We start from the raw sequence: 110,032 nt of genomic DNA on the forward strand, positions 1-110,032 counted from the left end.
AGAGCTTCCTCCTGTTATGGAATGCTAAGCTGTATTATGCTGTCCTATCACTAGATACTGCCATATGTAACATACCTTCTCTCACTTACTCCAGCGTATCTTTATTGACTTCAGTGCAGTTATTCCTGATTTACACCAATTTAAGCAAGAGGACAATCAGGCCCTAAGTTTAGTAATGTCTTTCACTCATTAATTCTAAACAGAAGCAAAACATTGACACTCACCAAGAATAATCAAGTTATATGAAACCATTTCATGAGAAGACAAAGGATTCCCTAGTATAGGAGGTGTCATAGATACCTTGTATACAATAGGTTGCAGGATTGCTACAAGTAGGTCAGGCTTTTCTGCCAGATATGAACTGGCTACAAAGCTTGCTTCCAAGAAAGTATAGCAGGTTTGTTCACTAGATCCTTTAACGTACTGCCAGGAATGGCTGTTGTATGCTCAGCTAATCAGGCCTATTGTGTGATTATGGAATTCAACAGGACTACTGTACTTGCATGAGTTCTATAGGATTAGGCCCTAAATATTTAATTCATGATGTTACAAGAAAAAGGATCTATGTATTTATTACCTCAGTTGATTACTTTGTGTAATTTACTCAGTCTTTTCACATACTTAATAGTATTAGTAAAGTGTGGAAACCAAGATTCCAGCTGCTATGGCTCATTTTCTTAAGCAGTAACCATTTGTGAAACTTTCTTTTAGATACATATATTGGACGGTGAACACTTATACCAGGTACTAGTTCATACAAGGTCCTTGTTTTATGAAAAGGCTTGTTTTTTTTTATCACTTGTTTATATAGAGAGTAGCTGTTTTTTCCTGTACTATTCATTGGTAGGCTGGTCAATAGTTAAATGATGGACTCCTTTCTGCGCATCCTATGGTTTACCCTAACTTATGTTTGTGTAAATGAAATCAAGGATTTCTCAGTTGCAGTTTACCCCAGGGATCAAAAAGGACTTCTCACAGCCATATTTGTCTTCTGCTTCAAGGTGCATATGGTTCCACAAAACAGTATTTTGACCAACAGCTTAGCATGATTCATTGTGTACACCAGAGAATTGCATACCTGAAACTTGCACTGGTGAACTGAAGCAAAATTAGCCGTTCTGTATACATGGTGCACCACATCCACACACAGCACTCCCTGCAAACATTGCTACATCTGTCACCTAATTCCAGGCATATTGTCCCCCGCCCCACTCACTGGAGCAGAGTCATACTATGTATGGTGTACACTATATTTTTGCACTGGTTCACATTTGTTTCAATGGAGGATTTGTTCTCCCATGTGTGAGGATTTGCCTATACACCATGAATTGGTGGGGCTATAACTTTACTTTATGTACTCAGCTGCAATGGTGAAGGATCACCATTTTCCCCTACAGCCTTGCTGGATAGTCCCTGGACATGCTGGCACTGTCAGCTTTGGCTGGTGGTATTTCTGGAGGATTTTGTTCTTGTGTATTATTCAATAACTAGTACCTGAAAGCCTGTGTTGTTGTATAGATGTAGCAGTTCAGCCAAGTTCTACCATCTGTGTAATCTCCCTCATACTCTACACTAATATGCATACAACAGTTTCATTGAAAGGGTGTAATTTGTAAAGTCAAAATGGCTGAGATCCCAAAAATTCGACAATAATAGTCTGAATCACAGTGACTGAACGTAGTGATATTTTAGTGAAAAAAGGCTCCCTACTATGCTTGTAGCTGTTTCTCCCTCTTTACACTGACTACAGCCATCCTAGGATTCAGAGTGACAAGCCTATATAACTGAAAACCTATATAGAACAGAGTAACATTTAGTATTTTAATGTTCAAGGCAGAGGAGGAATCTTCCCAAGTGGAGGCCATTGCCTCCTGCATATTAAAAGCTAGTGGCTAAAAGCCCATGCTCTCACACAGATTACTCCTGGGGGCATTCTGCACCAAAAAAAAAAAAAAAAAAAAAATCTGCAAATTTTGTCAAAATAACAATACATAATCACAACAGTTTCAATTATTTTTGTAATTTATTTCAAAATACCTGTCAGCAAGTATGTCTGTAACAATACAGACACACACACAAAGTCCTCCAGGAGTAGAGAGTTAAAGAAACCCCTATGACAACCCAGTTCCTGTTTCTCTGCCCCCTTTCCCCACCCCCAGATCCCAGCTGGGGGCCAGACACCTGCACTCCCCCCTCAGCCCAGCCACAGAGCCTCCCTCCTCCTTGCCCAGCCACCTGCCCCCTCCTCCCCCAGAGAGTGAAACAGCCTGATGCTTGGTCCCAGGCTTGCAGAGTTTCCTGCACCGCACTCTTTCCCTCAGGGCATGTTGGGAAGTGCAGCTGCCAAGTACCCTCTAGCTCAGAGCTGGGCAATCTACAGCCCACGTGTCACATCTGGGCCGCGTGAATGTCCTGCCTGGCCCCTGAGCTCCTAGCCGGGGAGGCTAGTCCCGGGCCCCTCCCCTGCTGTTCCCTCTTCCCTGCAGTGATTTTGCCACGTGGGCAGCAGGGCTGCAAGCTCCTGCTGCTCTGAGCGGCATGGTAAGGGGGCGGCAGTAGGGTAGGGGGTTCCAGGGGCCGTCAGGGGACAGGGAGCGGTTGGATGGGGTAGAGGTTCTGGGGGTGGTCAGGGAACAGGGTGGGTTAGATGGGGGTAGGGTCCCAGGGGGCCTGTCAGGGGGTGGGAGGCAGTCAGGGGACAGGGGGGTTAGACGGGTTGGGGATTCTGAGGGGGGCAGTCAGAGAGCGGGAAGTGGGTGGGGGCAGATAGCAGGTGGGGGCCAGGCTGTTTGGGGGGCACAGTCTTCCCTACCCGGCCCTCCATATAGTATCACACCATGATGTGGCCCACGGGCCAAAAAGTTTGCCCACCCCTACTCTAGCTCCCTCCCACTCCTCCCAGCAGTGTCTTATGTGCAAACTGGGCTCTGCTGGGTCCAGTGGCCCCTAGTGGTAGAGAGCACCACTGCCGCCCATTTCTGTGGAGGAAAGTAAATTCTGAACCCACAACATTAATTTCTGCAAAATTCTGCATTACACAGTGGCACAGAATTCCCCCAGGAGTAACAGACGTAATTTGTACAGTTGTGTGTGTGGAAAAAAATTTAAAAACTAAACAGTAGACAGTGAATCCCAGTGAAGATAGAATCTGGTGATATTCAATACAAAACGACCTCTCACCCATGCTTGTAGGTGTTCCTATTGCTTCACACTGACTCAGACTTTCTAGACTTCAGAGTGAAGCTTGGGGTTAGTGTGTGTGTGCTGGCTGTGGTGTTTGTACTGACCATCTCCCACTCTGTCAAAGAGGCTCCTGTTTACAGCCAAAAAGCTCCTGATTTATCTCCTGGAGAAGGGGCAGCTGGTCTAACTCTGAACCCCACATGCCAGGCAGGCCAATCACTCAAATTTGGCCTGGCTGCCATGACGAAGGAGCTCTACAGAGCATTTGCTACACAGGAGGTAAACCAGCGAGGGGGGCGCAGAGGAGTTGGTCGCGGTAGGCTTGTGTGTGCAGAACTCAGCCCCACGGCTCAGGAGAGATGTGGCAGCAGATGCCTCCCCTGGGGAAGAGAGACCACCCTGCAGGGACCGCTCCGGAGTAGGAGCAGTGTCCTAGGCGTGGCTGGGGGGCGGGCCGAGGCACGTGGGCTCTGTCCCGCGGCGGTGCAGGAGCCGTGGCATTCTTGACGAGGGACTGGACTCCGGGGATGAGCCGAAGTGTCTCCAAACAACTTTCTCCTGCAGGCCGTCGTGGAGGACCAGTAACTTCTGCGGCAGCCCTGAGCCCTCTTCATGCGGGGTTCAGACGGGACTCCGGGCCGGCCTGCGCGCCCTGCTCCCCTTCGGCAAGCCCCAGCCAGCCCGGCAGCTACAGCGGGGCTCCCAGCAGCGCTGAGGGGAGCTGCTGCTCTACAGAGCGGGGCTCTCAGCCGCGCTGGCCCCACAGACGATCCGGACCCATCCCTGCTCCGGACACTCCTCCGCTGCGAAACAGCTGTCTTCGGGGCCCGGCCTCCCGCCGTGGGCGGGAACCCCGGAGCAGCCCAGCACACGGGGCTTCCGCAGCCAAGGGCGGGGCGGGCTAAGCAGAAACCGGCCAGGGCGAGGCCTGAGCCACTTCCCCGCGCCCACCGCAGCTCCGGAGAATCGAAAGCAGCGAGTGCTGCGCCAGCGCGCATGCGCAAACACTCCTTCCTCTCTCCCCCCCTCCCCGCTCGGTCACCGCCTCTCCTGACTGAGCATCTTTCCCTCTCCGGCCGCCCAGCTCAGGGGAGCGACTCCAGCCAATAGAAAGAGAGAGTAGAGCGGCTACCCTTGTGGCGTCACCGCCTCGGCTCCGCCTCCTTCCTGCCGCCGGGCGATCGAGTCCTACGACAGAGAACGTGAAGTGCTGACTCCGCCCCGCTCACTTCGAGAATGCGTGGAGGCGCAGGCCCCGCCCTCCTCTGCGTGACCTCATAGCCCCACCTCCTCCCGTCGCAGGTCGAAATCTAATGGGGGGGAGGTGGAGCGGTAGCTCCACCCCTCAGGGAGGCTCTTGGCAGCGAGGGGAGGCGGCGGCGGCGGCGGCACAGCCCGTTTGTGATTGTCCCTGCTCGCGGCGGCGGCTCGTGCTCGGCAAGATGGAACGTGCAGCGGCAGGCGCAGAGTTCAACATCCTGCTCGCCACCGACTCCTACAAGGTAGGGGGGCGGCGGGCCTGGCCGGGGTCACCTCTGCGTGCGTGGGCTCGGCCGGCGCATGGCGCGCAGGGCACCGGGCTCCCGACGACGCCCGGCCGGGGGCTAGCGGGGCACGGGGGGCGCCGCGCACGGCACCGGCGGGACCTGCGGCCGCTGCCTGTCGGGCTGGGCAGGGGCCGCAGAGCGGCACGGGGCCGGGACTGGAGGGGAGCTGCCCCCGGGGGGAGGCTGGCGGAGGGTCCCGGTGGTGGCATGAGGCCGGGGTACCCAGTGGAGGGGGTTGGGTTGCCCCCGGGGCTCCCCCGAGCTGGGGGGAGGGCTGGGAGGCTGCCCTGTGGTCCCGGTGGTGGCATGAGACCGGGGTGCCCGGTGGAGGGGCTGGGCTGGCCCGGGCCGGGCCTGGCAGGGTATCCCGGGTGCGGGGGTGGTGACCTCTTTAAGCGGGGGGGGCTGCCGGGAACTGGAGAGTGGAAGCGAGCTGGAAAGTGAAACCGGCGCCGGCGGACGCTCGGCGCTGGCGGGTGTTGGCGGCGCCCGCAGCAGGTTTGTGGGGGCCTGAGGCCCGAGAGGGTCAGTGGTACCGCGGGGCCCGCTGGCTGCGCACGGGCAGTTGCCAAGCGCTCAGCGGCAGCGTGTCACTTGGGGCGTACTGAGGAAAAAACCTCGCGTTTGGAGAGCGACTCGCCTGGTGGTGTGGCAGCAAAGGGGAGATGCTGCTGCCTGGCTCGCCTTGCTCTTAAAAAAAATCGTCTTGCCAGCTATAAAGGTGGTGTTTTGGGGGATCCCAAAGAAGGGTGGGGCGGGCTGTGTTGAGAAAATTGTAAAGTGAATGTTGTTGAAAACCCCTTGACCCTGTTTCTTTCAGTTGTTTTAAGAAGCTGTTAGTATGTTCCATGTCTAGCGTTTCTCAATGAGGGCTCCCCCAGCCCCCCCCCCCCCCCCCCCCATTCAACTTTGGACAGTGAAGCTGTGCTGGTTGGCGTCACGTTTGTTTCGTTTCTAGTTGTGACTTCACAGTGCTGTAAAGGGAACAATCAATGCTAATATTGGGTGTCAGATCCTCCAGGTAAAACTTCCAAACCCAGCTCCTTAGCTGCTCACCTTCCACTGAAATGAATCGGAGTTATGACTCAATCCCCTAATTGGCTTTGAATATTCCAACTTTTGTGTATTTTCCCTCCCAAATCCAAATTTGGAGTGTAAGTTAGTTAACAGTGCCCTTAAATTTTACTATTCTTGCTAATATGTTTGTAATTTATAATATACTTACCATATTATTTTCTCTAAAGCTTTGTTTAGTTTCACTGTAGAAGTTGTTTGAGAAATGTATTGCTTAGGATCTGGAGGGAAGGGTCTCATTCTAGGGTAGTGAAGAAAAAAAGTGTTTTTAGTGGTTAAACTATGTTTAGGCCTGGTCTCCACTAGAAAATTAGATCAGTTTAACCAAGTCAGTCAGGGGGCTGGTCTACCCTTAAAGTGCTGCTGGAGTGCTTCAGTATAGACATCTACACCAAGAGAAGGGGTTCTTTCGTCAGCATAGGTAATCCACTTCCCCGAGAGGCGGTAGTCAGCTCAACGGGAGAATTCTTCGGTCAACCGAGTGCTGTCTACATGGGGACTTAGGTCGGTTTAATTACTCCACTCGGGTATGGATTTTTCTCATCCCTGATGGATGTAGTTAAACCTACCTAATTTTATAATGTAGACCAGGCCTTAGTGAAACTGCTTTCAAAACTGGTTTAACCCATGTACGTTACCCTTCTAGGAACTATGTCAATGAATTTACCATGGCTGTTTTGGGCAGAGGAGGGGGTGTAAGTAGGGCGTCCAGATGTCCCGATTTTATAGGGACAGTCCCAATATTCGGGGCTTTTTCTTATATAGGTGCCTATTACCCCTCACACTCTGTCCCAGTTTTTCATACTTGCTGTCTGGACATCCTAGATGTAAGTGAACCTTCCAAGTTGGAACCATGTTTGAGGTTAACCACCAGCAGGTCTCAAATACTGCTCTGTAATAAATTTAAAATACTGTTCAGAATCTTCGTGGTATGGATGTAAATTGTGCTGCATGTTCTTAAACTCAATCTATACTAGATGTTTTTTCTTAGATTTCCACTAGTGTAGCTCCACTGGTGGTAGCAACAGTAGGAGTACCAGTATAATAGATCAGTTTGCCAGTGTTTAACTGCTGCGTTGTTTAAAACGCTGCCGACTGCCTAGGGATTCCACTGCAAACTCTCAGAAAAGGCTAGAGTAGGCCTGATACTCCTTAACATAGTTTAAAGCTAGTAGTTTGGACAAAGTTAATGCTACGGTTAGTTTCCTTCAGTGTATGCTAGATACAATTGGAAACCTCTACTTTTTTTTATATGATGTAAGTTTTACTTCTCATTATATGCCTATCTCTAATAATAAAAAATCCTGTACGAGCTGTTGCACACATATATAACGTCCTTTACCGTATGGACACCTTATAAAAACAGATGCATAATTCAGCCTCTGAGGAAGAAGCCACCTCTGGTTTAAGCTGCTTACTTAGTGTTCCAGTCCCAGTGGATGACTTCCAAGCAACCATTGTCAGTGACACATGATTATTTAGCAAAATCCAGGATGAACAGAATTTATAATAAGAAAAGGAGTACTTGTGGCACCTTAGAGACTAACCAGTTTATTTGAGCATGAGCTTTCGTGAGCTACAGCTCACTTCATCGGATGCATAGCAGTTTCCACGATATGCTATGCATCCGATGAAGTGAGCTGTAGCTCACGAAAGCTCATGCTCAAATAAACTGGTTAGTCTCTAAGGTGCCACAAGTACTCCTTTTCTTTTTACGAATACAGACTAACACGGCTGTTACTCTGAAACCAGAATTTATAATCTGTCCTAAGTGGGGCAAGACTGTTACTGAACTCCTTTCTAGTGGAGAGCAGACTCGGCAACTATCAGCCCTCCACAAGTACTCCTGTTCTTTTTGCGGATACAGACTAACACGGCTGCTACTCCTGACAGCTCTCCGCTCTACCCACCCATGAATTTGAATCTGAGTTTCATTAGCTTTAGTGTCATTGCCGAATGTAATGTGAAGGGGTTGGGGAGGGAGGGAGAGGGACTTAGTAGCTGGCCCTCTGCCCATGTAGGACTTTAAAAATAAGTACTGTGAACTGGACTCTGATCTTTTGGTTAAGGAATACCATGTGAACAATCAGCATGTTGTCACCATTTCCTCGAAAAACATCTCCGTATCTCATACAGTGTGGCAAGAAAGTCCTGTTGGGTCACTGGGCCAATCTATCAAAAACTAGGGGTGGCAGGGTATTAAAAAGCTTGTTTTGGCATTGTTTTTCTAGATAAGAGTTAATATTTGATGGATGGATTTCAGAGCTTTGCTGCAGGCTAGGCACAGTTTTCTGCAGTGCTGAGTTGCAAGGTCAATTTAGCATTATAAATTGGACCCCCCAGAATTATGCAGCAAGTGCTTCTAGTTTTTTGAAGCAGGAAACTAAGTTATCCTGTCCTTTTTCTGGACCAATACCAAGGTAAATATTTTTATAATACTTTACACTGTATGACACTAAAAACAATTTTCAGAAATAAATTAAATTTACTTTTACAAATTGTTTCCTTGCACACCTATATGTGTTTTGCCTTCTTGCAGTTAGTCTAGTATATAGTCCAGCTCTGCCTGCGTCATTCTCAGTATTGGGCAACCTGTTAGATGAACTGTGAAGACATGCACTGTGTACAGGGACCAAGATCAAGAAGGTAGCACATGCAGGCTTACAGGAAAGTGGGTTTTATTTTTATTTTTTTATTTTTTTTGTATAGGGTATCACTTTTGGTTCCTGTCAGTAATTGCTATATCACTAAATGAGATGTTTAGTTAATATTGGGGCATATGTGTCTTGCAAGGTGAAAATGTGCCCTTTTAGTCCTTGGTTTATCATTGTTAAATAAAGCTTTCAATAGTTATTAAGGTGGTATTATTATTTTTTAAACATCTCTAAACGAATCTTTGGTGTAGGGGAGAAATCTAATTTGACAAACTGAATAAACAAATTCATATCTGGGAAAGCCAAAAGCAGTTTCTGAAAACTAAACTTTTTAGTTAGCTAGTGTTCTCGTGGATGTGCTAAAGCATTTTGTAATATCTTAAAGGTGAAGATACATTGCTATGGTTTTACTAGGAAACAACATAGCTGAAAAAGGGAAAAGTTCTTCTGATTTAAAATGCTAGCAGTTTTTAACTAGAGGATCACATACTCTGTTGCTTTCTCTAGGCTGACCACAATGTATGGAGCCGCTGGTGTGTGTCCATTCCTCCATTCTACCTCACAAACTCTGTGTGCCTCCCTCCTTCCCCTTTTTATTTCAAGGACTCCCTGCAGCTCCCTCTAATCTGTGCCTGGGGCTCTGTGCCCCTTCGTTGTCCCCGTGCTCACCATGGCAGAGGCTCTGTGTGGCCGTAATTGTAATATATCAGGGACTGTTGTTGGGGGGCCCACAGAACCCTTGTGTGGCACTCTGTACCTGAAAGTGGCACTCTGGAACCTGCATATTCACCACTGTCATATAATTGATATGTTTCATACAAAGTATGCCTTGTGAGGTATCATTTTAAAAGTCTTGATCTGTTGAACACTAATATCCTCCTGTTGGGTTGTATGTACTGTCTTTGTATGTGAAGTTATGAAATTTTGTTGTGTGTTACTGAAATATGTTGTGAGGCTGGGAACACCCACAACTAGCCTTTCAGGTACAAAAGTGGAGTAGCAAGACCTGCTGATGGCCCATTGAAGGGAATCCACTGTCCCAACAACCATCTTAGAGCATGTATACAATGGAGACAGCTTGACCCACCTCATATCAAAAGATCTTTCCAGCAAGTTGGAAGAAACTGTAAAAAGGGGAAGTGACCTCATGACTTGCTCTCATTCCCCTCACAACTCAACACCTGGAAACATGTCTGGAGGACAAAGATTTTGAACTGGGAGGGTGGTCCTGGGCTGGAAGGCAGTTCCAGCCTGTGCCTTGAAGATCTGTAGTCTGTTTGCACCATCTATCAGGGTGAGATGCTGATTGATTCAAATCCTGTTTAGTTTATAGAATTCAGACTGCAAATTTACTTTTATTTTTTAGGTAACCTACTTTGACCTTTATGCTTACTACCTATAATCACTAAAAATCTATTTTTCTGTAGTTAATAAATCTGTTTTATATTTTACCTAAACTAACGTGTTTTGATTAAAGTGCTTGGGAAATCTCAGGTCAGTTTACAAAGGCTAGTGCGTGTCCTTGTCACATCGAGGTAGGGGTGGACTGGATAATGAACTTACACTGGCCAGGCTTCTAACCAGGGCAAGACGGTATAGTTCTAGGGTGCAAGGCTGGGGAGCTGGGGGGAATTGGCTGGAGCCTCTCCATTGTTCATTAGTGGCTGGGAGAAGCATTCATGTAACTCAGTTGGGTGTGTAAGGGCAGTACCTGCCAGTGATTGTAGCTTGCCAACAGCATCACAGTGTGAGAGGGAGACCCCCCAGGTTGGTGGGACAGTTAGCTCAGCTGTCCTACGTCCAGGTTGCACTCCGGGAACTCCTTAGTGGGCAGATTAATGGGGGAAGACCGAACTCCTGACATGGGTGTGTCAGAACCCCTAGCGTAGGGGTAGGATGAGGACATGGAATGGAGACCCCTAGTTTAACATGTTACTTCAAAGGTGTATTGCCTTGCATTTGGTAACAGTGAATTGCACTGCTAGGCATTGTGCTGCCTGCTCACCTGGCTTTGTTAGACCATCTGAAGTTTGTCTTCTCTGTTCTTAACTATTCAAAATAACTTTTGTCATCAGTAAATTTTTCTACCTTGCTGCTTATCTCCTTTTCCAGACTGTTAATATATTAACACTACTAATTCTTGTACACAACTATGGCCATGTATACACTACAAACTTAGACAAACATAAAGTATGTTGGCATAAAGCCACCGCAGTTAGTGTATCACTCATGCGTGTGCATACTTGGCTTCTTGTGTCAGTGCTGCGCATGCTCACCAGGATTGCTTGTGTCAATGCACAGTGTGATACACCGTGAGTAGGTATCCTAGTGTACCAATCACCTTCTCTGGGTCATTGGCTTTTGGGACATTTTGACAATGGAGGGAGCAGCAGAACAAATCGTGATTGGGAGCAAGGGGATCAAATCTCCATAATGCCATCCATATCCCATATTTTTTCATCTTTAAAATCCCACACACCCTGCAGCATTTTTCAGTGTCCGCTATCTCTGACAGAAGCATGGAGCCCATGTAGATATGCACTATGGTCATAAGTGTTGGAAACACAGGACGCACACTCCTTCAGTATGTGTAGAGCCTTAGGAAGAACAGCATTGGGGGACGTGATAATTTTGTGGAGGACCATTTCCTGTGGGACACATAGTGAAAACCAATTCAAGGCTTTTGGTGGCATTCATTGAGCAGCAGAAGATGGTGGAGTGGTGCTTTTGGGTCTAAGAAACAAGCACTGATTGGTTGGATCATATTATTCATTGTCCCAAACCTACATTATAGTGGGTGCCAAACTTTCAGATGCAAAAGGCCACATTCCTGCATCTGTGTGCTGAGCTCACACCAACCCACCAGCTCAGAGACACCAGAATGAGAGTTTCGCTGACAGTTGAGAAACGAATGGTGATCGTATTGTGGAAGCTTGCAGTGCTGGCTTGCTGCCAGTCAGTGGGCAGTCATTATGGAAAATCCACAATGGGGGCTGTTGTCATGCAGAGCTATTAGTTGTCATCTGCTTTGTAGGCCTGTGACTTGGTAACAAGCAGGATGTAGTAGATAGCTTTTCAGTAGTGGAGTTCCTGGACTGCAGCGGGGGGGGGGAATAGATGGCATGCGTATTCCTATTTTGGCCTCAGCTTATTTTGCCACATAATACATCAACAGAAGAGGCTAGTTTTCTGTGATTATAAAAATGTTGGTGGATCACTAGGGACTCTTCGCCAGTAATGTTATGGGTTGTCAGTGAAGGTGCATGACATGCATCTTTAAGAACACAGGATTGCTCAGAAAGCTGAAGCAGGTACCACTGGTGAGGTTGAAATGCCAATAATGATGCTGGGGAACCCTGCATACCCCTTGCTCCCTTGGCTAATGAAGCTGTACACTGGCCACCTTGACAGCACCAAGGAGAAATTCAGCTACCAGCTCAGCAGGTGTAGAATGACAGTTGAATGTGCTTTTGGTAGATTGAAGAGATGCTGGTGGCAGTGTTTACTCACAAGATTGGATCTCGGTGGGGAAAAATATCCCAATGGCTTTAGCTTGTTGTGTCCTGCATAATATCTGTGAAACAATAGGGGGAAAATGGCTGTTGTGATGGAGAGAGATGAAGTGGCAGTCATCTGAATTTGAACAGCCAGACACAAGGGCTATTAGAAGAGCTCAAGGCGGAGCTATGTGGCTGAGGAATGCATTGAAAGAGCACTTTAACAGTCAACCACAGTAATGTGGTGTGTTGGTGCTCTACCTGGCCCTGAAGTTTCAGGGTCTGTAAGCGATTGTGTAGTACTTGGTGTACAATTATTACAGTGTTTGTCACTGATCCTATGAGTGCTGTCACCCTGTACAATAAACAAGTTGTGGGTGTTTTGAGTAGTGCTAGGCATTCTACAACACATCTCCTGAAATAACACATTAACTTCCAAAAAAATTTGTTCATACCAAAGCTGAAAAATACAATAAAAACCTCTGAAAAAAATTAATGGAACAGAACTTAACAAGGGGAAAGAACATTTGTCTATTTTACCCCACTTTGGCTATCATACACTGATCTGTGAAGCCACTGTTGGTTTATCTGAAGCTGTGGTGTCCTTCCCATTTCACACCGGGGATAGTAAGTATAGAGATGTGGCCCATCATGGCACGTGGAATGTTGAGGGGTGTAGGAAGCTGTTGAAATGGATTTCTCCATTGACTGCAACAGGAGGGGAACCTGTGTTTGTTGAACTTGTAGGTCAACGAGAGTCTGTAGCATTTGTGTTTGCTGCTGGAGAAGCCCCATTATGTCCTGGTACAGCTCCCTCTCTGTTTCCTGCTGTGATTCTTGGGCCTTTCTCCTGTACGTTTTTTCCTTCTCCATATTATCTGAAATATTCACCATCCAGGTCCCTCTGTTCATGATTTGGTGTAACGCTGACTTGCAAGGTCTCGGTAAACATATCCTCCTGAGTTCTGTTCGTTCTCTTCCTTATCATGGTCAAGTGTTCAAAGCAGCAACAGGAGGAGCTACAGATAAAACAGAGTTATCATTTATAGTAACAACAGAAAGCAAAAGTTAAGGGTCAGAACTCCTTCCCTTGCTCCCCTAAAATTTTAAATAAGACATGCTTATGAGATTTCCGCTTTGGAGCACCTCGACACTGCACTGCTGTCCAGTCCCATGCCCAGTCTCAGTATGGCTGAGGAAAGAATTGTTCAGTCACATGAAGCAGTACAATTTCTGCCTGTTTCCATTGGGTTGAGTACATGGACATGTCACGGAGTACTGGCACTGTTTTCCACATGCATTGGTGATTTTTCTGATCTCTCGCTCCTGAGGGTATCACAGGCAGAAAATGCATAGCTGCTGGTGGTGTCCTGGAGCCACTTGGGCCTGTATGCTGCTAGCTTGTTTACTGCAGTGGTGCCTGCTGAAGTCAGCACAGACTGGCATGGAAAAGTGCCCTATCATGGAGGAAGAAATAAGGCTGCTGTCCCTAGAAACTGGGAGAGGACTTTCTGTGAAAGTTTCATTGAGATCTCTCAGGCGGATACAAGGTACCTCAGTATGTACAAAAGTTGTTCTGCAAGTCCTGTCCCATCCCCCAACCTCCCAGTCCAGTCTCACCCAACAAGGGTATGAAAAGCGGATGCTAACTCTACCTATTTGTTTTACGACCTCTTCTCGTACAAATCATGAAAAATCGATACCTGTGTCCTGCTAAGTTGGACGGGGTAGCATCTGTACATTTAAACATAGTAATGAAAAATAGATTCACACACTTACCCAAGATTCCTTTCCCTGCATCAAGCTCAGCCGGTGGGACTGATTAGAGTGCAGTGGAGTCTCAAATGGTCCTAGCTCGTGGCATAGGTGGACCCCACCAGTTGCATGTGCTCCATCTTTCTCCTCTTTGCTGTTCACAGAAGGGGTCTTTTGGCTCTGGCTCCTCCAAGGTATCCATAGTGTTCTGCAGAGCATTGGTGGAGTGTGTCAACTATGGCATTTAGCTCTTGTTAAAGCAGTAGGCCTGCTGCTCGGCAGCAGATCTGTTGATCTCCCTTTGTAGTTTAGACCAGGCCAGTGAGGGACCCATATGTTAATTTCTTTACCATAATAAAAATCAGCCGTTTATTCCTATTGTTTTTCATCTCTTAACCAGTTTCTAATTCATGATGGTGTATAACTTCCCTTCCCATGGCTACTCTAGTTTCCTTAATAGCCTCTTGTGAGGATCACTGTGAAAGCTTATCTGGAATTTCAAAAAAATTTATCTGTTCTTTTATTTAGCCATTATTTTGACAATTTTTAAAAGAATTCTAATCAATTGAAAGGGAGAAAAGAAAAAAAATCATTGTTACAGAAGCTTGGTTTGTCCCTATCATCACATTAAATACTAAAATTTAATTCTTAATGATTATTCTAGCCAATTTACGTGATACTGAAGTAAAACTCACTAAATTAACTGTAACTACTCAGAAAAGCCTGATCTCAAACAATAAATAAAAAAACATGAGGAGTGATCCTGGGAATTAAAGATTATCACATTTGCCTCACTTGTCCTCCAGTGTAGTAAAAGGTTTTGATTGGGAAATTGAGGGAGAAGTCCAGGCTCTGTTGAAATCAGTGACAAAATTCTTACTGACTTCAGTGTGGCCAGGATTTCTCTCTGAATATTTTTCTTTAGCAGTTTAGCCACATCATTTTTAAGTCCTTTTGGAATGGTGATCCCGGTGACTTGGCTTTTAATGTGTTACTTTGTTCTAGCACCTTTTTTACACCTCAATTTCTGCCAGTATCCTGTCTTCATTATATAGAAAGAGTTAGGTGTCTCCCAGCCAGAGCTGGGTGAAATTTTCTCAAGAAATAGATTTTTTTCACACATTTATTTATTTATTTTTGATGCACCAAAACTATGTGTCAAATTTGACAAATAGTTTCAGCCAACAAAAAAGCTGGAGGGAAAACTTCAGTCAAAATGTTTCATTTCTAAATTATGTTTTAGTTCAAGATTGACCAATTAAAAATGAGAGAGAGGGAGAACCTGAAAATGTCTTTTTTGAAATCTTAAGTTTTTCATCTAAACAAAACATTTAAGGAAAAAAATTGGTTTTGTTTAGAATCAAGCCAGATTTTTTTCTGGATTTTTCCATTTGGTCCCTGAACAATAAAATCCATTATTAGCTCAGATCTACTGCCAGCATCTTTACTCAATGTCTATGCAATGTCCTTATCCTCAGTCTTCCTTAACTGTACCCTTTATGCTGTTAGTCTACCAGTCCTGCTGACTCTTTTTCAGGCTACCTGGTTTTTTTATGTACTTGGAGATTCTTGTTTACTTCTGTGTCCTTGGCTACTTGATCTTCAAACTCTTTAGACCCTATTAGGCTTCCTAATTTTCATCTTACACTGTATCTGCCAGAGGTGCTGGAACAGTTTTTATAGCAGGTGTGTTTAGAGCCATTGAACCAAACTGTAAACCCCGTAAATAATGGAAACCCCTTCAAGCCATGGGGTGCTACAGCACCCCCTCTCCCCCGCACCCGTAGTTCCAGCACCTGTGCTACCTGTTGTAGTTTGATGCTGCTGTCTGTTGACTTCACAAGAATTGGGTCCCCTTTTCTGAAGGATTCCTGTTTGGCTCAAATAACATCTTAAAACCTTGTCACTTAACCTTATTGGCTTTTTGCCCCTTAACTTCCTGTTTCCATTTAACGATGAGTTATTAACCATTGGAACAATTTACCAAGGGCCAGGCCTGCCGCCCGGAGGCGGGGGGGATGGCACAAAGGGGTTAATTGCCCAGGGGCCTGGTGATTTAAAAGGGCCCAGGATGGGCTAGATACTTCTAAAAATTAAAAAAAAAACCCAGTTTCCCGCTGCTCTGTACAGAGTGCCATCCCTCATTGTGACAGTAACAGTTTGCCAGAGTGCTGCTGCACCCTGCTTGCCTGGCAGAGCATCAGCAACAGCAACCTGGGAACTGCGGAGCTTGCTGCCCCCTCTGGCTGCTTGGGAGCCGCTGTGCCTGCCGTGCTGGCTCTCAGGCTGCAGGGCTGATGACAGGGAGACGTTGAAGAGGAACAAGGTCCCTCTGCGATACCAGATTTCCTCCCCCAGGGCTGCAGCTCCTGACCAAACACAAGCCAGCAAGTTCAGCCACCCAATCCAGCTGTCCTAAGTTTGCCAAGAGGCAGCCGGGGCTAGTTTCCCCTTCACTGACACTAGCACTGGCTCACGAGCTGCTATCATGAACCCAGATGGACCACCTCTGCAGCTCAGCCAGGGAACGAGGTGCAGGTTCTCCCTCGGCCTTTGCCCCAGATCGCTGCCTCTAAGATCTCCTGGTAGATTTGGCACACCATGCTTGCTGTCTCCTCATTGCTCTAGGTGTTGATGTCACGCAGCACAAGTATTGTATATTTGAACTTTGGTCCTGTTCAGTTACATCTTGTATATCAGTTTTTTCCTTGTCTTTAGATTACACATGAATCACGATTAGGCGTTTAATTAGTCTACTTGATACTTTAGGTTTTTCTTACTTTGTGCTTCTTTAAATGTTTTTTTATATAAATTTCATTCCATAATGTATGTATTTAATATAAATGTATAATTCAAAACAACAAATTCTACATCTTATAGTTAGGCTCACAATTTGATTAACACTGGTGCTGTAACTGGCAGGGGGGAAGGGAAGGTTAACTAGAGCAAGCAACACCATGACTTACGCATAATGGGTTCTAATGTGTTATCAATAGGATAAAAAGTAGTCATAAACCTCAGCCATCCATTTCTAGGGGGAGCCATTGACTGTTCTGCTCTGGGGCCCGAAATTGCTGATGGTGGGCCTGCCAAGGGTTGTGGTGGATTTTCTATCACTGACAATTTTTAAATCAAGATAAGATTTATTTTCTCAGAATTATTTTGGGGAAGTTCTGTAGCCTGCGATATACAGAAGGTCAGACTGGTTGACCATAATGGTCCTTTCTGGCCTTAGAATCTATGAATCTGTGTTCAGCAGCTTAAGTAGCCTCCATGCTGAATCTAACTGCTAGTTCTTGGCACACACTCTTTCCCTAGTTATTACTGTTACTTATATTTCCACTGCGCAAGGGTCATTTTGCAAAGATTTCCCGCTGTTGCTAACATTGCTAAATCATGGTTAGGAGACCTAGTGTAGACAGGCCTCATCATTTTAAAATGCCTTGTTGATTAGATCTGTTAAGCTGCAGGGTTAGATAATACGGTGCTTAAAATGGCGACAGCTTTTCCATACAGGGCCTCCCAATGTTTACTTTGGTGCTGAAATAGTATTAGTAACAGTGGGGAGAATTCTACATGATATTTCTAGTGTAGACAGGATCTATTGTAATTTAGAGTTGTACAAGGGCTAATTCAAGAGCTATTACTCAGGACAAAGTAGAGAATAGCCTCCTCTGTGTGTTCTAGAATTTGCTGGTTCAAGAAGCCATCTGAAGAAACTGCCTCCGTAAACCTTTCCCCTTGATAATGTTTGACCAGTTTGTTCCGAGTAGTGGTATTCAGTCAATTTTCAGAAAAGTTTGAGAGGATTATATCCCTTTCACTGTTGACAAAGCTCAGTGTGATACAAACCGCAATCTATAAATTACACTGCAAACATCATAGGCACCAGCCATGCTAGCAACGAAATTGTTTTAGCTATCTTGTAACCATTTGTGACTTAATACTTTATTACTTCTCTCTTTGTAGTTAAATTTTTTTTGTTCTTTAATCAAATTTAATTAAGTGTTGTGAATTGTGTGGGTAACTCTATTTAAGGTGGCAAGTTGTATACTTTTCCCTTACAGGGACAACAGACCTGAAATATCTGAACTGTCCAGGAGAGGGCTGGACAGTACAAATACGCTTTTGGGGGAGGGTGGGAATTCAGGACTGGGAATGTGTTGGCGTCACCCTGCAAGTAATAACTAAAGCTAGTGGGAGACTGAATGAGACTGGTTTTGCTGACAAGCTGCTGGGTTCAGCATTTACTACTGGGGGAATTCTGCATCACTGTGCACATGCATATTTAATGAGCTCCACATATTTCTAATTTTTTGCACAGAAAAAGCTTCTGCCAAATGTTGCTGCAGTTCTGCCTTTTGCCCACCAGAGGGTGCTGTGGCAATAGAGCAAAGTTGCAGCTCCCTGCCAGCAAGGGAAGAGAGCTTCCTTCGCAGCGCTTGTCAGGCCAGGTCAGGAGATAAACTGTGGGGTTCTAGGGGTGTGTGTGTCACACGGGCTCATAATGGCTAGTGGGGGAGGACAGACTGGGGCAGGGGCTGAATTGGAGTGGAGGCGCAGAGACACATGGGGAGGTGGGGCAGAGTTACATAGCAACAGGGCAGTGGCTATGTAAGGGCACAGACACATGGGGGCAAAGGGAGGGAGTACAGGGAGACTTAGGGACAGGGGAATGGCTGGGAGGGGACACAGACACAGGAGGAAGTGGGGCAGAGCTACATAGGGACAGGGCAGTGGCTGGGTGACGGCACAGACACATGGACGGGGCAGATGTGCCAGACTGAATGGGAGAGGCTAGGGGTCAGCCAGGGTCTGCATGGGGGAAGCTCCCTAACAATCCCCCCTTCCCCTCAAAAAAGAAACCACAACCAACCCTGTTCCATACTTGTCCCACCCACACCCAACAGCCCTCCAAAGTTCACACCCAGGCTCCTTCCCAGCAATTTACTTCCCTCTCCCTCAGTTCCTCCGTTACCCCTGACTCCCCCAAGCCTTTGCACTGCTTCTGAGGGGTGGGGGGAATTATTACTCCGAGTTCTGTATTAATATGCCTAATAAAGAAGATTCAGGAAATCTTTTTTGACAAATAGATTCCTTGTTTTCTGTCTTGTTGCAGACATACTTGCTGACAGGTATTTTGAAATAAATGACCAAAAAGAATTGAAACTGGTGTGATTATATTGTTTTTACAAAATATGCAGTATTTTTAAATAGTGCACAGAATTTTTAATTTTGTTGCAGAATTTTTAGGCACAGAATTCCACCAGGAATAAGAGTTGCTAAACCAGAGTTGTGGCCATATGCAGACACTCAGGGTGTGACCTTCATGCTGGCAGGCTGCTTATGAGTGGCCCAGGTAGGAGTTACAGCAGCAAGGTATTGTAAGACACCCAAAGTTGCAGGGTGTCTTACAATACTCCCTCAGTGGTCTGGATTGCACCCTAAAATGTCATAGTGATGTAAGCACTGGTATTAGTTTTAGGTGAGTCTCAAGTATGGTGGCTCGGGAACAGTCCAAGAAAGGTTAGTTTTCTGTTTGCTTATTTGGGGTGAGAGATGAAGAACAGAAGCAGGGGCCAGATAAGTAAAGAAACACATGCCCCAAAACAACAAAAAACAGAAGAATTGTGCGCTAATCACTGCATATTCCATGGTGGAGAAAAGACAGGAATTGAGAAAACCTCTTCATGTATTATAACAAAGCCAACAGAGGGCAGGCAGTTTACCAGGACTTATCTGATGCTTCAGGGTCTACAGCATTGGGAGGAAACAGATCCCCCAGCTAACAAGGGAGCCTAGAATGGATGTGGTTGGGGAGAAGGGGAGGGAGGGAGAGAGAAACTGCAGCAGGAAACCTTCCAAATCCAACGTGAATGGGAAGAGAATGAAAAGGAACAGAGACAAAGAGCGTGAGCCTCAAAAGTGGCGAGCAGAGATGAGAGCTAAGGAGAGGGAGGCAGAAGGGCAGCAACAGGAAGAAGCACACTCTCAGAGAGAGGAGCTAGAAGCAGCTGCCTATCAACATAAAACAGATGTACAAAATAAATCAAACTGGGGGACGGACGGACGGACCCACAAACCATGAAGCCCATCAACAAAGCTAAAGAAGAGGTAGAGATGGAGAGATGGTATAATCTGGACATGATGGCAAGGCATGGACAGATCCCACTGTCTCCAATCACTCCTTTCATCCAAGGAACACTCAGCTGGGACAAGCTGTGCCCTGCATACAAGGAATTGCACTGGATTGAAGAATACCTTACTACTTTTGAAAGGCTATGTGAGGTTCATAATGTTCCAGAGGACAAGAAAGTCCACACACTGATTGCAAAACACTCTGGTGAAGCTTTAAATGTATTCAAAGAAATGCCAATTGATGAAGCTTTGAAATATCCTGACTTTTTACAAGCTCTTTTGCAAAGATTCAAATCACCCCTGAAGTGTATAGGTTGAAATTTAGGTATGAGTCATTGTGAACGTGCCTATAAAATATGTGACTTAATGAGAAAATGGGTAAAAAGGGGAAGAGGGCTGAGGAATATGACCAATTGTTTGAGCTCTTTGTGCAAGAACCTTTCCGAAGGATACGTACTGAGGAGGTCAGAAAACATATTATGTAGGGCTGTCAAGTGATTAAAAAAATTAATAGCTCTGTTAAATAATTATAGAATACCATTTATTTAAATATTTTGATGTTTTCTACGTTTTCAGTTAGAACACAATACAAAGTGTACAGTACTCATCAAAAATAAATAGTATTTGCACTGTAATAAAACAAAAGAAATAGTATTTTTTAATTCACCTAATACAAGTACTGTAGTGCAATCTCTTTATCATGAAAGTTGAACTTATAAATGTAGAATTATGTACAAAAAACTGCATTAAAAATAAAACAAAGTAAGATTTGAGTCTGCAAGTCCACTCAGTCCTACTTCTTGTTCAGCCAATCGCTCAGACAAACAAGTTTGTTTACTTTTGCAGGCGATAATGCTGCCTGCTTCTTGTTTACAAGGTCACTGGAAAGTGAGAACAGGTGTTCACACAGCACTGTTCTAGCTGGCATTGCAAGATATTTACATGCCAGCTGCGCTAAAGATTCATATGTCCCTTCATGCTTCAGCCACTGTGCCAGGAGATGTGCGTCCATGCTGATGATGGGTTCTGCGCAATAACAGTCCAAAGCAGTACGGACCGATGCATGTTCATTTTCATTATCTGAATCAGATGCCACCAGCAGAAAGTTTGATTTTTTGGTAGTTCAGGTTCTGTAGTTTCTGCATTGGAGCATTGCTCTTTTAAGTCTTCTGAAGGCATGCTCTACACCTCATTCCTCTCAGATTTTGGAATGCATTTCAGATTCTTAAGCCTTGGGTGGAGTGCTGTAGCTATATTTAGAAATCTCACATTGGTACTTTCTTTGTGTTTTGTGAAATCTGCATTGAAAGTGTTCTTAAAACGAACATGTGCTGGATCAACATCCAAGACTGCTGTGAACATGAAATATATGGCAGAATGCTGGTAAAACAGCAGGGGGCATGCAGTTCTCCCCCAAGGAGTTCAGTCACAAATTTAACGCCTTTTAATAAAAACAAAAAAAAACCTCATCAACATGGAAGCATGTCCTCTGGAATGGTGGCCGAAGCATGAAAGGGCATACAAATGTTTAGCATATCTGACATGTCAATACCTTACAATGCTGGCTACAAATGTGTCATGTAAATGCCTGTTCTCACTTTCTGGTGACATTGTAAATAAGAAGAGGGCAGCATTATCTCCTGTAAATAATGTAATGTAAACAAAGTTGTTTGTCTTAGCGATTGGCTGAACAAGAAGTAGGACTGAGTGGACTTGTGGGCTCTAAAGTTTTACATTTTTTTTGAGCGCAGTACTGTAACCAAAAAAATTCTACATTTGTAAGTTGCACTTTCATGACAAAGCGACTGCGCTACAGTACTTGTATGAGGTGAATTTTGTCTCAATTTTACAGTGCAAATGTTCATCAAAAATATACATTTTGGTTTCAGTTACAACACAATACAATATATATGAATGTAGAAAAACATCCAAAATATTTAATAAATTTCAATTGGTATTCTATTGTTTAACAGTGTGATTAAGACTGCAGTTATTTTTTTTTGAGTTAATCACGTGAGTTAACTGCGATTAATCGACAGCCCTAGTATTATGGGATGAGTCTTTACATTTTGTACAGAAGTGGCCATTCTGGCAGATTCCTTTTGTGTGAGCCAAAATATGTAATGAGTGCAAGACAGAGAAAGAGGGATGCAAACCTGTTGTAAAGGGGGAACCTCATTTTACCTCTGGGAAGGAGAAGGGTGGCTGGGAGAGCACAGGTCCTCAAGAGGTATCTGTAGGTCCTCTGTAGTTTTTGTGAGGTTTGACCCTATGAAGGTAGATATGGAATTTATTGAAGTCGCCAATTAATGGTAAAAAATTAATAGGGTGGAGATACTCTGGTGCACAGATCTCTCTAGTCAGGGAGAGTGTAGTCCAAAAGACTGACATGTTACCTGGACAGAAGGTAGAGCTTCTGAGAGAAACCTAAAATTCCTGTGCCTTTGGCTAAGGTTCATTTGGAATGGGAAGGTTTAAAGGGTGACTTCACTGTGGGCGTGCTGAATAGTATGCCTGTGGAAATACTTGTGGGAATGATTTTGCATATGACTAAGGCTTTTAATGTTAGGTTTCAGAGTACTAGCCGTGTTAGTCTGTATCTGTAAAAAGAATAGGAGTACTTGTTGCACCTTGGAGACTAACAAATTTATTAGAACATAAGCTTTCGAAAGCTTATGTTCTAATAAATTTGTTAATCTCTAAGGTGCCACAAGTACTCCTTTGCTTTTAATGTTGTAACTTGTAGGAAAAGGGAATATTGTGCTGAGATTCCAGAGGAAAATGGTAAAGTCCCAGAAACTGCTGAGAGGAGAGATGAAGGTGCTTCCTAGTCCACTGTCACAGAAGAAGGAAAAAAAAGTCAGCATATTCCCAGATGTGGGAGGGGTTGAGACCCGCTCCTGCATGGCAGAGAAAAGTAGTATGCCCTATGGGGGAAAGAAATTGACCTGTGTTACAGAAGCAGCTGTCACAGTTGTCAGTTGCCAGCATTTTGAAGATGAACAAAGGGGAGACCCCACTCTAGAGAGCATAAGAGGATGTCTCTTAGAGAGCCCCAGAAAGGGGAAATAGGAAAGGTGTTTTTGAAGAAGGGAGACACTACAGGGAAGCTCCTATGGGAGAAAACCCCTTGAAAACACTACAAGCAAGTAATTGTGCCTGGCCAGGACTGTGGGGAATTAATGTTTCTAGCCTGTGATTTTCCTTTTGCCAATCATTTGGGGTAAGAGAATCTCTGAGAGGTTTAAAAAATTTTTTCTCTCTCTACTGGCCAGGGATACAGAATGAAGAATTATTGCTGGTCTTGTGAATTATGACAAAAAAGGGAAGGACCTTTCAGACAACAGAAAGTTCCCATAGGCTGCTGGTCTGTAAAAGAAGAGGCATTTTATAGGGTATCAGTAGACCTTGTTAGTCCTGTGCCTATCCAAAAAGGAAAGAACTATATCCTGTTGGTAGTGGACTTTGTCACTAGATATCCTGAAGCAGTTGCTCTGACTAACATAGAAGCTGATTCTGTGACTCAAGTCCGGTTTACTATTTTTAGCAGAGTGGGTTTCCTTAAAGGGATTTTATCTGACCGTGAGTCCTATTTCATGTCTCAGCTATTCAGTGAGCTATGGAAGTTATGTGGGGTGAAACAACGGAAGGCATCCCCATATCATCCAGAGGCAAATGGTCTTGTGAAGAGATTCAGTGGAACTCTTCAATCCGTGCTGGGAATGTAGGCAAAGAAGAGAGTTCAAGACTGGGACGAATTGTTGCATTATTTGCTATTCTCTTACAGAGAGGTACCCCAAAAATCAACTAGGTTCTCCCCCATTTGATCTCCTACATGGAAGGAATGTTAGAGGACCTTTAGATCTCAGACTCCTGGGAATTGGACACTTAGGCAAAAGAAGAGCAGTAATAGAATATGTACAAAGGTTCAGAAAAGAGTTAAGACATGGTGGGTATTGTTCAAACAAACCTCAGTGACGGGCCAAACGAAAGGTGTGGTATTAACTTACATGTAAATGCTCTTTTGAAATAGGAGATTTGGTGTTAGTCTTAAGCCCTGTGGAAAAAATACAAAATTCTTAGGAACAACCTTTTGGGGTATCAGGAGAGGTGAATGAAGATACATATGTTAAAAAGCCTCATGGTAAGGTAAATGGACCCAAGGCTGCAGGGCTGGGGTGACACAGCCTCACTGATTGCACTCTAAAATATCATAGACTCCAGTCAGCCTAATTTCAGTCAGCTTAATTTCAATACCTGAAAAGATAATAGAACAAATTTATTAAACTCTGCATTTATAAGCATCTAGAGGATAATAGGGAATAGTCAATAAATTATGCCAAGTCAACCTAATTTCTGTCTTGGAGAGGGTTAGTGGATGGGGGGAAGCTGTGGATGTGGTTCCTTGATTTTAGTAAGGCTTTTGACACAGTTCCACATGACGTTGTCATAAACCAACTAGGGAAATAAACTGGTTGAAACACTGTAAGTAGTTATCAATGGCTTACATCCTGCCAGTTTGACAGTATCTAGTGGGTCTGGTACTAGTCAAAATTTACATTAGTGACATAGTTAATGGAATGGAGAATATGCTTATGAAATATGTGGCTACACCAAGCTGGGAGAGATTGCTAGCACTTTGAAGAGTAAGATTACAATTCAAAAGGACCTTGACAAATTGGAGAATTGGTCGGAAATCAGCAAGATATAATTCAGTAGAAACAAGTGCAAAGTGCTATACTTAGGATGGAAAAATCAAATCCTCAAGTACAAAATGAGGAAACACTGGCTAGGTGGGTACTGCTGGAAAGGATATGGAGGTTATAATGGATCACAAATTGAATGAGTCAACAGAGTTACAATTGTGAAAATGGCTTTAATATTCTGGGGTACGTTAACAGGAACGTCATGTAAGATGCAGAATGTAATTGTCATCCTCTTCTTGGCACTGGTGAGGCCTCATCTGGAATACTATCCATTTCTGGGTGCCACTTTAAGAAAGATGTCCAGAGGAGAGTAACAAAAATGATAGGAGGTTTAGCAAATGTGACTTATGAGGAAAGGCTTAAAAAGCTAGTCGTCATTAGTCTTGAGAAAAGACTATGAAGGAGGGATCTGATAAATCTTCAGATATGTTAAGTGTTATAAAGAGGGTGGTGATCAGTTGGTCTTCATGTCCACTGAAGGCAGGACAAGAAATAATTACCTTAATCTGCAGCATAGGAGATTTTGGTTAGATGCTAGGAAAAACTTTCTAACTATAAGGATAATTAATCTCCCTGGCTACTGGACTCGGGCCTAATTGTTTAGCAAACCAATTTACAACGTTATAATTAAGGTTAAAAAAAAAATCCTGTTCTAAAACTTTTGATAAAGCTGTTAGGCCAAACCAAACTGATCTCTGTGCTCCCAGAGAAAGTGATTGTTAGCCAAATCATTTTTAAACATTGTTTCAAACTGGCTAGGTCTATAGTTGAAAATCCTGCCAAATGTGGCTACCCTTTCTTCTCCTCCTCCCTGCCTCAACTGCTGTTGAAACTGGTCACATCAATAAGACAGTATATTCTAGCATCCATTAAAATAAGGTACCTATCGTGCTAGCTTATGCCAGGCGTTAAACTCATGGGCCTTGTTGGTGCTGGAGAAATTTTCAATTAACTACAACAGGGTCTGATGCGAATTTAGTTGAACTTTTGGGAGTCCCATTGTAAACAAATTTCTGCTGACCAGATATATCTTTGGTGTGCACAGAGGCAACCTTTTTTATCATCTGACTCACCTTCTGTTAACACGTTTGAACCTTGCTAGGCACCAGGAATGATCCTGAATCTAGTTCTGCCTGGGTGTTTCTCCTCTTGAGGATGTGTTAAAACAACTCTGGAATGATTAAAGTGGATGGGCTATATAGTTTTGAAAGCAGTTTCATTAACAGGCTTAAAGTCTGTTGGGTTCCTCTAGATTATGCTAGAGTAGCATTAGCAGGTAGATAACATTAGTTTTTTGGGTTTTTTTCTTTTTCAAAGAAAACATTGCTTTCTTTCTAAGCCAGGTCTACACTACCACTTACTTCGCTATAACTTATGTCACTCAGGTCTGAATAAGTCAGCCCCTGAGCGACATAAGTTACACAGACCTAAGCTCTGGTGTGGACAGTACTATGTTGATGGGAGAGCTTCTCCTGCCGACGTACTAGCGCCTTTTGCGGAGGTGGATTTATTATGTTGACAGGAGAGCTCACTAGACACATTACAGCAGCGCAGCTGCACCAGTTTAGCACTTCAAGTGTAGACTAGTCCTTAGTCTGTGTGACTGTAGTATTTACTTCAGTATCGTTCGCTTTGATTTATGGTGAATACCTGTCTATGTATTTCATCTCAAAGTTGTATTTAGCTGCTTCTCAGAGCTGGTTTGCCCACAATCTGAGATTCAATTTAACAATCTAGTTTAGTTAAATTGGGTATTGCATCAGTCTTTGCTCAAGTGGCATGTAGACAAAGTCTAAACTATCACCATGTCACAGGGTGGGTATACCCTTAGGGTAGGCAAGGAAGGGTTTTATAGACCTATGGCTGAGTCCTAATGACCACCCTAAGCCTCAGGGCTGCATGGCCTAGTGGCTGGAGTCACTATGGCAGCCCTCCTCTGCGGGGCCTATTGGCCAGGGCCAATATGGCAGCCCTCTGCGGGGTTGAGGGGGAAATGGGCTGCCATGCAGGGATGGGTGGTGGCCAGGGTAGGGGGACCTGGGCCCTCCCTGCTCCACCTGTGGCCCTGATAGCGGCAAACTGATTCCTCACTTGGTCATCAGGGATCCGTCCAAAACATGCTGCCTTTGTCCCAGTTTAACCACTGGACCAATATCTAGTTCCCCATGGCTACTTCCAACCCTATTTTCCAGCACTGCTATCCACAGGTCTCCTGGGTCTCTGGGATCATCAGCTGGCAAAGCTCCCAATGGTTCTGTCTACTCTTGGGCTTCTGTGGGCAGCCGGGCATGCTCCTGGATCTCAGTTTTTGTTTGTTTGACATCTGGGGCTCCAGCAGCAGCCGGGAAGGAGCCTGCAATGTGCAACCTCCTTCAGTGATCAGGGGAGACTGAGCTGGGCTGCTCCCTTTTATACTGAGGCTCCAGTTGGAGCATGCCCAGCAGTGGTGAGGCGGCGTGTCTTCCTCTACCTACAATTGGGGTTTAACCTTTTCTCATCTAGTGCAGGCTGGTATACCCCATCACACACCACCAGTCTGATTTAACAGTGTGAGATCATTGAGATATATTTTTCTTTTGAAGGTCCTTGCCTCATTACCTTGCGTTTTTCTATTGAACTGCATAGTTACTTTTGTTATCAAAAGTCTGTCGTCTTAGGTCATTTTAAATTTGAGTGCTCTGTCCCTTTGTATCAACACATCTTCATCCCTAATCAGTCACCTGCAAAGTCTCTACCATTTGCAAAATGTATCAAGTTACTCCTGGATGACAGAATAGTCAACAGTAATTTTTTCCTAAACTGGTCTGTAGGACACATGGAAACTCAGGTGAGATGTTCTCCACATCTCACTCAGTTGTTCTGATTGTAGGTTTTTTTCAGTGTCTTGCATTTTCTCTTGTCTACCTGGACATGGAAAAAAGTGATTGTAACATTCTTTTGACATTTTTATAGTCATAAGTGCCTTATGATACTGATTTTTATCGCTTTCTTTGTTGTCTGTATCCTTTCTGTAGTGTATTTATTCACTAATGTTTTGTCCTTCTCAAAGCTGTGTTTTCTACTAAACACAACCCCTGTATCATGCTTGCTGATTGTCACAATGGTGCTTTGTATATACCTGTATCATGGTAAAGTCTATAGGCCCTAACGAGATTGAGGCTCTGTTATGTTGGGTATTGTACAGACACTTAGGGTATGTCTACACTGTGAAGTTGTCGACAAAACTTTTGTCTTTCAGGGGTACTTTAAAAAGGCCCCTCCAGCCCCCCCGCAAAAGACACAAGTTCTGCCATCACAAGTGGCAGCATGAACACGGCTTTGCTGGCAGGAGCGCTCTCCTGCCGACAAAGCTAAGACCATTCGCAGAGCTGGAAGTATTTTGTCGGCAAAAGTGCCGACAGAGTGTTTACACACGCTGACTTTTAGCGATAAGGCTGTCGTGTAGACAAGCCCTTAGCAGGATACAGTCCCTACCCCAAGAAGCTTACCGTGGAATATATGAGGCTGAAAGGGTGCGATAAAGGAAGTACTGATGTCCTCATTTTACAGATGAGGAACAGAATGATTTAGAGATTTGCCCAATTTCACATAGGCAGAGTTTAAAACTGAACCTGATCTCCTGAGATCCAGTTCCACATCTTAACCACAAGACCAGCCTTTCCCTCTGCTTAACTTCTAACATGTTAATATAGTTTGGCTGTAATAAACAGTTAGCACTTCAAGGCTATGCAGTTCTATACTTTCCATTTTTCTGAACAGTGAAGTGTGCTAGGCACCTTACAAGGACACATTCTATACTCTGAAGATCTTTCAATCTTCAAATAAGACAAAGCAAGTGAGAACAATGAACAACGTGAGTTTTAATATGTGTGAGGGAGCATACATTGAGTATGTTGTGCTACAAATATAATGCAAAGATTGCTTAAGTATACTGACAGGTTTCAGAGTAGCAGCCATGTTAGTCTGTATCCACAAAAAGAACAGGCGTACTTGTGGCACCTTAAAGACTAACAAATTTATTTGAGCATAAGCTTTCGTGGACTATAGCCCACTTCATCGGATGCATAGAATGGAACATCTAGTAAGAAATTTATACGCTAATTGAATCTATTTCCCCATGTTAAGTATCCTCACACCTTCGTGTCAACTGTCCGAAATGGGCCATCTTGATTATTACTTCAAAAGGCTTTTTTTTCCCCTGATGATAATAGCTCCTCTTAATTAATTAGCCTTTTACAGCTGGTATGGGTACTTCCACCTTTTCATGTTCCCTGTATGTATAAATATCTTCTTACTATATGTTCCATTCTGTGCATCCAATGAAGTGGGCTGTAGCCCATGAAAGCTTATGCTCAAATAAATTTGTTAGTCTCTAAGGTGCCACAAGTACTCCTGTTTTTACTGAAGAATAATGTGTCTTAAAATTACAAAGACATATATACCTTGTTCAATCCATTTAAATTATTTCTCAGTACCCAGTGATCAAGATAAGAATTTTAGCCTTAGAAATGTATTGAACTTGAAATCTGTCAATGACTTTTTTAAATATTTGGGGCAGTGTAATTGACTATTACATTACACAGCATTTCTCTGTGACTGTAACTCTCCAAGGATTTAAAACTAAATGAAAAGGTTTTCTTTGAGAAGCAGCTTGGTATATATCTTCAGGTAAGGGAATATTTTTCCCAGAGAAACTTGAGTGGGGAAAATCCATTAAATTTGATTGATATTTTTGAATAAAGAACTAATCTGGTTATTAGTAATCCTGTCTGACTTCAGCCTGCAAACTGTAGTTTATACTTCTCGCATCTTATACTGTGATCACATTGCATATTTCGAGCTAAGCAGCATTGTGCCAGTTTAGTATTTCTTTGGGAAACCTCCAAAGAACACTTTCTGTAGATGGAGCAGGAAGTAGTGTTGCCGATTCATTATGACCCTGTTCTCACTAAGGCTGTATATATACTGCGCAGCTTACAGTGGCACAGCTGTGCTGCTAAAGCCTTACCGCTGTAAGGCACATGTTGTAGCCACTCTCTCTCTCATCCAAAGAGAGCTCTCCTGCCGACAAAAGAAAACCATCCCCAATGAGGGGGAGTAGCGTTGTCGGCGGGAGAGCGTCTCCTGTTGACAAAGCGCTTTCCACACTGGCGCTTATCATTGGTAAAACTTTTGTCAGTCTGGGTGGTTTTTTTTCACACCCTGGAGCAACAAAAGTTTTACAGACAAAAGTGTAGTGTAGATATAGAAGCAGCTTGGGATCTTTCAGGTTGCTGTACAAAATCTAGGTACCAGTAGGTACTGGATCAGAGCCCAGAATAACTATAGTTAAAATAGTAGATGCAAATACTAAATTTCAGTATGCAGACAAACTTAATATCCATCACATTATGGTGATGTAAATCAACAAAACCAGAAAAATGCCTAATGAAGGATCTAATCCTGCCAGTTTACACACACTAGAAAGTTAATCACATGATTAGTCCAGTTCACTTCAGTGTGAAACTGTCTGGCACAGAATATCAAACATCCAATATCTTGTAATAGCCAAACCTGTTGTTGGTTCCATGCATCCTTTTTTCTTAAAGATCAAGTAATATAATTTTAGTGATCAAACATATTTTTATATAAACATTAAGTGGAAGTAAGTGTTCAATATACCTTAATTTTTTCAAATCCTTCCAATTGTAGCACTTTTTCTTCCATACAGATATAATTATGCTGGAAGAATTGCTCAGTAAAAGTGGCAATGTCTCTTTAAATTCTATATAGAATTTTCTGACTTCCCAGATTAAAACATATAATTTTCCTTGGCTGAATCTAAAAATCTAGTTGTTTCTTGTTCTGACATCTCAGGTAATACACATTTTGCATTTGGAGCAATTGTGTTTGATGTTTGAGTCAGCTTATGATCCTTTAGCTGTATTGGTTCTGCAGTACTTTCATTATTTGAAGTAAATCCAGACACTTAAATACTCTGCCACACTGTCCATGCTTAAAACTTGGGGTTTGAATTTTCCAAGGCCAAAGATGAATAAAAACTTTCATTTTTTACACTTTTTATGATTTATTAAACATTCCCTTACAGCATTGGATACCCAAACACAACAGCATTGTGCTGGTATATGAAAACCAGAAAGTGAAACTGGCCAGTCTAGTTCACTGTCCAAGCTAAGTGAAATGCAAAAAATAGAACAGCATAAGTGATGAAAAGGAAAATAGGATTTTTAAAATCTAAATCTGTAGATTAAAAGTAATACAGGTAAGGGAAAAATTAAATATTTAATCTTGAAAGTGTCAGATACTTATTGTAAAATAAGATGGGAAACACTTTTATAAAAAGATATAACAAAACAGAAAAATACGTAGGAATTATCACTTCAGTGTCTTAAAATCCTCTTAATTTGGAAGTAGTAGCAGGGAAAAATTATTTATAATATCTTGTTCAAACCTAGAAATCTGTCAGTCTTCAAAGAGAGATCCAAACACATCTTGCCCTTTTCCTCCAATTTTCTATCCTGAGCAGTGATGACACCTCTCCTTTCTTAAATATTTTTTTTCTGCTGTAAAGCGTATAGGTGTATATTAGTGTATGGTGTATATGTGTATATTCTGACAGAGCAAAAAATTGTGAAAATTAGCTGACTTCTTATGACATTTAGATTGTAGAATTTGTAAATCAGCCCAAACTTTCCAATTTACACCATCGTATACCCTTCTTATCTCACATGGAGCTGTGGGTTGTATGTGTAATTTTAACACTTTAAGAGGAATACCAGCTTTGCAAGTTAAAGGCTAAAATGGCCCGTCTATGGGAAAGGAAGATATAGTTACACTTGAAGTATAATAGATCTGTATAATGTACATGCTAAGATAGCACTCTATCAGATACTGATGGGAACTAGGTACGTTTATAACCTTTTGTGTTCACATGCTCAGCTCTCACTAAACATTCACCTTTGGAGAGGAAGATAAGCTTTTATGGAAAGTTTGAGCAAAATCCCTTTAGTAATTCCAGTGGGAAAATACAACTCTTCCATTGAAGAAGAAAATCAACCCACTTATTTAACACAACTAGCAGCAATAACTGTGGCTAGAGAGCTGGCATGGACATAATCAGAGCTAGAAAAATCTACTCCTCTGTTCACCCAGGATAGATGGGAAGCTTTTTTGGGTAAGTGCCATCAGCTTCTTCAGAATCTGAACTGCTTAAAGAACTGTTTCTAGCCTTATGACTATGATAACCTGCAAATGTGAATTGAGCATAAACCGAAGCAGTGCTAACTTCTCAACAGGCAAACATCTTCCGTTCCACTGCTGCTACCAGGTTTGCAAAGGCACAGCAGAACGAAAACTGACCAGTCTTGTCACTTTTCATTGCTGCTATTCAAAACCCAGGTCAGTTTCACTCTGCTGATATAGGGAAAAACCTACTGTATGAGTAGAAGCAGAGGTGGGCACAAAGCTATTTACTAGACATATTGAAAAACAGATGGGGGAAGGAGCAAAATAGGAGAAATTGGGTTGAGCAATCAGAAATCCGAGGGAGGGGTAAACTGGTAGAGATATCCCGCAACCATCCTCCCAACTACTAGTATGGATGTAGTGGGGAAATGAGAGAATGTTCCTCATTTCTAGCCTGAAAGAGTTGGGGTCATTCCAAAGTCACATGTAGAGATGGAACTCTGCTGAAAACTCTAACAAGTCTTGTTTATTTGTGATCTCTTGTTGTCTGTTCTGTAGTGATATACATTTTGAGCTCTTACTGAGGTTTTTCTTAATGTAGGTTACACATTATAAGCAATATCCACCTAATACAAGCAAAGTTTATTCCTACTTTGAATGTCGTGAAAAGAAGACTGAGAACTCCAGATTAAAGAAGGTGAAATATGAGGAAACAGTTTTTTACGGGTTGCAGTACATTCTAAATAAGTACTTAAAAGGTATTTGTCTCATAATTTCAGCAAAAACATAAATCTCCATATTTTTCTCCAAACTTCTTGAATTCTGATAGTTGAAGCAATTTTTGGATTATTTTAGCTCAGTGTTTGTTTTTTAAATTTGAAGTCTCATTTTATTCTCATTACTCTCAAAAATGAGATGTCATCTTTCGTAAAATGGTCTTCTACATTCAGTGCCTTCTATTTTTGTTAGGTATCAATGAGATATTCAGCAAACTAAAAACTACAAAAAAAGTAACAAGTATTTTTATCTGTGAAGATGTTACAATGTTTTAGATAAATGGTCATCTGAAACATCAAAACTTGAAAAAGATCAGAACCAAAGATAAGTTACCTGGAATCATTAAAAAAGGTAGCAACACCACTCTTTGAGAGTCAATTAAGATTTGGAGGAAAATAAGTGTTATGTTCAAAACTTGAAAAATGTACAATCTGTATTTGCTAATCAGTTATATGCATGTATTAGTAACTTGTGTTTAAGTGTATTTTCCTTTAAATCTAGTAATGATCTATAACAATTTTAATTGTGTGGTAGCTAAGTGTGCATTTTTTCCCCAGACCATTTAAAGGTGTACATCTTAAAACTTCACATTGCATTATAAACTCATGTTTGGAGGTACAATTATTTGTTTTTTGCACTTCAAGTAAATACCATGTGTTGTGATTCTTCCTCTCATTTCGTTTTCTGTTATACCAAAAAATACTTTTCCTACATCATTGGTCTCAGACTGTGTGCAAATCCTAACCAAGACTCCTCCAATGCCAATCTCAGTTCTTGCCAAATGTTGGCACTCCAGTAAAAAATCATTTGGTGGCAATCCCATATCATTCACTGTGAAAAGCGTAGGACCTGAACTTCCTCTTTTTTTACCTCCTTGAATTAGGAAGACTGTCCAAAAATAATCACAGCATGATCAGTATACTTAGTCTCCAAAATCTCATTCTGGGGTGGGTTGTCAGAGGCTAGTTGACATTACTATAACAGCTTCTATAGAGATCTAAAGGATTACAGGACAATATTAAACTTAATTCATTTTAGCATTTATGGAATGTGCCAGGTTAGTAGTCCTGTAGATTGAAGTCCCCTGTTTAGCCACAAAAAGAGTATGACAGAGGCAATAGCATTGCAAGCTTCCTCAGAGTGTCCTGCTAAGGTGCCTCAATCCTATTTTGAAGGGATCATCAGTGTGGAGGAACGTAGCTTCTTATCCACGCTAATTTAGACTTTGGGTGCTTTGCTGAGTGTTGTGACCCCTTCTCTGGGAACAGTGTTGAGGGGATCAAATCATTTCATGTAGATGCTGACCAGTCATCAGTTGATGATGTCCTCAAATTATTACCAACCTGAGCTGAATTTGAACGACTGATCTGTAAGTGAAAGGTCTTCTATTCCAATACCAATTTTCTTAGCCATCCTGTCTCTCTTACAATACAACTTTAAAGCCAAAAATGATGCGTGTAAGCATAGCATTCGCTATTACATGTTTGCCCTCCAAAAGCTCTTTGGACACAAAGTAACTTTTTCATGTCTGGAAGGAGACTTTGATAATGAAAGCCTCATCTTTTATTTATTCATCAAGAGCTGCTTAATAATGCTTGGCATTAAAAAATTATCGCATTGTCTGAACTTACTTTTAAACTATTTTTCATTGCAGGCAAAGTGATAACCAAAGAGAAAATCCAGGAAGCCAAAGAGGTGTATAGGGAGCATTTTCAAGATGATGTCTTCAATGAAAAGGGATGGAGCTATATTCTTGAGGTAAAAAATATTCTTGAGGTATATTTTAATTCAAGGTAATTCTAGGTAGGATTTGTGAATCAGGGGATTAGTTACTTCCATCTTTAGGATCACTGCTGTAGTCTGCAAGGACTAGCAGCTGCCACAGAATAATCAAATAATTGTAAGTGCATGAAGCAAAGTAGTTTTCATCCTTACAAATGCCAAATATGGCTTTCTGGGTAGTAGGGATTTATTGCTGCCATCACCTGCTAGTATGAGTTGGGGCTTGTTGGCAAATTTCAATATGTAATACAATATTTAGTGCCTGGTTATGTCATTTAAATCACTTTCTCTAAAATACTTAAAATAAGTTTTTTGTTATGAGATATAGAGAACAGTTAGAAATTTTTCTGAGACAAAATCTCCAAAATAACTATCTTCGAAAACGTTATTTTCTTAGCGTATAATTTTTTTTCAAAGAAATGAGAGCATTTCCCCTTTAAGTGTGGGCAGATTTGTTCCGGTCTTTCCACTCCCTGAAGCTTGCTGCATTTCCAATTTTTATGATAGACTAAACTATTTCTTCTAAAGCATTGCATATTGCATTAGTGATCATGACTGAGGTAATTGATGGCATGTGGGTATGAACATATTGGCATGTGTGGTTGTCCTTTAGCAACCAAAATGGGGACAGTAAGAATGGAAATGCTCCACTTTCACAAAGTGTAACATTAGTGACCAGATGAATCAAACTATTTTTCTCCATTCTACCATTAACTCAAGAATGCTAAAGGGGTGGGTGGGTGTGGGGGTGCGTGTGTGTGTCCACTTCTGTTCATAGATCCTTTGAATACATTACTAAGATTTTCGCATATTACTTCTCCTGAAGAGAACCAGAACTTATTTTACTGTTTAATCACTTGGTTTCTTTTTTCCTCTTTAGGTTGTCCCTTTTTAAAACCATTAACTCACCAATAAATAATTTAAAGCCTTATTGTCAGACAGTCTTTATTAGGCTTCTGTCTTGGGAGGTTGTAATAGGCATGGTCATCTTTGGTCAGTCTGGTTAACTGGTTCCATGCAGTATATAAATGTGATAAGGCTCGTAAACAGGAAAGGACTTAGATGAAACTCTAGTGATTTCTTGGAAATACTTGGATTTCTTGGATGCATCTCCATGAGAAAGAGGTTCTGAAATTCTGAATGGAAGTGTTTTATTTTAAAAAAAGTTATACTGATTAATCTTTGACAACTGGAGCTGTTGAAGCAGCATTTTGACATGCATTGGGATATCGCTGGCGAATGTGTTTTGATACTAGCTATAAAACTGCACCATTTTTCTAAAGCAGCACCATTTTGGTACATATGTTCATTTTAACACTTTTTGTACACTTTATGGAAAAACTCCTAAGGCATGTTCCTTTGGGTCTACGCAAGCTGCTACTTATCAGTTTAGTTCATCGTGCTATTTCAGTAGCTTATAATAGTTATTTTACAGTTGCTGTCTCATAATTTATTCATTGCAAACAGGCTGCTACATCTCATATTCCACAGAGTGTTGAATATTTCGAACATGAAAGTTAATGTTGATGATTGTTTTCTGAAATTGAAAGAACAAAAATTTGGGAGGCTGGATTCCATGGTCAGTGGATAGAGTAGATAAAACTTTTTAGAAAGGATGTACACTGAATCCCATTTAAAGATATTAGTTCTCTTAAAACAAATGTCTGCACCAAAACATAATGAGACCATTTTAAAAAATAGATGCCAGATGGCGTAACCGTCAAGGTAAAACACCACAGAAAACTGAACGGCAAAGATCTGTTACGTGAATGTTTCTGTGGATCACACCTTTTTTTTGCTCTTTTTTTTTTTTAAACAGCAGGGTCTCCTTAAATGAGTGTGTTCAAAGAATAACATTGTTAAATATCCTTTGAACCATGGTTATTCATTTTGTGAAATTGGTGCCTTTTTAAATGTGTAGTTTTGGCATATTTGAGTGGGTGGTTTTTGTGTTTTTTTTTTTTTTTTAAATATTTAGTTTATTTCACTGTAAAGGCTTTCTTTTTAGCAAATATAAAGCCTGACTTTGCTCCACTGAACTCAATGGAAGCAGGGCTGGCTCAGCTGTTCCTACTATCTAATGCTGCTATTAATTTCTCTTACAGAAGTATGAAGGGCATCTTCCGATAGAAGTAAAGGCTGTTCCTGAAGGCTCAGTCATTCCCAGAGGAAATGTACTATTCACAGTAGAAAACACTGATCCAGAGTGCTATTGGCTCACCAACTGGATTGAGGTCAGGCTTCAAAAATGAAGCTTTCATTAAAAATGAAGAATGGGTTCACAATCATTCTACTTGGGTTTAGGGTGAGATCTCTGGAACCAGCTGGTTTCTGCTTTCAAAAGATCTGTCTCTTTCTTGAAGCCTGCTGCAGAAGTGTTGTGTAATAGGCTTATTTAATAAATAGGGGAAATTCACAACAGTGCTCAGACATGTTTTGGGGATTGACTTTTGTGTGCATTGGTCTGCAGCTCAGGAAGTTTGACTCCTGCAGTGAGTAGTTGCATGGCCCACCTCACAATAAAAAGGACTTATTAAATTAAATATGACTCTTAGGCAAACTATTTTGGACACAGCCAATATTTCTTGCATCACTTCTAAAAATGAGGAACACCTCTTGGACGAGTGTAGTTGTAAGTTAACAGACAGTAGATTTGGGGAGTGATGCGATGGTACTTCCCAATAAGTCACTTGTGCATATGTTGACACCATTTGCTGTACCTAATTTTGCTAAGTCTTTGCAGTGCCCATATAGATTTCCCCTTGGTTCATTGCCAGTAGCCTCAGTTGTGCGTGGCTCATTGCCAAGTGGGGATTTTTTGAGTCTTGATCAAACATATTTCATTTATGTGCACTTGATAACAATGGGTTTTTTTCTTGTTGTAGACTATTCTTGTTCAGTCATGGTATCCAATCACAGTAGCCACAAATTCCAGGGAGCAGAAGAAAATTTTGGCAAAGTATTTGCTAGAGACATCTGGCAGCTTAGAAGGACTGGAGTACAAACTGCATGACTTTGGCTACAGAGGAGTTTCCTCACAAGAGGTAACACTAATTTGCCCAATAGCTTGAGAAGTTTAATTCTATTTAAAGAAATATAGTACAGCCAGGAATTTATAGCATTTTGGCACAAATATCTTTTGACTATTTCTGACACTTTGGTGTCTTGTAATGTTATGAAAGTCTGGATTATTGGAGCAGTGTGAGTTGGGAGTACTTTATTGAGAACTCTTTCCTTCTCTTTGTACCTTCAGGTACAAAATTAAAGAAACTGCAGTTTACTTAAATATCAAGACCTGGAGAACTTGTCTCTTTATAGAAATTATCTTCTTGATAGTATGAGACTGTGTTTAAACTAAATACAGGAGAAACTAGAATTAAACAAGAGCTTTGCTGTAACAGAACTAACCCTGTACAATACTTGATGATTAGGCTTCATGATTTGGCACTGTACTTTAAAGTCATGTCTCTGTTTCTCAGACAGCAGGAATAGGAGCATCTGCTCACTTGGTAAACTTTAAAGGAACTGACACAGTAGCAGGAATTGCTTTAATTAAAAAGTACTATGGAACGAAAGACCCTGTTCCAGGATATTCTATTCCAGCTGCTGAACACAGGTAAAATCCCCCCCACCCCCAGTTGTTTGAAACCTTTGCTGAATTTCGTTATTTCTAGTGTTAACACAACTATTTTTCCATGTCCTTTCTTTGCATGTGGAAATGTTTGCTTCACTCCACATAACGAGGCAGATAAAACCTCTTCAGTCTTTTTGTGTGGCACACTGTATGAGTAGATACTAGTCCAGCTGTTAAGGCAGAAGTGAACCTTGCCAGCTGATGCATGATGAAGCTTGCCAGCTAATGTACTGATCTGTTTTTTAAGAAACTTATTTAGGTTCAAAATGAGACTAACTTGGGGGTTATTTGAGTCAAGTTGTAAAGTCATAGCTAAAACATCTTGAACATTTGTATTCTCAATGGGCAACAATTTGATACTGGGGCCCAATTCTTTAGTACAGGTATTTAAAAAATACATGAGAAGTCATGAAAGTTGCCAGTGTCAGCACTCCCAACTCAAGACTTCTTTCCCAAGAAGAGGTAGTTATGATGGGAAGCTTATTATACCATGTCAGGACCCTGGCTGAAGAATTAGTCCTATCTGTGTGATCAATCCTTGATCTCTACTGACCCCACCAAGAAGGATGAGAATTGTGACAGTGGTTGTTATATTCTGAACACTCCTATGAGATTGACACTCATTCATTTCAAACATTGTATCACAGTCGTTAGCTGGTAACTTTCAGCCACTCCTGACCTGTACTGGATTTTGATACGAAGATGAAAGTCTCTGAATCTCATTACCTTGTGCTATCCAGTCTACCCTCTTAACTGGATAAAAACTTTGCACCACTCCTTATTATTCTTAGTGGATAAAAGTCTAGTGTTTAGTTTAATAAATATTCTAATCTGGTAAACTGGGGTACATGATTCCAAGTTGAACACTGGATTTACTTTGTATAGTGGTCATCTCTGAGCAGTAAATGTCTGTCCAGGTCAGTGTTTCTGGAGCAATCTAAGTATGGGATTTAATGACTAATTAGAAATCTAGAGAACAATTGTATAAGTTGGTGGAAGTTCAACAGGTTGCCCAGTGCTTTTGACCTTTTTTTAGGCTTGGCAGAAATAACTGTAAATTTAAAGCGTAATTTAAGAAAATATACTGGACAGCTGTAATAAATGTTCTGTGCAGTTCAGTGGCATGGTGACATTAAAGTGAACAGTTTTAGTCCCAGTTGAGATTCTGTTTGGTACATGCATATTGCAGCCATTGTCTCCAAGCCACTAATGAGTTTGAGAGGCTCATGCAAGCCACTTCTCAAATTGTTCCAAATTCTCCGGGATTGGAGTGCTGTCAGCGCTGTGCTTGTAGCTGGCACCCTGCCGTGCATGTTCCCATTATTGCCACAGCTCCTCTTGGAAAAGGAACTTCCTTTTTGCATCTATTTGCCAACATTGCTGAGGGTGCCTGTGCAGGGAGAGAGCCACCAGAGTGGATAAATGCTTTTAGTTTTTAAAAAAATCTATTTTAAATTTTAATCAGGACTGTTTGTGGTGCTAGTTCGTACCATGTTAGTCTTAAATCACTAAATGGGATGTTTCATACTTGTTTTAGCTTCCTAATTGTTAGTAGAATTTCAGATTTTACATGCTCTTTTCTATTGGGAAATTTCACAATTAACGTGCTCATCTGTTGCTGAAAAAGGCAAGTCCAAGGCCTCATTAACGTCCTTTATATGATAACAGAAACACAGATTTACAAAACAAATAGCTCCTGCTGTCTTTGTAGTCAACACCATCTTCTAAATATTGAGCTTCCAAAAGTCGTGAAAGCAGAAATGCTTTGATCTGGCTATACTCCTACATTAGTTTCACAGTTTGAAGTCAATAGGATTATTGCTCCTAGGTCACTTGGTTGCTTTTGAAAATCCTGACCCTTAAAGGATCTAAATATGTGTCAAGGAGCTTTAACCTTAGGCTTTTATTTTTGAAAATTTTGGCTGTTTGTATGCAAGTTAGCAATGACTTTGTTAATGTTGTGGAAAATCTAACACCCTGATCCTGCAAATACTTACACATCTGCTTAATTTAACTATCATGAATCATCTCAATTCATTTGTAACTGCACAATCAGGGCTGACATAGTGATGCATTGCTAACACTAAAGCAGTTTTGTTCTGAAGTGACAGATTTTGTGCTACCAAGAGAAGTTTTTACTGATATATAATTTTAGTGCCAAGTGCTGCAAACATATAAGCACATTGCTTAACTTCAAGCATGAGTAGCTTCACTGTAGTCAATAGGACTATTGATGTAAGTAGTTCTGTACCTGGTTTAGTGTTAGAAGTATTTAAGGCCTTGATGCTGCGGAGTTTTACAAAACTGCACAGGTGAAAAATAAGATTCCCATCCAGTATCAGCATTTTTAAAAAAAACAACCCAGCATTTATAGGTAAATCCCTTCACCCTGGCATGCATTACACCCACCCACACCCCCCAGCTAGGGTGCTCCTGCAGGAGGAGGAGATGGAGCTGAGCTGCTGCTGAACTGCCAATCTGTCAGGTTGGAGGTTGAAGGAGCTGGTCCTGAGAGGAAGCCAGGTGCACACCCCCCTGCTAGCAAAGTACTTACTATCTCATCCACTCCCCAGCAGTAGAGGACTCTCTCCTTACTCCTCCTCCTCCTCTTCTTCCCCCCCCCCCCCCCCAAAAACACACACAGGCTAGAGTGCTGCTCTCTATTCAACCTGGTTCCATAGTCTTATGGATGCCTGCTCCCCACTCTGCAGCCTCCACAAGGGCTCTTCCTTCACTCACTCCACCACTATCTGCAAAAGGGGGGACGGGACATAGAACCTCAAGTACCACCACCAGCAAGAGGGATCTCTTCCATCATATCCTGTACCCAGTTTTGGGAAATCAGCTTGCTTGCAGCCAAGTAGAGGGAGATTTTATTTATTCTACCCTACTCTAATCTACAGAGTGATTAACCAGCCACCCGTTAGGCTTGGTTTCCAAGTTGGGAAATGCAGACTGGAGCCTTCTACGAAGTACGATAGACCTCACACTGAAGGGGATGGGTGAAGTTTGTTGGGTCACTGCCTGAGAAGATAATAAGATGCTAAGCAGAACATTTTTGAGAGATTCCTTCTAAATCTAAATTAGCAGCAATATATTGATTCAGCCTCTTTTATAGTTCATATAAACTACTTGAAGATATTTCAAGGACCTGCAGAACAGTTTTGAGAGATTCCCTTCTAAAACTATTAGCAGCAATATATTGATTCAGCCTCTTTTATAGTTCATATAAACTACTTGAAGATATTTCAAGGACCTGTGTCAGTTTGCATTATAGTTGGCTTTAGTTATAGAGTACCTTTTACGTACAGAAAAATACAAAATATGTGATTTGGCTGACTCATGAACTTCAGTCTAATGCAGATCTTCAACTGATTTTCCAGTACCATAACCGCTTGGGGGAAAGACCATGAGAAAGATGCTTTTGAACACATAGTGACACAATTTTCTTCAGTGCCTGTATCTGTGGTCAGTGACAGCTATGACATCTACAATGCGTGTGAGAAAATATGGGGTGAGGACTTAAGGCATTTAATTGTATCCAGAAGTCCAAAGGCACCACTGATTATTAGACCAGATTCTGGAAATCCTCTTGACACGGTGTTAAAGGTAATACTTTTAAAATAATCCTTCGTATGTAGAATTTTGAAATGGCTGTCTAACATATTTGGGAAATTTTTATTATTGATCTAAAATTATTGCTGCACTAGGGTATTTCATGTGTGATAAATCCAAAAATGTCCCTAATTAACCTTATCTAAGGAAACTCTGTTCCACATTCCAAATAGCTTGGTTTTTACCAAGCCAGTTACTCAACTGCTTATAGTTCTTAAAGCCATTTTTGGGTCCCTTTTAGAACTCTGCAAGATTAGTCAGTGTATATACTGTTCTTCAAGCAGTTATGAAATTCTCAGTTGTGATGCAGAAAGATTCGGGGATAATACAACATATATTATTGTCTCAGCACTTTCCAATAAGGAGTAAAATAGGAGGCTGACTAAACATTAATCAAATGCCAAGCTAAAGTGACCTTTCTCACCACTTAAGAAAAGCCTGAAAATCCAGAGTCACTTAACATTGAAGCAATAAATGACACGTGCTGCACGTACAAGAAAAGCTCCAAACCCTGTCCGACTTGCATTTAAACCAGAGACACTTGCTCTTGAACAACCAAAGAACCACTTCGTCATACAGAACTGTAGAATACGAATGGCCGTGCTGGGTCAGACCAAAGGTCCACCTAGCCCAGTATCCTGTCTTCCGACAGTGGCCAGTGCCAGGTGCCCCAGAGGGAATGAACAGAACAGGTAATCATCAAATGATTCATTCCCTGTCGCTCATTCCCAGCTTCTGGCAAACAGAAGCTAGGGACACCATCCCTGCCCATCCTGGCTAATAGCCATTGATGGACCTATCCTTCATGAATTTATCTGGTTCTTTTTTTGAACCCTGTTATGGCCTTCACAACATCTTCTGGCAATGAGTTCCACAGGTTGACTGGGCATTGTGTGAAGAAATACTACCTTTTGTTTGTTTTAAACTTGCTGCCTATTAATTTCATTGGGTGACCCCTAGTTCTTGTGTTATGAGAAGGAGTAAATAACACTTCCTTATTTACTTTCTCCACGCCAGTCATGATTTTATAGACCTCAATCATATCCCCCTCCTTAGTCCTCTCTTTTCCAAGCTGAAAAGTCCCAGTCTTATTAATCTCTCCTCATACGGAAGCTGTTTCATCCCCTAATCATGTTTGTTTGCCCTTTCCTAAACCTTTTCCAATTCATCTTTTTTCTTTTTTTGAGATGGGGCGATCACATCCGCACGCAGTATTCAAAATGTGGGCATACCATGGATTTATATAGAGGCAATATGATATTTTCGGTCTAATTATCTATCCCTTTCCTAATGATTCCCAACATTGTGTTAGCTTTTTTGACTGCTGCTTTACATTGAGTGGATGTTTTCAAAGAACTATCCACAGTGACTCCAAGAGCTCTTTCTTGAGTGGTAACAGCTAATTTAATCCCCATCATTTTATATGTATAATTGGGATAATGTTTTCCGATGTGTATTACTTTGCATTTATCAACATTGAATTTCATCTGCCATTTTGTTGCCCAGTCACCCAGTTTTGAGAGCCTTTTGTAGCTCTTCGAAGTCTGCCCCGGGACTTAATTATCTTGAGTAGTTTTGTATCATCTGCAAATTTTGTCACCTCACTGTTTACCCCTTTTTTCAGATCATTAATTAATATGTTGAATAGGACTGGTCCCAGTATCGACCCCTGGGGGACATCGCTATTTACCTCTCTCTAATCCGAAAACTGTCCATTTATTCCTACCCTTTGTTTCCTACCTTTTAACCAGTTACCAATCCATGAGGACCTTCCCTCTTATCCTATGACCGCTTACTTTGCTTAAGACCCTTTGGTGAGGGACCTTGTTAATGGCGTTCTGAAAATCTAAGTACACTATATTCACTGAATCCCCCTCTCCACATGCTTGTTGACCCCATGAAAGAATTCTAGCAGATTGGTGAGGCATGCTTTCCCTTTACAAAAACCATGTTGACTCTTCCCCAACAAATTATGTTCATCTATGTGTCAGTTTTGTTCTTGACTATAGTTTCAATCAGTTTGCCTGGTACTGAAGTCAGGGTTACCAGAGTCTGTAATTTCCGGGATCACCTCTGGAGCCCTGTATAAAAATTGGCATCACATTAGCTATCCTCCAGTCATTTGGTACAGAAGCTGATTTAAATGATAGGTTACAGACTACAGTTCTTCAATTTCACATTTGAGTTCCTTCAGAACTCTTGGGTGATACCATCTGGTCCTAGTGACTTATTACTGTTTAGTTTTATCAGTTTGTTCCAAAACCTCCTCTAATGACACCTCAATCTGGGACTGTTCCTCAGATTTGTCACCTAAAAAGAAGGTCTCATATCCTCAGCTATGAAGAAGACCGATGCAAAGAGCTCATTTAGTTTCTCCGCAATGGCCTTATCATCCTTGAGTGCTCCTTTAGCATCTCAGTCATCCAGTGGCCCCACTAGTTGTTTAGCAGGCTTCCTGCTTCTGATGTACTTAAATTTTTTGCTGTTGCTTTTTGAGTCTTTAGCTAGCTGTTCTTCACATTCGTTTTTGGCCTTCCTAATTATATTTTTACACTTCATTTGCCAGAGTTTATGCTCCTTTTTATTTTCGTCACTAGGATTTAACTTCCACTTTTTAAAGGATGCCTTTTTGCCTCACTGCTTCTTTTACTTTGTTGTTTAGCCACAGTGGCACTTTTTTGTTTCTCTTACTATGTTTTTAATTTGGGGTGTACATTTAAGTTGAACCTCTCTTATGGTGTCTTTTTAAAAGTTTCCATGCTGCTTGCAGGGATTTTACTTTTGGTGCTGTACCTTGTAGTTTCTGTTTAACTAACCTCATTTTTTGTGTAGTTCCCCTTTCTGAAATTAAATGCTACAATTTTGGCTGCTGTGGTGTTTTCCCTACGACAGGGATGTTAAATTTAATTATATTATGGTCACTATTACCAAGTGGTCCAGCTATATTCACTTCTTGGACCAGATACTTTGCTCCACTTAGGACTAAATCAAGAATTGCCTCTCCTCTTGTGGATTACAGGACTAGCTGCTCCAAGAATCAGTCATTTAAGGTGTCAAGAAACTATCTCCCATCCTGAGGTGACATGTACCCAGTTAGTATGGGGATAGTTGAAATCCCCCATTATTGTTGAGTTTTTAATTTTAGTAGCCTCTCTCATCTCCCTGAGCATTTCAGTCACTATAGCCATCCTGGTCAGGTGGTCAGTAATATATCCCTACTGCTATATTCTTATTATTAGAGCATGGAATTACTATCCATAGAGATTCTATGGTACGGTTTAGTTCATTTAAGATTTTTACTTCATTTGATTCTACGCTTTCTTTCACATTTAGTACCACTCCCCCACCAGCATGACCTGTTCTGTCCTTCTGACATATTTTGTACCCTGGTATTACTGTGTCCCATTGATTATCTTCATTCCACCAAGTTTCTGTGATGTCTGTTATATCAATACCTTCATTTAATACACGACACTATAGTTCACCCATCTTATTATTTAGACTTTAGCATTTGTATATAAGCACTTTAAAAGCTTGTCACTTTTTAGCTGTCTGCCATTACATGATGTGATTGAACGGTACTTTTTTTTCATTTGACTGTTTCTCATCAGATCGTACCTGTATTTTTTTTTCTTCTTCCACCCTCTCCTCCTTACTAGGACATAGCGAATCTCCATTAATAGATCCTCCCCTAAGGGATATCTCTGTCCGAACCACATGCTCCTCCGCACCTGTCGGCTTTTCCCCAGCCCTTAGTTCAGAAACTGCTCTACGACCTTTTTAATTTTAAGTGTCAGCAGTCTGGTTCCAATCTGGTTTAGGTGGAGCCTATCCTTCCTGTATAGGCTCCCCCTTTCCCAAAAGTTTTCCCAGTTCCTAATAAATCTAAACCCCTCTTCCCTACGCCATCGTCTCATTCATGCATTTAGACCCTGAAGTTCTGCCTGTCTAACTGGCCCTGCGCGTGGAACGGGAAGCACTTCAGAGAACGCTACCAGGGAGGTCTTGGACTTCAATCTCTTACCTAGCAGCCTAAATTTGTCCTCCAGGACCTCTCTCCTATCCTTCCCTATGTCATTGGTACCTACATATACCATGACCACTGGCTCCTCCCCAGTGCTACACATAAGTCTATCTAGATGCCTCGAGAGATGTGTAACTTTTTCCTCAGGCAGGCAAGTCACCATGCGGTTTTCCAGGTCGTCGCATTATGCCACACAAGAAGTGTAAAGCTATTTAGAACACACTCTCTTGAATGTAAAAATCATATCATAAAAGCTAACAATACCATTCCATTAGAGTAACTCAGTGCTATTATATGTTGGCTGTCTACTAGGACAAATACAGATTTAACCTGTCTGGGTACTTTTTTTTCTAGGGCAAGTGCTAGATCACCATAGGAACTTTGCTTACTTTCTCTTTCTCAGAACCATGAAAAAGTCAGTGTGGATCAGGATCTAAATTTTGAGTATTGCTAGTTTAAACTGAGACCTCGGACAGCAATCCTTACTCCATGAGGCGTATGGTGCTAATGGAGCTGAGAAACGGGAAGGGCACATCCACTGTTTGCATTGTGTAAAGTAAAGAAATGTGTTGTGTTTTTTTTTAAAAAAAAAAAAAAAAAAGAGAGAGAGAATAATATGCTGGGTCGACCTACTGAGGAGAGTCTAGCTGCCAATTTGTGGTTAAGCAGCAAGAAGTGGGGATTGGGTGTGATTAGTCCTCTTTAGCCATGTGAGTATACAGACCCTATTGTCTCCTAAGCCATTTTCTTCTAAACCACCCTCTGCACAATGGCTGGAGTATTTAAAGTACAGCATGGCTTTGCTCTGAGCCATGTATTCAAAATGCTAACAAAAATGAATTCTATTAAGTTTAATGGATTTGGTGTTTAACTTTGCTAGAGTGAGAGATGTAGAAACAGAATTGCTTCCATTTTGTTTTCTACAGGTTTTGGAGATCTTAGGAAAGAAGTTCCCTGTTGTAGAAAATGCAAAAGGCTACAAGGTGTTGCCCCCTTATATCAGAGTTATTCAGGGAGATGGTGTGGATATCAACACGCTGCAAGAGGTATGAAGTTTCTTAATATATCAGGTGAAATTGGCAGTGTCCTCCTTTAATCTGGAGTCTATTACAATTAGTCAGATGTTAATGGTTCTTTACTGACCCATTCCTAGCTTTCATTCTGGGCACTGCTTACAAACCCAAACGCATAAATTAATTTTATTAAAACCACGAGGAATTTTTAAAACGCATAACCTAAAATACGTTTCCTAATCTCACGGTTGTAATTTTTATTCTCCTCCATCACCTCATTGTTTACTTTAGTCCCTCCCATGTTGAAACTAATTAGGATTAAACTCAGGGCAAAGATCTATCCTTTTATTTGTGTCTAGTGTGCCAGTCATGACTTGTGCTGTGACAACAGTAGTAATTAACTAGTTTGGATTGTTAGGTTGTAAATTGAAATATGTCTGCATTCAAACTTTCAAGGTGTACTTGTGCTTTTTGAAGGAGATACTTTTGAAAGCAAATGCAAAAGTGTCTACAAACCATTGTTAGTATAAAATATGGTGGGGGTGGCATCTTTAAAAGCCCAGCTAATAAGAATAATTGAGCAATCTATGTTTTATGCAAAATTATACCACATTAAACTGCTGGTGCCTGATAGTCTGAGAGATGGGCACATCATTTCTTACTGTTAAAATTAAAAAGTACAATTTCAGCGAAATAGAAGCCAAAGTTTTTATTACCTCCTGGAAACTCTAGTGACAAACTTGCAAGTGTCTGGTGAAAGGAAGTGCAGAGCAGGATTGGTTAATCTTATTTCTGCACTTTGTCAGTTACTTGATATTAAGAGTTAGGCCATCACAAGATTAATGCCTTTTGCTTTGAAAATGAATAGCAGCATTGCACAGGGCACTCATCGTTTTCACCTGAGTAAATACTGCTGCAGTGCTGCAAAATAAATTAGGAAATACTCAGTTCAGTGAAACCTCTTAGATATTGGAAAGTACCCACAGGAACTCCAGTTCACCAGGTCTGAGCAGCTTTGCATTCTTTTGAATTAAGGACTAGAGAAACTAGACCACAGAAGTGGGAGTAAAGCAGTGGCACACTGGTGGGAATCATGCATCTGTTCAGTTTGATAAACCATGTATAATCTGAGATCCACGAACATGAACCCAAACAACAAAGCTACAAAGGTATTTACGTGTCACTGACAAATCCTCAGAGAGAGCATGCTAGTTGGGATATTAAGTAACAGAATCATTGGTGGGAAGATTGCCTTGTAATGGAAAACAGCTAACTCATGCTATGACAGCTCTGAAAAGCAAATCTGATTTTCTTGGTTTGTTTCACAGAAACAGTGATATGACGAGAATAGTCTTGCTGTATCATGCACAACTGTGATAACAGCAAGCATGAAATAACTGAATCTGGATATTCTACTCCTGATGGCTTTCTGCGCCAAAAAAATAGAAATTCTGCACACAGTATTTCAAAATTCTGCAAGTTTTATTTATCAAATACATGTGGACGCTCCAGCGTCACATTGGGGAATTCAGGCCACTGGAGCACAGAGGTAGGATATCACTCTGCAGCTCTCAACCAGGGACATGGCTCAGCAGTGAGGCTGCACCCAACCCTGACACAGCGCAAGGACCGAGCCTGTCCCAGAAACACCCCAGAGCCCTGCCCCTGTGTGCCAGGTGCATCAGGTGTAGGAAGGCAGGCTCAGCCCAGCAGGATCCAAGTATGGAGCGGCTTAGTGTGGGGGGATCCAGGTGTGGGTTGAGAGGGTTCTGTGTGGGGTAATCTGGATGCACATGGGCTTGTTGTGGAGTTCTGGGTGCAATGGTAATGGGATTCTGCATGGGGGTCCAGGCGAAGGTGGTTGGGGCTCAGGAGGGGGTCTAGGTGTGGGGGTTCAATGAGGGGTCCAGATGTGGGGGAGGGAGGCTCAATGGGGTGTGGGGATCCAGGTGCAGCTGGTTGGGGCTTAGTAGAGTGGGGATCTGGGTGTGGGTGGCTTGTTGGGGTGATCCAGATGCAGGGGGAGTGGGGCTCGGCGGGGGATTGGGGGGGGGGGTCTGGATGCATGGGGTTTGGGCGGATGGGGGAGCATCTCCCAATACAGTGATCCCTCCCTCTGTAGCTAAGGAGTGATGGGTGAGGAGTTTGCAGAACTTCCTGCAGCCTTTGGAGAAATCTGGGGATGGGTCTGACCTGGCTATGGATCCTGGGCAGGGGAAGAGGAAGTTCCATTCTCCCTAGCCAGGGCTAGCGGCTGAACCCAGCGCAGGGTAGGAGCCACCAGCTGGGTCTTCCCCAGTCCCACCCCTTACCCCACAGTGATTTACCTCTGTGCTGGCTGCCCTGGGCACCCAAAACATACTGCTGGGGAGGGTCGCATGACTGCTCTTGTGGCTTCCCTTTGATTCCCCATCAGAGAGTCATTTTTTGGTGGGGAAGCAAAGAAATCTGGGGGGGACATGAATTCTGTGCATGCGCAGTGGCGCAGAATTCCCCTAGGAGTGTTCTTTTTAATACATAACTATGTCTGATTGTTAAACTTTTCCAGCGTCTGTTCTTGGAGACCATAAACTATGTTTAACAACTGTTAAACAGAATTCAGTTGTGAGTTAGAATATATTGGGCCATATTCATTGCTGGTTTGACTCCACTGACCTCTGATGGTGCTACACCAGCGATTAATTTGGCCCACTAAATTCAGTCTTTCCAGAAGAAAGCCAGTGAGCTTCTGGTAAGACTTTTTTCCTTAGCCTGACAAAATTCTAGGAGGCAACAATTAGTGTCATACTAGTCTATCACAAAATCATAACTAGTCTTTTAAAATATATATTTATGCGGGAAAGGAGGTGGAACCTTGTTCTTCAGGATATGGAGATTCAGTGCTGTGCTGCAAGGTGTAAATAGGACAGGAAAAACTGTTTCTAATACCTAATGTGAGAGGAAATGGACACAAGGGATAAGTCTGTATTTAAATTACTTTCCTATTCAGATCCCAAAAATGTAGGATATAAAAATATATATACTAATTCTCCCCTCCCCCCCAAGCCTTTTAGCAGCATAGCATTACCTGCGAGAATAAAAACAGTCATAACGCTTGGTATAAGAGAACCAAGTTTATACTTATTTAAACTGCAAAGGCATTCTTACTCCTGTTTTAAATAACACCACATCTCCCATGCTGATGTATAGGATATCAATGCTGGGATTGCTTTAAAGAGGCACTTTCAATTATTTTACATATAGCAATGTAGGTTTCATGTAGAATAAAACATTTTTAAATAATTTTACATGATCTTATCTGTATATACGTATTCATAGTGATTACTTTTCTTTTAAACTCCTTGAAAGTTTGTTTTAACTTTAAACATTCCATATCAGTGTTGGACTCAAATGTAACTACAGTGTCATGTACTGTGGTGATGGGCATGCTATGAAAACCTAGAATGAGAAATTAACTGATCAGTCCAGTTCACTGTCCAAACTAGTTGAAACAAACAAAAACAGCAGGAAGAATGTAAACTGGATTTTTAAAATTCTTTGTTTTAATAGGGGGTACTGGTAGCACAGGTAAGGAACCTTCTGTTTGACTTCTTATTTTGATGTTTTCACTTTTAAGTCATTCCAATCTGCTAACTGCAAAATATACTAGACCTTCAAGAGATTATCTTTTGAGCATTCGATTTCCAGCCATATTTAAATTCTCATACTAGAGAATCCTCTAGTTTTGGGATCATGACTGATGGACTAACAATGCCTACAATGGAAATGGTTAGCTCAGCAGCTCTCAAACAGAGAATCAGGACCCAAAGTGGGTTGCGACCCTGTTTTAATGGGGTTGCCAGGGCTTCCATTAGCCTTGCTGGGGCCCAGTGCTGAAGCCGAAGCCGAAGCCAAAGCCCAAGCCCCACTGCTGGAGCCAAAGCCCAAAGGCTTCAACTCTGGGTGATGAGGCTCAGGTTCAGGCCCACCAACTGGGGCTGAAGCCCTTCAGCTTTGGCTTTGGCCCCTTGCCTGGAGCTTGGGCTTTGGGTTTCCCTACCCAGGGTGGCGGGGCTTGGGGGAGCTCAGGCTTTGGTTCCCCCCCCCCCGGGGCCACGTAGTAATTTTTTATTGTCAGAAGCGGGTTGCGTTGGAATGAAGTTTTGAGAACCCCTGGGTTAGCTGGTCAAAATCTGGACACCTGAATTGCTCCCTCTGTATGAGCTGAAAAGTACAACGTGCCCTCTGTCTTGCTGCCTTCACCACAATGAGAAAGTCATCTGTGTGGCATTGTTCTGAGGAAAGTCTGCAGACCTTTGAGGTTTTTGGTGTAAGTAATTCCTTCCTCTTCTATTTGCTTCTCCTTCTGCTCCTCCTCTGGAAGCACCAAATGTAGATCTCAGCAGAAGGGTCAGTGGTAGAATCAGAACTTTGCCATAGCGTTAATCAAGGGTCATACTATTTCCCCCTCCCTCACTCCACCTCCCCCTCCCCCCCCCTTCCACACACACACAAGATCATTCTGACTAATGAAGGTCCCTCATGATGGGAGTGTGGATGGGCTGAAGCCAACTTTTCATCCAAAGGTGTTTGCTCATGAGCTGAGGTAATCGAGAATGTGTCCACAGCATAAGGTGGCCAACTGTCCAGGGATGCCATGGACAGAAAGGGGTCAAGCATGTGGCTGGATGCTGGCTGAAGGGGACCAACCCTGTAGCTGTGATTTCTTGCTCCACTCTACTACACCAGTCAAGCAGAGCCCAGTTACGCCACACTCTGCACTGGTAATGCCTGTTAACCTGGGAGTGTCCCCCCAGAATGACTGGTCCTCCCAGGCAGCTTCATGTTCCTGAATGAGGTGTTGCTCATGGCCATCTTCTAACAATTTTTTGGAGGTTGTGCTTGAAGGGAGTCTGCACAAACAGTTCTTCTTCCTACCCCCTTCCTTATCTCCTTCAGTTATTCCAGAGGCTCTTGGAGAATCTCCCTCATTCAGACCTAATTAACAACTCTGAGTCATTTTGTCGTCCTCTGGTTCCCCTTCTGCAAATGGCTTCTAGGAAAGCCTCTAATCCTCCAAGGAAGGAGACTCCCTTCCTGCTCATACTCCTCTCTAGGAAGTAGTGTCCAAATCAGAGTCCCCTAGTCATTGGCACCAGAGGAGTGAAGTTCATTGTTAAAACCAATATGATTTTTAGATATTTAGAAGAGAAATTTTCAGGACGCCTCAAGAAGATTCCATTAAAAGGAAGTACTACAGGGAGGTCTGACATTCCTTTCTCCTTGTCAGGTTGAGGAATCTGTATATGCTGGAACTGAGGCAGGGGAAATTCTCTAAAGAGATGTGTGTGTTAGAGGGAGATGTTGCCCCTAAAGACCTGATGGGAAGAAGTCTGGAGCATAACCTTGAGACGTTATGTCTCAGCTGCTGTGCTGTGTGCGCTGCCTTTTCCTATACCACTACCTGTTGGCTTCCCTGTCATGGCTTTAGGCTTTAAACATATCCTGTAAGGGTAAGTCCAGAACTTTAGTGCTCCTCTATGTGGATGGTCCACTTCTAAATTGAGGCCATGTCTATACTACCTACTTACGTTGACTCAAGTTACGTCAGCATACAGCTGCCACAGTTAGTACGTTGCTTGTGCACATGCGTAGATGGCTCCTTGTGTCAGTGGTGTGCATACTCACCAGGAGCCCTTGTATCGATGCAGAATGTGGTGTATCATGGGTAGGTATCCCATCTTCCAGTGCACTGTCTTTTGGGAATTTTGGCAGTGCATGATGGAGCCGAAACAAGTTGGGCAGGGGTGACTAGGAGCATGGGGTCAACTTCCCATAATGCATTATTCTCATCCCATAATTTCATCTGTCCCATAATTTTTGCATTGCCTTTTCAAAGTCCCACAAACCCACATGGGCATCCTTGGTTTTGGCCATCTCTGATAGAAACATGGAGCCTGTACAGCTCTGCACTGTTGTCATGAATGTTGCAAGCACGGGGAACATCATCCTGCAGTATTTGCAGAGTTACAAGAAGAAACACAGGGAACATGACGATTCCTTGGAGAGCATATTGCTGTGGGACCAGTGCGAAACAATTCAAGGTGGTTGGTGGTGGTCATGGAGCAGCTGCAGATGCTGGAGCACTGGTTCTGGGCAAGAGAAACAAGCAGTGACTGGTGGGATCTCCTCGTCATGCAGATTGGGACGATGAGCCATGGCTTTAGAACTTTTAGAAGCGCAAGGCTACGTACCTGGATCTGTGTGCTAAGCTCGCCTTAGCCCTCCAGTACAGGAACACCAGAATGAGAGCTGCAGGGACAGTGGAGAAGTGAGAGGCAATTGCACTGTGGAAACTTGCAGTACCAGGTTGCTACCCGTCAGTCAGTAATCAATTTGGAGTCAGGAAATCCACCATGGGGGCTACTGTCACAGAAGTGTGCAGGACCCTCAAGTGCCTCCTGCTGTGCCAGACTCTGACTCTCTGCAATATGCAGGACATAGTAATGGATGTGCAGCAATGGGGATCCAGAACTACAGTGGGGTGATAGATGGCATGCATATCCCTATTTTGGCTTCAGACCACCTTGCCACAGAGTATGTCAAAGAAAGGGCTACTTTTCTATGGTAATGCAAGCACTGGTGGATCACTGAGGATGCTTTACCAATATCATTATGGGCTGGTCAAGGAGGGTGCATGATGCTCACATCTTTAAGAACACAGATTACCATTGGCAATGTTGAAATGCCAGTAATGATCCTTGGGAACTCAGCCTTCCTTTTTGCTCCCATGGCTCATGAAGCGAGACACCTCAACAGCACCACGAAACACTTTGGTTACCAGCTCAGCAGGTGTAGAATAACAGTTGAATGTGTCTTTGGTCATTTGGAGGGTTGCTGGTGGTGGTTACTCAGACGATTGGACCTTGGTGAGAAAAATATCCCAATGGTTAGCTGCCTACTGTGTGCTGTATAGTATGTGTGAAGCAAAGGGGGAAAAGTTTTCACCAAGCAGCAGGTGGAGTGGCTGTCTGCTGAATTTGAACAGCCAGGTATAAGGGCTATTAGAGGAGCTCAGTGCAGAGCTATACAGCTAAGGGGGGCATTGAAATAGCATTTTAATACTGAACCAGAGTAGTGTGTGTTGGTGTACTGTGCTCTAGCTGGCCCTCCTGTTTGCAGACCAGTATGAATTGTGTGGCAACAGCTTTATTAATATTGCTTGTGAATGATCTTTTTGAGTTGAGACACTGCGCAGTAACAGGTAACTGGTCGCTTTCAGAACTTCTCAGCACCAGCCAGTGTATGTTGTGAACTAAAAACGACGAATAAGGCTAAGAGTTTGTCATGGATGTTTTTAGTAAAAGTCATGGGCAATAAAGAAAAATTCACAGAAGCCTGTGACCTGTCTGTGACTTTTACTAAAAATATCCATGACAAAATGGGGAGCTCAGCTGCAGGGTCCCCACACTGCCCACAGCAGGGGGCCTGCTGGAAGCACTGCCCCTGGGGCTCAGAGCTCCAAGGTCCGCACAGTGGCCGGGAGTTGTGGGGGCCCCACCACCATTGCTGTCATCCGGGAGAGGCAGGGGGACCCTGCAACTCCCAGTTGCTGTGGGCTGAAGTCAGAGGTCTCTGGAAGTCACAGATTCCATGACTTCCGCCACCTCCGTGGAAAAATCGTAGCCCTAATGATTAATTGAATTATGTTAAAAAAAACAGAATTTAATTCTGACCAAAATCTGAAAAAAACAAACAGGCAATTAAACATTTAAAACTTAAGTAATTAATAGAACAGAACGTATGAAGAGGAAGGACATTCATGTCCGTTTCAGCTACACACACGGATCTGTGAAAGCCACAGGTGATGTATATCTGATTGTCTTCAGTGTCCCAGGGTGGAGTGGTAGGAGTACTTTAGCGAGCTGTGATACCATGTGGAATGTTGAGTGGGGTATAGGGAGGTCTCAATATTGAGTTTGCCATGGGCTGCAGAGGGAGGCGAGCACAGAATTGTTGCACCCGCCGGTCCACTAGAGTCTGCAGCATCTTTGTTTCCTGAGAAGTCCCAGTATGTCCTGTTGCATGTCCCTCTCCTTTTCTTGCATCTTTCTCCTCTCTACTCCATACTTCCCCAGGCTATCGGCAATGGTGATCCTCCAGGCCCTGTGCTCAGTGTTCAGTGCCCCACTGGCTTGCAGGATCTCCTGGAATGTGTCATCCTGAGACCTCTTCTTTCTCCTGCTTGTCTGACTCAGGCATTCTGCAGGTGTGGAGGGGGAGAACCTGAAGGCCACAATGGCAGCAGCTGTAGATAAAACAAAAAGGTACTATTGTTAATGTGTTCATTAGGGAAAGCAAAACTTAAAATGCTGAACACTCCCTTTACTCCCAAAAAGTTGTAAGCACTCCATTCTCACTTCTGCTTGCGATTGTTTGTGCTTTTGCTCAGCACCAGCCAGGGTGAGTATGGCCCACCAGGGGAAGGGGAAATGAGGTAGTAATAGCTCAGTTGCATGATTCTGGTAGTATAGGGCAATGACACTGAATACTGGCACTGTTTTCCACAGGCGGTGGTGATTTTAGCTGACACTCCTGAGGGTAACAGAGGCAGAGACCGTGCAGCTGCTGCTGGTGACCTGATGCTGCCCAGGCCCATATCCTGCTAGCTTGTGCCTGCTGAATTTATTGCTGGGTGCTGTGGGAAAATGTCCTACCGCAATGGAAGAAATAAGGCAGCCCTCACTAGAAACATTTGGCAGAGGATTGCAGAGTACCTCCATGAAAGTTTCATTGAGATCTTTCCAGAGGATTTACGGGACATCCCTGTGCATATACTGCTCCGCATGGACCACCCTGCCTAAATCTAGAGGAGAATGAAAAGCAGATAGCAATTCTTCCTTTCTTGGTTGTACCACTATCTCTTCTAGCATGAGTAAATTTAATGAGATGTCAAAAGATGTGTTCTGCTACTTCGGAGGGGGGGAAGCATTCCTGTAATTTTAAAATTAAACTACACGTTTACCCAATGTTCCTTCCCCTGCATTGGGCTTGCCTGTGCTCAACTGGTGGGACTGGCTGGACTGCGGTGGAGTCAAAAACAGATCCTGGCTTGCTGTGCACCTGGATCCTCCCAATCTCCTGTCCCCCATACTCTTCCTCTTCTACCTCCGCCTCCTTGCAGTTCACAGCAGGGGCCTCTGACTTGGACTCCTCTGAGGTAGCCACAGTGCTGGTGGGGGGTTGGGTCTCCGCGGAGGATATAATGCAACTTCTTGTGAAAGTGGTAGGTCTGCAGCTCGGCACCAGATCAGTTGTTGGCCTTCTGGTATGCATGCTGTGGCTCCTTGGCTCTCATGTGGCGCTGCTGCTCCTTGTTGTAGCCCTTCTCCCGCATCCCTAGAGCAATCCACTGAGAGATGTCCACGTTTCTATGACTGGTTCAGCTGTGCCTGCACTGCCTCCTCTCCCCACAGGCCCAGGAGACCCAGTTCTTCCTGCCTGTTCCAGCAGCTGGAGGCAAGTAATGGTTGATGTAAGTAACGCAGTGTCTACCCTCGCACTGCGTCAACCTAAGTACATCACCCTTGGCTCTGTGCCTCTCGGGGAGGTGGTGGTATTAAGTTGGTGTAACAGGGCAGTTGTGTCGGCAGTAGCCCAATTTAAGAGAAGACACATGCACAACTAGGTCAAAGTACTCTGCCTTGCATCGACCTAACTTTGTAGTGTAGACCAGGCCTGAGACTGGCTGGCAAAGTCTATCATAGTCTGAACGTTATCCTGCGGACAGGGTGTCCCTTTTTTGTAGGTTTCAGAGTGGTAGCCGTGTTAGTCTGTATCAGCAAAAAAAACGAGGAGTACTTGTGGCACCTTAGAGACTAACAAATTTATTTGGGCATAAGCTTTCGTGGGCTAAAACCACCTTCATCGGATGCATTCAGTGGAAAATACAGTAGGAAGATATGTACACACACAGAACATGAAAAAATGGGTGTTGCCATACTAACTGTAATGAGACTAATCAATTAAGGTGGGCTAACTTTTGTAGTGATAATCAAGATGGCCCATTTCAAACAGTTGACAAGAAGGTGTGAATAACTGTGGGGGGGGGGGGGGGAAGTAGCATGGGGAAATAGTTTTTACTTTGTGTAATGACCCCTCATCCTGCTAGATCCTCTCCTTTTAAAGGAGCCTCTGCAGCTCTGCAAACAGTCATGTTCAGTGTCACTACCTTCAGGCTTCCCTGTCATAGGTTAAGGCCCTGAACAAATCATGCAAGGGGAAAGTTGGACATGTTAAATATCCTGAAAAGGCTGCTGAAGATCTTGCTGCTTTGGACTGCTAGATCTTTTAGTCAGCCATTCTCCCCTAATTAGAGAGACAAAGTGGCTAAGGTAATACCTTTTATTGGACCAAAGTCTGTTGGTGAGAGACAAGCTTACACTGAGCTCTTCTTCAGGTCTGGGAAACATGCTCAAAGTGTCACCCTTAAATACAAAGTTGTTGAGCATAAGTAGTTAACACACACATTATAAGGACCATTCAACACTCTAACCCACTAAACACCCTCGCCCCCCACCCCCAGCTACTTCCCTCCTTCATTTCCTCCCTGTGACTGGAGGGGTTTTAACTGGCCACTTCACCTTGAATGGCCCATTGAAATACTGTATGTGTTAACTAATGCTAAACAACCTGTTCCACCTGGTAATTAGCTGTGACACTTGGAGCATGTTTCCCAAACCTGAAGAAGAGCTCAGTGTAAGCTGGAAAGCTTGTCTCACCAAAAAAATTGGTCCAATAAAAGCTATTAACTCACCCGCCTTGTGTCTCTAATATCCTGGGACCAACATGGCTACAACACCACCACATATTCTCCCCCAGTCTCTTTTTTCATTTAGCTCTTCCCCTTCTCTTTCTCTGGATGGCCTGGTTGTCACTTCTCATCAGTCATGACTACAGGCTAGGGATTGTCTGTGTGAGAGAGTAAAATAATTTTAATGTATTGTAATTTAAGTGTAAACTGTCCCTTCATAACAGAAGAATCCTCTCATCTGGGACTTTCGCACTCTGGTTAGTAGTATGTTTATAGGTGGTTCCAAACACTGGAAGTTTCTTGACCTGGGTTGTGACATGATTTCCAAGCTCATATAGGGGAGCAGTTCAGGAAAACAGAACTTTGACCAATCAGCTTGTCTGGCCATTGTGGGTAGGGCTAATACAGCAATCATGACTCTAGACTAGAGGATTCTTGTGTTATGAGAAGACATATTTATGGTAAGTTTTTAAATTGTCTGATGGGATTGCATTTAACTTTTTTTCTGATAACTCTCAGAAAAGATGGCAAAACAGCTGAATATGCCAAACAAGAATCGCTCGAGAACTTTGGTTGAAGAAGAGGGTAAACCAAATGCTCTACCACGTGAATACCATCCTAGAAATCTCTAATACAACTAATTCTAGGCTGCATATACTTAGGAAGAATTGCTCTATTGCAGTTCCGGGTAGAGGCAAGCAAAGCCCCTCTCTTGGTGTTGGTGGGTGAAATGATCACTTTGTTTCAGAACACATCCTATAACTTGAGCTTCTTTGGAATCTAGAGTTGGCCCACAATTTTGACAACCATCAGAAGGCTCTTGAATGCCACCATGAAGGATTAATTTGGGCAGAGAAATAATATGCTTTAGGGCTCTATGGCTGGGTGTTGCATTACTGTACTATTCTTGTCTTGGGAAGGGAGGGGGTGGTGTTTTATGTTGCATGTTACAGTGCACATAACAGTTCTCCAGCAGTAACATTTTATAATGATCTCAGACTAAAGTATTAATTAAAAATTCGAACAGCATGCCAGGTATTGACAATATTTTACATATATCTTCTTGATATATGAATGCTAGCTGGCTTAATTGTCTGTAAAAGAGCATCTTCTCAAAATGTGCAATAAAATATTATGGAAAATGACATTTATCAACCCAGCTCTTAAAGTACATTCCTTTATCACTGTTTCTTTTTCTTATCAGATTGTGGAGGGAATGAAGAAGAATAAATGGAGTATTGAAAATGTTTCCTTTGGATCTGGTGGCGCTTTGCTGCAGAAATTAACTAGGGATCTCTTGAATTGTTCCTTCAAATGCAGTTATGTGGTGACCAATGGCCTTGGGGTATGACCTCTAATTTTTTCACTCATTTTATCACATATGAACTACAGTAGAACCCCCGAGTTATGGACATCTCGGGAATGGAGATTGTCCATAACTCTGAAAGGTTCGTAAGTCTGAACAAAACGCAGCTCTGGCTCCAGCAGTTCACGCTCCGGGCCAGGTTCCAGATGCAGCTACGCAGCTTCCTTGCAGGCAGCTTCTTTCTGGGAAAGCTTGTCCCCCTCCCAATTGGCCAATGGAGGGGAAGTGAAAACAACACCCAGGGCTTACAGGAAAGCAGTGCAGACCCCAATGCTGCTCCTGCTTCGGCTGGCAGTGGGGGCTTGCAGCTTTGCCTGTGAATCACAGCATCTTCAACTCCTAGCTGTAAGTGAGTGCCTCGCACATGGTGGTGGGGACAGGGAGCCCACATGTGCCCACCTTTAACATGCAATACAGGCACACTACGGTATTTTCTTTTGCTGTTGTTGTCTCGCTTCTGCCTGGTTGGTTACTTCCAGTTTCACATGGTGTCTGGTTGACCAGTCAGTCCGTAATTCTGGTGCTCATATCTTTTGAGGTTTTACTATATTTGTATTGCTTCACATTTCAATCACATATTAGCACCATCTGCATGATGTGCATGAGCACTCATTTGAATATCTCCTCTTATACTAACTTCTTCTCACTTTGATTTCCAGGTGAATGTCTTTAAGGATCCAGTAGCAGACCCTAACAAAAGGTCAAAGAAAGGTCGACTCTCTTTACATAGGACACCCAATGGAGATTTTGTTACATTAGAGGAAGGCAAGGGGGATCTTGAAGAATATGGTCATGTATGTATTCTGACTTCACTTCCTCAGAAGTAGATGACTTTGTTCCCAATGCTAACCCAAACTGAGAGAAAGTAGCTTAGATAGTTAAGCTTGATTTTGAGATTTGTTTTCAGTCTTCTTTATATTCAACCAATAACGTCTACCAAATAATCCCAGAAGCTCCATCTGTAGCAAAATCAGTATAACCTGCACTGTAGATATCACTTAGTTTTACTCTAGTATTTTCAGTTGGGATTATAGGAAAGGAATGGGGAAAATTGCCTTCCTTTTTCCAGATCTGAACAGTCTGTTGATGAAATGTAGAATGCTCTTACAGTGCAACCTCTGTAATACTCCCTCAATATTTAAATGGCTTTTGTCAACTGGAGTCTACCAGAAACTGGATTTTTAAAAATCCATTTAAAAAAGAACCCTCTAGAGAACATGTCCTCATTTATTTCCTTTTTAAAAAATTAAGGCTTTCTGGTATGTTCATAAAAGCCAAGCTGCTGTTCTTGTCCTGTTCTCAAGCCCTTTTTAGCTCCATTCAGTCTACGATGCCATATCTGCTGTGTGGCATTATATACTGTATCGCTGAGCATAGCCTTCAAAACTGCATTAAAGTCATCTAAAAATTTAAACTCAAGACTTTAATTGTGCCATAAACTTTGATTAATCCCTTGACACTGTACTCTGGAGGCCACAGAATATCTCAGTAAATGCATCTTATTTCACCAATTTCCCCCCGCCCCCTTTACAACATAAATCCAGTGTGTTCTCTTCAAGATGTACCTGGGACGTCAGTGACCAGTGTTACCATTAGGATGACTGCAGGCCTCCTCAGTGAATTGATCTGAATCACTGAGCATTAGCACGCTCCTACTAGATATTTTGGAGGCAAAAGGGGCTCGGGCAGGATGTTTTCAACCTCTCTCAACAGAAGGACTCTTCTCATCTTCCCGTTTTCAAAATGATCCCATCCCCAGTAGGGTGTTGTACACCTGCACTGACTTACACCTGCTCACTCTTTCTTATCTTTCTACTTCAGCACCCCAGTATATGCTTTTCCCTTCCTGCCTCTTATCTAATTTGAGGGGAGGAGGCAGGATCCAGCTGTAGGGAGAAGTGGGGTACATTGGAAGGCCTCATACAGCCACATCACACACCTAGTAGCCCCAAAATAACCAAGGAAATTGGCCAAATGCCAAGTGACATCTGAGAACTGCCTAACTTGCTACAGGTTAAATATTACATTATGGATGATTATGCAAATTGTGGTTTTGTGTGGAATTTTTAAAAGCAATTGGCGTAGGCCTAATTCTGTTCATATTGAGATCTGAGATAAAACTTCCTTTAACTTCAAAGGGAAGAGAGTTAGGCCAGTTCTGAGCACTTAAGAAAATGCCGCCCTTAGAGACTTCCAGACAAGGATTTACAAACTAGCCTTGCAGTGCTTCTGCCAGTTGGTATTTCTCCACTTTTCAGATGGAGAAAAGCAGAAATTAAATGACTTGCCCAAAGTGTTGAGCTAAATCTGAGGCAAATTGGAGAGTAAATCCAGCCCTCCTGGCTTCTAGCCATTTCATTGCACTGCATGTATTCATGATACTTGGTGAGGATTTAAAAGTTCACTGCCTTTTGGAATGCTGAGTCATGTTCAGATAGACACTAAACATTTGGGTGCAAGAGTGAGAACAGGCAAGCTGTAGTTGTTCAGTAGTGCCAGGCTCAGTAGATTTGAAGGAGAGGAAGGAGGTGACTTAGTGCATAGGCCAAGAGAAGCAGTTTCAAATGTAAAGCTCAGCAAAGAGGGGAGATACAAAGTCAAAAGTGGGTGATAGGATATGATTTGAATGCAGGACGAAACAACAACTACTGAGAGCTCTGCATTGGCTTGACATTTAAAATGGGCTCTTGAATTTGGTATAGAAGGGATGTATGCAGGGGCTGTGATATGCATGCTAAGACAGGAAGAGGAAACATTTGGTTGCAGTCTTTTTTAAAGTGAAGAGCGAGGTGGTGAGAAATGTGCATGCTGTCAGCTGTTGCCCAGGCTTTCTGAATAGCCACAGTGCTTGATTGTCAAAGAAACATCAGATTACTGGATTTTGATTTCTTACTGAGGAAAGGACTTTTTCTTGGAGGGGGAGTGACCATTCCTGTCTTTTGCAGCCACTTCGCCCAGTAGCCACTTTCTTCTGAATGTTAACCCTCCTTCTTTGAGGAAGCAGTTAAGACATGAGTTACCAGACGTGTTACGCTTGGTGCAGGTGATCACAACAGGCACTAGCGTGTTCTAAAGAAACCCCTTAAAGGCAGTTGTGTACAAATAGTAGGGGCCCTTATAAAGGGATCAAATGTGTGAATTGCCAGCTGCATATGGCAGGACAGTACAATGGCAGGGCAGTTTTTGGGGAGAGAGTCAGGGAGAGATTGGAGAAGTCATGCAATCCTCTGGTCTTTTTGGATCAGCTAACTGTCTCCAGGTAAAGAAGTGGCTGTATACGGGAAATTTCCTAAGTAGTATTTATGCACAGGTTTTTAGAATCTTTGTTCTCCAGGTTACGCTAACATACAAGTGAGGGCAGAGGCAGCTATATAACACCTCTTCACTGCAGAACAGTTGGTCATAGAAGCCACCTGATGTATCTTGAAGAGGAAGAGAAAGGTGCAGTCATATAGACTTGCCTGTTCACAAGCAAGGAAGGCACAGACAACAAGAGTCTTTATCAATAGAGCAAAACAATAGGCAGTAGCAATATTTGGAAACCTATGCAGAAGTTTGAATATTGTTGTATTGCAGGCAATTTCTGCCACCCTAGGTATTGGCTTCTAGTAAATAATATATCACTTTTGCCTTTAGATTTCTCAAACAGATCTATAATTGCTAGGGCTGTCAAATAATCTCAGTTAACTCATGCGATTAACTAAAAAAAATTGTGATTAAAAATTAATCGCAATTAATAGCAGTGTTAATAGAATACCAATTGAAAATTATTAAATATTTTGGATGTTTTTCTACATTTTCCTATATATTCTGTGTTGTAATTGAAATCAAAGTGTATATTTTTTATGACAAATGATAGTATTTTTCAATTCACCTCATACAAGTACTGTAGTGCAATCTTTTTGTTGTGAAAGTGCAACTTACAAATGTAGATTTTTTTTGTTATATAACTGCACTCAAAAACAAAACAATGTAAAACTTCAGAGCCTACAAGTTCGCTCAGTCCTACTTCTTGTTTAGCCAATCGCTAAGACAAACAAGTTTTACATTTATGGGAGATAATGCTGCCCTCTTCTTATTTACAGTGCCACCAGAAAGTGAGAAAAGGCATTTGCATGGCACTTTTGTAGGAGGTGGTATATTTTGGTAACACTTTGAGTAACACTCTTGTCCATCCTGGAGGTATCTAGCTTTCAATCATAGGAGGTAGGCCTTATCACAACACAATTCAGGATCCGCAAAGCTTTGAGTCTGTTCAAAATCAGGCAAAATATGGTCCTCCATCTCTAGCAAGTACAATGGGTAAGGAAGAAAGATTTGCTGCCTACTGCGTTGAAGTGGCTTATTCATTAATGTCACTAAATGGAAGCGGAATACAAAATACTCACTGCTCCCCAGGCCTGGTTGACTAAAATTGCAGGTCTGTGTGATGGCAGCTACACTTGTTCACATTAACACTATACAGAGTTGGCTTTTGTTACACTTCTAACTCACAGCTTGTCTCTTTGGTGATGCTCTGTTTAATACAAGGATATATGCAAAGGAGATTTCTGCCAGGTGCTGCAAACAGCTTTTCCAGTAGCTATTCCAGAGGGGAAAAGTGTGTTGGTCTTTGTACGCACTGAGGGAAGTGAATGTTGGATCGCACTCTTAGTTCTAATATCAGAATTACACTCAGGTGTTGGTCAAGTGAGCTTCACCTTTCCTATTAATAGCTCTAGCAGAGTGTATGAAATATCTTCCCCACTCTTAGTTTGTGCTTTCAGCGGTGGCCTGGCACAAGAGGTTGATGTCTTAATTTATTTTGAGATTGTGTATACTAATTCTTTGTACTATAAACACTACACATGCATAATATGGCTAAAATATTTATAAGATTTTAAGAATGTTAGTGTTACAAATAGAAACACAAAAGCTAGTCTCTTAGCAACTAAGGCCCCAATCTCACAAACACTTTATGTGGGTGCTCATTTTTACGTATCAGTAAGTCCCATTGATGTCTACAGGGCTACTCATATGTAAAGTTGAGCAGTGCATAAGTGTTTGCAGGATCATATAAAAGTTTACATCTGACAGCGTAACTAGTATACAAGTGTGTTCAGCACCTCTTCTTGAAAGAGATCTTATTTCACGTTCACTGAAACAAAGTGGTGTCTGTTACAGGATCTCCTTCATACGGTCTTCAAGAACGGAAAGGTAATGAAGTCTTACTCGTTTGACGAAGTAAGGAAAAATGCCAGCCTGAAGGACAGTGAACTAGAAGTGGCACCTCATTAAGTTTAATTCCATGTCTCTCTGTGTAATGAGTATGTACTGCATAGCTAACGAGTTTGTTGTACAGATCTGTGTGTTTGTGTGTTATGATGCATTATAGCCAAATTATTTGTTGGTTTATGGACATACTGCCTTTTTTCTTTCCTTTTTGGCACCAGTCTTTAGAAAAGAGGAAATTAGGAAATGGTTCTTACAATGTAAAATCTGTTTAATGCTGAAGTGTGCTTTTTAGGGCCCTTTGCCAGTAGTGATTCAATCTGGTATTGATCTTTTCACAAATGAGACAGAGCAGAGAAACATTTTTATATGGAACAGAATATCACAAAATGGATTTACATGAAATTATCATGATTACTTTGTTTATATTTAACTTGTATTTTTGTACAAACAAGATTGTGTAAAATATATTTAAATTTTCAATAATTAAGTCTTTCCAACTTTTCATGATTTTTATGAGCACAGACTTTCAAGAAAATATTTTGGAGGAAAAATCATTGCCTTTTGTCCATTAATCAGCAAATAAAAATGGCCTTAAAGTTTCTTGTGACATTGTACCATTTGAAGGTTAAATCAGGACTTGTACGTACTTAAGACCCATAGAATTGCTGACCTCACTGTTCCTTGTAGTTATCTGTAGTAGTCATTCTACATTAAAGAAAATTACTGTTCTTGCTGGAATCTTTAGGTACTATAAACGTATAGGCCTTGCTAGCAGTGTATGGTATGTAAATGGAATGCCAAATTTGAAAGAATTCTCTACTGCAACTTGTCTCTTGTCAAGTATAGTCCACTTGGCATATGCACCTCAATATTTTAAGAGTAAAGTTTTTAAGAGATATCCTCTTCCACTACAGAATATACGTGTAAAATACTGATAAATATGGAAGCGGTGTATTTTAAAGTAATTATACTTCTGGGTTTATTTTTCATATATTGTAAGTGACATGACTTTAAAGTGAAATACTGGACTGGGTAGTGCACTTTTTTTACTTTTTTGTATTTTTTTCATTAATTTGCCTTTTAGCAGACTGGATGTTAAATTGTATACATATGTTTAACTATTTTTTGTTAAACAACTTTAATAAAATATTACGCTAAACAAACTCCTTTTACATGAATCCCCCCCAGGGGGGACATGATACAGAGGGATAATTATGAAAACAAAAGATATGAAAGGTACTTTTTAGTCCACTGCGCTTGATTTTATTCACACTCTGCATATGCTTGCTTGAACACCTGCTGGAGAACAAAACTGTCAATGATTTTTAGACAAACCATAGAAAGTTTTCAGATGTTTGACTCTACTGTAGAGTGGCTCTTATGAGAAAATGAATCTCTCCTTTTTTAGAAAAGCAATGGTTTCTGTAACGTTATCCATGCTAAAGAGCAACTAAGTCACTGGTCATTGTACAGGTGTGGCATTTGGTTCTGGCTCTAATGTATTAGCAAGCGATGTTACAGGACAAATGGTTTAGGAGAGATCAAACAATTTAGACCAATTGAGATAATACAAAATATACTTTTATTTGAAGGAAGGTTAAAAAGCCATACTTTATTGTTCTTACGGTCACACCAAAAAGGGCCACATCAAAGAACTTGTCATGTTTCTAGGATGTTTCCGGGATTTGAAGTTAAAACACTTAAGCCCAGTTGCAATACTTTGTTTTATTTGTTTAAAAAAATGTTTTCACTCTTACTGTATGTGATTATACACTTCGGTGATGTAGAGTGTTAGTAAGATGATAAACACTGACCTTTTCACACCCTGGATCTGCATTCTATTGCTGTTACCCATATTGTTCATATTTGGTCAGGAAAGATTTTAACTCCAGAGATAGGATTAGTAACAGTTCAATAGAATAGAGACTTTCACTCCTCCATATGATATGTATTAGAGAATTTTATGATGTATGGTTTAAAAAAATATATATAACTGCTTTCATCCTGTACCAATAAAGATTTTGATAACTATTGACTACCCATAACTGATATTTTTGTAATTAAGAGCTGGGGATATGCTATGAAAGCACTGTTTTCTTTTTGTCTACCATGAAGTACACAAGTGACTGTTTGATATTATATCTAGATTTCAGTTTATTTCCTAAGCTGTGCATGTCACTTTCTGAAAGTCGTGTCTTTCATTTTAAAATAATGTTAGTACTTTAACCACCTGGTGCTAGTCAATCCTCAACTCTTGCCACCACGCATTTGACAGTTTGACATGTCAGACACCAAAGGGTTGATAGTGATGTGAAATATAACCTACTACAGTGCTTGAACCTTACAATATCGTAATTCTTCCATACTGAAGCAAACAGCATGTTTGGGTTTGCTTTAAATAATTAGATTTGTAGCCATTGAGAGATTTTAATTATCCCCATTTAATTATAGTACAGTGTTTGTATTTAAAAATCAGAGTTGGACGTTTTGTGTTAATACTCTAAATAATTTATTTAGTATTTAGCATAAGCAATGGATTTTATAGGACTTCTTTTTTTCCTGAGATGCATGGCTATGAAACTGATGCTAAATCTTTTTGTAACAAGATCTATCTTAGAAGATCTGAGGAGAAAATAGAAAAGTATGTTTTATTTGCCAAAATTCAAAACGTAAAGTTTAAACTGTTTTTTCTAGTTTTACATTCCTCCTTAACTCGTTTAGTGGAGAGTAAATATTCTTCACTTAAATCTTGTGTTAAATGTACTCAACATCAAATACAAATATGTAATAAAATGGAAATAAAGTTTAGTTCTGGTAGTGAAACACTAATATCCATTTGACTTTGTTTTAAACCTGTGCTGTTGGATGTCAGAGTTCTTCCACATGCACCCATTGCCACCAGTTTGGACAGAGTGAAACTGAGGTGCCATGATGATCTTCTATATAGGATAACCATACAAAGTGAACAGTTTACATAAGTGATACTCAAACTGAGGCTAACAAGCCACAAATGGCTCTTCAATGTGTCTCCTGCAGCTCTTTGCAGCACACAATATTAAAACACTGTGACTTTAATTATTAACCAATCAGGATGCTTTTACTATGTTAACCAATTGTAATTGATAAAATACTTGGTCAGTCATTTTGCTGTGAGAATTGTATATATAATATATATATAAATAGTAAATGAAACCATGAATTTGCAGTACTCTGGCTCTTTTGGGTAATGTTTGTTACTAATTTGGCTCGTGAACCACTGAAGTCTGAGTATCACTGGTTTACGTTTATGTATTAGACTTAAAACACATTCTGGAAGGAGGTGAAGCAGGTTACACGTATCCCATGTTTGTTACAGGACTTGAGCAAATCCCTACTCTAACACCTTATTCCACTTATAGGTGTTATATGTATTTGAAGGTGGACCACTCTTCTATGATCTTGATATATAGTCGCCAGAACACTTAGGTATAAAAACCCCAAGGGCTTTCGCCCTTTATATTTCACACAATTCTAAGTCAAGTGAATGTCCTCGGACTTGACAGTTTCAGGATAAAGCTGCTGAAAACTTGTTCAGAAGCCCATTAACCAGCCCCATTAAAGATGTAATGTAAACACTTGTGGGGCAAAATGCTTATTGCCAGACCCAAAAATTAAATGAGTTAAGCAAAACAATGAAAGAAAATTTCACTTTGAAATCCCCTGTGCCCTAGCTGCAGAAGCTTAAAGAACTGATGAGCATGCCCTGTCAATACAAAATACAAGCTCTCTCAATGAGGCTGTACAGAATTTTGAAACAGGGCAGCCCTGATCTTAGTGACTTCTCTGGCCTACAATAACAGGCTGCTTATGATTAGACATTTCAGTCTTCTGAGCATGGTTTCTCAAGAGTATATGTACTATATACTGTAGCTAGGACCACACTGACTGTACAGCCGACTGTCTTGGTAAGCTAGTTAAACCATCCCATTACAATGCTCTAGGCTTCTGATTCCATCATAGTCCCACTTTTTGTGAGTTAAGTTATTACTTGTTCTCAGGTATGTAAAGTGTTCTTTGTGTTGTGTCTTCATAGACAGGTTTCAGAGTAGCAGCCGTGTTAGTCTGTATCCACAAAAAGAAAAGGAGGACTTGTGGCACCTTAGAGACTAACAAATTTATTTGAGCATAAGCTTTCGTGAGCTACAGCGCTCTTCATCACATGCATGCAGTGGAAAATACAGTGGGGAGATGTTATATACACAGAGAATGTGAAACAATGGGTGTTTCCGTACACACTGTAACGAGAGTGATCAGGTAAGGTGAGCTGTTACCAGCAGGAGAGCTTGTATCTGTATGAAGGAGGCTCTCGGAAAACTTCCAACCTAAAATAGCCCTAAAAATAGATGTGCTTTTTCCCTGCCTCCCCAGTCCCCCAGCCCTGACATAAAATATTACCTAGATTGAGCTGCTTAAGGTAGGAACCTTGCCTATTTATCAAAGTGTCCATTACATACTATATTAATGGTTAAGAATAATAGTGTCATACATGCCTGGGGTATAAATGGTCTATTTCTGATTTATACCCTACTTTTTTTGGGATGAGGTAATAAGGGAGTGGGTCAATTGAAATATAGGGGTATTAAACCAATTTTAAAGTGAAGCTATAAAGAGCATAATGAATGCACAGTTTAAGAACGGGCTAGAAACAAACCAGCCAACCACCTCCGTGTCTGAGTCCTGCAGGGCCAGAAAGGCTCATGTAAATGTATGTACAGATGCAACAGTGAGTTAAGAACCAAAACTTAGACCCCCAAAGCCTTCAGATTGGAGCACTTTGTGGCTTCAGTGCTATAGCAACAAGAGCTCACCTCTTCAGGGTATGAGTCAAGCCAGGTGCATTTTTTTCAAGAGGAGTAAGGCTGATGCGAAGGCAGCTGTGGAAGCTCCTGCGGAAATGAGATGGCTCAGCTGCTGTTCTCAGCTTATCCATTGCAAGCGCCAGGCTGTGCTGTTAACAAAAGCAAACAAAGAGCCTCTTCGTTGCCTGTGAAGACTTTGAGGAAAACACGAGGCCAGAGACCACCTGTGATACCCAAAAGGGGAGATCAGAACATAAGAACCTGCATGACCGTTTACTTCTGGGAAGCACCTGGCTTGTCACTTTAGCCAAGAAGAAGGAAATAAGTGGATCTGGGTAACAGCTTATGACTGTCTAAAGCTGTATGGCCTTCTTAGCACATTTCCTGAAAGATCTCCACCCTATTCCTGTTTCATGTCCCCTTGCTTGAGTCCCACATCTGTAGCAACAGGCTCTACCGTTTACAAGGCTGTTAGCATTTTTAGACTCAAAATTGAGTCCATTGTAATGCTAGCTAACAAATAAGTATTGGAATTATTCTCTGTGCAAGGAGGCTCCATTCCATGGAGGTGTTTGGGGGTCAGAGAGATGTGTGGATTGTGGGGTTTTATATTAGTGTCATTGCAATGGGGTTATTTAACCAGCTTCCCCCCCTTCCCCTCCTATTTTCAGTTTTTTGCCTCTTGTTTGTTTAAACTTATTCAAGGTGACCTGCCTGCTGTGTGGGGGGGGGGGGGGGGGTTGCTGACTCCCTTACACTGTAACTGTTACTCCAGTTAGCGTGTGTGGGCTACTCTTGGTTTCCCTGTGACGTTTCCTGGGGGCTAGAAAAGCCGTATTCAAGTTGTGAAGGTTTCATCTCCAGGTAGGTACAATGCATTCTTCAGTCCTGAAGAACCACCAGAGTCCTATAGACCCAAGTCTCCTGCCTGAAGATTGTCTCCTGAAAGACCATCTCCTTGCACAGAGAATGGATAGAATCCCTATGAGGGAGACTTTGCACTTAGTTATCCATCTCCACTGTCTCCCAAGGCACGTAATGACAAACTCATGACCTCTTTAGCCTCATTCCTCCTTACAAAGGAATATGAATCAGATTTACTGTAATAGCAGTTGTGGGCTCTAAGCATCTGTTCAGTCAGTTTTCCTTCCCTTACTGATAGCACCGTTAACCTCTGTTAGTAGTTTTTTAATGGACCATTAGCCCTGGTGTCTGAGGTTCTCAGACACTGTCTGTTCTTTCTATAATACATGCTTTTCTCTGCCTTATTTGTAAGGGAAGAGTATTTCAATCTGCGACAGTCTTCTGTTGAAGGGCACCCTGGGTGGTGTAGCATATGAGTCCTGAGCAGCTTAAAATAACTAGGAATGCAGTTAGGGAGGCTTCTTTTGAGCGGAAGTGCTTGTTCGATTTAATCTACAGTGTTGATCTTTCATTTAAATATTCAATAGCTGGTTTTTAAATATACTTTTTATTGTCCCAGATCATAGTGTCAAAAATGCTGGTCTCCCATTTGTCAGGAGCGTGGAGTTTATGAATCCAGTCTCTGATCAGTGGGGAAAGCAGCATCTCCTCTCTCTCCTCCAGAAGTATTTTAATGTTATCCTCCCTTCCTCATCCCCCTTGCCCCTAAAAGAAGAATTGGATCTGTTGCTGGTCTCTCTTTGGGTCAAACTGAGAAATGTATGAGTGGGTGTAATTTGCACTTTCTAGCCCCTACAATTTGTGTGGGAGAGATTTATTTATTCTAATTTATTCACACCCATTTACTAATGTGTAATTAATTGCATTCCCTTAAGTATCATTGGTTTTGGCCCATTAAATCTGAAGTTACTCTGTTCCTGTGCTCGGGTCAAACGTGGAATGGAGAAGGCAAACATTCCCTAGGTCCTGCCTGACCCTTTGCTGTAAGTGAGAGCAGCCTCAGTGAAATGTAGTGGATGCCCTCCTTGAAGACTTGTTGCTGTAGTTTGGTGCACCCTAGTGAAATGTATATGACACATTTTATAGCACTTGAGCAATTGGCCCCTGTATGGATACCTCAGGTGGAAAAGCTCTTCTGTTAAATTAGCAGGTAAGAATGCTAAACAAACAATGAGAGCAATTTTTAAACTTAGAGCAAGAAAATGAAGTCCTTTTTCAGGAGTTGCTGTCCCAGTAACAGAAGCATCACTGTTCACCTGTCTGCGTGCACCAGTGCCCCAGAAATGAACACCCACAAGGCTTATTAGCACTGGAGTATGTTTTTAAAATCCCAAGTGTTTGGACTGTTACCGGGATTTTTATTGTGAAGCAGAGTGTATACTAAAAGAAGTTGCTATGGGCATGGTGCTTTTTTAACTTGCTAACTATTAAATTGGATTTTGCCAGATATTTGACAAGCTATGAAAATATTTTCAGTCTTCCACAACTGATGGCACTTGAGGAATACAAGAGGAAAGATTATGGGAGGGATTTGATGTCTCAGGGGATGGACTGATGAAATATGAAAATTTTCACCTAGTGGGTCACCAATTTAAATCTAGAATGTTAAGGTAGTTATTAGAAGTTTTCATGGGCTAGCTGTTTGGTTGCCTGTATGAAAGGGGATGTGGTCTTGGTCCATTTCATCATGGATGAGTGTTCATGCAAACTCATACCACAGTTAGCAAAACTTGGAAAATGAGCTACTGTCATATCTGGAGGTGGTCCTTCCAGAACATGGATAAGCCATTTCGGCTGGGTGATGTGAGGAAACTTCTGCTGCTGTTAACACCATCTCTCTTGCTGATAAAGAATATCAGTCTCTCACATTTTCATTTTCTCTTCCCCCCTCCCCCCAACATTAAATTTTCTTTTAAGAAGCAAGTATTTTCCTTAAGCAAGGATGTGTGTTTGTCAGGGAATTCCAGGTTACAGTTTTCTAGGTTTGCCCCTTGGAAAGAATAGTGCTGAAGTGTTCTTTTCTCCAGCGTGGAAGTTCTCCAGTCTGCAGAAGATGCCACCTTAGTTTAAGCATAAGATATTGTTGCTTAGTGTAAAATGTGTCAGAAAAATTGTTAATTTCCAAATTTTCCAGGAGGTTAAATTGCTGGTCTGAAAAACCTTGTGAGTACATGTGCCTCTATGCTAGAAAAGAGGGCTGAGAGAAGGTCAGGGTGTTTTTTAACTAACCTTGAACTAGTCGGGGCCTTTTCCCTAACATTGGATGTATTCCTATGCCTTTTACCTCAATTGAACTGGTTGAAGTCTACTCTAAACTTTCCCCTAGAATATGTTTGGACCTGCTCAACTGATGTCAAAGGTGTTTTAATGTTCCCACACTAGAAAAAAGGTGATAACTGGTTAACGCACCCTGATCTAAACTTGACCCATTTTTTTCAAACCCTCTGTGGGTACTCATTTGTTAAAAAAGACAGTGCTAAACTGCATCCATAATACCATTCTTCCCGAATATTTTGGTTGCCCCTGAATTAGTTAACCTCTCTCACTGATTAGCCTTCTGAACAATGTTACTTCAGGACAATCATCTGTCTTTGTGGCAGTAATAATTCTCCACAGGGCAAAGAGGAAAGTTGCACCTATGTATAAGATTCCACAGTCTTTTCTTCTGCAGACAAAAGCAAATATTTAAATAAGTTAAAATGAAAGAGAAAGCTGACCCCTTGCCTTGCTAAGGGGCAGGTGAGTGTGAGAGGCTGGAGATACCAAGAGGAGTTTGCTGTCTTTATATAAACTCATTCATCCTCTTTGTGTAAAATAACTTTTAAAACAATGTTAAATTTACAGCCATTCTAGTATATGACAAAACTTCCCTGAAGACTCCTGCATTCGTTTCCTAAATGGGCACTTCCCAAGTTACAAGATCTGAGCCTGATCCTGCAAACCTTACACAGACACACAATCCCATTAGGCTGTGGGATGCTTGTGTGAGTAAATACGTAAAGGCTGCAGGATTGGGCCTTCTGTGAAGAGAGAAAGTATTAAAATGTCTGCTGGGCACTGTATGTTAAATAGCTGTTCTCACTGAAGCCAATGGTAAAACTTGCCTTGTCTTCATTTGGTGCTCATTGACCCCACAATGATACCAACTCTATTCACAGTGATGGAGACTACCATTGTGGCAGTTGTATCTTAAGACAAGTTATGCATATTCAGCTTTTGACCCATTCTTTACAGTAAATATTGTGACAAAGCTCTGTCTTTGCCTCTGTGGGTCCCGCGTTTCCTGGTGGATTTCACTAGCCTGAGAGGCTCACTGTGACCCTCCATGTAACCCTTCTCTCTCTAGAGACAAGGGTTAGTCTACTGAGCCATTTTCATCATAAGCCAGTCGGGAGGTGAGGAGAAGTTATCCTTCCTTGCACAGTCTCTGTTGTCTCCCAGTCTCAGTGATTAATCAGGGGGCAAAGATTGGGGCGGGGGGGAGGGAGCCCAGGCCCACCCTCTACTCAGGCTCCAGCCCAGGGACCCTAATAGTATCAGCTATGGTAGCTGACCTTTTAGAAACATGACATGTACAATTCCCTGGGCTACTTCCCCCACAGCAGCCCTCACTTCCTCAAGCTCTGCTTCACCCTTACCTCAAGGCCTCCTTCCTTGTGCCTGATATGGTGTGTACTGCTCAGTCTCTCCAACAGCACAATTTCCTCCCACAGCTCCTGACGTGCACACCCAGCTGACTAACTGGGAGGCTTTTAACTATTTTCAGCCAGCCCCTGATTGGCTTCAGGTGTCCCAATCAACCTAGCATTCTTCCTGCCTTCTGGAAAGTTCTTAATTGGCCCCAGGTGTCTTAATTGACCTGGAGCAGCTTCCATTTCACTTAACCTGGTACCAGGGATTTGTTTAGCCTGGAGCTAATATATCTATCTCCCACTACTTTTCTATAGCCATCTGGCCTTGCCCCGTCACAATATTTAATTATCTCATGTACTGGAATTAATTCCAGGGGTTTTCCTTTGTTACAATGGTTCCTGATTACAAACAGGTTAAGACAACACCCTGCAATAAGCCAATGGAAATCTACTTTCCAATGAATACAGAAGGTGACTGCACAGTTTGTAATGCTGTTATTCTGCTTCCATTGCCCATAATCACAATGCTTCTGTTAAAAGATAATCGTGGTGATGCGGAGCATTCTGTATGACTGCAGTAGAGGAAAGCCTGTCAAGGTCAGGGCCGGCTCCAGGCACCCGCAAAGGAAGCGGGTGCCTGGGGCAGCCAATAGAAAGTGGTAGCACTCCATGTGTTATTGGGGCGGTACGTCTGGGTCTTCGGCTGCGGTTCGGGGGCAAGTGCTCCATTCCCTCTCTCCCTCTTCAGCGGCAGCTCAATCAGTTTTTTGTTTTTGTTTTTTTTTCCCTTCGCCACTTGGGGTGGCAAAAAAGCTGGAGCTGGCCCTGGTCAAGGTCAAGGTGTGTACTGACCTAAGATTATCAACACCTCTGCTGGAATCTGGTATTTTCTTGTACCTGACTTTTCCTTTGGTCACTAGCCTCTTACAATATCCTAGAGTCCTTATGATCTCCTGGCAGCCAAGTTTGATTTGCCCTCACAAAAATTTTAGAAATCTTTCTTTAAATCAAGAAAACACTGGATGATGTTGACCATCTGATCTTGCCATCATCTTTTAGTGCTTTGAATGGCAGATGTTGTTGCAGCGTGATTAGCACTGAATTTTGGGAGTTGGAGGAGGGAATCTTATAAAACGTCTCATTTAAAATACTGCACAACTCAATATGCTGCCAATCCACGCTCAGAATCTTGTCTTTCTTTGCATTTGCAGTAGGGCTATGTAAACGTTTGTGAACTCCGTGATATTTGGTGAACTCCATTATGTTTCAGGGGCTCTACTTTGTATTATAACCTTCAGTTGGGGGTGTGAATGTCATGTTGTGTTGCAACATCCTTTGTCAATGCTATGTTGAAAAGATGTCCATGGTTATCCACTGCAGCTAATGAAGTTCCCAGTCCCCGTGACCTTTCATGCCACTGGTCTTCAACTTCAGCAGCCAAGAGCGTAAGAGTGACCCTGCACAATGGTTGCCTCACTTTAAAAAAAAAAAAAAAAAAAAAGGGCAAAAAAAACCCCACCACCTTGCTTACTGGCATTCAGGCATCACTAAGACAGACAGTTCTGTGGCAATAGGCAAGTGCTGAAGACAAGTATAGCTGAATACCAGGGATCATAGTCATAAACCTGCAGGCAGGGGCCCTGGGACTCCTATCGCTCAGACTTGAATCCTGGCCAGCAAGGATGTTCGGCAACCCCCCAGGACTGAGCAGCCCTTGTTCAGGCCAGCACTGCTCACCCAAGTAAGGGAAGGGGTTAGAGAAAGTGCCCTAAACGTTGCCTCCCACCTTTAATCTGGCCAGTTCTCTGCTACTAGTGGATCATCCACACAGAGGTCATTCTCTAAAAAAGCAAGAGCCCTCATGTTGGGTCATGGAGCATATGGATCCTAATGGACAGAGCAACCCATCAACCTGAAAAATATACATAGTTAATTGCAAGGGACTGTGCTAGATACAGCATTGATATAGCTGCCCTCAGTAAAACCAGACTTGCAAATGAAGGCTCTGTAAAGGAACACCTACTTTTGGAAAAGGAAATCAGCCGAGGAAGACAGAATTTATGGCATTGGTTTGCCATTAAAACAGTTTCCTAAAATCACTGAAGGACTTACCTGTGGGCAAAAATGAATGCCTAATGATTATATGACTTCCCATTGGAAATTCACACTTTGAGAATCTCATCCGGACTTATGCACCAACCATGAACAGTACAGAAGAAATAAAAGAACTGTTTCGTTCTGATTTGGATGACATAATGAAATCTACATTGTAGCCTTATCTATAGTTAGGGGTTACTTTAACCAGTTACCCACCCCATGGTGAGGGTTTACACCTATGTTAATCTGTGAGAGTTCAGCCCCCCAGCTTGACTACAGTAGAGAAGTTTATCAATAGAAGGGACCCCCATGGTGCACAACAGGGGCTTCATGGTGCTCTTTCTAGAATCATTACTTTTATGAGCCAGCCAACCAATACACACACAGACTATCTAATTATCCATCTATCCGGGCGTCTCTCCCCGCCCTCCCACACAGGCGTGCAGTTTGGGATACAGCTTTTGTAATGTGTTACACTGACACCCCCTGGGCTTCATACATATTTATGAAGGTTTTAACCCCTTTTCTTTAACTGAACTTCCACACCCCACTACTTTTGGAGTGCTCCATTTTTCATAGGCCAATTTGTTAGTTCCCCTTATACTCATTCACCTTTGTCACCTAATCAACATAGTAACAGGAAGTCTCTGACATTTCACCCCAGCTACCGACTGTCATCTTCTGGTGTCTGCTGATCTTTTGCAGACATTATTATCCAAACTCAGCAGTTATTTTCAAAACATCAGCATATCACAAACATAGACACAAGCTTAGCAGATTTATTATCTTACTTATCTTTGTAATACAGTTAACTTCTAAGCTCATAGGACTAATTTGGCTAAGTTAAATATTTTACAAGCCTGTAGGCCTTGTGTTACACCATGAATTAATACTTATATTTCATCTCTATATTCTAAATATACCTAATATATTTTATCCTTGGCTATACTATCCAATGAAGACAAACTCATGCTTCTGGGAGACTTTGGGTATGTTTACAGTTAAAACACTATGGTGGTGCTGCTGTAGCACTTCTGTGTAGACACTACGTATGCCAATGGGAGGGCTTCTCCCATCAGCCTAGGTAATCCCTCTCTCTCAGAGGCAGTAGCTGGGTTGACTGAAGAATTCTTCTATTGAGCTAGCACAGTCTACACTGGGGTTAGGTAGGTATACATACGTCTCGCAGAGCTGTAGATTTTTCACAGCCCTGAGAGACACCGGTATATCAATGTAAGTGCCTAGTGTAGGCCTGGCCTGGAATGCCGGAGTTGGAAAAGACAGTGCGGCTTGGAGTGGTGTAAGCAAGAACAATGGGATCAGAAAAGTGAACAGCACTGGTCTTCTAATCAGCAAATGTGATGAACATGAGCTCATTATTACTAACACACTCTACAGGCAAGCCAACAAATACAAAACTTCATGGATGAACCCAACATCGTCGCTTTGCCACCTGATTGACTATATCATTATACAACAAAGAGAGTAATGTGAGGAGCAAACTGTTGGACTGACTACAGGATGATCAGAGCCATTTTCAGTTTACATGTTGATACCCCTCAGCAAAACAATGCTGAACAGTGTAAACCAAAACTGACTATAGCAAAGTTGAGACATCCATTTCATAAACAGAAACTGTGGGAAACTTAAAGGAAAAAATTGATAGCATTACGTCATCACCCCAATAATGCACTTGAAAAGTAGAATATATTCCAAGCAGCCATCTTTCAAGTCCCTGAATAATCTAAGGTTTCAGAGTAGCAGCCGTGTTAGTCTGTATTCGCAAAAAGAAAAGGAGTACCTGTGGCACCTTAAAGACTAACAAATTTATTTGAGCATAAGCTTTCGTGAGCTACAGCTCACTTCGTCGGATGCATATGCTTATGCTCAAATAAATTGGTTGGTCTCTAAGGTGCCACTAGTACTCCTTTTCTTTTTGAATAATCTAAGGCTTTGGACCACAGTACAAAGTTAGAGTGATGTAAGTCACCCTGTGTTGATTTATTTGTACATGTGTCTACACTTAAATTTGTCTCCCACCAAAGTATGCACACTATTATGGTGAGGCAATAAAACCACCTCCCCAAATGCCATTGAACTATGCTGACCTACTGAGATTGATGCAGTGTGAGTGTAGACACTGCATGATCTATGTTGACCCTAACATCCCTTCAGCAGCTGTCCCACAATGCCTCATTCCCTACAACTGTGATTTCTCTGGCCACAATTGTGAACTCCACGGCCCAGGTGCACAGACACCGGAAGCCATCTCCTCTGCCTTAAAACACCCTGCATATTTTTGAAATGCCTTTTCCTGATTGCCTTGATGAGCACACCTAGCAGCACTGCCTGGTTGTGTGCAACTGCCCATGCTAGCTCCACACACTCACTGCACGTGTGAGGGTGCTTGAGACACCCGGTGCTAGCAACAGTGACCTGTCACTACCTATCCCAGACCCAGGCCTAGAAGCACGTGAGAATCCAGCAGTTAGGCCCACACACAACAGAATGGTGTCTGAGAATGAAACAGGGCCAACATGTGACAGGCTGTGAAAACCTTTTTCATGGAGCCCCCTTTCCCCCCATCAGGGTACTGTTACAGTTGGGCTGCTTCTGTTTGCGTATCCTTAACCTCATCCCTTAACCTCCCCATCCATCCAGGTAGTTCGTTATTTGCTCTCCCCTACCCCCTGACCAAGTTGTGTCGGCCACAAACCTACCAAAAAAACAGTCTGTTCTGTGTCAGAGAGTGGCTATTTGGTATCCTCCTAAAGAATAATGCGGGCTACCTGGCCCCATACAAAATGTGCTCAGCAGAAACTGGGGCACACATGCTGTATGGAGCCATGTCCTGCTATTTATTTTACTTTGGTAACACTTGTCAATAAAAAAAGTCTGAACTTTATTGACATGGACAGCCACCCTCTGCATTCAGCTTGGAGCAAGGAGGACTGCAGTCCATATCCCAGCCTATTCCCAGTTCCCCATTTAAGACAAGGAATATGTTTAGGCTGAGTACCTGGGAGCGAGAGCCATTCGACTGTGGCATAATCTCCTAGAGGGTGCTGGAAGCTACCTGGCAGCTAGGAAATGTAAAGCTGCAGTGGACAACTCCAGCAAGAATGGTCTATAGGGAGGACTGCTGCTCTGGCCTAATGTCCTTTTCTGCCCTAGTTTGTGACTGTACAGTCAGAGGGAAGATGGCAGCAAGAATCTATGCAGTGCCATAGTAATGAGGAGGCCTCATTGGTTTGCCCAGGTCCTAAGAGCCTGGGACTCCATTATCTGAATGAATCAAATGTATAGTTGGTGAGGGAAAGCAGGAGGAAGGTAGACGATGGCTACTGTGGGCCTACTTCTCATTTCCACTGAGCTTCTTTACACTGCTCTGGCAATGTTTATAGGGCCTTAAACTGGATGTAAATATAATCAGTGTTGCCAACCCCAAATGTTCAAAAATCATGTGTCAGGCTCACCCAAAATCATGATTGGCTTTAAAATCATGAGATTATGTAAAAGTAATTAATAGAGTTTGGATTTATTTTTATTTGCCTTCTGCTTTTTGAGCATCTAAGGTGCGCTGGCGTCATGTTTTGAAGCTTTCTCCACAGCCACAAGGGAGAGAGACTTACTTTTTCTTTAAGAATGAAGGCTGAAATCATCACACCTCCACTTGACTCCAGGAGCTGGGGCTTTAAGGAAAACAATAATTATCATGAGATGCATGACAAAATCATGAGCATTGGCAACACTGCAATAACGTGCATGCACACACAGTATGGTCCCTTACGCTGCCGGCGTGGGGTAAAGAGCTCTTAGTGTAAATGAGAATCCGGTCCAGTGACCTCTTGGTTGTCTGTGACCTAGTTCCAGGCTCAATACTCCTTCTGCACCCAGATCGTGCTAATACATTATATGAAGCCAAGTGGAAGAGCAAGCTGAGATAGACCTTCTGAATAATAATCACTACCGATTTAGGCCTTTTATTTTCCTCTCACCCACCGGGTGCCTATTAACACCTTCAGAACCCACTGCACCCTCAGTCCCTACAGTGCTGTCCATCTTGAACTTCACCAGCTATTATCTTCTCTGTGGGTTGAACCTTCACCCATCTACCCACCTTGCATCCCCCACACACTCCCTCCCGTATCCTTGTTCTGGTGGCTCATGAGGATGTCAGATAAAGGTAGGGACATCCTGGGTGGGTAGAAAAGTAGCATATGATGCTGGATAGGCAGGGAGAAGGTGTTCAGGACATGTAACTACTGAGCAGGTTATGGTAGGGGATGTACAAACACACAGGAAGAGACAGTCCCTGCCCTGAAGAGACAGAATCCTTCAGCTAAGCCCTGACAGAGGTAAAAGTAAATCAAGCGTGCAAGGTAGCATCAGGATTCCACTCCAGAAGTATTATATTCCTGTTACCCTTTCACAGAGATCACTTGTTACCAAACTTGATCAGTGTTCTGCCAATGCAGCAGTAGATATTAATGGAGCTGGGTCCTTTTTACCTCTTACTTCTACGTTTCTGAATAGATTATTTCTGCTGTGCTTCACCACTTGGGGTGCTGGGTATGTACTGTCAGATAAATTGCCCATGTTAAATGTGTTGCATTCCTGCATACTTCAATTACACACACTTCTAGCGAAGATTTATTTTCTTTTATTACAGTTTTTCTCATAGATTGACAATAAGCGATACAGGACTGAATACAAACTACGTCACCACCACTGACTTAACGAAGGGAAAATTAATTTCACAACTGGCAGAAACTAGGAAACTCATCTTATAAACCAGCAGGCCAGAGTGTTTTTGTAACTAAACCCTTCACAATATTTTTAGCAACTGATCGATGAGATCATTTTGCTATTTTCTGTTTGTGACTCAGTGTTCCAAAAGAAGTGCCCTGAATTGGAAAGAAATATGCACTGCAGGCTTCCAGCCTAGGCATGGCCAGAAGCTAAGCACCACACGCATTCTCCTCCTTTTCTGATCCATGTTATCCTGTGCTATTCTATTGATAAAATCAGAGCATCAGCAACAGCTTTAGAAGACGCCACCTATTGTTCTTCTGAGACAACTAGAGAGCAGATGGCAGCAATAAGGAAGATGAAAACCGGAAGAACAATATGCTACATCCATCTTTCCTGCCCACAAATCAATGTTCCTATCACAGGTAGTTTATTGGGACTGGTGTATGGGGTGCTAGACCATACGGTATGTGGTAGGAATGTAAATGGATTCGTTGCACCGTAATAGTCAAGAGACCGTGAGGATGATCCTCAAAGCTTATAGGGCATTTTTGGTGGAGGGACCACAGCTATGGAACTCACTACAGCTTGAGATCATGCTGAGTTAGGGTGACCAGATGTCTCAATTTTATAGGGACAGTCCTGATATTTGGGGCTTTTTTTTTATATGGGCTCCTATTACCCCCCCACCCCACCCCCCTCCCGATTTTTCACACTTGCTATCTGGTCACCCTATGCTGAGTCCAAGTGTATTTCCACATTTAGAGCAAGGTGGAATGCTCACCTCTTTGGCATTTCCTAATTGGCTATGACATAAGTTGCCCTGCCTAGGCTCTCGTGGAAGCTGGCTGCTGGGATCTGACTACTTTAACTGACCACTGGCTGTAACTGTCAGAGAGGAAAGGAGCTCTCCCATTTAGTGGGTTAACAGTGAGTTTTGTAGGGTGGCTAAATAGGGAAAACTAACAAACCTAAAGAGCCCAGCACGTTTATATTTATTTTAGGAGATTTAGAATTGTTATTGTATACAGATGCATCACACAGTGAAATGTACAGTGACATTCAGACTGGTGGACAAAATGTTCCTACTCCAGATGAGCAGAGATAGGGGAATATCAGCATTCTAAAATGGTATAGTGCAGGGCTTCTCAAACTTCATTGCACCGTGAACCCCTTCTGACAACAAAAATTACTTCATGACCCCTGGAGGGGGGACCAAAGCCTAAGCCTGCCCGAGCCTCACTGCTCCGGGTGGCGGGGCCAAAGTCTGAGCCCCACAGCTCTGGGCAGGAGGGCTTCAGCCCCAGGCAGGGGGCCTGCAACCTGAGCCCCACCAACCAGGGCTGAAGCTCTCGGGCTTTGGTTTTGGCTTCGGCCCTGGGCAATCAGGCTTGGGCTTCAGCCCTGGGCCCCAGCAAGTCTAAGCCAGCCCTGGCAACCCCATTCAAAGGGGGTTGTGACCCACTTTGGGGTCCCAACCCACAGTTTGAGAACTGCTGGCATTGTGGTTTGAGTGACCTAAATAGTTGCTAAACTAGAACACACAGCACTGCAAATGAATGAAAACTTGAAACAACTCAATGACACTTGTGTGATGGTTCCTGGAGTACCAAGGACGGAGAGTCATCTTGTTACCCCTGCCAGCACTGTGAAGGAGTCTTGCTTGTTCTTGGCTGTGTGTCAGCTCCCTGACACCACCAGCCTGTTGGCTGCTCAAATCCTGTCCTCTGGGCAATGCCAGCCCTTACTTTGCCTTCCAGGTTAACAGCAGGTGCGCTTGAGTCCCGTTGAAGCCTTCCCCCGTGGTATCCAGCCCCTGTCACTGGCTACTCGCAGAATGATCAGGTCTGCCGTTCCCAAGGGTACAGTGTACACACCAACCTGTATGATCCAACTCAGGGTTAGCACTTTGCTTAATATCACAGTACTTAGACATATTTATAGAGAGAACAAAAATAAGTTTATTATCAAAGACTAAAGATACAGGAAATAGTGAATAAGGATAATGGAAACAAACGGTTACATCTAAAACAAAAATCAGAACATTTTTTCTAGCGATTAAACTTAACAAACAAGTTCCTCTCTTGTCTAAAGAAACTTATCTCACCCAAAGTTTTCTGCAGTGCCTTCAACCAAGGTTGGCTGAGATCCCATTTTCATGAATGTAAATACATTGCCCATTTACTTTCTTCATTTACTTTTGCACACAGCCAGGACAACCACCCATGACTTGTTGTTCCTGTGTGCTGTTTCCCTGTTGATTTCATATCTCCTTGCTAGCTTCTGACTTTATATGTCAAGGGGACTCCACTGAGTTACATCCTGACAATGAGATCTACATTTCTTGCCGCTTGTCTAGAGAAAAACTTGTTTTTCACTCTGCCTGGACACAGACTTTAACATGTATTTTTTGGTATATATACATAACTCCTTACATAGCATCTGTACATAGCTGTCACGATGCTATTAATGACCAGTGTGACCTTTGGCTTTCATTTAAGACCTCACATGATATTCTTTGGTTAACCCCTGAGCCAGCGGGCATTAAGGCGTTCTTGGATCACAATTCTGCCTGACTTTTTAGACTTTCATGATTAGCATGACTAAATACCAGTATAAATAATTCATTCAGTGATATGAGAAGCTTCTTAGCCTCTGACTTCTTTACTTTGGCTATGATCCCGTGGTGCTAAATCACAATCTGTATACTTTTGCTTGTCTGGGAATTTTACTTTATGTTTGTACAGAACAATGGGGCCCTGCTCCTGGCTGATACCTCTGGGCATTCCTGTAATATAAACAAAGAACAGTAATAATTAATTGGACAGCAGTTAAGTAGAGATTGTATCTATCTATAAAAGCCCGGGGCTTTCCTCAGCCAGTTTAACATGTTAAAATCACAATTTCCCTTGTCTACACTAGGATTTTAACTCATGGCACTTGGCAACCTGTTACAATAGTAACTAACTTTCACTGCTAAAAATGTGTCCCTTAGTTTAAGCTTGAATTTTTCTAGCATCATCTTCCAGCCATGGGATCTTGTTAAGCCCTTGTCTGCCAGATTAAGGACCTCTCTCTAGTATCAGATATCTTCTCTTTGTGTAGTTACTTCTAAACCATGATCCAGTTGTTTCATAACCCAGTTGAGCTCCTTCAATCTCCCATTGTAAGGAGTTTGTCACAACTTGAATTATTCTTGTAACTCTTCACAGAACCATCTCCTGTTTTTCAATATCCTTTTAAAAATGTGACCAGCTGAACTGGACATAGTATTTTAATAGTGGGTCTCCAGTGTCATGTATACCTCTCTACTTCTGTTCAGTATTCCCCTGTTTATATATCCAAGGATTGTGCTAGTCCCCTTCTCCAAAGTATCACACTGGGAGCATGTGTTTAGTTGGTCATCTCCCATTATCCTTAAGTCCTTTTCAGGGACACTGTTTTCCAGAATACAGTTCTATGATGAAAATTTACTTCTTACCCTGAAAATTAACTATAAAATGGGGAGTGGGGGCAGGGGGGAGAAGAGATTACTTTCCTTTACACACCAATAACTGAGTTAAAGTAAGCTTCAATTCATGAACATGAACTCAAACCCTATGGTATGTTTGATACAGAGTCTAACTTATTTCCAGAAAGATCAACTTTCTTTGGCAGATTGTTAGATAAACTATAACACTCCAGTAACCCTTTATCAGCAGTACAGTATAAAATCTCATAAGAATCTTGAGCTGCAGTACAATCTTAAAAATCAAATGGATGTGGTTTACTCACCATTCAGAGATTTATACTTTTCAGAACATCGGTTTGATCAGCACAATGCATTGTGAGCCTTCCAGTTATGGTATTTTTAAATCTGCTTATGTATCGTTGTACAGTGCTTCAAAGGTATAAAGTTTTACAAAAGTGCTCAGTATTTTTACCACAAAAAAAGGTGAGTTTTTTGTTTGTTTTTGTTTTAATTTCTAGTGGCAAGAGAAAGGTGGTAGGGAAAGACTAAACTGTTTTCTCTCCAGGGAAACTAAACCGATTTTTTGGGTGCTATAAAAGTTGTTATAAAATAATTTAGGCAGTGAGTAGCACTGGTCAGGAATTTTCTAACCAAACTATTTTTTACCAAAAAAAAAAAAATCTTGATTTGTCAAAAACAGAACTGTTGCAATTTTGACAAATCTCTTAATTTAAATAACAATATATTTAGAAATTTTAGTTCACTTACATTTAAAAAGGTTAAAAAATAAAAAATGGTCAAAATCAAAATGAAACATTTTGCAATTATCAAAATAAAATGTTTTAATTGACCTAATCTGAATTTTTTTTTTGTTTTGAATTATTAGTTGGTGACATTTTTTTAAAGTTTGTCGTCTTGGCCCAAGTTGGAACAAGAAAAAGTTTCAAAACCTCTAACACTCATGGGATGGGAAAACTGTTTCCCATCCAGCTCTAGCAGTGAGTTTGTAACAGGGCCAGTATTTATGTTGATGGTACATCTTCATCTGCACGTTCCAGAATAGATTGGTAAATTATGCCTTAATAGTTATTTATTCCTGTAGATGTCTTCAGCAAAATAGACTTGATTATCTGATTCTTGCCTATGGTTGGTGTCAAGGTTCCTCCCCCACTCTGAACTCTAGGGTACAGATGTGGGGACCTGCATGAAAAACCTCCTAAGCTTATCTTTACCAGCTTAGGTCAAAACTTCCCCAGCGTACAAAATATTCCACCCTTTGTCCTTGGATTGGCCGCTACCACCACCAAACTAATACTGGTTACTGGGGAAGAGTTGTCTGGACACGTCTTTCCCCCCAAAATACTTCCCAAAACCTTGCACCCCACTTCCTGGACAAGGTTTGGTAAAAAGCCTCACCAATTTGCCTAGGTGACTACAGACCCAGACCCTTGGATCTTAAGAACAATGAACAATCCTCCCAACACTTGCACCCCCCCTTTCCATGGAAATGTTGGATAAAAAGCCTCACCAATTTGCATAGGTGACCACAGACCCAAACCCTTGGATCTGAGAACAATGAAAACGCATTCAGTTTTCTTACAAAAAGACTTTTAATAAAAATAGAAGTAAATAGAGATAAAGAAATCCTCCCTGTAAAATCAGGATAGTAGATACCTTACAGGGTAATTAGATTCAAAACATAGAGAACCCCTCTAGGCAAAACCTTAAGTTACAAAAAAGATACACAGACAGAAATAGTTATTCTATTCAGCACAATTCTTTTCTCAGCCATTTAAAGAAATCATAATCTAACACGTACCTAGCTAGATTACTTACTAAAAGTTCTAAGACTCCATTCCTGGTCTATCCCCGGCAAAGACAGAATATAGACAGACACACAGACCCCTTTGTTTCTCTCCCTCCTCCCAGCTTTTGAAAGTATCTTGTCCCTCATTGGTCATTTTGGTCAGGTGCCAGCGAGGTTACCTTTAGCTTCTTAACCCTTTACAGGTGAGAGGAGCTTTCCCCTGGCCAGGAGGAATTTCAAAGGGGTTTACCCTTCCCTTTATATTTATGACAGTTGGTTTAAACAATTTGTGATTATGACTGTGTTCAGTCATTGTGGAAAGGCATGGATCTTGACTGTCTTTTGGGGGAAGTAATGTCTGCATATTAGCTTCCCCAGTAGACATGTGTGTGATGGGGTGCCTGCCCCACACTGGGCTTTAAGTGGTTAATAGGGACTTTGGGAGGCTGCACAGGAGGCAGTCAGAGAGGGGCTGTGAGGAGCAGCCAGTCAGGGCTGGGCTGGCCCATGTAAGAAGAGCTGCAGAGCAGCAGAGTTTGTCACTCCCTGGAGCTTAATATCAGAGGGGTAGCCGTGTTCGTCTGGATCTGTAAAAGCAGCAAAGAGTCCTGTGGCACCTTGTAGACTAACAGACCTACTGGAGCATAAGTTTCCGTGGGTGAATACCCACTTCGACGGATGCATCCGACGAAGTGGGTATTCATCCATGAAAGCTCATGCTCCAGTACGTCTGTTAGTCTATAAGGTGCCACAGGACTCTTTGTCCCTGGAGCTTGAGGAGGGAGGTAGACTGGCTGTCTTTCAGGCAGAAGGTAGCAAGCACCCTGGACAGAGTTGCAGGCAGAGACCCAGGGAGCTAAAGGTAGCACCTTGCAGGCTGCAGGGATCTGCAGGTTGAGGCCCGGAGGTAAGGGCAAAGAGGGTGCTGGGACCATGGGGAAGTGGTCCAGGGAAATCTACCGGGGAGTTGGAGGGGGCGCCGCAAGCAGCAGCCATCTTACTGGGTCCCTGGGCTGGGACCCTGAGTAGTGGGCGATCCTGGGTTCCCCCTCCCCCATTCCCTCTCGCCACTGAGGAAGTGCCAGGACTAAGGGACTGTGACATTCCCCTGGAACAGGGGGAGCACAGAGTGTGGCACAACCACGGTGTTGTGTCACTGAAGAGGACGCCGTGATCCTGGGAGTGACGTGGGTCCCAGAGCAGAAGAGATGGTGGTGAGGCACCACAAGAAGAGGGCGCACTGGAGAGAAGCGCTACTTCCTATGACAACTAGCAGGAGGTGCCAGAGTGGTGAGTTCTACCCCATCACAATGTGATAGACATAAGTATTCATATGTAAGTAGAAATAGTGAAGTAAATGACGCAGATGTGACTAGGGGTCTACCACCACTAGAAATAGTGAAATAAAATTACGAATGAAAAGTCTCATTTCCAACTCAGTTTGATTTATTTTTTCCCTCAAGCATTTTAATGTGTAGCACAGATATTGCATGTTCTTGTATCTTCTTGGAGCCTAAATCCAACTGGGCTTTTTCATTCATTTTCAGATTTTCTAACTCTTCTCCTCTTGCTCTGGAAACTTCTCCAATCTTCTCACACTTCAGTGCTTCTGCATTCACTTTTTAATTAAAATTAAACCACCTAAATCAGCAGCTGTTTGAAGTTTCCATTTAAATGTGTTTCCTTATAAAAAGCAAGAATTCAAAGTGACACATGAATCACTATTAAAAACTCTGCTGCTTCCAGAAAACAGTGGACAATCCAAAAAGCCTAAAGAATTGGGAGAATAAATACTACTAAGGGTAGGCCACAGGCCCATCACTCTCCTGCTACTGATGTCAGCCTAAGCAGGGGATGTTCTGGACTGAATAATTAGTAACACACTCGCTAGACCTAGGCACGTCCTTTAAAGAGCCAGCACACCCTGATACAATTAAACATTAAAATGAAGGCGTGTGGTAGGGGTAGAGAAGGCAATAAAAATAGGAGAGGAAAGGTTTAGCCATCACCTTTTCTCACTACGTTTTCCTGCCCTTTATTATGAACTGATTTTCACACCAGAAAAACACACACAAACACTTACATCTAACTAATATTGAAAAATGTGTTTTTCTAAAATACCAAAGGATTCCTCTTGTAATAAGGCTCTCCAGAGCCGGCAAAGTTAAGCCACTAATGCATGTCTCAGCTGGTTGATCTCACTTGCCTTTGGCCTTGCACCTCGCAGCATACCCAAGATAAGAATCAATGGCTCATTAAAAAGAAAAGGAGTACTTGTGGCACCTTAGAGACTAACCAATTTATTTGAGCATAAGCTTTCATGAGCTACAGCTCTCTTCATCCGATGAAGTGAGCTGTAGCTCACGAAAGCTTATGCTCAAATAAATTGGTTAGTCTCTAAGGTGCCACAAGTACTCCTTTTCTTTTTGCGAATACAGACTAACAGGGCTGTTACTCTGAAATGGCTCATTAAAGCACCCTTTCTTGTATCTTATGGCCACAAAGACAATGACAATGACTCACATTTACCTTTCATCCCCTATCAGAAGTTATAATAGAGCAGGTTGTATGCAGGTGGGCCCTTCAATTCAAATTTGTAAGTAACAAATTAACGTGCTGGGGCTTTGGCTGTTGGAGAAAACACTAAATGGTCCTCACACACACCCACTCATGATAAGATTTTCTTTTGTTATTGTTACTGAGAGCTGCTGGTGTTAATTTTTGTTCTCCTCTGGCTGCAATGACATTTTAAAACTAGAGAGACAGGGTGGGTGAGGTCATATCTTTTACTGAACCATTTTCTGTTGGTGAGAGAGACAAGCTTTCGAGTTTACACAGAGCTGTTCTTCAGGTCTGGGAAACTACATGTTTACTACAACACTGCATATTTTAAAACTAACCAACCAGTGTATAATCAGTGCAACCTTGTCCTGGATCTGTTCTCTGGATGGATCAGGAGACTTATTTTTCTGAAACCAGAAAACACAAAAATTACTCTCTCTCCTATGTGATCAGTTACAGGCTGCTCTTGCAGACATTATTATGTTTGGACCTTTGACTGGAATTTATGGCTTCTCTTTAGAAAATAACTGTTTGGGGTTTTTTCACCCTTCTAACCTGGCACAAAGTTTCAAAGAATGTTGGGCCAGCCCCTCAGCTGACATAATGGTCCAGAGCCTCAGCTGCTGTTGCTTTGTTTAAAAACCTCTAATAACGCTAGTGTGTAGAAAAAGGTCTGCAAGCTTTCCTGCATCTCAAACACATAATTGAAATGTCAAAATAATTACAAATGGAATACAGGGAGCTGAAAACAGCAACTAAGTTATGGTATAAAATAACATCAAGGCTGTCCTCAAGCCTAGTGGGAGATCTGAGCTGGCTCTAGTGTTTATTTTAAATATCTCAAGGGCCACAACATTACCACTATATTTTAAAAATATTAATAAATAATAAAACAAAAACCACGGAATCAACAAGAAATGTGCCAAGCTAAACAATCCAAAGTACGTGGTATTGCTTCCCGCTTTCCTTTGCCTGTATATCTGTTCTTTTGTTTTATTTATTTATTGTGAGGAGGTATTTATTCTACCCAGATACATTCTTATGCTATTCTACATAGGTGCTGTACTGCCCTCATCAATGTAGTGTCTGAGCATGTCATGAAGCACTTAGTGTGTTGTATAAATAATAATACTTAGCACTTGCTTAGTGTTTTTTATCCATAGATCCTGGCAGTTCCTGCATATTTGTTCAGGGATTTCACTTATTCAGTGTTGCTAACTCTTGTGGCTTTTATTGTCAATCTTGCAATATTTGGTGTTTTTCTGAAAAAAAAACATTATGTACCCTCTAGTCACTGTGGTTCTTTGAGATCCGTGTGGACCCCACTCCAAGTGTGCATATGCCTCATGCAGGAGCTCAGAATGTTGTGACTAGCCGTGTCCTTTGGGAACACACCAATGCAGAGCCTGTCCTTGTGCCTCTGCTCTGTGGGTCTAAAGGCAGGACAGCCGCAACTGCCCTCCAGTTCCCTCGCTAATGCTGAAACCCAGATGTAAAGGACTCTGGGAAGTGGGAATGCAGGGCAGGTTGTGGGAGCCACACTCTAGGTGATAGACAATCAGTGTTCTATCTGGAAGGTGGGACTGAGCGGTCCTGATTGTCTTAACTGAACAGTGATTGCAATACCACTGTCCTGAAGCTAGCGTCTCACCTTGCAGCTAGATTACAAGCATCGTGTTTAATGAAAGTCACTGGTGTACTCCAGTATGGTTGCCTGGCTTAGCTTTAAAATAGAAATGTTATTGAAACAAACAGAAGACACAGCTTGCACTCTTGTGAAGTGAGCTTTCTCGTTTTGGGGAAGTGGTGCCTCAGCCATCTGGTAGCAAAGCCGAATGCGCTGTGTGATCCGTTCAGGTATTCTTGGAGGTTTGACACTTTGAAAGCCTCTCCATGTGCAGAATGAGGTTTTGGGGCGGGAACCAACACAGCTAATAGACCAATTTAAGTGGAATTCCAAAATCTTCTTAGGAATAAACTCTTGTTCCTGTGAAATGTTGTGTAAGAGGGATCAGCCATGCAAGCTTGAAGCTTGCTAAGCCTCCTGGCCAATGCAATGGCAACTAAAACTGTATTAAAAGTAAGGTGGTCTAAGCAGAACGCTGCAAGAGGCTTGAATCAGAACTCCATGAGGTTCACCAGGACAATGGTTAGAACCCACACAGGGTTCCTTAACTGGTAGGTAAGCATGAAGCACCCTTCAGAAATCAAGATAGCCTAGGATGTGAAAAATTGAGCAGGATTGGAGAGGGGAGTGACATGCTGATGAAATAAATGCCAGATGAAATTTGATGGAATTGAATGACAGTCCAGACTGTATTAAATGTAGGGATTATTTCAGGATCTCCACTGGGTCGACTGCATTGGATTCACCCATATTGAAAATCTTTTTGCACTTGGAGGAATAAATCTTCCTTGTGGAAAGCGTCCTGCATTATAGGAGAATTTCTCACATCTGATGTGAGTAGTCTTTGCTGGTAGCACTCAAATAGCCAATATTCAGGCTTTCAGATACAGTGACTTAGGTCTGAATGAAGTATCTGATCTCAGTTTTTTGATTTTATGTCTGGACAGTCTGGAAGTGAAATAGGAAGCTTTATGGACATCTGGAGAAGGTCCAACAGCCAGAATTGTCTCTGATAATACAGATCTATTAACAAAATTGACCAGAGGATGACAATTCTGTTTCACAGAAATTTTCAGGTTTCTAAATTTATTTTCATTCCACACTGGAACAAAAACAAAACTATTGGCTTGGGGTACTTGGAGCCACAGGCTGAAGTGACAGCTCTGCCTGATTCAGAGCACAGTGTTTCATCCCAGATCACTCTAAATCAAGCAGAGCAGGGATTTGAACCTGGATTTTTAACTTGGGTCTCCCATAGCCCAGGCCAGTATCCTTACCACCTAACTCTAGCATGTCTTTTTCTCCCCACAATTCCCCCAAACCTTCCAAATGAAAGTTCTGTGAAAACCCATATATCTCTGCTAAATATTTCAATTAAAATTTTCCAACCTGCTCTAGCCATAAAGATTATCTTGGCTTTGTCCTGCCTAGACTTGCATGTTATTCTGGGAAACAGGGGAATCAGTGCAAGGGTGTGCATGAGTTTGGGGATCCATAGTATGAAAAAGGCATCTTGTAGCGAGACTGGGCTTGTGCTTCTCCTGAAACAAAATGCTGGATGTTTCTTAGTGTCCTTTGGGGCAAACAAATGCCCTTCATTGGAATATCAGATCTGTGATGGACCACCACAGTGACCATTTGTGGCTGAAGATAAATCATCTGCTTAAAATATGTGTTGGATTATTGCTGACTCCTGGAAGGTGGAGAGGTGTTGGGATTATCTCATGATGATGACACCATGTCCATACTTTAAGAGACCCTTTACACAGGAGTGATGAGCAAGTCCTTCCTTGTTTGTTTATGTGGCATTGCAGATGTGTTGTCCGTCAGAATCTGCATGGTGAAATGTTGTAGAACAGTACAGAATGCCATATAGGCTAGTATGATCACTCCAAGTTGCAACACATTTATGTGAAGGGTCATGTCTTTCTGGGACCAGATTCCTTGTAATTGTAGGTATCCTAGGTGGGGGCTCCCTGACCTGTGCCTGATGCATACATGATGACAGCTTTTGTTGGAGTGAGAGTAGAGACGAGAACTCCTCTTTGAATGTTCTTGTGCTAATAGGAGGTACGGTGGGACCACTACTGTCTTGCTCATATGATGTTTTGTAGGAGAATATGCTGACCTTAGCCAAGCTTGTAGGGACTGCAGATTAAGTCTAGCTAGCAGTGTCCTATAGATACAGGCTGATATGTGGTCTAAAAATGTGAGGCAATTTCAAACTGTCATGGTTGGGTTCAATTTGATGGTCAGTACAGATTGTAGTGACCAGAACTTGTCTTCTGGAAGATGTGCTTTCACTGACTTGGAATTGATCAAAGCTTATAAATTATCTTGTCTGTGATGGGATGATAGATGATTTTTCATTGTTTACCAGGATACCTCCCTGGTTGAACAGCTGGAGGATGTAGTCTCATGCTGCAGAGACTACCTGTTGGGATCTGCTTTTGATCAGTCAATTGTTTGACATGGGTAGACATGGATGCCCTGTCTCCTCAGATGAGCTACCACCATAGCTAGGCATTTCATCGAGACCCTTGGTGTGGTGGAGAGACTGAACAGTAGTGCCTTGTGTTGGTAATTATTAGGCCCCACCATAAACTGGCAGTACTTCAGTTGGCCAGGTGGCTGGCTGTGTGAAAGTACACATCCTGCACGTGGACAGCCACAAACTAATCTTGAGCCTGAAAAGACAGGATGATGGAGGCAAGCGTTGCCATCTGGAATCTGAGGAGGTTTATGAATTTGTTCAGTCTCCTCAGGTCTAGGATAGGTCAAAGACCCCTTCTCTTTTTTGGGAAAAGGAAATACTGGAAATAGAAACCTCTTGCCTTGTACTCTGAGGTAGTTTCTGTATAACTCCTAGATGCAATAAAGAGGCCGCCATTTTTTTCAGGTGGCTCCTGTGAGAAGGGTCCCTGAAGAGGGATGGGGAAAGGAATAGGTAGTGGGTAAGGTTAGGAATGGGATTGGGTAGCCATGGGTGACTACATCTAACACCCATCTGTCAAATGTGATGGCAGACCAAGCTGGGTGGAAAGGGGCAGGCAGCTTCTGAAGGAGGTGTTTCGTTCTGGAAAGGCTCTGCTGTTGCTCTCAACAGTCCCATCAAACCTGCTGTCTCAGATCAGGTGCAGAATAGGTTACAGATGAGGCTGATGATAGGTCCCGAATAGAGTACCTAAACTTTTTCCTAAAAGGGTAATCAGGTTGTCTACTTTGAGAATAGGTAGGGGCATCTGTTTTTGCTTTAGTTGGTATCTGTAGGGCTTACAGTAAGGAGCTGGTGTATGTGTGTATATACATATATTCCCAGAAAATGTTGTGGCCCTAGAGTTCTTGAAGGTATGCAATTAATCATAGAAACATAAGGCTGGAAGAGACTTTGAGAATTCATCTAGGCCTTTCCCCACATTGAGGTAGTAACCCTAGATCATCCCTGACAGATGTTTGTCTAACCTGTTCTTAGAAGCCTCCTATGACATGGATTCCACAACCTCCCTTCGAAGCCTATTGCAGTATTTAACCATATAATTAGAAAACTTTTTCGTAATATCTAACCGTGATGAGATAGACTAGGCCCAGAGATCCCTGTTGAAGTCTTCAGGGTCCTGCCACACCCCATCCCAAAAAAGGAGCAGTGGAGTTAAGTCCTCCTAGCAGCCTAGAGTGGCTGCAGGGAAAGCAGCCAATCAGAGCTGCAGGCAGCGGCCAATCAGGGCCCAGGAGGGCCATATGAAAAGGAGCTGCAGCGCTAGAGATGAGTAGATTCTTGCAGGAGTTTAAGGCATGTAGATGGTGCTCCTGGCTGGCCAAAGGGAACTGCAGCACATAGACAGTTCAGTGCTGGCAAGGACCCGGGGGGAAGTGAGAGAGCTCCTGGCTGGCCGCTGGGCCTGAATACAGAAGAGCCCTGAGGTAAGGGTGAAGCACTGGTGAAGGCTGGGGCCGTGGGGAAGTGGCCCAGGGAACTGAAAGCAGTTTCATTAAAGGGACATAGTGGCACTTGGCAGCTATTCTTAGGATCTCTGGGCTGGGACCCAGAGTAGTGGGTGGGCCCAAGTTCTCCCCACTCTCCCCAATAGGCCACTGGGGAAGTGGCCTAGAATTGGACAGCGATTAAACCTCCAGAAGGGCTCTGAACTGCATAGTGGTCCATCTGGAGAGCTGGGGCCAGAAGGGCCCAGAGAGGGTAAAACCATTGCCTCCAAGCAGAAATGCCTGGGGGTATGGCCTGATACAAGGCTGGGACTGTTTAAAGATTGCAGACACATCCAACCAAAAGGGGGTGCTCATGAGAGGTGAGTGCCACACTGTTACACTAACCTAAATCTCCTTTGCTGCAGATTCAGCTGATTAATTCTTGTCCTACGTTCTGTGGATATAAATGTAAGCAGAGTCAGGACGGGCTCCACCCTGACATCTGGTGGTGAGGTGTGGCAAGTAGTGGAAAAGAACTTCAGGGGCTGATCTCAATTTGCATAGGCACACCCACCCCGCCTAGAATGAGGCCATAACTGCCCAAATGGTCACTTTGGCTGTTGTGGGATCCCCAGTGTCTTTGTTATTGGGGCGGGAAGAGTAAATTGTTATTACCCTGATTATGGGAACTGTGCTTGGAACTGTACTTGGCCTTTTGTTATGATGGAAGGACTCACCATCAACTGAGTAGCACTCGCTAGGCAAGGGACATGGGTTCCAAAACTCTCTGAATTGAGAGAGACTTGAGACAGGTATTAGTACCTGGTGGTGTGGGCCCCTTTGTGAAGGCCTGAAGCACCAATTGCCCCTCTGTCTCTCTCCACTGTGGAATGTCAGAGCTAATTTTGGGTCTATTAAGAGTCTTGCTACAGGTACTGTGCTGCATTCACTTTGGCCTTATGGTGCACCAGCACTAAGGCCCCCACTACTATGAGCTGAAATCACTGAGAGCTGAAATCACTAAGAGCTGAAATCACTGAGCACTGTGTCAAGTAGTGGGGAGCCGGAAGATCTAGAGTGCAGTGGTGCCGTTCGTGAGACGGCGAGCTGTGCAGAGTGGAGCCATTCGTGAGACAGCGGCCTGTTCATGAGACGGCGAGCTGAGCAGAGCTGTTCGTGAGACGGCGAGCTGTGCAGAGTGGAGCCGTTCGTGAGACAGCGGCGTGTTCGTGAGACGGCGAGCTGTGCAGAGCGGAGCCGGTCGTGAGACGGCGAGCTGTGCAGAGCGGAGCCGGTCGTGAGACGGCGAGCTGTGCAGAGCGGAGCCCTGTGGGGCAGTCAGCTTCAGGACACGTAAGGTACCCCTTACCTCTTTCCCCCCACACAGGCACATTTTAGCCAGACTGGGGAGTAACACTCTGCAGATGAACTTTTGAACTCTGGGGCTGGACTTTTTTGGATTTTGGGTGATTTGAGGATTGCTGGACTCAAGAGACGTTTGGGTTCTGGGACTCAAGAACCCGAGGGAAAGGATGTGGCCCAATTTTCTGGGGTGGGTCTTTGCTCATGGTTTGGTTAATGAACGCTAGTTGTGGTGTTTCCCCAATTTAATGCTGATGTCGTTTACCTCATGTTATTAAAGATTCTCTACTACACCGAGACTCTGTGCTTGCGAGAGGGGAAGTATCGCCTCTTTGAGGCGCCCAGGGGGAGTGTAAGATTTTCCCAGGTCACTGGGTAGGGGCTCGAGCCAGTTTTGTATTTGCTTTGATGAGAGGGAACCCCTGTGTACTGAACCCGGCCCTTGCTGCTATCAACTTGGCCTGGCAGAAGGGTTACATAAAGAACAATTGATCACTGTCTCTTTATAGCAATCCTTAACATATTTGAAGATCATCCATTCATTCACTGAACAGCTCAATTCCATTAAATGGCAGTTCTTCTATAATGCATGGCATTTCTTTAGGGTTGCCCAAAACTTGCAGCTACGCAGTGGGTAACAGCCATGGCCCTGGAACTGTCAGCTGTGACAAAGGAATCCATGGCCATCAGCAGGAATGTTTTGGCCACCAAATGGCTTTCTTGTATTATGTCTTATAATTCCTTCCAGGTGTCTTATAGGAATGCACCCAGCAACAGTGACACTTTGTCCCATGTGAGGAAATTATACTTAACAAAGAGGGCTTGGAAGTTTGCAATGCAAGGGGGCAGAAGAATATGCCTTTCTCCCAAAGAGGTTTAATTTTGTGGGAAACTCTCTGCTGATTTAGAATTTTCCTGTACCACAGGTGCAACCAGGGATGTTAGATTGGGATGATCCTAAAAATGCTCAAATCCCATATGTGACACTGGATACTTCTCGACACTCTTGGCTGTAGGAAGAATAGTGGCAGGTGTTTACCATAGCACTTTTGCAGGGTGAAGATTTAATCTTGTTTATATGGAGGGTTATCCAGGCTGGAGCTGAGGAACTCAGAATGTGAAAAATTTTGAAATTTTTCTTGAATTACTGAAGTCTCAGTATCCAGTTTCTTTGTAATTCTAGCCAGTAGCTCCTGGAATGGTTTGAAATCATTGAGTGCTGGTCCCAGAACTGGGGCCACCGCCTCATCTTGGAATGATGATTCCTTAGGAGCAAAGGAAGAGGAGGATACTCCATGTGCTGCTTTGTCTTGTGTGGGTCCAATCCAGTGTGGGTGGTCTGGCTAGAGATGCTGATGGGGAGTGGATCTCTTCCACTTCCTCGAGAGTTGTAAAGGGGATAGACTGCTGGAGGCATGGGGAAGTGGTACCCAAAAAGCCCAATAGGGCCAGGGGAGCATGTTGTACTGGTAGGGCTACCCCGGTTGTGGGTGACAAGCTTGACACACATGGCCGTAGGCTAGTGATGGGGCTCTAAATGGGGAGCTTCTGGTATTTTCCATACGGTCCCTTCCTGATCTTAAGGGAGCTGTTTCCATACTCAATGCTGATGAGAAGGTGTACCACAGTGACCATGAGTAAAAGTATATCTCCTTGAGGGGTCATGCTGCGGCGTAACATGACACTGGTACTGGGGTGATGGCGTGCACTAGGCCGACAAAGATCTTGGTGCTGAGAAAGTCTGGTGGAGATGCAGACTCCTCTGCCAGTATATACCCTGATGAACTCTGTGATCAACAGGTTTGAATCGGATTCTCTAAATGTAGGTAAACAATTGTTGTTTAGCAATAGGAAATGCTAAGGGCTAGCAGGTCAGGCACTGCAGTTTCAGCTTGCTGCCATGGGCAGTAAAAGGGAACTGACAGGAGGTTGCTGCTGTCCTGTTTATGCCCTCGTAGTGGAGGCACAAAGACAGGTTCTGTGCGGGCACAGCCCCAATTGACAGTGCTATTCAAAACATACTGAGCTCACGCACGAGGCACAGGTATGTGTAGAGTGGGATCCACACTAACACCGCTCAGAGAAGCAGCTCCAGCTTCTGGAATCTTTTAATTATGTGAGAATCTCATCTCTCTCTCTCTTCTCTCTCTCTCTTTTTTTTTTTTTTTTTTTAAAGAGACTCTAAAAATTGTTCCTAACCCTCCTGGAGAATCTGACCTTAGTGTACCCTGGAGGCTCAAAAATGAAAGGCAAATAAACAGAACTCCCAATTTTTTTTTTTTTTTTTTTAATTTTTACTTTCATGGTTAAATCAATCTCATGAATTCTGAATATTTCAGATTGGCAATACTGCTTATTATGGTGAACATTCTGTAAACAACAAAGAATTCTTCTCACTTAGACTGGTGTAAATCAGGAGTAACATTACTGAAGCAAACAAAGTTAAATTACTGTAAGTGAGAAGAGAATCAGGCCCCTTGTATCAATTACTTTTTTCCCTGTCTCTGTCAACAGCTCATAATCAATAATGAACTGTTGAGTGCCCATAGCAATTCCTTTCTTTTATATCTTTTAAAGAGAGTGTAATAAATAGGGCTGTTGATTAATCGCTGTTAACTCATGCGATTAACTCAAAAAATTAATCACAATTAAAAAAATTAATCGTGATTAATCTCATTGTTAAACAATAGAATACCAATTGAAATTTACTAAATATTTCTGGATGTTTTTCTACATTTTCAAATATATTGATTTCTATTACAACACAGAATACAAAGTGTACAGAGCTCACTTGATATTTTTGATTACAAATAATTGCACTTTAAAAATGATAAACAAAAGAAACAGTAGTTTTCAATTCACCTCTTACAAGTACTGCAGTGCAATCTCTTATCCTGAAAGTGTAACTTACAAATGTAGATATTTTTTGTTACATAACTGCACCCAAAAACAAAACAATGTAAAATTTAGAGCCTACAAGTCCACTCAGTCTTACTTCTTGTTCAGCCAATTGCTAAGACAAACAAGTTTGTTTACATTTATGGGAGATACTGTTGCCTGCTTCTTATTTACAGTGTCACCTGAAAGTGAGAACAGGCATTCGCGTGGCACTTTTGTAGCTGGCAATGCAACGTATTTACGTGCCAGATATGCTAAACATTCATATGCCCCTTCATGCTTCGGCTACCATGCCAGAGGAGATGCTTCCATGCTGATGATGCTCATTGAAAAGTAATGTGTTACTTAAATTTGTGACTGAACTCCTTGGGGGAGAATTGTATGTCCCCTGCTCTGATTTACCCTCATTCTTCCATATAGTTCATGTTATAGCAGTCTCAGATGATGACCCAGCACATGTTCGTTTTAAGAACACTTTCACAGCAGAATTGACAAAACGTAAAAAAGGTACCAATGTGAGATTTCTAAAGATAGCCACAGCACTGGACCTAAGGTTTAACAATATGAAGTGCCTTCCAAAATCTGAGAGGGACGAGGTGTGGAGCATGCTTTCAGAAGTTTTAAAAGAGCAACACTCAGATGGTGAAACTACAGAACCTGAACCACCAAAAAAGAAAATCAACCTTCTGCTGGTGGTATCTGGCTCAGATTATGAAAATGAACATGTGTCGTTCCACTCTGCTTTGGATCGTTATTGAACAGAACCCGTCATCAGCATGGACACATGTCCTTTGGAATGGTGGTTGAATCATGAAGGGAGATATGAATCTTTAGCGGATCTGGCAAGTAAATATCTTGCAACGCCGGCTACAACAGTGCCATACGAAGATCCTGTTCTCACTTTCATGTGACATTGTAAACAAGAAGCAGGCAGCATTATCTCCAGCAAATTGCAACCAAACTTGTTTGTCTGAGTGATTGGCTGAAGTAGGACTGAGTGGACTTGTAAGTTTTACATTGTTTTATTTTTGAATGCAGTTATTTTTTGTACATAATTCTACACTTGTAAGTTCAACTTTCATGATAAAGAGATTGCCCTACAGTACTTGTATTAGGTGAATTGAAAAATACTATTTCTTTTGTTTTTTACAGTGCAAATATTTGTAATTAAAAATAAATATAAAGTGAGCACTATACACTTTGTATTCTATGTTGTAATTGAAATCAATACATTTTCAAATGTAGAAAACATAAAAAAAATTTACATAAATGGTATTCTATTATTGTTTAACAGTGCGATTAATCGCGATTAATTTTTTTAATCACTTGACAGCCCTATTAACAACTTGTGTCTGTAACAAAACAAGCTGAAATGTTTGCAGAAATAACAAAAAAATTGCCATTAACAATGACAACTGGAAATATTACTATGGAAACAAAACCACTGTTTGGTGTAAACAAGGGTATTGAGGAGTTTTGGTGGGGAATGTTGATTTGCCTCTGCAGTCTAATGCTACAAGAGACTTAGCAAATTTTTCCTGCTTCTGATTTTGTTCAAAAGTGAAAACTTGCTTAGATTATTGGTGACAGGTTTGACTAAATATTAGACTTTTTTTTCTAAAACCCAGTGAGAGTAAACTGAAACTAGTGCTCCATCCCTGCCAAGAGGACAATTTTAGAATATTCATGTGTGTGCCAAAACCCATAGAAGGCTACATCTTCCACTGAGTAAACAGGGAGATCATGAAGAGAAACTAAAACTGAGCCAACTCCAGTACCAGAAAACATCAGGTTTTCCAAAATTTCCAGCCAAAAGTAGTTTTGTCCATCAGTGTCTTACTCTGACTTTCCAGAAGGCACCATGGGATTTAAGAATCCAAGCAGCTGCTGTCATAGAATAGAATAGAATATCAGGGTTGGAAGGGACCTCAGCAGGTCATCTAGTCCAGTTGTTCTCACAGCCGGTCCGCCACTTTTTCAGGGAAAGCCCCTGGTGCGCCAGACCAGTTTGTTTACCTGCCGCGTCCGCAGGTTTGACCGAATGCGGCTCCCACTGGCCGTGGTTCGCCGCTCCAGGTCAATGGGGGCTGCAGGAAGCAGCGCGGGCCAAGGGACGTGCTGGCTGCCCTTCCTGCAGCCCCCATTGGCATGGAGCAGCAAACCATGGCCAGTGGGAGCCGTGATCAGCCGAACCTGCAGACGCAGTAGGTAAACAAACCGATCTGGCGCACCAGGGGCTTTCCCTGAACAAGCGGCTGACCGGCTTTGAGAACCACTAATCTAGTCTAACCCCCTGCTCAAAGCAGGACCAATCCCCAGTTTTTGCCCCAGATCCCTAAATGGCCCCCTCAAGGATTCATAACCCTGGGTGTAGCAGGCCAATGCTCAAACCACTGAGCTATCCCTCCCCCAAAAGTGACTGATTTGTGAATCTCTGTCTCAAGAGCACGGGAAATGAAACTAAGTATTGATGGAAAATCCCTATTAGTTTCTTTCTTAGTTGAATTGGTATGGAGTTTAATGAATAATTTTTCTATTCAGAATTGTGCATCTTGTAGATAAGAAGCTAGACATTTTTAGGGCTTGATTCTCCAGTGCCTGGCACCTTGTGTAGCTATTTACACTTGTGTAAAAGTGATTGTAAAATGTTACCCTTCAGAGTGAAATAAAGGATGAAGCTGAAGCTATTTTCACTGAGTTCACATTTTTTCTGGCAACCAGAAGAGGCTCCAGCATCAATATTATTGTTGTAGCAAAAGTACAAGGAAATAAGTGATTTCCTGTTAGAATGTGTTTCCATTGCTTTGTGCTTTATGTCTGTGCTATACTGTAACTACTCACTGAGCTCCACCCTGAGCGGTAACTCTTTTCCCAATCATACCATGCCACAGAAAAACAGATGGTCAAGGTAGGGCAGAAGCAGAGGAGGAGGAAAATTCCACAATAATGCTCTCCTGGAGTTTCCTCCAAATGGTTCCCCAGAGGGCAGGTTTTATTCTGGAGCCCTGGACCTGCAGAAGGTCCTCATGAGATCCAAGGCTGGAAAAGAGTGCTGAGAAGGTGACTTCTCAAGCCTGTGCACACATCAGAGAAGTGTGAGTCATGTACTGTGGTTTTAGGGTGACCAGATGTCCTGATTTTATAGGGACAGTCCCGATTTTGGGGGCTTTTTCTTATATGGGCACCTATTACCCCCCACCCCCATTCTGAGTTTTTACACTTTTTTTTGGTCACCCTGTGTGGTTTTCTGTGCCTGCAAGTCTAGAGCATGCCATTTGTTAAGTATAGACAAGACTGCATCGATGACTGTGGTTCAGAGACCTGTATTACAACTACGTACCCAGAGCGCCCCCTGCAGGATGACTCAAGCAAGCTCCCATGGGACAGCCAGTTCAAGCAAATGAACTAGAAAGGGGGTGCAGCAGAGACTCTGTCACTCTGATGTCCCCAAGGTGCCTGAGTTAATATCCACTGAGAGCGCTGGTCATCACAAAGCAACTAACACTGCACACGATGTGGTCCTAGAGCGTGAGCTGTAAATAACCCATTCGTAAGGCTACGTTTTAGTCACAGGTATTTTTAGTAAAAGTCATGGACAGGTCACGGGCCGTAAACAAAAAATCACAGGCCTGTGACCTGACCATGACTTTTACTAAAAATATCCACCCTGGCTAAAACTTGAGCAGGGGCCTTGGGTGCTGGGGGTGGGGGGTGTCCAGGGGTGCCATGGGTGCTGCAGGAGGTGGCCCAGGACCCCCCCGTTAGTACTGGGGGGGCAGGCTGTGGCGCGCTGGTACTGGGGGAGGGGGGGCAGGTTGTGGCACGCAGCCCGAGACCCCTGCTGGTGCTCGGGGTGGTGGGGGGGAAGGGGAGGTTGGCAGGGCTGCCTACCCCACTCCACGTCCCTGCAGCTCCGAGGTGGCGGAGGCAAGCCGGGGCTCCGCTGCTCCTGCCACAAGCGCCAGCTGCCGCAGCTCCCACTGGCTGGGAACTGTAGCCACTGGGAGCTGCGGGGGTGGGGCCTGCAGGCACGGACAGCACACATGGCACAGAGACCCCTTTGCTATCTAGGAGCTGCAGCGGGGCCACACCAGTGGGAGCCAGGGAGCCCCCCCAGGAGGTAAGCACCCCTCCCCTGCACTCACCAGTTCCTCGCCCCTACCCCTGAGCCCCGTCCCACATATCCAAACTGCTGCTGCTGTCCCAGGGGCTGCCTGGTTCGGGCAGCCCCTGAGCCAGCACCACCAGCTGCAGAAGTCACGGAATCCATGACCTCCGTGACAGACTCGCAGCCTTACCCATTAGCATTTCAATCTATCCTCGAGGGCTGGGGTCCCCAAGCACCTTGACTGAAGTCACCCAGCCATGCTTGGTGGCTACAGGAATTGGGTTTGCTACTGTTCAGTTCATTCTTTAACTTTTTTGAATGAGAATTGAATATCTCCTAGTTTTGACTCATCTCTGTTCTCCGATACCATTGCCCAGCCTCTACCAGCACCGGCTTCATTCTTAGATATTTATATATTAGAATAAAGCATCACCAGCATGCTAGGAGCCTTACAGGCAAGTATGAAGACAAGGTTCCTACCCCAAAGATGCTTACAATCTAAACAGAGGCCAGCACTATAATTTTCTGCTCAGTCTTCACCCAGGGATTGCTCAGTGTCCTCTGATAATGAAAAACAACCCCCTGGCTGCTTAACTATTTATTTACTAGCATTAGGGCAAGCTCATTAAGTTGCTTACCCTTTGCAGTCCCTTCTCTGGGTCTTATAAGGCAAATGGGCTGTGTCATGTCCCGGAAGAAGGAATTTGCTTGCGTGCTATGTCTTGTATGCGGCCTTAAACATATGCATCCATCACTTTTTAAATAAACACCAGAAGGAAAAAAACATGCCACTGCCCATTGCATGCAAAGCTCACAGCCATCAGCAGCCACCTTTTGAAAGAACTGAAAGTAAAAATCAATGTGCCCTTGCACCAGTTCAAACAGGATAGAATTTGACCTTCTGTACAATGAAACAACTCTTGCAGAAACAAGTCACTAATGACTTTGCAGTGCCACAGGGCAGTTGTGGGGGCCACTGTCTATCTGAACCCTCGCTCTGCGGAGTCCCATGGACAATCCTTTGTACTGCCAGCCTGAGGCCAGTGCCTGTGTCTGGTTCTACTTTCTCAGCCTCGCTGCAGTGGTTGACTGTTCTGAATTCACCTTGAATGAAATTCACATCTGTGCAGAAGGTCAGCACAAGACCTTTAGCATTGCCTATAAGGCAACATCTGCATTAAAGCAGCATAGTTCTGGTGACATAGTTACACAAATGTAAACCTGTAGAGAAAATGCACCCTATAGTGATGAAAGGGGGTTTTCTGCCACTGTAGAAACACCACCACCATGAGCAACGGTAGCTAAATTGACTAAATCATTTTTCTTCGACCTGGCTGCACCTACATCAGGAGTTAGGTCAACATAGCTACAGTGCTCAGGGCTGTGGATTTTTCACACCCTGAACACCATTGCTATGTCAACCTGAATTTTAGGTGTAAACGAGGCCTAAGACTCAAGTAATACCTACATATCACTTGTGTAGGTCTTGTGCCGGCTCTCTGCACAAGGGTGCATGTCACCTCATCTGGGACCTTTTCCATTATCTTTGGAGAATCAGTCATTGCAGGGTTGAGCTTCCATCGGCAATCAACGCAATATTGCCAATTCTTTTGATCACATATCTCATGATATTTGGTGTTCTTCTGAAAGCCCTAGCTCCTGGTGTCATGGGATTATGTGAAGATATCGGCTTTCATTAAAAGAGAAAAGTACATTTTTTTCCCCCCTAGTCCTCGTGGCTGCAAAGAAAAGCTTTAAAATGTGAACCCCAAAGGCTCAACAACCTGAAAGCAAATAAAAGGAACCCAAAACATCTTATTTTAAAATCTCCTGGGGGGGGTGTTTCTCATTTTTTTTGAATGTCTGGGCTTAGCACTTCTGCAGTGGGATAAGTGAACACTGAGAGAATAAGGTACTCTTGGCACTTGCTCTTTCCTTCTTCCCTGCCTCCTCCCCTTCCTTTTCCCTTTAATTCTCTGGGATTTTGTTTACTCCTCTATATGCCTATCAATTCATAGATGCCATTGGAGGAGCATGTTGTTGACCGGTCATATGAGGTTGGTCTCCTGGAGATTTTTCCAGTGTTACGAAATGTTTTCCTTGCATCTGCCAAAGCTAACAGCCACTGAATGTATGCCACTGGAAATGTACAAGAAGGACACGTGCCAAGAATGCAGAGTTCCTCTGAGAGAGGAATGTCAGGGTTCTGTAAGTGTGAAAGAACACGGCACACTCAGTGCCAGTAGGAAAGAGCTTTGGGCAGGACCATAGCATGTGACATAGAGATTGTTCCTCTCAGTCAACAACTCTAGGATGAAAATGTAACAATCTTTGCCTGCAGAAATCTCCATCACAAGTGCTTGGGCCTCACATTTAAATGAGAATGTTAAAAGTAACAAAGGAGACTGTGGAAAGTAGGGCATTTCCATACAGAAATCGTGGCCCAGATTCTGAGGTCCAGCTGACCTGTGTTCAGTGCAGGACTGAGGTGAGGGGGACAAAGGTGGCATTATGCCAACTTTGCAGAGCTAGTCAAACCAGAGCAGTCTTAGGGCTCCTCTATGTTGCACCTGGCTGCTTGTGAACCCAAAGGGTTGTTCCAGCAGCTGAAGGATGACCAGAGCACAGCTATGTTTTAGCTATAGCCACTGTTCCCCAGGAATGCTGCTGGGGCCAGAAGGGGGTGGTGAAGAATTGCTATTCCAGCTCTGTGCCACCTGGGGAAATCCTTTGGAGGTCAATCAAAACTGTTTCCATGGCCCCTCTGCACTGCTGGAGTGCTGCAGAAGGGCTGAGAATCTGGCCCATTGTTTTTTAATTATATGTGGGGCACCTAGATTCTGTGGTAATGGGCACATGAGAGCTAATGCTTATCAGAGCACTTCTTCAGCCAGGGATCTCAAAGCACTTTACAGAAGTAAGTATCACTATCCCCATTGTACAAAGAGGAAACTAAGGTGCCGACATTTGCTCACAGTTGCACTGCAAGTCAATGGCAGAACCAGTAACTACAGGGGAGTCAGTAGCAAGACTTCCCTTCTAAGCCCTGTTTTCTATTCCCCTCTATCTTTTTACTGGAACAATTGCTTTGTTTGTGCAGTATGATGAATAGCTAATGAAATGGTTTGCACACTGGGATGCTTACAGGAGGTTTTATTCTGAGAATTTGGACAGCATTGCATTAAAGATGTTTATTTACTACTTGCTCTAAAATCACGTGTATCAAATTTCTGCCTCATGGCTTACACAATGTGGCCTCTGGGTTCTCATTGCTGAGGAGTTTTCGGAACCTCAACCATCCCACTCAGAGGCAGTTCTTTGAGCCTCATGAATGGAGCAGTTTTAACTCATTGGAGATTTTCATGGCTAGAATTATTTCAGAATTTTCATCTTGATGGACTGAAGCCATAGAATAGGAAGGGATCAGGCAGACAAGACAGCTTCATTAGCCTGAGAAGTGTCCTGCCTGTTTGCTACTATTAGCTATTTCTGGAGGACTCTAAAGTTCTCCAGTGTCACAGAATGGGAGTGGCAGAGAATTCCCTGGGAAGAAGACAGGGGGGAGAGGGATGAGAAGGGAATCTGATGGGCAGAGTTGGACAGTGAGAAGAAAGGAGGAAGTGGAGAAAAAAGGGTTGACTGGAGAGAGAAACTCAGACCTGTCAGGATTGACATGCCTAATTAGGCTCCCTGAGTGGCTGAAGAGCCCAGTAAGAATAATTGGGGTGGAGGGTAAGGAGGAGGTCCTGGGAAACACTGACCCTTTTCCTTCTCTCCTTGCTGCATCAAGGTGCTATCTGGCCCCCATCTGGCAGGCCTTGGTGAGAGAAGAGCCCATTTCACATAGGCCTGCTTTGTCCTGTTGCGGTTCAAGCTACCTCCTGGGGCCTGAGGGAGCATAAATATTTTTTAAAAAATTAGAAACTAAGAAAAGGAGGACTTGTGGCACCTTAGAGCTAACAAATTTATTTGAGCATAAGCTTTCGTTGGAGTTTGTTTTTGAAGTTTTTTTGTTGAAGAATTGCAACTTTTAGGTCTGTAATTGAGTGACCAGAGAGATTGAAGTGTTCTCCGACTGGTTTTTGAATGTTATAATTCTTGACATCTGATTTGTGTCCATTTATTCTTTTACGTAGAGACACCTACAAGATCTCTATTAAGCGTTCTTACAACTACAATACCCACCTGCTGAAGTGAAGAAACAAATTGACAGAGCCAGAAGAGTACCCAGAAGTCACTACAGGAGAGGCCCAACATTATCGGGGATACTGTATTCAAAAACCAGTCGGAGAACACTTCAATCTCTTTGGTCACTCAATTACAGACCTAGAAGTGGCAATTCTTCAACAAAAAAATTTCAAAAACAGACTCCAACGAGAGACTGCTTAATTGGAATTAATTTGCAAATTGGATACAATTAACTTAGGCTTGAATAAAGACTGGGAATGGATGGGTCATTACACAAAGTAAAACTATTTCCCCATGTTTATTTCCCCCCCGCACCCCCCACTGTTCCTCTCACGTTCTTGTCAATTGCTGGAAATGGCCCACCTTGATTATCACTGCAAAAGGTTTTTTGTTTTTTGTTTTTTGTCTCTCCTACTAGTAATAGCTCACCTTCCCTGATCACTCTCGTTACAGTGTGTATGGAAACACCCATTGTTTCATGTTCTCTGTGTATATAAAATCTCCCCACTGTATTTTCCACTGCATGCATCCGATGAAGTGAGCTGTAGCTCACAAAAGCTTATGCTCAAAATTTGTTAGTCTCTAAGGTGCCACAAGTACTCCTTTTCTTTTTGCAGATACAGACTAACCCGGCTGCTACTCTGAAACCAGAAACTAAGAAGATTCTCAGACACAAAGCTTGGTTAAGCTGGCGTCATTTCTATGCAAAAAAACTTCCAAGAACTTTGTACTTATTATTATTTAACCCAAGCATTAAAGGCTCTGGGCCTGCATGGCAGGCAGCAGTGTGGAAGATTTTTCTCTCTGCAATATTGCTTGCTTCTTTGGTTTCCTGCCAGGTTCCTTTCTCAGCTAAGGAGTTTAAGTAGCTTTGTTTGCTCCATTTTGTCAAAGGTTTCATTTTCTTCCCAAAACATGGAAGAACAGTGTGACAAATAGGAGTGCTGGTAAATAACTGATTTCTATATCCTGGCTCTGATCACATGATGTGGGTCACATTTTAAAAGGTTTTACCCAGTCACATTGCAAGGGTCAATATCCATTTACTTCCCTGTCTACTGTTAGACACATCAGGGGCTGAAGCAATCCTGAAGGGGAGTCATTAGCCTATATCTGCCAAAAGTACAGTTTGTGATTTCTGTATCAAGTTGCACTTGAACTGAAAGTACTCTTTCATTTTGAAGTATAGACATGATCTCCTGAATTGTTGCCATGGAGTAGCACTTGTGCTTAATAGCTTTATTCCAATCTCTTAGGTCTACACAATTTATAGGGAGTTTTTTATTCTTGGTTGGTTTTTTCCCCTGGTGACTAAATCTTGAACCCAGTCAGATATCTGAATTTGCTCAATAGCAAAACATCTAATTTATTCTAATTTATTCTTTAAGAATACTCGGAGCATCCTGTTCTGTAGACAAACTATACATCCATTGATCATCTGCATTTGTAGATGGCTCTTCAACCCAATACATGAAACCTCATTTCCCATTATTTTAAATTCTTCAGCAAGGTATTTGTGCTGTTTCAGAGACTGATCTTTATTTCTTGACTCCACTTCATGACATGGATTAGAATTATAAAAGTTTATAACCCTGTTACATGGCAGAAGTCCATATCCACTGATTCCAGTGGTTATTGTTACAAGGATAAATTAGTAACTAATATTCACAATAAATAATTTGACCAGCTCTACAACTAAAGTCCAATACACAGCCAACATCCACTCTCAGTGTGTGTGTGTGTGCGCGCATACATACATACATGCATACATACAAGCAGGGTCTGAATGAATTTTCCCCTGACACCTGACTGGGAGGGGGAGAGACTTCAGGAGCAAACTGTATTTACATGAATACATCTACTCTGCCAAGATATCCAGCAGATAGAGCTATGTTGCTCAAAGTGATCAACTTTGGCTGGTGTTGGGTTATAAATCACTTTAGTACTGAATACAGGGGTAGTGAAATGCTGTTATCAGTGTTGTTGTCTTTATTGTATGAATAAAGGAGAGCAGAACTGTGCTTAACCTGTCCCAAATGAGGGGGTCACCCTCAGATGAAAGGTACTCATTAAGCCAGGGGCTCAAATGCCAGAGCCCTGTGAAATTAAGAGGGATGGGACAGGTGTCCCAGCCAGGAGGTGTGGACTCTCCCTAAGGGTCTGTGGTCTGGTTTAACCTGTTCCTCCCCACTGTTCAAAGATCGAGCTAAATAGGCTTCAGTAGGAGCCTTTTGTTATGTCAAGTACTCAATAAGAACTGAAATCACTTGTGGTGGGGCAGTGTTTCTGCCCAGCCTGCAAAAAGCTGAAAGTCACTAAGAGACTGACCTACAGACGTCACAGCAGAGAGGCAGGTGGCAGCAGAAGGTGACTGATGGGCAGCCAGCCAAAGTGGCAAGTAGTCAGCTGGCGGGGCGGCGAGACACATCGGCTGGCGAGCTGGCCAGGCGGCGAGGAACATCAGCTGGCAGGGCAGTCAGCTAGAGCAAGTGCTCAACTGGCAGAGCAAGCTAGGTGCCTTCTTCCCCGGGTGGGAGGTGAACTCACACAGATGCACCTCTGAACCCTAGGTCCTCACTGACCAAGGATAACCACTGTGCGTGGGCTATGGTGAGGGAGCGGAGAGGGGCACAGTACAGGAGCTTTTGGTTGTAGAACTCAAGAACATGAGGCAGAAGACTCTGCCCTATGCACTCTGGGGTGCGTGTTCTGCTCACAGTTTTAGGTTTATGAGTCCTGCTTGTGGCATTTTTCCTAATTAATGTTGAGTGACTTCCCTCCTTTCATTAAAAGTTTCTTTCCTACACTCAGACTCTGTGCTTATGAGAGAGGAAGTATTGCCTCTGAGGCACCTTGGAATGCTGTGTAATTTTCCCAGGTTACTCGTGGGGGCTCGAGCTGGTTCTGTGTTGTATGGTTGAAAAGGAACCCCTAGGTATTGAACCCGGTCCTGCTTACCACTGGCTCCACCTGGCAGGGTTACATATAACTTGATCGTCTTCAAAACCTTCCAGCTTTTTTAAATCAGGAATGTGTCATTTCAGACTCAGGATACTTCTCTACACTTCTATCACAAACTAAAGTGTTTTAAAAATATCATTGTGTGTTTTAAAAGATTAGGTTTAGCATATTCCGGCCTGCATTGCCAACACTATGTCAAAACTATCTGAAATACACACGCTATGTATGCCCTCAGGTTGATGGGGTTATTGTGTTTTTTGTTTTTTTTTGACATAACATTCAGTATTTAGATATCGTTTCAAGATAATTGGTCTTGAGCCCTAAAATGATGATGTTCTTTTTTAAGTCCAAAAATGTGTTACGAATATTTTCATATGGTAGTAATAGTCCTGTCTGCTGTGGAATATCTTGGTTTATTTTATGCCTCTGTGTCACATACTATTTTGAAATCATGCAAAACAGAGACTACTATGCCAAAGTCAATAATATTACTAATAGCAGAACAAAACCATAAACAACTTGACTTCATATTGATGCCATTAACTCATCCTTAGTCAACTGTGGGGTTATCTATGATCTCAGAAAAGACAAACTAATGAATTCAACTCAGTTGTATAATGAAATTATAAATAAATTGCCAAACAGATTTGATTTGAAATGCAGGGTATGTTCATAGCAATATCAGCCCAATGTATAAAGTGGATGCTGCATTTTTTTTCCAACCACCTAGATATTATAATGGTGCTTGGAGATGTTGGTGGCTTGGGATATGCAGGGGGTCAGACTACATGACCTGGTGGCTGCTTCTGGTCTTAAACACTAGGACTCTAAATACATTAAAATGCAGATGCTTTCAAGCTCTCCTAGCCCCCAAAAGCTAGTACATTATGAGAGGATATTTGAAGCCTGAAAGTTGTGTATTTGTGAGTCAAATAAAAGTTATAT

General features: G+C 42.7%; 1 protein-coding gene across 7 annotated transcripts; it reads left to right on the forward strand.

Annotated features, from left to right (window-relative positions):
* Nucleotides 1–1,828: 1,828 nt before the first annotated feature.
* Nucleotides 1,829–66,779, forward strand: NAMPT (nicotinamide phosphoribosyltransferase). 7 transcript variants are annotated; one of them, XM_037889151.2, is made up of 14 exons: nt 4,582–4,685; nt 31,494–31,728; nt 31,850–31,952; nt 32,341–32,497; nt 34,171–34,274; nt 36,404–36,532; nt 37,184–37,342; nt 37,778–37,914; nt 41,316–41,541; nt 46,498–46,617; nt 50,134–50,151; nt 58,581–58,721; nt 59,402–59,536; nt 63,906–66,779. In XM_037889151.2, the coding sequence occupies exons 2-14, from the start codon at nt 31,712–31,714 to the stop codon at nt 64,017–64,019; spliced, it is 1,560 nt and encodes a 519-aa protein (XP_037745079.1). In that variant the 5' UTR covers nt 4,582–4,685; nt 31,494–31,711; the 3' UTR covers nt 64,020–66,779. The 7 variants fall into 7 exon arrangements, with proteins under 7 accessions (XP_037745077.2, XP_037745081.2, XP_037745076.1 ...); XM_043551677.1 differs by lacking the exon at nt 50,134–50,151 and having other exon boundaries at nt 4,584–4,685; XM_037889150.2 differs by lacking the exons at nt 4,582–4,685; nt 31,494–31,728 and adding an exon at nt 5,592–5,751.
* Nucleotides 66,780–110,032: the final 43,253 nt, after the last annotated feature.

The sequence above is a fragment of the Chelonia mydas genome, chromosome 1 (genome assembly GCF_015237465.2).
Source record: "Chelonia mydas isolate rCheMyd1 chromosome 1, rCheMyd1.pri.v2, whole genome shotgun sequence".
Classification (NCBI taxonomy): domain Eukaryota; kingdom Metazoa; phylum Chordata; order Testudines; family Cheloniidae; genus Chelonia; species Chelonia mydas.

Bases quoted from the DNA above. Each gene is read 5' to 3' on its own strand.
- NAMPT (XM_037889149.2), top strand. From the start codon at position 4,497: ATGGGGGGGAGGTGGAGCGGTAGCTCCACCCCTCAGGGAGGCTCTTGG. The intron at 4,686-32,340 runs GTAGGGGGGCGG...TTCTTAATGTAG, and splicing joins TCGCCACCGACTCCTACAAG to GTTACACATTATAAGCAATA. The intron at 37,343-37,777 runs GTAACACTAATT...TCTGTTTCTCAG, and splicing joins GAGGAGTTTCCTCACAAGAG to ACAGCAGGAATAGGAGCATC.